This window comes from Arvicanthis niloticus, chromosome 1 (genome assembly GCF_011762505.2).
Source record: "Arvicanthis niloticus isolate mArvNil1 chromosome 1, mArvNil1.pat.X, whole genome shotgun sequence".
In the NCBI taxonomy this organism is placed as follows: Eukaryota; Metazoa; Chordata; class Mammalia; order Rodentia; family Muridae; genus Arvicanthis; species Arvicanthis niloticus.
The window spans coordinates 73,225,920-73,366,404 of NC_047658.1; the positions used below are offsets into that span (position 1 = coordinate 73,225,920).

At 39.2% G+C, this 140,485-nt stretch overlaps 15 protein-coding genes and 1 pseudogene across 16 annotated transcripts in view; 7 read left to right on the forward strand and 9 right to left on the reverse strand.

The window, feature by feature from the left end:
• Positions 1–2,382: 2,382 nt before the first annotated feature.
• Positions 2,383–6,072, forward strand: LOC117702783 (olfactory receptor 51L1-like). Its single transcript, XM_034493956.2, has 2 exons — positions 2,383–2,446; positions 4,810–6,072. The coding sequence occupies exon 2, from the start codon at positions 4,830–4,832 to the stop codon at positions 5,781–5,783; it is 954 nt and encodes a 317-aa protein (XP_034349847.1). The 5' UTR covers positions 2,383–2,446; positions 4,810–4,829; the 3' UTR covers positions 5,784–6,072.
• Positions 6,073–11,741: 5,669 nt separating this feature from the next.
• On the forward strand, positions 11,742–14,347 carry LOC117696103 (olfactory receptor 51I2-like). Its single transcript, XM_034486698.2, has one exon. It carries the CDS (start codon positions 13,409–13,411, stop codon positions 14,345–14,347), a length of 939 nt encoding a protein of 312 aa, XP_034342589.1. The 5' UTR covers positions 11,742–13,408.
• Positions 14,348–21,370: 7,023 nt separating this feature from the next.
• On the forward strand, positions 21,371–28,025 carry LOC117696823 (olfactory receptor 51J1). The gene is made up of 3 exons (XM_076939740.1): positions 21,371–21,462; positions 23,193–23,340; positions 24,335–28,025. The coding sequence occupies exon 3, from the start codon at positions 24,366–24,368 to the stop codon at positions 25,317–25,319; it is 954 nt and encodes a 317-aa protein (XP_076795855.1). The 5' UTR covers positions 21,371–21,462; positions 23,193–23,340; positions 24,335–24,365; the 3' UTR covers positions 25,320–28,025.
• A 2,963-nt stretch (positions 28,026–30,988) lies between these two features.
• LOC117723207 (olfactory receptor 51Q1-like) lies at positions 30,989–38,765 on the forward strand. Its single transcript, XM_034522684.2, has 2 exons — positions 30,989–31,078; positions 37,579–38,765. Exons 1-2 carry the CDS (start codon positions 31,029–31,031, stop codon positions 38,549–38,551), a joined length of 1,023 nt encoding a protein of 340 aa, XP_034378575.2. The 5' UTR covers positions 30,989–31,028; the 3' UTR covers positions 38,552–38,765.
• On the reverse strand, positions 31,457–36,928 carry LOC117713790 (G patch domain-containing protein 4 pseudogene; annotated as a pseudogene).
• A 1,984-nt stretch (positions 38,766–40,749) lies between the features above and the next one.
• LOC117693313 (olfactory receptor 51L1-like) lies at positions 40,750–47,637 on the reverse strand. Its single transcript, XM_076913938.1, has 2 exons — positions 47,533–47,637; positions 40,750–43,377 (listed from the first exon to the last, which is right to left on the reverse strand). The coding sequence occupies exon 2, from the start codon at positions 43,347–43,349 to the stop codon at positions 42,402–42,404; it is 948 nt and encodes a 315-aa protein (XP_076770053.1). The 5' UTR covers positions 43,350–43,377; positions 47,533–47,637; the 3' UTR covers positions 40,750–42,401.
• Positions 47,638–51,349: 3,712 nt separating this feature from the next.
• Positions 51,350–55,638, reverse strand: LOC117719848 (olfactory receptor 51I1). Of its 2 annotated transcripts, none has more exons than XM_076939753.1 (3): positions 55,524–55,638; positions 53,409–53,452; positions 51,350–52,310 (listed from the first exon to the last, which is right to left on the reverse strand). In XM_076939753.1, the coding sequence occupies exons 2-3, from the start codon at positions 53,437–53,439 to the stop codon at positions 51,493–51,495; spliced, it is 849 nt and encodes a 282-aa protein (XP_076795868.1). In that variant the 5' UTR covers positions 53,440–53,452; positions 55,524–55,638; the 3' UTR covers positions 51,350–51,492. The 2 variants fall into 2 exon arrangements, with proteins under 2 accessions (XP_076795868.1, XP_034374117.1); XM_034518226.2 differs by having other exon boundaries at positions 51,350–52,522; positions 55,524–55,636.
• A 2,745-nt stretch (positions 55,639–58,383) lies between these two features.
• Or51i2 (olfactory receptor family 51 subfamily I member 2) lies at positions 58,384–65,015 on the forward strand. Its single transcript, XM_034517452.2, has 2 exons — positions 58,384–58,459; positions 62,752–65,015. Exon 2 carries the CDS (start codon positions 62,818–62,820, stop codon positions 63,754–63,756), a length of 939 nt encoding a protein of 312 aa, XP_034373343.1. The 5' UTR covers positions 58,384–58,459; positions 62,752–62,817; the 3' UTR covers positions 63,757–65,015.
• A 3,598-nt stretch (positions 65,016–68,613) lies between these two features.
• On the reverse strand, positions 68,614–71,691 carry LOC117720606 (olfactory receptor 51I2-like). Its single transcript, XM_076914051.1, has one exon. It carries the CDS (start codon positions 71,678–71,680, stop codon positions 70,736–70,738), a length of 945 nt encoding a protein of 314 aa, XP_076770166.1. The 5' UTR covers positions 71,681–71,691; the 3' UTR covers positions 68,614–70,735.
• Positions 71,692–79,185: 7,494 nt separating this feature from the next.
• On the reverse strand, positions 79,186–82,734 carry LOC117720971 (olfactory receptor 51I2-like). The gene is made up of 2 exons (XM_034519669.2): positions 82,612–82,734; positions 79,186–80,899 (listed from the first exon to the last, which is right to left on the reverse strand). Exon 2 carries the CDS (start codon positions 80,865–80,867, stop codon positions 79,923–79,925), a length of 945 nt encoding a protein of 314 aa, XP_034375560.1. The 5' UTR covers positions 80,868–80,899; positions 82,612–82,734; the 3' UTR covers positions 79,186–79,922.
• A 4,186-nt stretch (positions 82,735–86,920) lies between these two features.
• On the reverse strand, positions 86,921–92,458 carry LOC117721936 (olfactory receptor 51I2-like). The gene is made up of 2 exons (XM_076939769.1): positions 91,704–92,458; positions 86,921–89,647 (listed from the first exon to the last, which is right to left on the reverse strand). The coding sequence occupies exon 2, from the start codon at positions 89,613–89,615 to the stop codon at positions 88,671–88,673; it is 945 nt and encodes a 314-aa protein (XP_076795884.1). The 5' UTR covers positions 89,616–89,647; positions 91,704–92,458; the 3' UTR covers positions 86,921–88,670.
• A 1,828-nt stretch (positions 92,459–94,286) lies between these two features.
• On the reverse strand, positions 94,287–98,373 carry LOC117720631 (olfactory receptor 51I2-like). The gene is made up of 3 exons (XM_076939758.1): positions 98,253–98,373; positions 97,069–97,150; positions 94,287–96,719 (listed from the first exon to the last, which is right to left on the reverse strand). The coding sequence occupies exon 3, from the start codon at positions 96,639–96,641 to the stop codon at positions 95,694–95,696; it is 948 nt and encodes a 315-aa protein (XP_076795873.1). The 5' UTR covers positions 96,642–96,719; positions 97,069–97,150; positions 98,253–98,373; the 3' UTR covers positions 94,287–95,693.
• A 6,915-nt stretch (positions 98,374–105,288) lies between these two features.
• LOC117718739 (olfactory receptor 52D1-like) lies at positions 105,289–108,861 on the forward strand. Its single transcript, XM_076914197.1, has 2 exons — positions 105,289–105,467; positions 107,103–108,861. Exon 2 carries the CDS (start codon positions 107,116–107,118, stop codon positions 108,130–108,132), a length of 1,017 nt encoding a protein of 338 aa, XP_076770312.1. The 5' UTR covers positions 105,289–105,467; positions 107,103–107,115; the 3' UTR covers positions 108,133–108,861.
• Positions 108,862–119,578: 10,717 nt separating this feature from the next.
• On the forward strand, positions 119,579–122,723 carry LOC117718912 (olfactory receptor 52D1). The gene has a single exon (XM_076914282.1). The coding sequence runs from the start codon at positions 119,696–119,698 to the stop codon at positions 120,722–120,724; it is 1,029 nt and encodes a 342-aa protein (XP_076770397.1). The 5' UTR covers positions 119,579–119,695; the 3' UTR covers positions 120,725–122,723.
• A 3,919-nt stretch (positions 122,724–126,642) lies between these two features.
• Positions 126,643–128,478, reverse strand: LOC117706210 (ubiquilin-1-like). The gene has a single exon (XM_076914354.1). The coding sequence runs from the start codon at positions 128,284–128,286 to the stop codon at positions 126,754–126,756; it is 1,533 nt and encodes a 510-aa protein (XP_076770469.1). The 5' UTR covers positions 128,287–128,478; the 3' UTR covers positions 126,643–126,753.
• Positions 128,479–139,687: 11,209 nt separating this feature from the next.
• The window catches only part of Ubqln3 (ubiquilin 3), a 2,697-nt gene continuing 1,899 nt past the window's right edge, over positions 139,688–140,485 (reverse strand). The window contains exon 2 of the mRNA XM_034522095.2: positions 139,688–140,485. This exon is cut by the window's right edge and continues 1,502 nt beyond it. Within this exon, the coding sequence (XP_034377986.1) occupies positions 139,971–140,485 (515 nt within the window). The 3' untranslated portion in view covers positions 139,688–139,970.

Here is a 140,485-nt window from a genome sequence, read left to right on the forward strand (position 1 = left end):
ATGTATGTGTTATGTATACATGTGTGTATATATATGCAGCTTCATATTTGTGTAGTAACTCTAATTGTTTACACTCCCTGCAGCTTTAATGGAAGATACTCTTTACATGCATGTTTTATTCTGAACTTTAGGTCTTTCATAAACAGCCTGAACACTTAGCAAGTTACCACAAAAAGTTATTTGTGCTGTTCATAATAAAAAGTACAGCACATAAAATATCCAAGCCAAACATACTTCAAAAGTTATGAGTCAATGTGTTTAATAAAAATGGTGATTATTAAAATAAAGTTTAATATCTAGGAAACTATTTTACACATGATAATGTAAAGCCAAACATGGGGTACATGTTGGAAACCCCAGAAATTATACTTGAATTCAAGACCCACCCACCTTGGCTACATAACCAAACTCTCACTGAAAAGAAAAAAGGAAAAAGTTTTATGAACAAACAAAAAGGAGAGAAAAGCTTTATGAACAGAAAAATCAGAAGGCATAGGTTTTTCAAAACATTTATACCTATTATAAAGAGCACAATTACACTTAGTCTTATTCATATGTTTCATTATATTTATCACAGGTCAACTTTTCCAAATATCATGACTCAGTTGCATTGCCTAAAATAGGTAATTTACAAAAACTCAACATCCTACATGACTGCTTTGGTGATGATGACAACAATAGTGTGTATTAGCACTTACTAAGCATGAAAAGTGACAGTGCATATTGCCATTTACTAAGCATGAATAATGACAATGTGTATTAATGCACTTATTTTCAATGTCACCTGAGAATTAGGTAGACATTTTTCCTCAAATGAGAAATTCATATTTCTAGAGAGAAAAAAATCTTTCCATTCATTTCTCTTTTCTGCATTTATTTATTTGCTTATTAGACTTCTCAGACAGGATTTCATGTGGCTTAGACTGGTCTCAAACTTGCAGTGAAGCCCAGAGTTACCTTGTACTCTCAATTCTCCTGTTTCTTTTTCTCCAGTGCTGACTTGAATTCCAGACAGATAACACCATGTCCAGCTGTCTCAGAAAAAGAAAATCTAAGATTCCAGAAATGAAATAAAATGTAACGTGACTGCTTTTCCTAGAGCATTTCAAATAAGATCTTTCATTTCAGGATCTACTGTCTTAGTGAAAGAAATTTCATCTTTTAACCCTTAATCTTAATGTATCTGTGTATTATGAATGTTTTGATTTTGTATCCAAAAGTGAAAGAAAAAAGAACAAACAACAAAAGAAAAATGACAGGTTTATAATAGATTCACTTTAGAGCAATATTAGATTCCCTAGAAAGTTGAATGGATAATACAAATATTTCTCCCATAGTACCTTTAATTTGGAAACAGAACTGTATCCCAGTCCTGCCTGGAACCCATAATCTTCCTCTTTCAGCTTCCTGAGAGCAGGAGTTACAGGTATGGAGCATTACTGAGGCTAGAAGCTATTTTAAACACATAATGTAACCTAGGAATCATTATAAAGCCTCAGTGTGCTACAGATCATTTAAACTAGACAGTAACCTTACTAGATAAGTGCTGTTAAATAGTCAGTAATCTACAGATTAATCAACTGGGGCCAAGAGGCAAAAAAAACTTCCCAAATAACAAAATATGACATTGTTCTATATGATGGCAGAAATGTGTGCTTTTATATCATAGTACTTTAAAAATACAAGCAAACAAAATTTATTATAAATATGTTTATCCCTGCAAATGATTCTTTGTTGTAAATAGTCTGTGCCATCCCTCATCTTGTTTAATACCATTTGAGTTCCTGAGGCTTTTGAGGGCAACACTGCATTGGTAAAATATAATTGTTCAAGCAATTGATAATCACATAACTTTATGTATCACTTAGTGATGACTCAGGACCTTTGCACATCTCGTTTAACTGTCACACAGGTTCTTTACATCCACTTCCTGTTTTCTCAAAGACATGGATTCTTTCTTACTGATTTTGGTGTCCAAATATCTGAGCAGACTTGTAATCGTTAGCTATTTCCTGAATTCAGGAGTGTGAGCAATTATATGGTCACCAGGGAGATCTCAAGGGATACGCTAGAGAAAAGAAAGGGGGGAAAACTGAAGGTAAAACACAGTGTCGTCTAAACAAGATGGTAGCTGTGTGAGAAGAGAGTTAAGGACCACTTGGTTCACTGAAGCATTGCCTGTGTTACTTCCAGGCCACTGCTACATTTCCACTGAAGATAACTGAGGCACCCAGGCTGTTTTGGAAAGACGCTCAATGTTGTCTTGTGTTTGCAAGATCTGCATTAATCTAAGCAGAATTCTCAGGGGTCCCCAAGGCCCAAAGGAGAAACACCAGGGCCTTATAGATCTCAGTGCAGTCCACAATACATTAGCCTGAATCAGCCAGAAGAGGCTGATACAGGAGAGGGAAAAGCTGACGGGCCTAGAACGAAGCTGTACAAAATCGTGAGTTGCTGGAGACCATTTGGATTATGGTAGAGGAAGCCTACACAGGACCTTCTGTGATATCTCATATCCAGCAGAACTACTTAGAAAGTTCTAAGATAGGAAAGCTCCCAGAACAATGGATAGCCAGTCTGTGACTGGGTCATTGTTCTGCCCTTGCTCCATGCTCTATTAGGAAGAGAAATCTGGGCTTGCTACTTTATATAAAGTACTGGGTTGTACTTTATAGTGGAATGGTTACGGTTTTTTTCAGACAAGAAATTGTAATCTCCATAAGTGTGCCCCTGACTAACATAGCTTCCAACCTTTTAGACCAAGTCTTTTCAAAGTTCAATAAGTCACATTATTTTCCTGTAAGACAGATAAGACATAGATGAAAATTATCCATCATTGAAAGAAACCATGTAGATGGCTTGTCCAAAATCATGCTTAAGAGTGTCGGGCTTTCAAATATGATATGTCCACTCACCACTGTCAGACTATGCACTGAATTTTCCTCCTGTAGACATGAAGAGCCATGCTCAGCTTGTAAGGGAAAAGTATCATGAAATAATTTTTAATAAGAATATAATATTGGAAATTGCACCCAATAATCCACATATATTGAGTATATGTCACCTTAAAACTGCATGTAAATGACTTAGTAATCTGGAAAACTGTGTAGTTGTTTCAACTTTCCAGATGAAGAAATTGAGACTGAGTGATGCTATGCCTAAGCGCAGGACTAAAAGATGAGGCAGCTATGGTTGGAATGGAGGTCTAATCCCAGAGCCAGTGCCCTCAGCCATCACATCATACCATCTGTGCTGGAGAACTGCACCACTTCTTGGCTGTTGTGTTTACTGGGATGAGGATGTTGATTCCTCCCTCTCTTGGGTACTGACCTCCAGGCTCCTCACAATGCCAACCCTCTGCTGCTTGTCTTCCTTTCCACCTCCCTTCTCTGCTGTTTTTCAACCTTTTCCCCTTCTCACATCCCTCTGTGTCTCTCCCTGTTTCTCCTCTGTCTTTTCCCACCTGTTCTTGGTCCCGGGACTTTCTTGATTCTTCTAAAGCCTTCCATCTATACAAGCTCTCTTTCTACATCTCTATGTCATTAATTCCTACCACAAATCTTGCACTATGTATTTCTCTGACATTCTGATTCCCACCTTTCAAGCCATTGTCCTTTCCCTCTCTTCCCTATGTCTCCAGCATTCTCTGCTCCTCAGTTTCTCCCTCAAAGTTTCACAACTTCCCTTTCCTCTGACAATCAGTCTCCTGTTCTCTTGTATCTTCCTCAGCATCATTTCAGTGCTGGTCCACTTGCATTATTTTGCCTACTTGGACACCTAACCTCCCCTGTTTCTTTGACCATTACATCATCATAGCATCTAACTTTGCATATTCTTATAAAGGCCACACCAGTGTGTCCCTCAACTTTCACAAGTCTTACTCTGACTGTACCTTAACCCTTTCTTCAATCTCATTTGTCAATTCATCTCTCAACCTAATTTTTCCTGACTTAAACTGTAAGCTTTCCTTTACTATCTTTTTTTTTTCATTTTCAATTGTACTGTAATTTTTAATGAGAAAAATCAAAAAGGTAGAAGATATCTAGTGTGCCTATGAGTCTGAAATTACATGTTAAGATAAAGTAGTGACTAATTTCTAGTTGGCAGTTAGAAAGTCTTTATCCTCAAAGATTACTTAGGCAGTCTGTTACTTATAAATAACTAGAAATCTCAGTAAACGGTGACTATGTGTCTTTAAAGACCCAGAGTGAGTAAATACAACATATACAGCTCTCTGAGGGAAAGAATGCCCAGAGACACTGGAATATTTGAACCTGGATTCTAGGCAGGGAGAGCCTGGAGTTTCTTGAAAAGACCTGGATTTGGAAAGAAGAGCACAGCTCATCTTTTGTCCACATAGACAATGTGTAAAGTGTCTAATAACCAGAAGATAAAAATCGGGAGATGAAAGTAGAAAACCTTCACAGTGGTCGACAATTTGTTCAAAAAAGTTAAAAATAACTTATTGTACAGAAAAAGAAAAAAAAGTAAGGCCAGACAAAGACCATTTGAGAAAGGAATTTAGACACACAGCTATCCCTGGTTTTGTTTTTTGTTTGTTTAAAGACATTTGAGGTGATCATGTATTCATTTTGTCAAGGGCAGGGAAAAATTCATTCATGTTTAATGTCACTAAGTGAAGCTGCATGTTACATGGTAACAAGAAAAAATGATGGGTAAATAGGAAAAGGGCATATCCTTTGAGTGTAATGGAGACCAGACAAAACACTCAGTGGGAGATTTTACCTGTGATGCTGGGAGGGCTTATCCTTATTGTCATACGTTTTGACTGCATGCCTTCTTCCCCAGACTGCATCAGGCTCTTGAAAATGAAGGTATCTATTCTACCAAGTGCCAACCTCAGCTACACTATATTTCTACTAACTGGCTTCCCAGGCCTGGAGTGGGCTCATCATTGGATTTCATTGCCCATATTTATGGGGTACTTTGTAGCCATCCTAGGTAATGCCACTATCTTGCATCTGGTTCGAACTAAGCCTTCCCTCCACCAGCCCATGTATTATTTCCTGGCCATCTTGGCTGTGACGGACTTGGGCCTGTGCATGTCAACTCTGCCTTCTGTGCTGGGGGTGTTATGGTTTGATGCCCGGATGGTGGGTCTGGTGCCCTGTGTGCTCCAGCAGCACTTCCTCCACTCTTTCTCCTTCATGGAATCAGCAGTGCTATTTGCTATGGCTCTGGACCGTCTGGTGGCAATCCGATTTCCACTGCGCTATGCGTCTGTGCTGACTGGGCCTCGTGTGGCATTGATAGGTGTGGTACTGGGTATGCGGAGCGCAGCTATTACAGCCGCACCCTCACTACACCTATTGACATTTGACTACTGTCACCCTGGTGCTCTCTCCCATGCCTATTGTCTCCATCAGGACATGATTCGCCTGGCCTGCTCTGACACACGCTTCAACAGACTCTATGGACTGTGTATCATCATGCTGGCCATGGGCTCAGATGTCCTTTTCATTCTACTCTCCTATGCTGTCATCCTCCGCACTGTGCTGAACATTGCCTCTGCAGGGGAAAGGCTCAAGGCCCTCAACACGTGTGTCTCCCACATCCTAGCTGTGCTCTGTTTTTATGTTCCTGTTCTGGGCCTGTCTATTGTGCACAGATTTGGACAGCACACCTCACCCCTGGTGCACATCCTCATGGGCACAGTGTCTGTGCTTTTTCCACCCGTGATGAACCCTGTTATCTACAGCATCAAGACTCAACAGATCCGCAGGGCCATTGTCAAGGTGATTTCACTGGGTAAGATTCAGTAACACTTTGGGGATGGACTGTGGTAACTGAGGTTGAGGAGTGAGTCAAAGATCCTTTCCAGAATCCTTTCAGCACAGAAGTGTCTGAACTTATGGTAGTATGGTTGTCATGAACTGATCACAATATTAAAGTTGATGAGAAGAATTGACATATGTACATACAAATATGTACACATCGCTTTCTGAAATATCTAAGTGACAGTTTTTACACAGTGTTTGCACTCTAATGTGACTTGGGCTATTCCTTCACAAATTTAATTCTACTTTCTGTTATTACCAATAAATTACTAGAATGATATGGAAGTTAAACTAGTGACTTACACATTTCATTTTGATCAACTAACATTTTTACTAGCTGTCAGTCCTCCCAATATTCTCTTTGGACACAGTGTTAAAATGAGTCCTAATAACTTACTGCTATATCTGTAGGTCGTTGCATCTCTTTGCCCTCATGAGAGAAGCTCCTTCCTGACATAGATAGTGGTAATACAGAGACCTCAACAGGTCAAAATACAGAGAATAAGAGACTGGAGTGTTTAGCCTTAAATGAGATTTACATATCACAGCTTTTCCCACAGGGCTAGGGAACCTTAGTAGGAGAGGGAACAGAAAGACTAAGAGCACAAGGTTGAGGATTAATCATGGAAATAGTGTCCTTCTAAGTAGATCACTGCTTCTTCGGCTCCTTGGAATTAACTATGTTTTTCATAAAGCTGCACAATTCCTTAATTTTTAATGGTTGACAATTCCATGTGTGGATACAAGCAATTTTAGTCTTTTCATCTCCTAGTCCCCATTTTCATCTTACCCCTCTCACACTGAAACCCTTTCTCCAACAAATCTCTGGCTTTCTGTCACGCGCTCATTTTGTGTGACCCCAGTTTAATTATAGCTTCTCACGTGATCATGGGTGAAATGTTCTTGATAAAGAAGGGAAATGTATAAGCAGCAACACTACAGAAGAAATATAAGCTGAGTAATTGTCACAAAGTAAGCATACACATCTATCATCTATTTTAATGATACCTATAAATGTGTGTGCTTGAGTGTACATATATGTACCACGTGTGTGAAGAAGCCCACAGAGGTCAGAAGATAAATCTAATTCCCTGGAGCTAGAATTGTAGGTGGTTGTGAGCCATCATGTGGGTGTTAAGAAATCAAGCCCAGGTCCACTGCAGAGTAGAACACACTCTTAACTAATGCACCTTTAGAGTTCAGTTCACTTCTTTTTTATTCATACTCTGACCTAGTGTCCAAAGTCATTTGATCATAAATTGAGGGCCTCAAGACCTGTGCCTCTCACATACAGGCTGTGCTTTGCTTCTGTATGCCTGCATTGCCCCTGTTCATGATACACAGCTTAGGGTACCTTACCTTGCCCCTGGTACACCATCAAGGGCACTGCATCCTAGTCATCTCTTCTTTGATGAACCTTGTTATCTATGGTATCAGGACCCCAAAGATTTTGTGACAACTCTGTCACCTCCTTTGTTATCTAGACCATTTGCTGACCATTTTTTAACATTACTTCTGTTTTAGGCAGAAGATTGTCTATTTATAATAGCAGGCAGATAACAGATTTCCTCTCTGACAAATAACCATGTGGCTTCCAACAGTGGACAGCATGGTCTCTCAGAGATCTCCATAATGAGACTGGATTGGGTTGTTGCCAGAAGTATGCCTATCAAATATCTACCTTCTTTTGGCCACCAGAAAGTCCATAAACTGGATAGCTCTACACTAAGTAAATTGGTAACACATCTCTGCTAACTCAGCTTAAAACTGTCTCAGGCGTCTTGATAATCATTGAGAATATAAATTTTCTAGTTTAGTCTCTCCTTGAAATGGCTGTGTAGATAAGATCAGAACAATGGCAACATCAATAGGACTGTTAACATGGAAAGAGGAAATTCCAAGACGACCCACTCCTACACAAAGAACAACTGACAACTGATACGGCTAGGAGGAAGAGAGTTAACTTTTTCCAAGATGAGCCCTTATTGGTTGTCTTGTGCAAACTGGTCAGATTAGAAACATAAACAACAAAAATAGACTTAGCAGATTGCATTTATATATATTTCTGCATATATATGTATATATATATACATATATATGTGTGTGCGTGTGCATGTACGTGTGTGTGTGTAAAGAAAATATAGAACACACTGTCTCCTCACTCTGGAAGCTAACAGCGTAACTCAGAGGACCAGTAAACAAGCCAGCTACTAGTCTCCAACTTTTACTGTAGCTGTAAACATCTGGCAAGCCAGCTCTGACAGGCAGACCTCTGCTGCCCCCTTCTGGTCACATCTGTCACTACAGTCTTCAGAGAATACACCTTGACCCCTCCTTGTCCACTCAGGGTGAATTACTTAGTCTCCTCTCATCGCTTTTGTCTCCCTGCTGTGGGAGAAACGGCGGCTAAGTCTGGCTAGTTTCAGCATTCAGTAAATCTTCAAATATTGTAGTTTACCCATGATTCCCATTTCCAACTCTTCCCTGCTTCAGATTTTGCGCAACAATGCCTCTCGTTTGTTTTGCTGGTTTTTTCTGCCCATTCTATACATTTGCCTACCATCTAAATTAGACCTAAACCCTTGGGTTCTCCTTATCTCTTTAATTTATAATCCAGATGTGAATCAAAAAGAGCAGCTGTTTATTTATCTACTCAACTATCTGTTCTCCTGATGTGTTCACATGTTTTAATTCACTACCTACTTGCTAATGGCCCAGAACTGCCTGTTGTTTGAGAGATTATTCAGTGAAGTTTCTAAGACTCGACAGTAACTCTGTCCTTCAAATCTACAAATATTATGTTATCTCAATTTTATGTAGTCATCTAATTTCTCAGAGATTTTTTAAATATTTTAATATTTATCAGTGCTTTAAGTAAGATGCAATCAGTGTTTGACTGACCCAGAAGAAGGCTTGATGATATAGTTCCTAATGAGGATTCCACACCCTTAGAAGCATTCACAACAGGGGGAAATGGCAAAAAAAAAAAAAAAAAAAAAAAAAAAAAAACCAAACAACAGTGAGAATTAATCATAAAATATGTTAGGCCTGTAGGTGCTTGTATGACCTTGGCATGTCCTAAGGACCTAATCTAGGTAAAAGGGCCTAGGTCTGCCTTTAAGCTACAAGTCCAAACAGCTTTATAGATCATACTTAACTGGTTTAGCACAAGGTAACATGTTTGTGCCCACAGGACATATAAATTACTATGTCTAGTGGGTTTAAGATTTTATAATAGAATGGAGAAGAAATCAGCATTAGAATATTTAGGAAAAACTATAATATTAATATTTAAATATTATTCATACTAAATATTTAAATAAATACTTTATATTCTATAAATATATACATATGTAAAGAAATGTAGTGCATGCATGCACATATAAAATCATGACCATATTCAATTGATACATTTAAATATATGATAAAATATGGTATACATGATCATAAATTTATGCAAACTTCCAATAAAATTTTACATAAGCATTAGTATTTTGTATACACAAACATTTGTGCACATGTATATGTATTTTAATTTGTGTTTACATAAATTTACACACTTGCATGTTCTTGTAAAACCACACACACACACACACACATCTTGTTCTTACTTTCTCATACTTTAAACCCTAGACAATACCCCTGAGACGCTCTTCTCTTGGCCTAATTATTACTGTAGGCACAGTGGTAGGACAATCTTCAAAGGCTGGTTAGACTATATCACTAGGGAGATTAACCAAGAAGATGGGGTGAAAGAAAGGTGTGATTCCTGGGTCATAATAAATAGAAGGGCCAGAGGGCCTCCTATTAGTGTGCTAAACACCGGGCTAGGCTAACCACACTGTAAGTGAGTATTCTCACACAAGAGGGGCTAGTATTACCCTGGAAATTCTATCTGTGGCATCAGTAGCATGGGGAATCTACAGGTAAGCCTGAACCTGTAATTTTTGTTCTGAGTTGCCCCTCATACCTAGTATACATTTTATTTCTCCATTCTCCATATCATGAAGGATACTTTATCCCTTTGTGACAGATGCTGGTGTGTAGTAGGTGGTCTCAAAATGACAGAGGGGACTCAAGGTGTCTCTAACCCAGATCTCTCTCAGTTCTTAAAGCTGATAAACCACAAATCTGGAGGCTACATATTGCACAAAGACATATGGAATAGCAGGTTATGCTTATCTCAAAAGTACTTAGCCCAACAAGTAAAATTAATCTACGACAGTGTAGAACAAAATGGAAAGGAAAGGAGACGTGTGTGGAAGGAGAAAGGGAGAAGGAGGGAGGAATGTTAAGTATCAATAAAACAGCAGCGATGTGTAAGAAAGGCAAGCTTAGGTAATCCTGTCACGATGTAGACAAGATTCACAGCAGTTGACCCTGCACAGTAGCTTTTTAAAGACATTATGAAGTGCATAGCCAGTGGGTGCCTCACACCTGTAGCACCAGTACTTGGTCTAGGAAATAAGACTTCCATGAGTTCATCTCAAGCCTAGGCTAAAGCATGAGGCAGCGCTTCAAAGAGGATGTTTTTTAACTCAGAGGATACACATGAGATTAAAAAAAAAAAAAAAAAAAAAAAAAAAAAAAAAAAAACATTTTTTTCTTCATCTTGAAATTTGGAACAAAATTATAACTCATATTTACTTAATAATTCAAATTGATGGGTTGTGCTCAGAGATCACTAATTTTCATTCCACCAAACCATTTAGATATGTAGAAGTGTTACTTTCCTTTGTACTGATGTTCCTAGAGGGAGCACCTCTGCAACAGTTCAATGAGCAACCCACGCTTCAGCTGGATTCTATAACGTGTTTCCCTCCCTCCACCTGCAGAATCAGTGAGTTTATTTTCTTCTGGTTTCTTTCCTTGGGGCAGGTGGAATCCAGAACTTTGTCTGTTCTGAGTTACTAATTTCACATTCAACAACTTTTTTTTTTTTTTGCTGCTGCTGCTGTTGAATGCATACAAATGAGGAGATCCTTAATGAAATGAAAACTAGCACAAAGTGTAAGGGGAAATCACTGCTCATAATCATACCAGACTTTTGAAAAAATATCAATAATGTTAAGTCTCAGTTAAAAATACAAAGTTAATATCTTCAGTATGGACAATTGAGGGCAACCATAAAATTGCTTAACTTGAAAAAATATAGATGGTACACAGAACAAGTGAGAAAGAGTCCTTAAAGAATAATACTTACTTGAAAATTAAATACCACATCTCATCTGTATCGATGATAGAAATGCTATTCTTGCTTCTCCAATGTACTCTAAAAGATCTTTATTCTTGCTCATCACCCCACTCACACAGTAAATTTGTTGAAAATTATTAATTCCATTTGTATTACCTTAGACAAGGTTCAAGAAAACCCACTGGCTAGAAATTATACTTACCTGTGCTTTATATCTGTGAGCCAGAGAAAACCAAGATGAGCTAAGCTTCCACACTCAAGTAACCTGCAGTCCCAGTCTTAGGTATAATGTTCTAAAATTTACAATGCAAGATATGAAGTCTCAAAGCCATAAATAGGCATACAAGAACTGACTCATGTACACCAAACAAGAAAAGGAAATTACGGAAAATGTATGATGTCCTTAAACATTATAAGCAGGTAGAAATTTAGGCTAACACTATGAAGAAGTGAGGCTGAAAAGTAGGAGTGGGAAGGAAATCTATATCCTGTAATACTAATTTAAAAGAGACAGAATGTTGAGTATCAGAATACTTCTATCAAGATGCTCCTGATCCATTTCTGACCTTTATTCATGAGGGGTAATTTAGGCATCTGCCTAGAGAACTATTATCTTCTACAGTGGCCAATATCACTTTCTGGGGTTGGTGACAACGCCAATTCAAAGTTTCATAAATATTACTAGACCTACTCCCCACAGTCTGCCTTATTAACATAATGATCTCCATTAACAGATTTTAAGGATCAAGCTCAAAACTTTCACCTTCTAGAAAGCAGACGCCTGGAATCAAGTCACCCACAAGTCAATGCCTCAGCCTCTTTCCAGGACATTTCCTGTAGTGAGCCGCTGTTTCAGTGGCTACACATTTGCATTTCCAAGATGGCGCTGGCCGCGTGTCTTCTCCAGATGTAAACAATTATCTGCGCAGTTGCTAGGCAGATAGGAGTGCCTTAGTCACTGCCAATCCCGAGGCATAATATTGGGTGGTGAGCGAACAGCCATTCAGAAGTGAATACGTCACTCTAGGGTGTATTTAAGGAGCCTCTTCCGGTTTCTTCCGTCTTTTCCGCTTTTGCTGTTACAAGAAGTAAAGCCTCATCTGTAGTGATACCCGATTACTGCCTCCGTGTCCTTATTTGCGGGCGAAGGGGACACAGAAGAGGTGCGCGTAACAATTTCCCAGCATGCCAAGCTTCATTATTTCCAGAAGGGCTTCAGATATATGCATACATGTTCATCTGATGACAGAGGGGACACCCTGTCCTCAGCAGCAAAAGTTCCTTCATATCTCAGCAAGTGAGATCTCACTTTCATGCTGAGTAGAGGATGTTTTCTCATATATTAGCAAACAGAGTCACTTTCTCTCTTCTTGAGAGGTGTTTGTCTCTTTGATGAGATAATTGGATCTACTGCCTCCTCAGGGAGGGCTTCGTGGGTGTCACAAACACACATTAATATTTTGTCTTCATTTCTGCTGAGTTGATTCAGATGCGTACTCTAAAAGATCTATAGTCCTGCCCACCACCCCACTCACACAGTTATCCTCACAGCCCAGTGTGTAGACTACCAATGGTGGAGGAATTTTCTGAAAGAACGCAATACTTGTCAGCACACATAAAAATTCCAGTGAGTAAACTGCTCCTTCCCATCAACCTCTGATGCATAGACTCATTCTGTATTTGCCTCCCTCTCTGTGTAAAGCACAAAGGGATGCTACAACAGGTACTGATGAAGAGCTGAGCCCATCCTAGAGATGGTTTTTGAAAGTAAAGGCAAATAATTCTGTATTCTCAAAGTTGCTTTGACTGTTCTTTAAGTGGTAGAAATGAGATTTAGGAGTATTTGTCGCTTGCACAGTTCTATGTATAATTAAAGTCATTGTTCTTCTAATTCTTATCTCTATCCACCACTAGAAATTAAATATAAGTATACTTTTGCGGAAATTTACAGAATGCCTACTCAATTAGTTTAATTAATTTTAGTCTTTCTGTATGATTGCCTTCTTTCTCTAGAGAAAGGGGAACAATACATTCTTGAAAGTTAAACACCATAAGATCAATAGGAGAAATTAATTTGACTTGTTATTAGTATAGTCTCTTGACATATTGTCTTCTATATACACACATGCTTGCAAATCATGACACATTTTATATTGCACTGATGGTCACATTGAGTTGGCCACAATGTAGGTGAGATATGAATTGGTAGGCCATAACAGACAAAAAAAAAAAGAAAGGAAGGAAGAAGAAAGGAAGAAAGGAAGAAGAAAAGATAGATAGATAGATAGATAGATAGATAGATAGATAGATAGATAGATAAATCTGGTCTCTTTTCATCTACAATAGGCTGTGTTTTATGTCAGGTTACATACGTGGCCCTGGCAAACCAAAGTCCCCAGATATCAAGCACTGAAAAATGTTCAACAGCAGTCAATTCACTCCAAAATATTTTCTGCTGACTGGTTTCCCTGGTCTGGAAGCATGGTACTCCTGGCTGGTCTTCCCATTCTGTTTCACATATATCATGGGCATTGTGGGCAACACCCTCATTCTGGCTGTGATCAGGAAAAACAGTTCTCTGCACCAGCCGATGTTCTTGTTCCTGGCTATGCTGGCCTTCTCCGAGCTTGGTGTCTCTGCTTCAACCCTGCCCACTGTGCTCAGCATCTTTCTTCTTGGTGCCAACAAAATCTGCTTTGAAGCTTGCCTTTTGCAGATGTTCTCCATACATTCATTTTCCATCATGGAGTCAGGAGTTCTTCTAGCCATGTCTGTGGATCGCTTTGTTGCCATCTACAACCCACTCCGCTATACCACCATCCTGACTCTGCCCCGTATTGCTGGTACCAGTGTTATACTTGGCCTGAAGAGTCTGTTGCTCATGTTTCCCCTGCCTTTTCTCCTAAAGCGTCTGCCTTTCTGCGGCCACAACGTGCTCTCCCATTCCTATTGTCTGCACTCAGACCTAATCCAGCTGCCCTGTGGGGACACTCGTCCCAACAGCATTTTGGGGCTCTGCATCGTGACTTCTACTTTTGGGCTGGACTCACTGCTCATTGTTGTCTCTTATGTGCTGATCTTGTACACGGTACTAAACATTACCTCTGGGGAGGGACAAAGGAAAGCTCTCAACACTTGTGTGTCACATATGTGTGCAGTTCTTGTGTACTATGTGCCTATGATCAGCGTGGCTCTGGTGCATCGCTTCATGAAGCATGCTGCACCTGCTGTCCGCCTGCTCCTGGCCAACATCTATCTTCTGGTACCACCGATGCTCAATCCCATCATCTACAGTGCAAAGAACAGACAGATTCGCCAGGGGTTAATACAACTCTTTCTTCAAAGAAAATATTAAAAGAGTAGGCCACCAACTACAGCCCCCCCCCCCCCAAACCAGTCATATCACCAAAAGCAGAAGAGAGGAGAGGAAAAGAGGGAAGGGGAGGGGAGGAGAGGGGAGCGGAGGGAAGGGGAGGGAAGGGGAGGGGAAAGGAGGGGAAGGGAGGGGAGAGGAGTGGAGAGAAAAGAGAGAGAGAGAGAGAGATTAGTTTACAAAGGTAGAAAACTTGAAAGTATCTTGTGTTGATGAATGCATAGAGAACGAGCATTGTCATGCAACACATGCATCAATCTAAACTGATAGTTTGTTCACATGTTCTAAATCCAACAATTACTATGCTCAAACCTGGCCTAGATTTATAGTCTATTTCCTTATCATGGCAGATACTTAAATGCAAAGTTCTCTCTAGCAATATTCAGAATAGTATATTTTGTTATGCTCAAACAAGAAGAGAGCTGTAAATGGCTCATCAGTTTAGAGCACATAGTACTTACTCTACCAAGGGACAAAAGTTTGGTTGCCAGAACCCACTCGACTACCTGCAACTCCAGCTCCAGGGAATTTTTACTGTCTTCTTTTCAATTTTGTAAGAATCTGAAGCATTCAGATGTACACATAAAATAAGTAAACATAATAAATAAATAAGTAAATAAATAAATAATTAAAATGATCTTGCTAAAATGAAAACCCAATGTTCTTCTTTTCTTTTTCTTTTGAATTCTGGTTTATTTGTTTGCCTGTTTATCTTCTAAAGAGAGAGAGAGAAAAGGGTGTATGAAAAAAATTTTAGCAACAAAAAGTATTTTCATACATTATATATGAATAAATAAATAAACTAGGGTTTAATGGTACCATGGAACATTCTATAGTAGTCAAAATGATGCCTTAAAACTTATATATACTCAAAAGTTAAGCAAGAAATCGCAAATTTTATCTTTAAAATAGTGATAAATTAATCAATTTGTCTATTTATTTTACTTTTTTTTTTTGGTTTTTTTTTTTTTTTTTTTTTTTTTTTTTTTTTTTTTTTTTTTTTTGGTTTTTCGAGACAGGGTCTCTCTGTGTAGCCCTGGCTGTCCTGGAACTCACTCTGTAGACCAGGCTGGCCTCGAACTCAGAAATCCGCCTGCCTCTTGTCTATTTATTTTAAAAACACATTCAATTTCTAAGAATAATGCCTCTCTGGGGGAATCTTATGATAGTAAAGAAATGAACAAACAGAAATACTGCTTTACATATACTCTGGGGTTTTTTTTCAAAAATAAGTTATTCAACTGTTTCTTTTGTTGCCATAATTTTATCTTTCCTTATAACTTGTGTAAGATACAGATATAAAACCTACTCAAACCTTGGAACAATTAGAAGCACAAATTCATGTAGCTGAGAGTATACATGGCTAATGACAGAGTGGAGCATTTTGGACATTTATAATCTTCCATATGCTAGAAAATGTGTTATTTAGCCTGCTAATGCTTATTGATATAGGGGTGACCAACCACTCCCTGGCTAGTTTTGAGGCCACTCCACAAGAGTAAATAAATTCAGGCTTAGTACTATAAACCTGGTCCAAACCCCACAATTTGAGAGGCCACAGGCCCTTGGAAGAGCACCGACTGTTGTTTTGCTATAATGGTCATGTTGTCAGGCTGCCTTCCAAGTATCTAACTTTACACTGCAGATTAGTGCTCATCTCAACTTTGATCAGAGCAGCTTGTTTTCCAGTGGTAAATGATTTATAACAAGACTCAACTGATCGGAGAGCTGAGGATAAATGACAAGGAACACTTAGCATCAGATAGGCCTCTGCTGGCTCAGGGAACATCACAAAAGAGGGACAGAAAGAGGATAGAGTCACAGACAAAGACGAGTGCTGTAAACTGCTATCTTCTGGACATGACAAGGATTTCACACTCATGAACTCTCAGTAGCTATGATAATCTGCACAAAATTAAGCCCATTAAAACTATAGAAGAATGAGGGAGAACTCCAAGGCCCCATCCCTTGCTGGAGAGCTATTGGCAATCAATGGCTTCTCAGGGAGGGAGAGTCACTTTTCCTTGAAAGTGGGGTCACTTTTAGGTTACCCGTGCAATAGTAAACATTTCTGTTTACATGAAAATATGGACCTCATAAATTTACTTTATGGTTTATTATTTTTAAAAGGACAAAAATTTAGAGGGATATGTGTTAGGAGAGAGTTGGAGGGAATTAGAAGAATTGTGGGTAGATACAATCAAGATATGTTGAGTAAATGAGTGAAATTTTTTAAAATTAAATTTCTATTTTAAATGGCATCAAAAAAAACTTTAATGTAGATACACATTGAGACAATGAATTGAAAAGCAAAAGACATGGGTATGCACACTAGACATCCTCAGAAGTTGAAATGTGAAGCTTCAAAAGAGCTCGCACTGAGCTGACATCATTGTGACATAATAGACCAGATGTTAATAATCTTTCTTTTAAATATTTTAAACCAGATTTTCAAATATTCGATTAACCTGTAGTCACTTCCAGTAGCCACGAGGACTGTTTCCCATTCCCTGCTGCTAACAGTATGTTTTCTTCTTTGTTCTCTCACTTAATTAGTCATCAACTATTTGTCTTAATGTCTGTCAGCCCAAGACTGGTTCAAGCCCAGCAAGGCATGGATGGGCTTCATCTCTTTTTTCTCTCTCACTACACATATGCACTGGTCTGGCTCTGTAGTGCCTAGAATATAGAAGACAATAAATACTTGGTGAGTGAACAAAAAAATTTCTGAATGAGTAGACATTAGACAGACAGACAGACAGACAGACAGACAGACAGAGACAGACAGACAAATAGATGATAGATACTTGACCTTTGTGTTTTTATCCTTCTACTGGCTGCATCATTCCAATTCATGATACTGCATGTCTCTTCCTCTTTGACTCTTTGACCCCCATTTTTCTTCATTAACTGTAATTTTTTACTTCTCTTATTTTTGCTACTCAACAACTTTATAAATATATACAATATGTTCTGATTACTCTCTGTCTTAAACCCTCTCTGAACTCCTTATCCCCATCCATATCCCTCACTGCTCAGCTTTTGTTACTGATGAATTTGATGGGAGGAGTGATCATTGTCTTCAGTGATGTATTCACTGATGACCTCACCAGACTACACTCCAATGTGCTCACATGTATAACCTAGTTAAACTAAGTGAGCCACAGGATATTTTTTCACTTTTCTCATTTACTTTCTAAGGAAATACAAAAAAAAAAAAAAAAAAAAAAAAAAAACCCTACAAACAACAAAAATGGGGTAAATACTGAATTTATCAATAAGCATGGTCTTGGTATGAACCTGATTTTCAATGAACATTCTCAGGAACAATTGGGAGACTTTTGAAAGGACACATGCATGGTTTAATCTTACTCATAGTTGGGTAATCTGTGGTTATATCTGAAAACTTAGAATGGTATATTTGGAGAGAGATTGTTGTTGTTGTTGTTGTTGTTGTTGTTGTTGTTGTTGTTGTTATATCCTAACCACAGTTTCTCCTTCCTCCTCTCTTCCCAATCTCTTTACCTAACCTCCCCTCTCCCCATACAATACACTCCTGTTCAGTTTCTATTCAGTAAACACCAGCCTTCATGAATATCAATTGGCCATAGCATATTAAGCTGGAGTGAGACTAAGCATCATCTCTGCTATTAAGGCTGGACAAGGCAGCCCAGTGAGAGGAAAGGGCCCCAAAGGCAGACAACAGAGTCAGAGACAACCCCTGCTCCCACCGTTAGGAGTCCCACGCGGCAATCAAGCTTGACAACTGTAACACATGTACAGAAGGCCTCAGTCAGGCCCATTATCGGCTCAGGAGAGTTAATTCCGTGGGTTTTCTTGGGGTTTCCTTTATCTTTCTGCCTCTTACAACTCTTCCTTGAAGAATGCTTTTAAGTGGGAAGAGAATGTATGGAACATGTGTTAAAATTAGAAAATCGTCAAAGCATCTTATTCAGTCTCATACTATATTAACTAATAATGTTCTTCCTCTTTCTTCACATCCTCACCAGCATCTGCTGTCACCTGAGTTTTTGATCTTAGCCATTCTGACTGGTATGAGGTGGAATCTCAGTGTTGTTTTGATTTACATTTCCCTGATGACTAAAGATGTTGAACATTTCTTTGGGTGCTTCTAGGCCATTCAGTATTCCTCAGTTGAGAATCCTTTGTTTTTCTCTGTACCCAATTTTTAATAAGGTTATTTGACTGTCTGGAGTCTAAGTTCTTGAGTTCTTTGTATATATTGGATATTAGCCCTCTATAGGATGTGGGATTGGTAAAGATCTTTTTCCAATCTGTTGGTTGCAGTTTTTGTCCCATTGACAGTGTCCTTTGCCTTACAGAAGCTTTTCAATTTGTCAGTTCTTAATCTTAGAGTATAAGCCATTGGATTAGCCCAAAAGCTGGCAATACCCAAGATACAACTCACAGATCACATGAAGCTCAAGAAGAAGAAAGACCCAAGTGTGGGTGCTTCAGTCCTTTTTAGAAGGAGTAACGAAATACTCATGGGAGCAAATATGGAGACAAAGTGTGGAGCAGAAACTGAAGGAGGGGTCATCTGGAGACTGACCCATCTGAGGATTCATCCCATGTGAAGTCACCAAACACAGACACTGTTGTGGATGCCAGGAAGTGCATGGTGACAGGAGCCTGATAGAGCTGTCTCCTGAGGGGCTCTGTTAGAGCTTGACATATACAGAAGCTGATGCTCTCAGCTAACCATTGAATTGAATACAGGGTCCCCAATGGAGGAGTTAGAGAGAAGACTGAAAGAGCTGAAGAGTCTTGAGGCCCCCTGAGGAGAGTGACAATACCAACCAACTAGAGCTACCACCAACCTAGGAACATACATGAAGGGACCCATGACTCCAGCTGTATATGTAGGGGAGGATGGCCTTGTTGGGCATAGGTGGGAGAGATCATTGGTCTCATGAAGGCCGGATGCCCCAGTGTGGGGAATTCGAGGGCGGAGAGGAGGGAATGGGTGGAAGAGTGGGGGCACACCCTCATAGAAGCAGAAGGCAGATGGGATAGGAGGTTTCTGGGGGGGTTGGTGAAATGGGGAAAGGGAATAACATCTGAAATGTAAATAAACAAATAAATATTCAATAAAAAATAGACGCTGTAATCATTTTTCTGAATGTTTTCTTCCTGTGACTTCTGACTAGCAGGTAGAAAATTAGAGCTGCACAGTTCCTGCTGAGATAGTACAAAGGCTGTTTACTTAATTCTCTGCTGTTTAAGAAAGAGGTGTGAAGTGCCAGAAACTGCAGTTTCTGATCTCAGAGGATCACAGAAGGCAGGTCAGCTACTTAGGCACAGTAACTTAGATAAGTAAACTTTTTATTACACAGCAACCCTAGTAAGATAGAGTCTTACCACCCAAATCTCATAAGACAAAGCCTTACCCTCCACTGACACTCTTCCCCCAATGCTGCCTCAAGAAGAAGCGGACGAGAAAGAAGTCCCCAGCCGGGGTTGGCCCCCAGCACTGAAATCCATGCTAACATTCCATCATTTACTTGCATTCTCTTCAGCTCAGATAAGGAGCTCCTAAGAAGAGTAAGAATAAAAGTACACTGTATTTTCCTGTCAGACCTGTAATTTACTCGAGAGATCTATGTGTCCTGCTGTTATTGCTCCTGTTGTTTCAAATAATCTGTCCTGAAAATAAATTAATCACAATAACTTTGTGAGATCTCCTCTCAGCCAGCCATGAACTTCTGCGTCCAAGAGTTGGAAGTGAGTACCATTTGCACTTCGATTTCCTTCTTTGGAGTGATTGTTCCCTCTAATCTACATGCCTAGTCTTGGGTACATGGCACTCAACAAATGCAAAGCTCTTTTCCCAAACTTCTTAGTATGTCAGACAAATTCCTATTTAGCATGAGATCTGCACTGATGTGCTATTCTTCAAGGTGTTATCTAGGTACCATGCCTGCATGATTATTCTTGTAAGCACTTAAGTGTGTCACCTGGATATTTTGCTACCTGTCTTCTTTGAAAATTTCCCAGAATTTCCTTGCATTTATAAAGAAACATTTCCTGGAAGACTCAATTGATGCTCATGGTTGTTTATCAATGTAATCAATACCTTAAATACTTTTTTTTTTTTTTTGCAGAATGATAGTTTGTGCCCTGACTGTGTAGTTTTGTCTAATTCTTCCACTTTTTTTCTAAGTCTCTCAGACCACTCTTTGTTTAGAGTATCTAGAACTTGTATATAATTGTGTATATCCTATCATTTAAAGTATATTTTGCTAACTATACAAATATACACAGACTTCTCTTCTCTTGTAAAACTGGTGGCATAAAGAGAACACTTCCCAAACAATCTTCGTAAATCTTAAAACTGGATAATGATGAATTTTTAAGTCAAAATATGTTTAAATAGTATTTTGCCTGTAACTGATGCAATAATTAAAAATACTTATATGATCTTTCAAAACAGTGACACACTAGATGACTGAATCAAGATAATGTAGCATATCCATTCTTTAGCATTTCTGTGTGGTGACTGTATTCACAAGCCTCTTTGCTGTCTATTTTAAAAGAGGCAATGCATTAAAACAGGTAACTATAGTTACCTTATCATTCAATAATAGAACACTAGGATTTATGCTTTCTTTTTAATGATAAAATTACATATTTGACCAAGCTCTTCTTATACCCCCACCATTCCCTTGCTTCCCTTAGTGTTTTGTAATTTTTATTCTAACTTTAATTTATATAAGACTATTTTTGGATAACATAATGTCCTCCAAGTGTTTGCTTTTGTTTTCCCTTGTAAGACTGTAAGATGTTCTAAGTAATTTTCTTTACTTAATTATCATACAAGATAACTATATCCATATTCATTTTCATACCCATGTTTAATTTCCTTAGGGGCATCTGATATTGAGAAAGCAGTATGATTACTTAGATAATTGCTCTTCAGGGAACCTGACTCTGTCTCTTTTACTCCTCTGATGGAGCTTCTGGTTGGCTTTAAAAAATGCAAGGCATCATTCTAGCCACAGATCTATAAAGCTATAAATGGCATGGGCCGAGAACTTGCAGAAGTGGGCTTCTCTGGTCACATCCAATATTAAGTGGTAAGTACTCAAGCTTATGGTCTCCCAGCCCTGCATCCTAAAGCAGCTTCAGAAAGATTTCAACCTCCATTCCTAGTCAAAGCTCTGTATCTTTCTTCCTACTGCTAGTTACACCACTAGCTTCCTGAACATATGAGGTGGAATGACAAGAAGTCTAAAGACAGCTAAGAGAAAGTTAACAAAACAAGATCATAGGTTACAGGTTCTAGAAATAGTTCCTCTAGTGTATGTGTCACTTCTAGTCTACACTTCTAGTGTATCACTTATGCAATGCATGCATCTTGTGAGGTGCTGATCTATTAATGGAAACTGCATGTTTGCCTGTTTCCCACATAAATGCAGTAATAGCATCAGTCAGACAGTAATACAAAAGAATAGTGTAATTAGATAACTGACTGGGGATAAACTGATCTCTCAGAGAATACTTTTAAAAAGAATATTGTAGGCAAGAGATACTAATATTCACTTGTTACTAAAAGCTTATGATAAATACTCAGACACATTGTCTGAGGTAGATAGTAACATTGCTGTCTTGAACAGTAAAAAAAACAAAAAACAAAAAAACAAATATACATATAAGTAGAAGATGTACTTTACATAGGAGCCACCTCCCATTCTGTCCAGTTCCAGGACTAAGATTCAGTGTGTCACGTTCTTGTCTTTCCGTTGATATTTTCTGAATTATTATTCTATTCTATGCTGTTTGTTTTTAATTTTCACAGCTAAATGATCCTTTTTATCACCTCCCATCCTTTGAAACACATCCTAATCAGAAGAACAACTGTATTAAGATCTCTTTCAAGTACTCGTGCCCCTGCCTGACTGTGGAGATAGGAAAACAGGGATAAAAAATGCAAATACAATAGAAAAAATCAGCAGAGAAAAAAGGGCAAGGAAAATAAGGAAAGAGGTCCCCTTGTTTCCAGAATCTACCAGATCGGTCTGTTCACTATCAGGTTTCTCGAGGTGTGGCAGGCAAGATACAGCTGCAGTAGGATCAAGGGCTCAGTAAAGTAAGTCAAGAGGAAGAGTTTTTCAGTTCAGAAAATTAATACTTGGTGCACTTAAGAAACTAAATGCTGAGGTTTGTGTTTTAACATGTTCTGATGTGCGTACATTCACTGGCTCTGGGGTAATCGATTTGCTCCTGACTCTCTCCACCTTAAGCTGCAGCATGGCCCACCATGCAGACATTCCCAAATCTGATTATGTGCTGAGTTAAACTTCATCAGAGAGTGATGAGTACCAGGGTCCTATGTGCAGGAGGAAAATGAGAGCTGTGCTTTTTCATTGCTATCTTTGATATTTTCATAAAAGGTTACAAAGACAATGATTTTTAATATTCCAGTGTATTCATAGTTTTCATTTTCTCAGAATGCTGTGTCACATGGACTGTGGCCGTGATTTTTTTTTTTCCTGTCAGGTATGTTTATCCCATTGACATTGCATACAGTGATGTTATCTACAAAGTTCACAGTTTAAAAAATGCAAATTAATTTACAAAAAATTTTACAGAAAACATTGTAATTTTTTAAGTTTGTTTATGATTTTATATTGGTTCACATGCATAGCTACCCTCAGCTGCATGCATCCCACAGGCAGCAAAGCAGAATACACCTAACTTCTCCACTTAACGTGGAAACTTTCTGGTGATCCTTGGGTCTGAGCTGAAATGGTTTTTTGTAAGTAAAGCTTTCTCTGACTTTTAAAACTGAATCAATTTCTTTTAGGACTTTCTCACAGAATCCTAAACTGTTCCATCCCATAATGTAATATAACTGAGAAGACGGCTTCGGAATACTTAATAACTGTGTCTGAACAGCAGAAGAAGTACATGTGCTCTCTGTTTTATGGCTAAACGTTGCAGAGATTTCCTGAGTAAGTTCAGAACTCTTACCTTCTTCATCATATGTGGTGACTGGTAAAGAAAATGCTGATTGAGTATAGGCCAGTACTGTAGAGAGAACTTAATAATGCTTCACTTAGAGGCATTCTCTCTACTGCCAGGGCTGAAAAAAAAAGATTCACACCAGAGAGTTTGTAATTTAGGCTTGTGCATGTATGAAGCCCTTCCTATTCTCCCTGTCTAGTGTGCTTTTGTAATGCTGTACTGGCCCAATCAACATGCTGCTAGGAAGATGATTTCTCATCTGATGACAACATTTTCTCCCCAGGAAAACATTTCCTGAAAATTTTCTGAGATTATTAATATTCTTGCTGTTGAGTTCAGTGGTGTGTCTAAGATTAAAAAGAAAATCATGACAAATAAGGTTAGCAGTATTTTAAGAGCATCAATTAAAAGATTCTGGATGTTATCATCAGAGTATGTTCATAAGCCGTAAAGTCTTTTACAAATAAGCCAACCTGGCTTCTGATACATTCTCAGTCACCTGGTCAATTGCACACAGTCTTTCTAGTTACTTGCTCCAGCCTGTATTCATTACCACGATTCATTTCCTTGCCTTGCTCCCCCATACTACCTATTCGTTGAGATTTTTAAAGTAGCTGTCTTGTACTTAAATATTTATCAATAATATTTGTTTACTTATTGCAAACATTAGTCAATGTCTTACACTGGGATTGCATATAAGTTGTCTCCCAAGTAACATCCTACATCCAGGAGTATCCACACCAGCAGAAGACAGCTATTTCCTTATTAGTAGTTGTGTGCATACCTTTTCCTCACCTATAACTTCTTTGTGACAGAGAAGGAAACTCTTTCATAATGAAAACATTTGGATGGGAATCAACTGTTAATTTAGAAAAATAAGATCTTCTGTCACATGAATCAAAGTCTGTTTCCTTCTCTTTTGTTGATTTTCATTTTTTCCCAACGTAATATAATCTCAGTACTATATTTCTGACTTTTGAGGTGGCACTTCCCCACTGGATGAGATTTCAGCATGAAGAATTCCAATAGCTCTGGGGGATTCTTACCTACAACATTCATTTTGGTTGGCATCCCAGGGCTGGAGACAGAGCATATCTGGATATCCATCCCCTTCTGTCTGATATACATCATCATCTTCCTTGGGAATGGCACTATCCTTCATGTCCTCAGAACAGATGCTTCCCTGCATCAGCCCATGTATTTCTTTCTTGCCATGCTGGCATTGGCTGAGGTTGGTGTCTCTGTCTCCACTCTACCAACTGTGCTAGGTATCTTTCTCTTTAATACTTCAGAGATTACCTTTGAAGCATGCCTTCTCCAAATGTTTTTCATCCATTCTTTCTCCATTATGGAGTCAGCTGTGTTGCTGGCCATGACTGTGGACCGCTTTGTGGCTATCTACAGCCCACTACGTTACACAGCTATCTTGACACTGCCTCGAATCTTTGGCACAGGAGCTGTCATTGGACTGAAAAGTATTATACTAATGGCCCCATTGCCTGTTTTGTTAAGGAGACTGCCCTTCTGTGGCCACAATGCCCTCTCCCATTCCTATTGTCTCCACCCTAACCTTATCCATCTACCTTGTGGGGATATTTCTATCAATAATATCTATGGACTTTTCATTGTCATCTCCACTTTTGGGCTAGATTCATTGCTAATTGTGGTGTCCTATGGGCTTATACTCCATACTGTACTTGGAATTGCCACTGGGTATGGGAGGAAGAAAGCACTCAACACATGTGGCTCACATGTCTGTGCTGTGCTTGCTTATTATGTACCAATGATTGGCTTGTCTATGGTACATCGCTTTGCTCATCATGTGTCCCCTCTGCTACAAAGCATGATGGCCAATGCTTATCTTTTCTTTCCTCCTGTCATCAACCCCATTGTCTACAGCATTAAGACCAAGGAGATTCGTCGTGGTATTGTCCGAATGCTGTCAGAGAAGAGGTTCAGAGTTTAGTGGAAAATGTTGAAACAGGGGAATGTTTATTTGGTTTCTGTCATCATGTGTCATCCAGTTTATGTCCTATACCTGATGTAAGCAATATCTAGGAGCTGTGGAGATGATCAGTAGTAAAAAGTGCATACTTCTCTCATACAAAATATATGTTCTGTTTCCAGCACACACATTGGGCACTTCACAGCTGCCTTCATTTCCAGGTCAAAGGGGGAACAGACTCCTCTGGCCTCTAGCAGCACATGTAATTCAACAAGACACATACAATTAATTAAAACAAATAAATATTTATTCAAAATTCCAGTGTCTAAAGAAGGGAATTAGAGTCTGGTTCGTAACTAGAATGGTATGAGAAGTAGATCTTGATTTTGTTTGTGATGTATCAGTTCACAAAATCAATGGTATCATATGCCATGTCATGTCACATACATGCCTAAATACATTGCCTTGGAAAGCTGGGGCAGAAATGCAAGAAAGATTGTTTCTTTAAAATACCTCATTCTTGAATGGAAAATGAAGATGATATTTGAAAGGTATCTGAGAAACCTACTGCATTCCCGACACAAGGAAGAAAGTAAATAACCAGTGTTGCATCTTCTTAAATCTCTGAATTCCACAGTAGGTAATTAGATCCTTGAGTTCCAGGTTGTCCAAAGAGGTTCCCCAAAAAGATGCTGATGTGTCATTTTCCCAGCTCCACCAAGGCCCCCACACTAGAGTTCCCTATAATTACAAATCCTGCATATTATACAGAATATTGGAGTTGTTCTACACAGATGTGAAGAAAGCTTTCTCTTTATATTCTTTTTCTATCGTTGGATGTGATTCTACAGATACTTTAAATAATTAAAGTTCTTTGAACTCAATATTATTGAGGGATACAGTATTGTTTTAGTGATGATTCCTCACAAAGCCTCAGATAGTGTCAACATAATATTTATTCTTCAGATAAATATCTAGTGGCTGTCCTCTGAGAGGTTCCACTCAGTAGCTGACTGAGACAGATGCAGTTACCCACAGCCAAACACTGGGTAGAAATTGGGGACTCTTATGGAAGAATAGGGGTAAGGATTACAGGAAGACCAACAGAATCAACTAACCTGGACCCTTGTGGTTCTCAGAGACAAAACCACCAATCAAAGAGCATACATGGGCTGGACTTAGGCCTCTCTGCACATATGTAGCAGATATGCAACTTGATCTTCATGTGGGTCCCTCAACAACTGGAGTGGGGGCTGTTCCAAAAACTATTGCCTATCTGTGGGATGTGTTCTTTTACCTGAGCTGCCTTGTCTGGCCTCAGCAGGAAAGGATGTGCTTAGCCTCACAGAGACTTGATGTGCCAGAGTGGGAGAATACCCAGAAAAGAAGAGGAAAAGAAGAGGAAAGGTGGGGGAGGATTGTGGGAGGAGTGACAGGAAAGAAGGCAGTGAATGGGATGTAAAGTGAATAAGTAAAAAAATGAATAATAATTTTTTTTAAAGTGAACTAACATTAAACACCTACTTCTTAGTATCTTATTCAAGCATATAGAGCAAGAGCTACTGTTGTACTCTAGCTGAGCCAGACTCAGCATGACAACTATTAACACAGAATGTGTCAATGGAGCAAGAACTCAAACACCTTGTTCTTATTATAATTCAGCCAAAGAGAATGTACTGAACACAATTCTAGAGCATCAAGACTGAGCGGTGACAAGAGACCAGGTTTCTTCACCCATGGAGCCAAGCAAGTATTTTCTCTAGATATTTTCTGTCTCTGCCACATTCTGTACTTCCTAGAGTAAAGTTTAGAATCAGTTTTAGTTAGAATTTTTACTATCCAATATATGCATAAACACAAATAAAATGAGCCTCTGAATATGAATTTTAAACATTTAAAATCTTGCTTCTATTTGGAATTTTAAGGACTCTAGTGACTCGGAAGGATTTCCTGGAGAAGTTATGCCTGTGGCCTAGCCTTCAAGTTTCCATTTGCCATGCTTAGATACACTCTGAACTAGAAATCGTTAGTTGCTGAAGAGTACAGGCTAGACTCATAACTACTGTTGGCATAGGAACTGAGTAGAGGACCAGGATTTAACATTGTAGGGGGAAATCCAAGCTGACAAGCCCACAGTAAAGGCCTTTCCATAGAGAATCAGAGCAAGAAAGATAGGTCATTCTCAAGAAAATAAGAGGGACTAACTTTAGGGGATCTGGAGAAAAGCATTCTACATTTAATGGGATACACAAAAGATGGTAGGGTCAGGTTGCCAACAATGTAGTAGAAAGTGAAAGTCTTAACAGTTCACACCCATTTCTGGAGATTGCATGATAAATATCCAGGCCCCTTACTGGGGATACCCTATGGAGTGCTGCTTTAAGGATATTGGCAGGAATTTGACATTGGGCTAGGAAACGGAAGTAAGCGCAAGAATCTTGATCATCTCGATAAGTCCCTGAATATAGTAATCACAAGACGTTGTTTATTGGCTTGTTTGTTCCTTGACTATTTTTTTATGCTTTATTTGTTCCTTAACCTAGAACTGACCTTATTCTTTACATGTACTTAGAATAGTATAAAAGCAGACTGGAAAAAAATAAAGGCACTTCAGCACTGCCTGGAGTCAAGTTACAATGTTGTCTAATTGTCTTTTTGTTTTTAATCCTCACTCCCTCCCTCAAGACCCTGTTGACTGACTGCGCTGGCTTGGCCACTACCCCAATCTCTGAGGCTAATGAGACTTTGAGTCTCCTAACATAGATGCATATCAAACATATTTATTTTTTGTCTACATTTTAGTAATTCTGTTTTTCTCTCCAAACATCAAAAAGCACTTCAAATTATATTTCCATACATGTGTGTATTTATATGTACATATTGTATATATACATATATAATCAATTATATGCATCTTGGGTCTATAATCTTAAAAACAAAAGAATCTTTTACAATGAACATCTAAATCACAGCTTACTGCCACTAACTGGGAAGAAATATAGATTAGATAAAGTCTCACAATATCTAGGGACGTTGCTCAATTGGTAGAATGCTTGCTTAGTGTTCATGAAATCCTGGGTTTTCAATCTCCTGCAGCTTATAAAATAGGGTGTGGTGGTGCAAACTTATAACACTAGGACTCAAGAAGAAAAGGCAAGTGAAGCAGAATTTTAGTGTCATCTTCAGCTACAAAGAAAACTTGATACCAGTCTGTACTACATAGAAACACCTAAAATACTTAACAAATAAAGTTACTAAAACTCCTAAGTCAGATGTTCCTAGGTGACGCTCATCACAGCCCCTTCACTCTGACGACAGAGCCATCTTTTCTGATGGAGATTAAGTACAACATATTAGACAACTATTTTATGCAGATCACTGTAAAGGGAGATTCATTGTCCTCTCCTGCTCTTTTCCATTGAGAATGTGTGCTGTCCTTGACTTGATGTTTAATGTATGTTTAGTGTATGTCATTGAGATCACACATAGTAGGTATGTAAAAAAAGCCTTGGCATATATTTTTATATCTATATGTTTCATTCATTGAATTTTGGTATATTTATTTATAGATTTTGAGGGTATCTGTTTCAATATGTCTTATAAATAGTATCATAATAAAAAGTTCTCAAACGTATGTGCCGATTTTTATGTGGTCAAAGTTTTCATACATGTGTGTCAATTTCCATATGAATAAATGCATTTGTAACAGTAACTTCTTGAAAAGGAATTGCTGAGCAAGGATTTCTGAAAATTTATCATTTTGATAGGCAAAGTATTGTCATTATCCTCCAAAGATGTCATGCCTATTTATTCACCAACAGAGTCTTACTAAACTTGGTTTTGCTCATACTACAAATACAAAGCTGTCTCTCGATTTTATTCCACTAGTTATTCTACTTAACATATAAGAACTATGTAAATATAAATTTTATTTTGTATAAACAGTCTCTTCATGCCTGAGAAGAGATCCTACCTTCTTGGAGAGGAAGCAATATATGCCCTATGCCACAGCTATTCTCTGCAGGACACTCTGAGAGGACAACCCATTTGCCTAAAGACTTGTGAATCTCCCAGAAGATCTGTATGCCTCTTAGTCTGGTTGTATTCATGACACCACAGTGTTAAAGGGTAACTTGTTTCCAACAGTGGACTGACTGTCCTTAAAACCAGAATGAAAGGGAGACTAGCAGTGACAGAAACAAACCTCCATTAGAATATGGGCGAGGCCTTTCTCAACCTCAAAGGATCATTGCATTCCCGCTGTTCCAGCTTCCTCATTTGATACACACAGAATGTCTAAGGAATGTTACTTAAGTCTGTGCTTGCTGCCACTATTCAGTTTTCCTTTGTCAAGCTAGAAGTCTGCATTCATTGAAGACAAACTATTTTATTTTTTATTTTTGTAATTATATTTACAGAAAACTTAAGTGTACATTTAACCCAGTTTAGTGGCGAGTTCTTTAGTTTTTGCCTTTTCCAGCTTGGCATTGTGAGCTACAAACTTAGTACCAGGACGTTGCCACCACAGTGGCGGTGGATCTTCCACCAGCTTAGCCAGAGCAACCTTGTCTTCTGAGTTAACCAGTGTGAAGACAACAGTGGTGTGTGTCTTCCTGTTGATGATGCAGTAGGGCATCCCAATCTTTCCACACAGGGCAGTCAGGAAAACGACCAGCTCAATGGGATCTACATCATGGTCAATCACCACCAAGCTTTCTTGTTCTCCACCAAGGTGGTAACTGTATTGACTCCTGCTCTGACGACATGTGGTCTCTTAGTTGGGACGTCCCCTTTGCCAACAGCTTTTTTCTCAGCACAGGCCAGTAGCCTTTGCTTCTTCTCTTGCTTTGTCTCTGACCTATACCTGTGGGCAAGCTTAAGCAGCTGAGTAGCTGTTTGCCTGCCCAGGACCGAGGTGAACTGGTAAATGGCAGGAGATACTTTGAACCGCTTATAGAGAGGATGGCTCTGTGTTGCTGCAGCCGGATGTAGTGAGGCCATTTGATGAAGTGTGTTAGATCTCTTTGGGGCTGGATGTCCTGCCAATACCAAAGTTATTGGGCCTTTTCTCAAACAAAAAAGTGACAACCTTTTTGGTCTCCTGTTTCTTGACTATGGCGGGGCCCAGGATGACCGTCTTCCCCTTGGGCTTCTTTCCTTTGGGCATGTTGCACGGCTGGAGGAGAAAGAAAATGACAAACTCTTTTAATTATTCCCTTTCATCTTTATAATAATCTCAAGTCATTTTTCTCTGCTCTAAACTTGCATTTACAAGCATACAGAATAGAAATTCACATAATTTTTGCCCTTTGAATTTAAACTTGAATGATAAGAGCTTCTATCGATAAATTGAACATAAATGTGAGGTTCAAAACAGTAGAATTTCTCCTAAGGAATGAATACAACCTCTCTCTGGCATGCATAAGACTTAAGATTTAACCTCTAACCTTGACTTCTATAGGAAGCTATTCTTACAGAACTTCACGATAATTTTCCAGAGAATATACTTTCCAATGATAGCCAAAACTTGTGCTCTCAGGTCTAGATGTTCAGGTTTCCAACTTCATAGTGCAGTGCAGAAACATCTCCTGAACAAGAGAGTCTTCCTGATTTGCTCCCTTGAGAATTGAGGTCTCTGAGCACAATCTGCATATCCCTGTAAGATCCTGGACACATCTTCCCACTGGTCTCCTACATTTCAGCCCAAGATCATCAGTAACATAAAACCAGATGCAGACATGGGCTGGGGAACAGATACTGAAGACCACTGAGAGAACACAGTGAGTACCCAGTGAGGCTGGACTCCTCCTGAAATGAATAGCAATGGGATGGACAGCAATAGGAGCAGGAAAAGCTGGACATTGAGAGATAGAGGATATTCCATAGAAACAAGGGAAGAATTAGGCAGACCCATTTCAAAGGTGTGTCATGGAGAGGTGGGGCTCAAGGGAAATGTGGCAGGTGGGAAACATGGAGCAGTTTCTGTAGAGATTTATCACACACTATATCATTGATGCTAAGAGTGGCCCAGGTGCCTCTAATTCCATGCTTTGTGGAGCCTGTGTGTGATGATCTGTGTCATTAGAATCTTGCCACCAAAAAAAGTGACTATCATTGGATGATATAGTGTTGCTCCCCTATGATGTGTCCTATTTAGGTCATCTTTTCTGCTCTACAAAAGGCTTATCAAATGTCTCTGAAAGAGATGGATTCTAGGGAAACAAAGACAATAATAGATGAAAGGAATGAACAGAAACTAGCAAGCACCCTCCAGGGCTTGGATGTTACAGTGCCCCCCTAAATGAGGGCTTGTCAGTTAAGGGCAAACTGATGGTAAAGAAATAATTCTGTGAGCATTTTCCAGTTACCCAATTCAGACCTGAGCACACAAGGACAGGGTAAAGAAGCAAGGCTAGAAAGGGCATGAAGAGCTAAACAAATCATCCCACAAGAATACAGTCTCTCCTCGCATGATTGACTAAGAAATTGACCCATTTGTGCAATTACTCAATAGACTATTTTGTGCAGCAGAGGAAGAGCATTGCCATAGTTTCCCAATACTACGTGTGGTTCTCCCCTCTGACCTCCTCCTCTTCTGTCCTTCTATGCTTCCATCTGTCTTTGTTTCTTCATAATGTATGTATATCCACTGACTTTAGGTCTATCCTGGAGTGTCTCACGTGCATGGATACTTTTGCTTAAACACATGTACTAAAACTTGCATACCTGTATTCACACACACTCACAAATTTGTAGACACACACAAATACCGTCTCACCTTCAGAAATGTTCACTAATTTAATTCTTTTTTCAGAGATCCCCCTGCCCACAGCACCTCTGTTGACACCTGTGCTAATGGTGTCTCCCCTTGACTTAAGACCTTGTGAAAGTTCCATTCTCCCTCCAGGGCATTGGTTTTCACCTCTTTTCTGTCTCAGTTCCCAGCATACCTACCACCAGACCCACCTCTGCAGGGCTACAGAGGATTCATATTCATAGCATATGCTGGTGTCCCATCTTAACCCTTTCTCTGCCCTTTTTAATTGTTACTCAAACTACAGAGAACCTGGTGGACTACTTTCCTCAAGATTTTCCTGCTTTCCACACCATGTGTTCTCCCATATTCAGAACTTTGATGTGTTTGTGTATGTGTGTGCATGTGTGTGTGCATGTGTGTGTTTGTGCAAGTATGACATAAAGGTTAAGAGGGATATGAAGTGAAGCAAGGGGTATAAAAGGAGGAACACAAGAAAGTAATGATGGTGAGAAAAAACAATCACATGCGACTTTCTCCCATGTAGAGAGAGAGAGAGTGTGTGTGTGTGTGTGTGTGTGTGTGTATACATGAGTGAGACTTATGTAGTAGAAAGAAACCAAGAAACGGGTGATAGAAAGAAGAGTGAACATGAACAATGTATGATATACACATGTATATGAACATATCATAGTAAACCTCTTATTTCATACTAACTTTAAAAAGAAGAAACAACTCAAATTCACAGCAGTGTATATGTGTGACACTTCGTCACTAGACTGAGCAGATCCTTTGCAAGAGCCCTCAGTAAACTTTATTTTAGCTGAATTAAACAAAACAACTCTCTGGCTTTTCAAAGAAAAATATTTTCATAGTAAACACTCTTTCTTATTGAGAATGATGAACAGAAATTATGCAGTAGTTAACAGAGTTAAAACTGTAACATTATAGGCCAGTGTGTGGCAGTCAATTCTCTGTGAATGTTGTGCTTTTCTCCTGTTGCCTGCCATCCCCAGTGATTATTGGCTTACCACACAGACTATCCGGGTTGTATTTGACCACAATACCATCAAATATTCTACTTATGAAGCTACATACTGTGGAATTAAGGGATACCATGTTGTCAGATACACTGTCTATATTCTCAGAGTTACCTCCCGATTGTTAATAAAGGGTTTGGAACTCAAACAATGAGCCTGATCTTGACATTCTATGGTCTTCTCCATGGAGCTTGTCACTCAGTGCTTTTCATCGAGCTCTATCATCTCATAAACTTAAATCTTTCAATAAAAATATATTCCTCTATATTTATTTGCACTGATCAATCAAAGCAAACAAAAATATAAAAACAGATGGAAAGACCATAAAATGTGTGTCTAGTGTCTAGAAAAAAGGAGTGACGTGTTGAGTCTATCCCAAACTCTATTCATGAGTGCCCAGGAGTCAGGCAGTAGTCGTGCATGCCTTAATTCCTAGTACTCTGGTGGCAGAGAACAGGAGGGTCTCTGTGAGTTCAAGCCCAGCTTGGTCTACAAACTCACTTCCAAAACAGCCAGATCTACACAAAGAATCTCTGTCTCAAATAGAAAAATATGCAGATAGATAGATAGATAGATAGATAGATAGATAGATAGATAGAGATAGATAGATAGATAGATAGATAGATAGATAGATAGATAGATAGATATGCCTGGGTCAGCACAAAATAGAGTAAGTGATGAATTGTTTTGCTGGAATTAGTCTAGACAGCCTCAAGAAGCCTCTGGGCTGTGCTCATTTCCTGGTTGGATGAGCAATCTTGTCCTTGCAAAAGTGCTAGGGGATGGAGAAACCAACATGATTCGCCTCAGATTTCTTTCCTTTACAATTTTACAAATGACCAATCACATCTGTAATCAGCATGCATTTCTTAGAATATTTTCTAAGTTGTTAAATATTAATAACAAATCTATTAATGTGGATTATTAATACTTAGTACTAGGAGAGCTACACAAACCTTAGCTATAATGGCTTGTCTATTTTTGGTGGGGGGGCATTTCATATAAGCCTAAATTTTCAGACTTTTAGAAGAGACACTCCTTTAAATATTCCTCCATCCTGCTTCCTCTTCCCACCACCCTTTAGCTGGTAAGCTGCTGGGCACTAGGTTTATACTTTTTGGACAGGAAGTTTCACAGGGGACCAGGTCTACCTCCTCAGCTAACATAGAATGCTTTGGCTCTCCTCAGCAGACTGGTGCTCCAGAGCTGCTTACAGAGGAGTGTGCAGAAACATTGTTCCAAACCAGGATACCCCTGAAAAAGAGTCAACTGAGTTCCGTGTTAGACTCTCAGTTCCTCTTCAGCTTCTTCCTTTTGACTCTCTCTCTTTCTCTTGGGTGTGGCTGACTTCTCTCACCTCATCCTCTGCTTCAGGAGTCCTGCAGCTCAGTTCTGCCAGCCCATTCTCTCCTGTAGCCTCTTCCTCCTCACTTCCTATAGCTGTTCCCTCTATCTCATCTTTCTGCCTCTTTTACTTTTTGCTTTTTCTGAAGCTCTTGTCAGTGTGTTCCAGGAGCTCCTCACCCAGACTCTTCAGTTGTTGCAGCCTCTTCCTCCTCTTTCTGCTTCCTCTTCTTTTTTCTTTTTTTTTTTTGGGAGGGGGGGGGTGCTGTCAGTTCAGTGGTTGAGAGGTATCCATGTCCTTTGAGACTTTGAGCAGAACCAGGGAGGCCTGCTCTTGGGCCTCCAGGTGAGCAAGCTTGGCCTTCATGGTGATTCCAATCCAGGCAGCCTTGTGTACTGTTCACCCCCTCACAAGCTTTGAATAGCATCATTAAGAATCTTTGAGGGCATGGGTTCATGGTTGTCTATATCACTGCAGCTCCCCAAATCTTTGTAAGGCTTCTCTGCACCTGATGATAGTGGGGCTGTCTTTACAAACTTCTTATACAGCAAGGTGGGCTTGGGATAATTGAGCTCTGTGGTCTCCTTGGAAAGGTGCCTTATCTGCACTCCATCCTTCCCCGAGTCCACTACCAAGCTGGTGGCAGTCTTGTTAAAGAGATCACTCCACCAGAGGTTTGAAAATTCCTTGGCAGGGTCATGTACCACCCCATGGGTATCTTGCTTCAGTGTCATCTTGAGGGCTTGGGTGATGACATTCTTTCTCCAGCCCAGGCCCTTGCCTTGAGTCCATCCTTGCTTCAGCAGCTGGTCTTCAGCAAACTTTATCCCCCGACTCTTGACATCTGGGGTGGCACTAATGGTAGGGGTGGCTCTGTCCTCAGGTTCTCACCGGGGGAAATGTGGCACCATCCGTCAGTGTGCAGTCCTCTCCATGGAAGCATGTGTCACACCCCAGTGACTTGTCTTTGGATTTATGGTTTATGGGCATTCTTACTCTTTACTGTTCTCTTGGTCATTCTCACTGGTGTCTACAACTTCTGTATAATTTTCTTTCTAATGAAAATGCATTTTTAATATTTGCCTATATTATCTTTTATGGACAAGAATGTCTGGGTTTTAAATTATATTGGCTTAAGAAGAAAAAACTTGTAAATATTTTAATCTTTTTTCATAATTGAAAAAATCCATTTCTGTTTTTATTTTCTGTTTCCGATTCTCCACAGTTTTATGTTGATGTTGCTGCTGCTGAGACTGATGCTATTCAAATTCTTAAGTGAGTTTTCCCAGAGTTGTAAACTTGGCATTTGTGGATCTCTTAGGAATCATGAGGTGGAGTTAGTCCATAATTGTAAGAAATAATTAAACATTAGAGGGGTTCCATAGCTTTTATTCATAGAACATTCCAAAAAAAATCTTAGACCCATTCATTGGTTAGATTTAAAGAATAAAACCATACATACACATGCACACACAGACACAGAACACTAATAATAACAAAGAAGTGTATGAAGACTGTAAGCATGGCCCAAGGGTTAAGAGGACCTGCTCTTGCAGAGGGCCAGAATTTGGTCCTAGCACTCGCATCAGGAGCTCACATCCCCCTTAAATGCTATCTCCTCATGCCACTGGGACAACTGATGAGAAAGTTACTGTTGTAGTGGGAATTCCTTCATTTTCATGTCAGTGGTGCAAGAATCTGGCCATTTATCTTTGTTTCATTTGTGAGGAGGACAAGTTAGACTGTTGCTACCTAGAACATTTTAGTTATTTTGTATTATAAACTTAAACTACACTTCTGTTTCACTTTCAATGCATTTTCAACCTTTCCTAGGATGAACCCTTGGAGTTATCTTTCACCATCCTTCTGGTGCAAGAAGGAATGAAAGAAAATGTGCCTTTGTTAGAAACTTTTGCCAGGTGTCTCTGGAAAAAAATCGTCCAGATGACTGCTATGTAATAGTATGAACATTTTTCTGTCAACTATTACTACAAGCTTTTATTATAAATCTGTACTTCATATGTTATAGATGATAGGTTGTATAACAAAACATGAAGGAAAACTTGTAGAACAATTAAATGAAATACTTCCCTTTTTAACAAGATCTGTATTCATCCTCTAGGGGGCAGTATAGAGCCCTGTGAGACTACTTAATCTATCAAAGCTCTCCAAGTTGCTCATTAATTCTTCCCTCAGAACACTTCATCTTGACTTCACTTCCTATTATTCTATTAACGCTAACATGTCTTTCTAAATGTTTCTTTTACTAAAACATTTGAAAAAGTCTTTTCATTTAATGCCCTTAGCGTCCTCTTCCATTTGCACCTCATGAATAAATATTAGATTTCAGTACAAATTGATTTTAACCTATCCAAGCATTTCTTTCCTTCTAACCCACACCTCTTTTTTCTTTTTTACCTGAAGTTCTGGTATACAATAACACATTGGCTCCTAGATTATCAGCTACTCGCAAATGATTAGAAGTTCCCATGATTTCTCCCTGTCTACTTGGACCTACTATTCATCTATGAACCACTCCTTATAGACTATCCCTGTGAATATTAAGCTCTTGGTGGATCAAACAAACCTATAGATTGCCCCCAGAGTTCTGTCCTACTCCTATGCTCCATAAGAGGATAATTGTCATTATAATCCACACAATTACTGAAGCAAGATACCTGGAAATAATCTTGGTACTTTTGAATTTAAACACTATTTCATCTGAGTGAATATCACGGGGTACTAAACAAATCATCTTTCTGTGAAATTGGCCAGGTAGAACAGAGACAAAAGTTTTGATCTCATTTGGTTATTTTTTATAATTTTTAGTAAGATTAATTTCAGTTAGTAAAGATGTACATGTAGGTACATATGCACAAGTTCAACAGTCATCAGAGGAACCCTATCAGAGGAAATATATGTTATACATTTTAATACAGAGCTGAAGAAATATAAGTTGAAAGAAATGAGTTTGTCTTGAATAGGAATCTATAGGAGAATAATCCTCAGTGTTCAGCTTCTGGCTATTGAATGACACAGTATTGCATTTCTCAGGGGCAATCTGTAACATACACTTCTTGATTGTACTGATTGAGTGAAAAATGATACTGTACTGGTGCTGTTTTTTAATGTGTATTGCAGATTCTGTATGTTGCGTCCATCAAGTATGTCACAAATAACTAACACCACTCGCAATCCTTTCTACTTCATCCTCACGGGCATCCCCGGATTTGAGGATATCCATCTCTGGATCTCCATCCCCTTCTTCTGCCTCTACACCATCTCCATCATGGGCAACACCACCATCCTCACCGTTATTCGCACAGAGCCATCTCTCCACCAGCCCATGTACCTCTTCCTCTCCATGCTGGCCCTCACTGACCTGGGTCTCGCTCTCACGACTCTCCCTACTGTCATGCAACTCCTCTGGTTCAACATCCGGGAAATCAGCTTTGAGGCCTGCTTTGCACAGTTTTTCTTCCTCCATGGGTTCTCCTTCATGGAATCATCTGTTTTATTGGCCATGTCCTTTGACCGTTATGTGGCCATCTGCCGCCCACTGCACTATGCCTCCATCCTCACCAGTGAAGTCATTGGTAGAATAGGGATGGCCATCATTTGCCGCTGTGTCTTGGCTGTTCTTCCCTCCCTTTTCCTGCTCAAGCGCCTGCCCTTCTGCCATTCCCACCTTCTCTCTCACTCCTACTGCCTCCACCAGGATATGATTCACCTGGTCTGCGCTGACATTAGGGTCAACAGCTGGTATGGATTTGCTCTGGTCCTGCTCATTATTGTGTTAGACCCTCTGCTCATTGTGCTCTCCTATGCACTTATCCTGAAAAGTATCTTGAACACAGCCACTTGGACTGAACGACTTCGGGCTCTCAACAACTGTCTGTCCCACATGCTGGCTGTTCTGGTTCTCTATGTCCCTATGGTTGGTGTGTCTATGACTCACCGCTTTGCCAAGCATGCCTCTCCACTGGTCCACGTTCTCATGGCCAATATCTACCTGCTGGCACCTCCTGTGATGAACCCCATCATTTACAGTGCAAAGACCAAGCAGATCCGCCAGGGAATCACTCGCCTCCTTTTGCAGAGAAAGGTTCACTGAAGACTGAAGTTTATATTTAAAAGACTAATTTTATATATGTAATATGGAGTCAAGCATAAACATTACTGTTATAAAATTGTGCACACCAAGGATGTGAAGTGGAACATTTGCTTTATAGATATTCCCAGCTAACAAAAGATACATTATTGTTTGACTAGAAATTAAAATATTTTTAAGGCTTGTGTATGCTTTTCTCTAACCACTTGACTTTGAGATGAAGAAAAATATTTTTAAAATATAAATTTATTTCTTTCTCCTTCATAGTGTTTTGAACATATGTTAAAGAACATGATTTCATTTTGCCAACTCAAAATTCTTATAATGTATAAACATGCTCAATGGAGCTATAACCTTCGCTTGTCTTTCTCTGTGTGTGTGTGTGTGTGTGTGTGTGTTATTTTATTATTTATTTTTTTATGTTAGTTTTTTAATTCCCCATTTTATTTGTTTATATTTCAAATTATATTTCCCAATCTAGTTACCCCTCAACAAACCCTCCACCTCATTTCCACTGACCGCCCCTCTTGTGCCTCTATGAGAGTGCTCCTCCAACCATTCGCCCTCTCCCTCCTCACCCTTCTAGCATCCCCCTACTCAAGGGCATCAAGCCTTCCTCCCATCCCACTTATTTCAGATAAGGCCATTTTCTGCTACATATGCATATGGAGTCCTGTTTCCCTCCAGTATAGCTATGGTTGGTGGTTTAGTCCCTGGGAGCTCTGGGTGGACCAATTAGTAAATATTGTTCTTGTGTGGTTGCAATCCCCTTCATCTCTTTCAGTCCTTCCCCTAGCTCTTCCATTGGGGTCCCCAGACTCAGACCAAGGGTTGGATGTATCTGCCTATGTATTGATCAAGTGCTGGTAGAAAGTCGCAGGAAACAGCCATGTCAGGCTCACTGATAAGTGGGTTTTAGAACAAAAGCTCAGAATACCCATGATACAACCCACAAACCATATACAGCTTAAAAAGAAGGAAGACCAAAGTATAGACACTTGAATCCTACATAGAACAGAGAACAAAATAGTCACAGGAACTAGAAGGAAAGAAAGATCAAGAAGGGAGAGAAGAGGGGGGAGCCAAAAAGGAGGTAGGAACAGGTATTGGAAGGAACAGGAAAAAAGTACAGAGGATCAGGAAATTGAGTAGAAACATGTAGCAGAGGGGTATGGGGAACCTGGGTAACCACTAGAAAGTCTCAGAATTCAGGGGAGTAAGAGGATCCCAGGAGCCAATAAAAATTTTACCAGAAATATCCAACAATGGGAAAATACCAACTGTAGAGACCACCTCCAGTAGCTAGGCATAGCCCCCCGTTAAGGGATGGGGCCACATAACACACCTCAAAATTTTTAACCCAGAAATGCTCCTGGCCAAAAGAAAGACAGGGACAAAAAAATAGAACAAAGAGTGAAGAATATGTCATCCAGAGACCACCCAACCTAGGGATCCATTCCATCTACAGACAGCAACCCCCAACACTACTGCTAATGACAAGAAGCTCTTGTGCATGTTTCTTTCAATGCTAAATACTAGAATTTAATTAAATGCAAGATTTTATATAATTTCTACCCATAATAATGTAAAAACTTCATGGACTAGGAAACCAGTTAAAGAAAGAATGAAACACAAATATTCATGCTACATGGAAAGATAAATGAACACTACATATTAAGAGCTGAAGTGGAATAAGTTTGAGAAACTGGGAGTTTGGGAAAATAGAAGTGTGAGGAACCATTTAATTCCATACTAAGTTCATGTAAACTCTTTGATTTGGTTCCAGATGCACCCACTCAGCAATGTCTTTGGGCAGTAACAGAACACTGATGTCACTTTCTTGTTTCTGTTATCAAGCTTTCTAGTATTAACATTTACAGGAAAAAGGGAAAGTAAAATGCAGGCCGACCTAAGTCTCATGTATTAACAAATAGTTATCTGGAATCAAAACCTATTCATCTCATTAAGAGATCAGTTCCTACCCAGATTTATTATGTAATTTATACATTGTAACACTTCTATTGTTTACATAAATTACATACTCAGTGCATTTTGAATTTTTAAAAGCCATTTCTTTTATTTTTGAGCTTATTATTATATCACCCCACCCTTCCCTTTCATTTCTCCCAACACTCCTATATACCTGACTTGTTCTCTTTCAAATTCATGGGTTCCTTAAATATAGCACAGGATAGCTATTTTGGAAACACATATTTAAATATGCTTGTATGTTTTGTCACATATATTTATAATAGAATTAACATTTAAATCATTTTAAAAACAAAAATATCTTTCATAGTCAAAACTTTGTTGGAAGCAAAAATTTTTTTAAAAAATGAGTTAGTAGCAACAACTGTGTTGATGTAAATATCTGTTAAAGAATATATTCTCGGGCTGATGCCCCAGTGTAGAGAAATGCTAAGGCCACAGTGAGGTGGGAGTGGGTGGGCAGGGGAGCACCCTCATAGAAGCAGGGTAAGGGGGGATAAGATAGGGAGCTTGCAGAGGGGAAGCTGGGAAGGGGGATAGCATTTGAAATGTAAATAAATAAAATATCCAATTAAAAATATGTTCTCAAATCACTGACATCAATTATTAAATCATTATAAATGTAGATGGATGAAGTGTATGGTGAATTGTTTTAAACCTGTTATATCATCTCTGAAAATGAGCTCTCACCAACTACATACATGTTTATAAAATATTAACTATCAACCTAAAAATACTGATGCTACACACACTTCTGTTGTCTTAGAGAATATATAAACAAAATTTTTATAATTGCTGTTCCAAACAAAATAAGCACTTTAAAGCATTACTATGTATAGGTGACTGGGAACTAAATGAACATGAAGAAATACTACAAAATATAAAATATTGTCATTGTAATTGGAGCCCTTGAGGTGAGAGAGGCTAAGGACCTTGTACTATATCTATGAACCAGCTCTACAAAGGGAGCTGCAGTTTAGAAGGTGAGACTGTGGTCATCCCCATTTTATGATGCTTGCTATTAAACCACAGGCAGAAGGAGGAGGAAAAAAATTGGACCTATGCTGATGAAGCTGAGAGACAGTGCCAGGGAAAAGAACAGAACATACCTCATAGCACACTGAAGCTGATGGAGGCTGAGGGAAGAGAAGGAAGGAAGACAGAATATCTACACATAATGCCTGGGCATATAAGATGGCTCATACTTTAACTATATTTCTCTGTTGAAATTATTCAGTCAATGTACATCCCAAAGTGTTTAAAAACACATAAAATCTAGATGTAGAAACTATTTCATGATGGGTTGGATGAAGAATCAATTCCTTATATAGCAATGTGTCTTCATGGATAAGTTATCATACAAGTATTTATTGTTTAAACACAGACAGTTTTCAGAGTAAAATGGGTTCTTTCATAAGGAAGAAAATGTTTAAACCATGAATATCTGGTGACAATCATAAAAGTATATTAATTCAAAGGGACATTTTCAGAATCACTATCTTTAAGGGGGACACTTAATCCTAAGAATTCATAAAAATGAAATTTTTGACCTACTTTAATTTAAGTATCATTACATCTTAAAACTAATGTTAACTGGCTACTTTGTAAGAGTTGTGATGGAATAAAGGATGGATTTACTATTCCTACATTCCTGCATATCTAATTAAAGAAGAAAAGTTGGACATGTATGTCAGTAAAATGTAAGAGGTGAGTATTACATTTATCATTCAGAATCAAGCTTGTAGTAATGCTTTGAATTTCTCTTTTCCTTATCAAAAATACCTAACAGAAAACATTCTTTATGGGAGAATTACAACCAGAGTTTATAGATTTAAGAATAATCCCTGCCCTCTGAGTGTGTGATTCAGATCAATCTCTTTGTGCAGAGCAAGTTGGCAATTCCCTGTTGAATTGGACGGGTCTTAACACTGTATATGATAGGATTGAGCACTGGTGGCACAAACAGATATATGCTTGACATGAGTGTATGGACCACTGGGGATGCATGCTTGGCAACACGATGCATCACAGACACACCAATCATAGGCACATAATATATAAGCACTGCACAGATGTGTGACACACATGTGTTGAGTGCCTTCTTCCGACCCTCACCAGATGCAATACCTATCACCGTGTAAAGAATGAGCCCATAAGACACCACAATGAGAAGTGAGTCCAGCCCAAAAGTGGCCAGGACAATGGCCAACCCCAGGATGCTGTTGAGCTTAGTATCTGTACAAGGCAGTTGGATCAAGTCTGAGTGGAGGCAATAGGAATGGGAGAGAATATTTATGTGGCAATATGGTAGTTGTTTTAAAAGAATTGGAAGTGGGGCCATGAGTGCAGCACTCTTTAGTGTAATACCCAGACCCATGGATATGATCCGAGGCATGGTTAGAATGGCTGTATAGCGCAGAGGATTATAGATGGCTACAAAGCGGTCATAACTCATGGCCAACAAGACTCCTGACTCCATGCCAGAGAAAGTGTGAATGAAGAACATTTGTGCCAAACAGCCATAAAAGTCAATTCTGTAGGCATCAAACCAAAGAATGCCCATAACAGTAGGCAATGTGGACACAGAGACTCCCACCTCAGTGATGGCCAGCATGGAGAGGAATAGGTACATTGGCTCATGGAGAGCTGAGTCTTCCTGCACTGCTGCCATGATTAGGCTGTTGCCCACAATGGCAATCATGTACATGATGAAAAAGGGAATAGAGAGCCAGCCATGTTGGGCCTCCAGTCCTGGAATGCCAGTCAGGAAGACTGATTGGAGGTCAAGACTTTCATTGTTCTCTGTTCCCATGATGCCAATCGTAGAGATAAGTTTTCACCTGCATTTGAAACAAACTGAAGTTAGCTTAAACCTGTTAAGTCACTCTTATCAGCCTCCACTGTAAAAATTGAAGAAAGGAGGTGAGAAAACTGGTGGGTGAAGTAACATAGCAGATATTCTCATCTTTCCCTGGTCCCCTGAGTCTCAAGTACTCACCTGTGGCATATCAAAGAGGCATTTCAGACTGTTCAATCTTATGAGAGATTGCTGTTTGGCTTGTTCTCTTATAAAATGAAGGCATACTATTCTCATACTTAAATGTCTAGAAAGTAGAGAAAATTGATATTCAGGGCTCGTATTTCTGGTTTTCTAAGGTGGTAAAAGGGAATCCCCCCTTGATCTAGGTTAGTCATCACAGAATTGAATTGTCACTCTGTAACTGTAAATCTATAACTGTGACTGTAAATCTGAGGAGACCAGAACACCTGGATAAGCAATCACACCCATGGGTTCCCACTCTTTTCCAGACAAGAAGAAATACGTTGATTAAATTGAGGTTCTGACTTTAAAATAGAAGGCTGGAAATTAACATTCTGGGTGAAACTACAAATGTACAAGCTACCTCTGAATGGAAAACATAGTTCAGCAAACCTATCAACGATGCACTGTTGTGAAATGAGGTTTGACCCAGAATCTATGGACTGAATGATAATGCAGATAAATGGCTCAATTAGCCATCAAGGGACTACTCAGAGCTTTTACTAAAGTTTAGAAATATTTGGTGTGGCTTGATATAATGTAACCTAACAAATAGAAGATAGCATAGTAAATCAAATTTGTAATAAAAGAAAGGTGAATAGTAGATTAAATGACACAGATGTAATTGATATGCAAGCTGAGTAAATTCCAGTCATGAATTTAGTCATCCACAACAGAATAGATGTATACGTCACAGCTTCTGTGTGAATTTTTCATGATTATCTATAGTTGAAGTTAAATGGTCTATATATCTGAAGAACTTGTAGAACTGCTCTTCTGCACAGATGCACAGTTAGAGTCACGTATAGCCAGCCAATGGAATGTAAAGAGCAATAACCATGCAGAAAAGAGCTAGGCAACAGGGAGACTGGCCAGAGAGCCTGCTTTCCCATTGTTGAAGTCTTCCTGCAGAGCTCTGGTGAAGTCCCATGCAACTCATATTGTGTTTTCTTAAAAACAAACAACCCTCCTGACAGGTGAAATATGCTTCCTTATGTCTCTTATTCATAAGTCCTCTTGCTTCTACTTTACACATTACTGTCTCAACCTTTATTATATATTAATACTTAAGAATCACAGTGATTTGAGTAATAACCCATGCCAGCTAATGTAGGTACAGAATACAATGACCTTTATTTCTTGGAGTGAATGTAGCATACAAAAGTGTCTCATTCTTACAATGTGCAATGGCAGCCTTTTACACTACAATGACACTTGCAGGCAATCCTCAAATCACTGTCCATTGTCTTATATTTTAGTAATCTTTCATTCTGGATTGCAGCTCCATATTTCCTTGTTATTCATCATCTGCTGGACTCACCCTTTAGCGTCTGCCTGGCCCTTTAAGGAAACCCAAATATGCTCATGATGCTCATGATTTCACCCACAGCTATCACCTAGATAAAGCATTAGTTTTATAACTTCTTGGAGTCCAGTTAGACCAGTTTGTCTAATGGAAGCCTATAGTCAATAAAGAAAAAAATATTTTTTCAGTACAAGAAAATGAAATACATGGTCTTCCTTTCTGCTTTTCTCGTCTTTATTATGTATTGCTTTGTATCTGCTTAACTTGCAATATGCTAGTTTGGCTTATATGTTTTATTCATAATCTTCCTATGACATCTTGCTACCAAAATGTCATCCATGATCCTGTTAATTATGCCCAATAATTGAATGTTTAGTGCACCCTAAAATCACTGACTTCATCCTATCTTATTGTCTTACAGAGAAATTTCTTCTTCTGGAACTGAATATCCATGAAAATATTAATCTTAATCTGTGAGCATATATCTTCTTGTGTATTTCTTAGTTTAGTATCTATATCTCCTACTAGTTTGAAACTCCATCAGAAAAAAAAGGGAGAACGCTGATTTTCTCCGATAAATTTTAATAATTGCTTAAGTTTAAATACAAAGTAAACTTGTGTAAAAATACCAGATGACTAAATAATTGAATATATAAGCAACAACTAAAAGTTTCAATATGGTGCTTTATAATTCCTTCTAGATATTGCAATTGTTGATACTAAATTACTTTGTCTGCTTCTAAAAGTATCTGGCTTTTAACATTCAGGTTTTCTTGTCAAGATTCCCACAGGTTAATAAGTTTTACACAAAACAACAATGTGATACAGAGTTTGCATGGTGATAGTTTTTCATAATACTATGTAAGCATAAACAAAAAGTTATCTCAATTCTAACCTTTATAATATCTTTTGGACTTTTGACATTTTAACAGTGATATTATTCCTTCAGCAGAATGCTAATGTATCTGTAACATCCTGTGACAATTACTGTTTATTTTTATAGTGTTTCTACTCAGCAATATGCTTGCAATTCTTGAAAACAAATATTCTCTTATATTTAAAGCCTAAATTCTCAGACTCACATACTGTCCATGCAATGAATCTCTTTAAATGTTACCTTCTTAATACTTTACAAATTTCTACATAATTCTTAGGACAGTCTACAGTTTAGAACTGTGTCAGTCTACTATTGATTCTTTATGTCATTCTAAAAATATTCTAATACTGTTGATTTTTTACAAAGGGAAATGTTCCCAAAACATCATTCAGGTTTCTTGTTCTGAGGATCTTATTCTTTCCCATTATTGACATCCAGTTTTCTTTAGGCAAACTTACCGTGGTGTCATTTGGAGCTGAGAGGCAATTCTTTGCTGGCTACAGGGTTTATACTTGGGAGGTGCATAATTCCCAGCAAATGGCATTCGTTTGCTTTTGCTTTTTTTTATCATTTGTATTATATAGTGCTGTGGTATCTGAGTGAATGATAAAACCTGTGTATATGTCTTCAATGAGAGTGTTTTGAAAACTAGTGAAATTTAATTTTTAAAAATGACTTCATAGCCCGTCATGGTGGTTCATGCCTTTAATCCCAGAACTTGGAAGGCAAAGGCAAGCAGATCTCTAAGTTTTGGGCTAGTCTGGCCTTCATATAAAGTTCCAGGGACAGATACATAGAGACACATCTCAAACAAAACAAAACAAACAGATCCCATAAGCCACACCTACTAAAATGATTGACACATGCTGCATTTGTACTTCTGTCCTCCCTGTTGAACTCTGAACTCTTTTGCTTCTGTCTGTCCAAGTACCTCCACAGCACTTCCTGTGACTGTGACTCCAAAGTGTGCTTTTGGAAACTAAAAGCATAACTAGATGGACCAAAGCTCTGATGTGATGCTCAGTCAAAACTGGAAGTCCTGGGTTCCACATTCTAGACCGTGGTGACAGAGTTTTAAGTCAAACAAACAAATGCCAGAAAGGGAGCTTTAGAGAACAGAAAGGACCTCAGTGCGGATGAGTAGGACCAAGGATGAGAGGAGGAGAGTGAAAGGTCGGTAGCAGGAAGGTAGTTTGAAGTTCATGGGAGGAATGTTTTCCCAGAGTTAAAGCTACTTAAGGACATTAGAGATATTCAAAGGCAGAACAAGCACATATGGGAGTGAGGAGAAGTGCTGGCAGCACCTGCTGAACTGGGATTAAAGTTCCTTCCACTCTCTGCAAGACCTCAGGCCTGAGATTAGGGCAAAATAATTCTCACCCACTTTTTGGCAGAATTTTCTGGCTGTGGATTAGTGTGAGATATGACAGATCCATGTCGTTGTCATCATCATCCTCATTATACCATCCGTATTACTAAGACTACCTCTGGTAATCCCAACTGAAAGCATCTGGGAAACTGTGGGGCACTTAAATCTTTATTACTCTTTCTAAAGAAAGCCTATATAATAATGAGATTTGTTGACTTGTTTGTTGTCTTAAAACTCTCTATCATGGACTAAATAACTTGTGGCATCTATTCATACACACACAGGCATTAACATAAATTTAACAATACAGGACCACAAATCATAGAACCTGAAAAGTCAATAAAGTGATGGATAAGAACACACTGCTTGTACACATATCAAGGAAGCATGGGCTCAACATCACCTGAGAGGGCTATATGAAGGAATCCTTAGATTTACAGATGGTCAAAGTTCACAATGATTCCACATTGGCCTCAGGCAGCCACTAGCCGAAACGCAAAGATGAACTTTATATATCTAAACAAGAGCTTCCCCGAAACCTGGGCCTTTGGGGTTCTGTTTTGTCCCACTGTGATACTAAAGACTGCTGGGAAGTGGAGAGGATGAGATCTCACCTTGGGAATAGAAATCAAGAACCTTTTAAAAACCATTTCCCTTGGGTAGGTTTTATCCTATCTCTCCAGAGATCTAGAGAATTTCAGCTCCTTCCATATGATGAAGATGGAGAAAATAAAGCTTCTGACCTCACTACCTGTAACTCCACTCCCTGTGCAAAAGCCAGCTCAGAAAGAAACCTGGGCCTGGAAGCCAGAGGCATGATCTTTGTTTGAGTAGTGAGCTTTCAACGGTTTCAGTTTCCAGGCAAAACATAAAGGACAGAACTTGGAGTTCAAGGCCAACATCAGGATTTAAGCAATAGAGAATATGATCTTGGCTACATTCATCCATGTATCCTTTCTTTTCCTAATTCGATACTTTCATCTCCCACTGGCCCCTCCAACAACTTCCCCAAGTTCTGGGTCATTTCAGGGCAATGAAGGAACATAAGATTCAAACTTACAGGCGTATTGGTTGAGTCTTACCCATGTATTCTTATTATATCATGATAGTAATAAATTAATTTTCTTTCTCCTTGGAACCTTTTTCATAGAATGAGTAAGTATCTGTAAGAGACAGATACTCGAGTGAGAAGTAAAAGGCTTGTTTGAGTTGAGTTGAATGTAGTGTATATAACACCCTTACCAAAAACCCTGAGGCAGGTCCCCATTTCCCAACCACCAGTATGTTCTTCCCCACAGTTTCTCTTCTCATTAACTATTTCATGTTACCTTTTCTTCATTTTGGTTTCTGATGGAATGAAGCCTTGTTAAGGAAAGAATGAAAGGAAGGCTACCTTTTCTATCTGTCAAGTACTGTATGAGAGTGGAGAGGAATATGGAGCTTAGCAAAGAGATTTCTCCTCCTTTGAAGCTCTAAAATATTGGAAGAACAGGTGAAAACAATGCCTGCTTCCAGTGTTGTTACACTATTCGTTGAGCTGGAATAATCATTGTGAATCCTGTATGTGTAATTCAAGAGAACTTAGACCAAAAATATATTGTAAGGTTATGGAATCATGAGGAAGGGGGTTTCATATCACACATGAGACTGGCAGGGAGAAGCATGGATTTCAAAATTTACGGGATGGTGTGACTCTACCATGTCCCTAATGACCATTGGCTTTTGTCCTTTTATAAGATTCTATAGTTATCTCCATCGAGTGAGTAGATAAATAAAAGAATCTCAAATATTTATTCACTTAAATAGTGATAACACTATAATCATTGCAATACATAGCATAGCACAATACATTGGAAGTCTTGACACAAAATATTTCTGGTAAATGACAATCCATGGGAGACACTCGCGCATCCATGCATACTGCAGCACTAGTCACAAGAGCCAAAATGTAGAACATGCCTACATACCCATCAACAGATAAATGGATGAAGAGAGTATGTTGTATTCATGTGGTCGGGTTTTAATCAGAGAGGAAGAGTAAAATTGTGTCATTTCAGGAAAATAGAATGAACTTGAGTTCATCTTATACAGTAAAATAATCCAGATTTTAAAAGACAAATATGTTTTCTCATATGAAGAGTCTAGACTTGAGGGTGAATTGAAATGAAATGTACAGCTTATATGAAAAAGAAAAAAGGCAACTATGAGAAGAGAAAGAATTCTAAAGAGAAGTAGAAAGCGGACGAGAAAAAATAAAGACAAATATTATGTGGTCTGTTGTGTATCTGTACATATGTGTAAGTGTGCATATGTGCATTGTGTAAGCATATGTGGGTGCATGCATTTGTGTGCATGTGTGTCCACATGTATGTGTATGTATGCATGTGCACACATTGGTGTGTAATATGAAAGCAAAGGGGGTTATTTGGAGAAAGAAAGAAACAAATAGAAGGGAGGAGGAGAGACAAGGGAAGGTTGTGTAAGAATGAAACCAGATAAAATAATACATCTGTATAAAAATGTCATAACCTATTTTATGTGCTCATTGAAAGGTAATAAAGATTCAGAAAGAAAACTTTATTATTTTCCCCTACATGTAACTCAAGCATACACATGTACATGACATTAATGTAGAAGAAAGACTATTAAGGAAGTGTGGGGAACTATTGGGAGAAATGGAGAATAGGAGAGGGTAATGGGGTGTAGATGGTCAAAGAACATGATATACTTGAAGGAAAATAATATTACAAACACATCAGTAAAAGAAATATACACTCAGAACATTTAACTGAATATTGTATTAAAATTTTAGTATTTGTAAAGAAATCATGAGGTTCATCCATGATGTGAAAGTTTAAATGGAGAGATTAAATACACCCTTTTAAGTGTAAGTAGAATGCCTTACAGTAAGTGAGCGATTTCTCAGGGCACTTGTACACATGGAATTCTCTGATCCCTCATCTAATTGCAAAAGCTAACTTGCTTTTCTCTTTAATTCTGCCTGTTTATTTGAAAGCCCCATCTAAGTTTTTCCATGTCAGGTAGGTTTAGATAACAATGATCCAGACTGTGAGGGAAGGAAGGCATGTATCATGGCGCAGCCAGTTTGAGGTGGCAGAAGGATGCTCATCAAACGCTCATCTGAAGCTAAGATGACTTCTAAGCTCCATCACCTCATGAGGATTGGATGGCAATCCATCTTTACTTTTCTTCACCACAGATACCACACTCCTGAGATAAACTCAGTCTCCCCCAACTTTAAAAACCATCCTGTAGGCTTGAATAATTTCCTAGGAACATGTTCCTCAAGCTTCTCAAGAGGAAGCTTCCTCATTGAACAAAAGAAATTATGCCTTTGCCCACATACTCTAAGGTACTCTTCTAAGTTAACAGTATCAGAGTAAGTGAGGGAACTTATTCAAACACAAACTGCTATGTCCACTCTCCAGAATCTCTGTTTCATGGACTCAGAGAAGTGTCCCTGGAGTTGGCATGGCCCACAAACTTCCAGGTGTGGTTCATAATGCTAGTGTGAGAATCACACACTGAGAACCATGTTTCCAAAGTGCTAGTGCCCTACCACTCTTACCTTACACACATCATTTAGTGCCTGGCAAGTTTTAAGATACTTGCTAAGCTTCCTAAGCTATAGTCATCAGTTCTTACTTAATTCAGTTCTCATTTGGTAAGGTGAATGTGTAGCCATGTGCTCTCTGAAAAGCTATGAGGTATGACTGTGTTGTTTATTGAATCACAACTGAAGAGTGGAGGCTCCAAACTTTAATGGATAAATATTTTGTCTCAGACAATTTTTTTCTGGCAAGACCTAAGTGGTCCTTTCATCCTTCCATCCCGAAGGGAATGCTCTAACTAACCTCTGTCAGCTTTCAGCAGCTATTCCCTAACCACCTCATATAGCTTGCCTTTATTTCTACAAATATATCAACACCAAACCTCTACAGCATTATTTGGTATTTAAATTTTTCACCTCATTCTTTGAGATTTTAGAATCACCTCTGTTCAAGCCAGTTTTCCCTGCAGGACTTTGATATTTCTGAAAAAATAATCAACACTTTTCAGGGCATCAGGTGCTGCTTCTACATCTTTCGACATGTAGATCTGCTCATTTAACCATGTGTTATGCTCACTATTATAACATTCTCAGCAACTAGTAGAGGGACTCTCACAGTCACTGGACAATAACTAAGTTCATCATCGTATAAATTAGATTATTTTTATTGATTCCACACTCACAACTATTGAAAGCTTGAGGCCTCTACTTTGTTTTAGCAAAATTCTTAAACTTAGCAGGCAAGTATGAATCTCTCCTCTAACAGAGCTCTCTCTGGGTCTGCCACGTTCCTCAGGTCTGGGATTTATGGAAGACTTTGAGCATCCCTCTGCGGATCTCCTTGGTCTTCACGCTATAGATGATGGGGTTGAGCATGGGAGGTACAAACAGGTAGACATTGGACATCATAACATGAACAACAGCTGGAGCACTTTTCCAGAAGCGGTGGATCATGGAGACAGCAATTATGGGCACATAAAAGGCCAGTACTGCACAGATGTGTGATATGCAGGTGTTGAGTGCCTTGAGTCGCTGTTCGTGTGATGCGATAACCAACACAGCTCTCAATATCAATGCATAAGACAGAAGGATAAAAACTGAGTCCACACCATATGTGAAAATTACCACAAAGAGCCCGTAGATATTGTTAACATGGATGTCTCCACATGCCACTTTCATCAGGTCTGGGTGGAGGCAATATGAGTGATGTAGCACATTGCCCTTGCAAAAGGGCAATCTTTTTACAAGAAAAGGGAAAGGAAAGAGGGTAGTGAAACTTTTGGCAAGGATACCCAGACCCATAGCCAAGATGCGGCTATTGGTAAGCACAGTGGAATAGCGTAGTGGGTCACAGATAGCCACAAAACGATCAAAGCTCATGGCAAGTAGTATGCCTGATTCCATGAAAGAAAATGTGTGAATGAAGAACATCTGGACCAGACAGGCATCAAAACCAACATGGCGGTAATTGAAGCAGAAGGTAGCAAGCACAGTGGGAAGTGTAGACAGGGACACTCCCAAATCATTGAGAGAGAGCATAGAGAGGAAATAGTACATGGGTTGATGTAGAGGAGGTTCCCGAATGACCAGAGCAAGGATACTGAGGTTGCCTGCAATGGAGATGAAGTAGAGGAAACAGAAAATCAGGGCAATCCAAGCTTGGCCTGTGTGCATCCCAGGAATGCCTGTCAGCTGTAGTGTGGCTGGCTGGAAGGGAGTCCCATTCAAGCCTAGCATGGTAGGCAGGTGGGAGAAGACAGATGAGGATTAAGCCCAAGAGAGGAGGTGAGGGAAGTTCTTCACTTTCCTTCTTTCAGAAGTCCTGTCTCCAACACAAAATGTCAGGGATTTAATATGTGTGCCTTCTCTCTGCCCTGCCTACTAGACTATTAATTCTTTGAGAATGGAACATATATTTATTTATTTCTACTGCCAGGCCCAGTATATGCCCTAGGACAAAGGGAAGCTTTATGAAGAGCTGATGATCAAATGCAGACCACATGCACAAAGCCCTCTGGTCATTACCATTAGGTATAATATCAGACCACTTCCCCATACACTCCAGAAATCATACACTTGAAATTGAAGAGAAAAATAGAAATTAAGATATACCAAATAGGAAAATGTCCATGCCTTTGGAAACTTTCCCAGTTGATAGCACAGATAAACTACATACAGCCACAAACTTCAGATCATGTAACCTTTAACCAGACTTTGCCTCAACCTCCCAATGCTATGGTCACCCTGAAACTGTTATCACAAAAAAATTAAAATTCTAGCTCTCAAATCTTAAATTCCATGTTTTTCTACCTTCCAATTAGCCCTCTAATGCTTGTGCACTATTTAGGAAACACTATAATTGCTTCGCTTTCTCCTGGTTAATTTTATATCCTTCCTGAAACACTCTACTGAGACAGTTCCCCTGATCTCTGCATTTCTTTTCTTTGAAATCCACATAGTAAATCATGAACATTATTTTTTAAAAAATGTATAACTGGGCCCAACTAACCAACGAAATAAAATGTCTTATTGAAATTACATATATTATTATGGCTATTTAAATTTTTAAATGTATTCACACCTTTATGTATTCTTACTTCAGTTTTCTGAGCAGAAGCACCTCCTGTTCGAAAGACAGGCACACTACTTCAGATATTATTACTAACACTCTTTCTAGATGCTGATTCTATCAGCCTGGGGAACAGTACCTTTAATCTCATTCCTCTTCTGGTTCTTCATCTTCAGGCAATAGCTGTGGACAGAAGCACTGCATCAGAAAAAATTGGTAACCTTCCTCTCTAGCTTCCAGTCTACAGATGTTTCCCACACATAGTCAAATTTCTTTCTTTTTAATCTCTACCCACACCAGGTTAGGTTATCTGCTTGAGTGTCATCTTCCCCAATACAATTCTGAGACTCTCAGTGCCAGCAACCTTGCCTTGTTGAACTTAACCTGCTAGTGCTGCTTATCTCCTTGTACTGCAGACACCACACCCTTCCCATCCACACATGTCTCTCTAGGATGACCTCTTTGTTTCTAAATGTAAGGAACACATCGATTTCCCTTTCAGACATAATACTGTTGGTAACTCGCCTTGTTAAAGCCGCTTTCTTCCCTTGTGGAAACGCCTTTTTTGTCCCATTCAACATAGATTCTTCTCTCATTCCACCCAGCTCTCCTTAGCTCCCCCTCCCCCAAATACACTGCCCTCCATTTCTCTTCATAAGCGCGTCTTCATTTCCTTTCTATAATAGCTTCTCCAGGAGTTCTCTTTATGGGAATTCTTTCTTTGTCTTTGTCTTTAAGCAGGCACAATAATGCCAGCAAAAAGAAATAATAGAAACATGAACACAACACTAGAAGCCATATCATAAAAGACTAATGTATAGTATTTATCCCAAGATGTTTCCATGATGCTGGACAGCCCAAAATTAAAGCTCTACTTTGAAACATAAGTAAAATGGCTCCTTATATCATTTATGATTGTTCCTAGTACCTTCAGGAAGCACATTGAAATTTGATGGTGAGAAGAGTCTGGAGAAGGTAAACCTACTAGTTACAACCCTAAAAGTGTGTGGGATGTGAGTGGAAACCTATGTCTTGATTTCTGTCTCCTCCCACTAAGAAACAAGATCTGTCCTTCACCAGTGGGATCTCTTTGTCATCTATTCTCTACAAACTTCTTTTTCATTTTAAAACATAATTAATAACGATACCTCTAATAAGTCATTTTTGATCCATTCTATACACATCTGATTTTTTATTATTTTTATTTTCGGCTATCTCTAAAAGGTCAAAAGAAATGGAAAAATTTGGCAACTCCAAGGAATAATAAGAACTCTTGCAAAATATAGATTAAATCCAGTTCCCTTTACTTTTCTCTGGTAATCCAACTGAATGAATCCTCCTAGACCTTCCCATCTGGGAAGAAGCTCTGAGAACTTCCCACAAAATGCAATTCCCATTCTAACAGATGTTCTTCCTTTGGTTTGTCTGTTTGTGTGTTAGTCAAAGTTCCCCAAATGCAACCACTCTAGAAGTAAAGGTCAGGTGATGGAGCACAGCATATGGAGCATGTTCATGTCCAGAGCCTCTCTAAAACTTCAGAAAATACATCTATACTTCCATTCATACATGTCCAAGAATTTATAGTTGCCATATCAGATTCATAAATGTGACATGGATACATAGAACTTACAACATCCTTCTTGTCGCACCAGACATTACTACAGAATTTAGGGAAAGCTATGGCAGCTTATTGTCACTACATAATATATTTCAAATATTTGGTCATTTTATATTCTCCTTTACTTGTAAATATACTCTCTCCACATATACAAACAAAGGAATAACAAATGCATCACCAATAACAAACCTATGATAACACTTTCAGTAATTATATTCTTATGAAACAAGAAATCAACCACAATTAAAAGGCATGCTTTTGAATGTCAAATGTGTTTGTGTGTGTGTGTGTGTGTGTGTGTGTGTGTGTGTGTGTGTGTGATTTTTTTGTAGCTGCATACACAATAATTGGATACAGGGGATCATAGTTCTAAATAAAAGCATTTCAAATAAGAAGTTTAGAAAATCCTCAAGACAAAATATAAATTGGATATATCAACCTCTTAACCTAATGACAGTTAGTCTGGTATTAAAGCTTTGATTCAGATAAGAGCCTGGCATCATATTCTTGTGATCCTTGGCATTAAAAGATGTACTGGGGACATTTGTGGAGGGAGATATGCAGATTAGAAGAATGACATCCCTGACACTATCTGGATAAGAAGCACTGTGGTCAGTCTGAGGGAGGAGCACTCACTGGATGGAAGGTGTGTCTTTTCTTCGTAGCTGAATGTGCTGTGCTGTGAGTCCAGCCGGTAGAGCGGCCTCAGCTCGTCTCTCTAGCACTTAAATTTATGAATCCCTTCAAATCCCCAAACTCCTGCATGAAGGAGAGGAACAGGAAGGTGACATAACTAGCAGGGTTGCATCAACAAATAAGGGAGCTGTTACAAATAAAAATTGCTCCCAAGAGTATCCCATTCTTGGCCTCAGTGTTTTTGATGTCATCATCTACAGACACAGTTGAGTGTGTCAACTCTTCCTTGACTGAAAATGTCAATACCCTCACATGATTCCAGGAAACATACACAGGTATAGTCACCCTGAGACATCACAAGTACATCCTTAAACACTCATATATTTACTAATATTTACATTCTATATATTTGCAGAAAGGCAAAGAACCACATAAACATTGAATTGTAATAGGTGACATAAATGTTCACACATTTAGGAAGAGTTGTAATTATGTCACAACTTTCCAAAAGATCAGATGAGTTCATAGGTGCTTAATAGGATAGGCACATGGGTAGATAGAAACCACACACAACCATCTTTTTGTAGACAGTAGACAGTGTTATGAACAAACAGCCATCAGTACTCCTCAGACAGGTCAGGTTCTGAAGACAAAAGGAGGGTTCACTAATATATAAATGCCAAAGTAGTTCCTAGAGAAGTCTGGCTGACTTTGAAAAAAAAGATCAGTTGTTCAACAAAATCTCTATTCCTCAGAAGCTAATGAGTTATTTGGTTGTGTGTCGTGCTCTTACAGTGAGTTAGTTAGCACTTTGCACAGTGCTTACTGTTAATATGAAAACCCACGGGAGATCATTCCTACAGGACTAAAATTACAACTGGAGTAAGATGAACTAACCATATTACGGTTCTAACAAGGCAAGTCTTGTATGCCTTGGATTAACCTACTCCTTGCTCTTGTATCTCAGTTTTCCTTTAGGAAGTGCCCAATTGTTATATTTGGAATATTCCAGAGTCATGAATAAGTCATTTTTTGTAGATAAATTCAGAAAGAGGGAAGCATTCAGAGATGTCATCTCTTTCCCAGGCTTACCTTGGAGTGTCTCTAATAACTCCACTTCACATCATTACACAGTAGTGGTATGTAAGTATTGCAAACCTCCAGCATGTATCATCATCTGGTCTTCACTTCCTCTGTTGCTTTGAGACCTGCAATTTCTCTACAAAATTTATCTTGAATCATTATACTCATTATTCAATCCTATTTTGTATGTGTGTGATTTTAGATCTAAGCACTTCTGACTGTGTTCCTTTTTTGCCAGTCAGTACCTGAGGCTAGAGGACACTAAGAACATGATCAGGAAGGATTTTGTATGGCCATATTTGTTTTACTCTGGGGTCTTATTCCAACGGTATTTCTCCACTTAGACACAGGTGACTAATACCGGAAACATTAATTGGTTCCATGGTTCCTTTTTGCTGCTTTCCAACATTTCTTGAAACAAGTTGTTACTATATGTTCTTAAATTTCTCAAAAGAAAAACACATAAATTTCCTCTAAACTCCTTTCTCTGAGGAGTAAATCTCAATTAACCTCTCCTCTACACTCAGGAGAGCCCAAGTTCCCCTAATACCCTCCCCAAAAACTTTTGACTTTCAGCTTGTGGCATTCTTTCAAGACTGTATTATTTAATAATTCTAAATCACTCCTTTCCTCACCAGGCCTGGCGTAGCAGCCATTTCCTGAATTTGCCGATTTCAATGATACTTTTGAATTTTGTTTTGTCTGTCATGTCCTCTAACATATGTTTAATAATTCTGCAAATGGATTGTTTGGGTTCTTATATTTTGTCTGGACCATAAGTGACCTCTGATTTTGTTGCTTTCTGGAATGTTGCTCATATACATTTGATTCCATCCATTGATAGAACATGGTGTGCACTTAGTGCATGTTAACTGAGAATATAATTTGAAGTTGCCACTTCTCAGGATTGAGTGAGAAGTTATTAAAGCATTGAGATTGGGTATTCATGGAACAGAAGAAGCCTCACATTTCATGGTTGAAGCACATCCTACAGAAGGCTGCATGATTCTGGCTTGTGTCCTCTTTAAATGAATACATGACCCTGGGTGGACCTATAAAAATAAATACCAATGGCACAATCACTTAAATCAAATACATGAATGAGAAAACAATAAAGAGAAGCTTCTTTGAATATGAGGTTACCAAATAAAACTTAGCTATGTATATTGACTAGGTGAGGTACACACTTAACCATAGAACTTGCCTCTTTACTAGAAAAAAAAAGCTAGAGATCAGTGTTAGCGAGAGAAAAATACAAGAAAATCAAAGTGTGTAACTCTGAAAGTAGAGCAGTTGTGTGGTTACATCAGACCATAAATTGTAACTGTTCATCAGAGGATACTTTATTATCTGGATATGATTCCTGAAATTGAGAAAACTGAGTTTCAACTGAAGATTTAGGAAGAACTAATTTCACTCAACATATTTAAAGGGATAAGAATTTAAAAGAGAGAGAGAGAGAGAGAGAGAGAGAGAGAGAGAGAGAGAGAGAGAGAGAGAGAGAGAGAGATTCTTTTCATGATTTCCTGGGTATTCATATTACCTAGTGCATAACTTTGAGGTTTCTCAGATATTGAGCCTCACAGAGTCTGCCCACCAATATTCAGGTAATGTGCCACGTTGGGGTGAGACTATTAGCTGAGCTCATTTTCAGTTAAAAGAGCACATGCTTTAATTGTACATTTACAGACCTCAGGAGACCTGAAGTCCCTGAAGAATTTCCAGGCTAAAAGATAGTATAAGCGTTCTCTCTCTGTTGGGATTAGCGTAAGATATAAAAGTAACAGGCATAAATTTACTTCAGCCAACACAAGAACATGTTCTGAGAGTGTTTCTCATCTGCTTGTCTTCTGGTGAGTTCTAAAACTTTGTGGGGTTGAAACAGTTGATCTCTGAAATCCTGCTCTGATACACAGTTTGAATAAGAGTAGATGAGAGTGAAGAAGACTAGGTAGATGGTGTCCTGACAGCAGCATCCTAAAAGAATGAACAGAGATGGCAGAAATTGAGGGGTTGGAAAATAGGTTCTTATGCTCGAGCTGTCATTCACTTATTTTGTAGTCTCCTATATATTGCCAAGTAGCTCACTTCTTCATGTGGTCAACTTCTAAGCTTCCAAAGTCAAGCTTTTTTAAGGTTTAGCAACAATGCCACAAGTTCGAGGAGCCAAGTAGGACTCAGAACTCAGGACTATCCACTATTTTTAGTCCTAAAAGCTTAAGCACAAGTAATCAAACTTTGCTTTTCCATTTTCCATTCTAAGTGATAGATATAGTCTTCCCCAAAGAAGACACGCCAGCCAGTCATCCAATAGCAAATGATCTATTCTGAAACATGCAAGGAAGTAACATTATACTGACTAAACAAGTGATATTTAGGAATATATATATTTATATATGAATATATATGTGTGTCCATATGTATAGGTACATATGTGTATATACATGCATATAAAACAATTAATGAAAATGTGCTATGAATCTGAACAAGATTCATATGAAAGAGAACAAGAGGGGATATATGGGGGTTGGAAGCAGGAAACCATAGGAGAAATTATGTGATTATAATCTCAAAAGAAAAAACTAATATATACCTCAAATAGTATAAAAGTCATTTTTGCTGAACTTTTCAATATGACCTTTGAAAAAGATTGCTTAAAATGTTCCTGGGACATTTAAAGGATAAGAGAAGTCATCTGGGCATAACTACAGATGAGCCAGAAGTAGTGAGACATTTCTAATCTTTTCTTATTTTTGCTATAGAATGAAATCTATAGTTTGTTAAAAAACCTTTTAAAAACCAACTCTGTGTATTTCTCACTCCTCTCTAGATCCATGAAAATCTTCATAGATATTCGTTACCTAATTAAATAATATGTTTAAAGCTGAAAAGAATTTATAATGTCCCTTAACAAGACAGCGATACAGTGATTTTTTTCCAAAGTAAATTTGGACCAGAGCTGGAGTTAAACCACTGACCCTCTGCCAAAAGCACCCTACCCCTATCATATTAGCTTTTATATGGCTGCAGTAACATAGTCTAATTTCCAGAAGCAAAGGAAACTACATTTGACTCTGGGACCAAGCTTCTTCACACATGTCTGCTTGAGTCATTTATCTTCCTGTTCAAAGGCTCCTGGGAAATCTCTGCTCAGAGATAAAAACTGTATTTTCCATTTTTTCTTCTCTTATGTCTTAATGGTTCCTCAAGATCCTGAGTAGACAGACAGTCCTGTAGATATCTTTGAAAACTATGTGTGTATCACTTATTCACCATGATCTATGAGACCAGCATACATCATTAAGACTATTTCTGCATCCATCAAGGATAAATGTGCAATGAATTGAATACTTCCTTGCAGAGTACCTTGCACATAGCATAGACAACACAAAAATGTACCTTTTAAAAACTTTATTTATGTTTCTTTATTCACTGATATCCCGGATGCTCCCAATCTCAGCACCACTAATTAAGGAAAGAATGTAATCATGAATCTGTCAGGCATTTCTTCCCAAAATTCTAAAACTTGAGGTCCAAGACTTAGAAAGATGTTGGCCCTGCCCTTTATTCAAAGTCACACTTCAAGCCTTTCTTCTCCTCCATGTTCCCTTTGTAATAGCTCAATTCTCTTCGTTTTCCAATTTTGTTCTATGTAGCTCTACAAAGAATTGGACATGACATAGTGGCACTCGCCTTTAGTTCAAGTACTCAAGAGGATTAGAGGATGAGACAGGGGCATTACAAGTACAAGGACAGCGTGGGCTACAAAGCCTCAATGTAGAAGTAGTAAGATGAAAAGCACAAAAGTCGATTCTGGGTGACCAGTCCTGAATCTCAAAGACCCAGTCCTTGAGGGACAAGTGCATGCAGATGCTGAGTACTAAGAGCAGAAGGTCACTGTTAGCACAGTAGGGTGGCCACTGACTTTCTGGGAACCATAGTGCACCAAAAATCTTAGTATTTCCCAAAGTCAAGAAAGGCTTCTTGAAAAGGCATATCCTTATACTATTATCTCACTGACTTAAGTATTAATACCTGGGCTCCATGGTTCTCCTCTTCCTCCTCTTCCTCCTCTTCCTCCTCTTCCTCCTCTTCCTCCTCTTCCTCCTCTTCCTCTTCCTCTTCCTCCTCTTCCTCTTCCTCCTCCTCCTCCTCCTCCTCCTCCTCTTCCTCCTCCTCCTCTTCCTCCTCCTCCTCTTCCTCCTCTTCCTTCTTTTCCTCTTCCTCCATTATATAGAACTCAAAAAGCATGGCCTGGCCTTATTTATTTGGAAACTAGGGAAGGAAGGAAACAAGAGAATGGTATTTGTTTCTGTCAGAGCACTAGGCACACATACTAGCACTACTGACCTCGTGCCTAAGGCCCTTCTCCTTAAATCACTTTGAATCTATGTGTTTTGTGTGACATAAGCATTCTGGGATTTTGGACAAAGGAACATACGTCTAGGTTTTGCATGAATTTCTGGAATTTTCCAAAAGGAAAGCTCCCTTAAAGCCAAAATCAAGTCAGCCATATGAGAAGTCTTCTAGCATTCTCTATCCTTTTCCATCATTGAGATAATGAGCATGTTAAAATCACTGATATAAGAGAATACACAATATAATCCTTACAGAGGGATGGCTATAGTATAACATGTAAGTAGTGGTAATAAAACATCTGGGTGAAAATAACCTATATGCATGTAGCTATAAATGTGAATAAACATATCAATAGTTATACATGTGTTTGCAGATGTAAATGCTGCCTATACATCAGGTAAACTTAGAACATGAACATGACATGATGTATGTACGTCTATGTTATAGTGGAGGAGGAATTCCGGGTTATGTTGTGTGACAGGATTAAGACTGTAAGCAAGAAAGTGGAAGTGGTTGTTTCATTAGAGATGTGTGGGAATCAAATTCAGCCTAATGTATAAAGACATGAATGTGTCTCCTGAACAGCAGATATTTGGGGAATTTCTGAGAATATGTGAAGATGTAGAAGTTATTTTTGGCACAATGGCATCTTATACTCTAAAAATTAGTATACCTACTGAATATTTACAATTTATAATTTTTCCAAAAATAGAATCTACTTTAAATCTTGTTGTACAAAATATATGAACATTTTTTTACTTTTTTATTATTGTTCTGTTTTCTACATTATATCAAATTATATTAATTTACTTACATTTCTGCATATTTGATATATCTTATATAAATTAAAAGTTAATATTTGCCTTCCAAGGTGTGGTGGTTTGAATATGCTTAGCCCAGGGTGTGGCACTATTTGGAAGTGTGGCCTTGTTGGATTAGGTTTGGCCTTGTTGAAGGAAGTTGTCGCTATGGTTGGTAGACTTTGAAGCTCCATCCAATGCAGAAGAGTCAGTCTTCTCCTGACATAAGTTGTGTCCTATTTTGTTTTTTAAAAACCCATTTTGTTGTTTTTTGTTTAATTCTGTGCCAATGAAAATTGATGCCCAACTACCTCAATCTCTTACTGTCCCTTCCCCTTACCTCCCAAGTACCCACCCTGATAAATGCTAACTCTGGTGTGTAGAACATTGGTTTTGCCTTTAAAAGCACTTGCTGCTTTTGCAAGGACCTTGCTTTTGTTCCCAGCACCTATGTGGCGGCTCACAACCCTCTGTAACTCCTTCCATGGAATGCAAGCAAATGCAAAAACACACATACATAAACAAAATACAGAAACCTCTAAAATTCTTTTTTAAAAAACCCTCTGGGGAGAATGTCTCCAGAATTAACAAAATATCTGAATTAAACTGTTTTTAAGGAAATATTTAAGCACTTCCAAGAGTTATTGGTGATTCCAACAACTGCTTCCCTTCTGCAACAATGTCCCTTTTGAATTACTGTTTACATATTTCTCCTGAGTTATACTTATAAAATTCATGAAAAAATGTGACTAACATGGTAGAAACTTGTTTCTCGTGGTTAGCTGCTATTTCTGAAGTATTATAGAATGTCATTCTAAATCGTGAAACTGGGAAATGCTATCCTAGACTGTAGCTGATGATCATAAAATATGAAGAAAACAGTGTGCCCTCATTATTCCCAAACCAATGGTTTCATGAGTGCACAAGCTTTTAATTGTAGACACTGCCTCTCTGTATCTGTTAATTCTGAGTTTCTTATCCTCCAGTAAGCACAGATCTTGAAATTCTCCAAGCAAGATCTGACCCTAGACACATCCTGGGTTCCCCCTGTGATGGCGCTGTTCAATGTCACTCGCCCTGCCTACTTTCTCCTGACTGGTATCCCTGGTCTGGAGAGCCTCCACCCCTGGCTGGCAGGACCCCTTTGTGTGATGTATGCTGTGGCCCTTGGGGCAAATACTGTGATCCTGCAGGCTGTGCGAGTGGAGCCCAGCCTCCACGCTCCCATGTACTACTTCCTGTCCATGTTGTCTTTCAGTGATGTGGCCATGTCCATGGCCACACTGCCCACTGTGCTCAGAACCTTCTGCTTTGATGCCCGCAGCATCGCTTTTGAGTCCTGTCTAGTCCAGATGTTCCTTATTCATTCTTTCTCGATGATGGAGTCAGGGATTCTGCTGGCTATGAGTTTTGACCGCTATGTGGCCATATGCGATCCTTTACATTATGCCACTGTTCTCACCAATGAATTCATTGCTGGGATGGGGTTAGCGGTTACTGCTCGAAGCTTTCTCACCCTTTTCCCTCTGCCCTTCCTCATCAAGAGGCTACCTATCTGCAGATCCAATGTTCTTTCCCACTCCTACTGCCTGCACCCAGACATGATGAAGCTTGCCTGTGCTGACATTACCATCAACAGTATCTATGGGCTCTTTGTTCTTGTGTCTACCTTTGGCATGGACCTGCTTTGTATTTTCCTCTCCTATGTGCTCATTCTGCGTTCTGTTATGGCCATTGCTTCTCATGAGGAACGTCTTAAAGCTCTCAACACATGTGTGTCACATATCTTAGCTGTACTTGCATTTTATGTGCCAATGATAGGGGTCTCTACAATCCACCGCTTTGGGAAGCATGCCCCACGATACATACATGTCCTCATGTCCAATGTCTACCTCTTTGTGCCTCCTGTGCTCAACCCTCTCATTTACAGTGCCAAGACAAAGGAGATCCGCCGTGCCATATTCCGCATGTTCCACCGTATCAAACTGTGACTTCCACATCGTTTTTTTAGAATCTAATGACTACACTGCCTATAGGTTCTCACTGATGACATCATCATGATTCGTTTTCAGCATTAGCATTATCAATATCATAAGTATGCAATGGGTATGTAATTAGAGGGCAAGCTATGAGACCAGGAAAATGGAAGCATAAGATGTAAAACATAAAATAAGAAGATATGGATCAGTAAGACATTCAGATAACATCTGTGTCATCATGCACATAAAGGTAAATGTTGGAGACAATTGAGAAGTTATGTAATGTTTTACAGTTAACTTCAGCTAGGAGTTGTTTTTATAAAGTAACACATTTTCCTAATGTGACAATTAATTTTACTGAGTCATCAAATGTGCCATGTTGTATTCTTAAATCTTTATATGCATTGACTGAATTAGTGTTTATATTAATGACATGAGGCACAGAGAATGAATTGCACAACATTATATGGATATTTGAGATTTATGTCCTAATGTAGTGCCTGTATGAATAGCATTTCATTGTCTGTATGAAGACCACTTAATTGTCTAATCTGCATTGACTAAAATCACCACTGTTCTCTAGTTTTTTCCTACACTACTGCTCTAAATGATCACAGGTTGCTTTAACTTCAAGGATGATACACTCTGATACACTTTCAGAACTCACTTGAATGAATAAAGATGACTTCAGAAAACTGGCAGCTGCTGACACTGAGAACTTCCTACAACTTTTCTTTCTGCAGCATTTATCTTTTTCCAAAAAGGACAAGGCTCAGATGTCTAACTGTCACAGATATTTAAATCATAGACCTTTCTATAGGGTGGGTGATGGGCCAGAGGCCTTGTTTCTCTTTCCTTTTTCCTTTGAGCTGGGCAGTGGTGGCACATGCCTTTAATCCCAGGACTTGGGAGGCAGAGGCGGGCAGATTTCTGAGTTCGAAACCAGCCTGGTCTACAGGGTGAGTTCCAGGACAGCCAGGGCTATACAGAGAAACCCAGTCTTGAAAAACAAAAACAAAAGAAAAAGAAAAGAATTTTCTTTGATATAATTCTATGTTAAAGGATGTCAGAAATTATGTTCTAGGATTGTTAATTAGCTAAAATATAAAAATCCTGAATATGCCACATAAAACATTCATGATTTACAATTAAACAATTAAAAATAATTCTTTCTGACCTTCTTTTGCAATGATTTTTTCTTGTGTGTCATTTCTTTGACGGCAGAGCACTGACATACACAGGAGGAGAGGGGGGTTGCAATCAGGATGTAAAGTGAATAAATTAATTAAATACACACTACATATGTGTGTATATATATGTGTGTGTGTAGATATATATATATATAAACATACTTATGTGAATGTGTTATCTTTGTATAGCTATAAGTAAAATACATAAGAAAAAAGGAGAGAGAACACAGAAGCAGGAGAGTAGGAGGCTTCTCAAATGGCTTCTGGCTCTGTCCACTTTTTCCCTTTCTTTCTCATCCATAAAATACAAGTTGTAATGCTTTTCAAAAACACAGGGAAAAGGCTGGAGTTTTGCTTTTCTTGTTTTGGCTGTTGTGGCTGCTCATAGAGTAATTGTTATAGCCTATAATTGTTATAGGTAGGCTACCCCTGCAACTGTAACCCTAAGCAGATCTAAACCAACCATCACTGGGTTTTATTGTTGTTTTGTTACAATGTTTCCTTTGAACTCAACAGGTTTTCATATTGAAATAACAAAATGCCTTATTATAACAAAATAGGTTATTTCCAGAAAAAAAATACTTAAAAGACAATTCCTTTCCTTTTTTAAAGTTCCCTAGACCTAGGTATAATTTTAGAAAATGTAGTATTGAACAGCATCCAAACTAAGATAAACTGTAAAGCATTCATAGTTTACAGAAAGTATGTGTTCGTGTGGAAGGTCATACGTCTTTTCTGTCTTGTCCTGGAGCTCATCCTCCACGGCAAGGGTTGAGCTGAGAAGAACAGAAGCTAGGAGGAGCAATTCCAGTAGCACAGAAGTCTTTATCTCTTGCCTCGTGGTTAAGAACTCCATTACCTTTAAGGGGTAGTCACTGAGTTTGACCATGCCTCAATGAGTATGTGGGCAACATGAACTAGAACTGAATTTTCTGTTATCTTTTGTTTTCTGGGATGTCACAAGGGTTAGGGGGTGGACCTGGGAGGATGGAGAAGTGAACATTATTGGGGTGAATTCTCTGAAATTTCCAAATGTTTAATTAAAAACATTATGTTAAAAAGACTCATAAGATACCTATGAAAAATTAAATCTAATATAGAACATAAGAAACCTGCCAGTTACAGTGTAGGGAGTTCCACAGGAATTCAAGGAAGGAGAGATTCTTTTGAAATAGTCCTCAGAAGAAGATAGCACCCATGCCCCCAGCAGTGCATGGCCAGAAGCTTAATATTTTTAGATACCATGAAGCAGAATCAATGAAGTGATTTGAAATCTGACCAGCTCTTCTCAGACCACAACTTCTTGGCCACAGAGGCAGTTCTGCTGGCCTGGAAATGGTCTTCACCTACCATGGCTTTGTAAAATACACAAAGCAGGGCACAATGAGTTCATCTTCCCAGTTAGGTTACCTATCCCCAAGGGCATTTCCTCATCAAGAGAGAATTTCCTTGGATAAAGAAAATGTGGCAGATTTACACAAAGGAGTATTACTCAGATGTTAAAACAATTCCATCATGAAGTTTGCAGGCAAATGGATACACAGGGGGTGCATGGGGTTGGGAACAGGAGAGAGCAAGTGGAGTGGAGGAAGAAATGACTAGAATGGGAAGGAGGGTATTTTGGAGCAAGGTAGAAACTAGTGCAGTGGAAAGTTTATGAAATCTATCAAAGAGTAAACCTAGCTAGCGAAGACTCCTAGTAATGGAAGACACAAGTCCTGAACTGACCATCTTCTGTAACTAGGCAAGGCCTCAAATGGAGGGATTGGGTCACCAAGCCAGCCACAAAACCAACTACACTTTGCCCTGTCAGCAGAGTATTCTGGGACTGGAGCCTAACAGAATTATCATCAAAAAGACCAGAAAGATTTCATCCAGCAACTGATGGGAGCAGATTGGAAGTATCACAGCCAAACATAAGGTAGAGCTCAGGAAAGAGGGGAAAGGATCAGAGGAACCAGAGCGATCAGGGACACACCATGAAAGTATGACCCACAGAGTCAACTGACTATGACTCAAAGGGACTCACAGATCAGGGAGCCTGTAGTGCTCTGACCTAAGTCCTCTGAGAATGTGTTATGGCTGAGTAGCTTGTTGTGCTTGTGGGAATCCTAACAGTGGGAACAAGTTCTGTCCATGACACATCTGCCTACTTGTGAGACACGGTTTCTCTTACTGGGTTGTCTTCTCCAGGCTTGATATGATAGTATGTGCCTGGTCTTGTAAATTATTATGCAATGTTTAGTTGATGTCCATGAGAGACCTGCTCTTTTCTGATGGGAGGTGGATCTGGGAAAATGAGGGGGAGAGACTGTTGGGTTGGGATGTAATATATGAGGGAAGAACGAGAGAAGAAGGGAATTCACTGCTCCATTACCAACTGGATATATTTCTAAATTATGGTGATGAGCCATGAACTTAGAGACCTCTGTGACTCTCAGCTAGGAAGGAATTTATCTGTTGCTACTTATGCATCTTCTTCATATTTAGTAAATAACAGATACATTCCTTCCATTATAAACAGAAAATTAGTTTATTAAATACATAAAAAATATAGGAAATAATTATTCACTAAATGAATATTTTATTTATTGACTTCATCTGTGCATTTATAATTACATGCACTTAAGATGTGCTACTGCACTGAAATTCATTTAACTCTTCATTGTGAAGTACAATCTCAAGACTTCTATATATGCCTTTTATTGACCCTTTCCTTTACAACTTATAGTAATTAGAGGTCTATATCAAGGTCACATTCTTCAGTTCCATGTAAGGGTAGAACATGTGGTGTTTGTCTTTCATTGTGATGAGGTGTTGTGCAATGGAATCATGTCACTGGTGAAGTAAATGTCCATATAAATTATTTGAAGGCAAACAAAAATACTACAAGACCATATAGTAAAGGAAATACAAGCTGGGGAAACAAGATTCCTGGGTGCTGGCAATTGAACCCAGGACCAGATGCATGCTGGGCTAGTATACTGAACTACATCTCCATTTCTTTATGGACTTGACATCCATTTCCTATTGTTAACTGAGATGAGTTGTGCCATAAATATTGATGAAGCGGTGGCTTAACAGATGATCAGATACCTTTTGCTATACTGCACACAACACAAAGCCAGGTTTTGAAAATGAAAAAAGTAAGTAAAATAATTCTAAAACTCAAACAAATTCCTGTTAAGCTCACATATAAAAAGCCTTTATATAAGAGGGTGACAGGTAGTAGATTGGAAATATTTCATACAATTATTCAGCAAGAAGAGAGATTTGTGATTATGCTTAAGAAATACAACTTGGGCTAGAGAGATGGCTCAGTGGTTAAGAGCACTGACTGCTCTTCCAGAGGTCCTGAGTTTAATTTCCAGCAACCACATGGTGGCTCTAACACAGCAACAGTACACTCATATGCATGAAATAAATTTTTAAAAATGTTTAAAAAGAAGGAGGAGGAAGAAGAAGAAGAAGAAGAAAGAAGAAGAAGAAGAAGAAGAAGAAGAAGAAGAAGAAGAAGAAGAAGAAGAAGAAGAAGAAATGCAACCTAGCATTTAAAATCCAAATGTCTATAAGAATATTTTTACAAACCACATAAATAACTGTTCCCTACTATAAAGAAAAGTTGTTGGAAACAAAACAGATACAAATTAGATAATGTTATTTTATTTATTATCAGACACAGATTTTTTCACAATAATTAACCTTCTCAGTCAATAAAAATATTTATCAATGGGTTCTTAATTTATTTAGAAGTTAATACCCTATGTAAAATACTTTGCTAGAAGGAAAAAAACACATTATCTCGGAAAGAAAAATTACACATCCATTACTTATGGATTTGGTTCATATTTACTAAGCAGTAGCAAAGCAAAATATACATTTATTAGTTTAAATAACAAAAAATTCCCATCCTCAATATGGATACAGCACTTACCCCATATCAATATGATTCAAAGACTAAATCATCATTCTTCTGCTCTATTATGTAACTAAATTATACAAATACAACTGAGCTTCAATGTTTTCAATGTATTTATTGCTTTTGTGTATATGTGTATGTGAGTGAGGCATGTCTGTGCCATGGCAAGCAAGGGAAGATCAGAGGACAGTTCTTAGAAGCTGGTTCTGTCCTACATAACTCTGTTGGATCTGGGGAATCTTACTCAGGTCATCTGGAGTGTGTGAAAGCTCCTCTACCTGAACCATCTCACTAGCCCAAGATTTCAACTTTTATCTTTCTTTTTTCATTAATTAATTTATTCATTCACTTTCCATTCTGATCACAGTCCTCCTCCCTCCTTTCCTTCCAGTCCCACACTCACACACCCTACCCCCATTCCCTCCTCCCCTTCTTCTTAGAGAAGGGGAGATCCCTCTATGGGTACCAGCTGCCCCACAACAGGACTTCAACTTTTTAAAAGCCAAAAAAATACTGAACTCAGAAAGATGTTTTCTAATTTGAGAGAGGGGTGAGGAGGGAGAGAGAGAAAAAAAAACAAACTCCTGTAGTATGAGTTGAAAGCCGAGGGTTCCTTGTTATCCTTGGCATTTTGCATTTTGCACATAACTGAGTGTAGAGTTGTCTTATTACCCTCTTTCTTTTCTAATACTAATACAGATGGTACCCATGATGACTCAGAAGATTCTTGGGAGAGAAGTATTTCTACGATATCACCTACCTTGTGTCATCTGTGAGTTTTTGTTTTATTTTTCTGTTGTTTTGTTTGCAGTCAAGGGTGAGCATTTAGGGGCAATTCAAGTGTATGCTGTCTTGTGTTTATGTCACTGTCTTGTTACTTGGCCCACACAGCTGTAGTTTCAAAAAGTTATTTTACCACCTTATTTTTAAAAAAAATAAAGAGATAACACTTCTAAAAGACTTCTGCTGAAAGTATGCATTTTCTTTATTACCCTCCTTAAAATTTGACTTAGATCATGTCATGTTCACTGCCCAATGAAAGTCGCTAGCCCATTATGCTTAATTCTACCAGTGTCTGCCTCCCTGTGCCATGTGGGTTGTGTTCACATTTATGGATCTAAGAAGGTTCCTGTATCTTCATGACTATGATTCTATGACTTCCCTGTCATGTCTCATCTCTTGCTCTCTGTCCCTGTTGTAGCTTGCAGGGTACTCTTTGGGCAGTGCTATTCATTGTAGGAATATGAACCCATATTCCTGTACACTGTAAGCCACACTGCAGCAATGGGTAAAGGGAACTACCCCCTCCATTAGTCATGAATATCAATTCATCTCCCACTCAAAATACTTATTATCTTCCTAGGAGACATTTACTCTTTCCCTTAGAAAGCCATGCCCAAGTGATGACAGTACATGTCAACATGCTCAAATAACTATTGTATAACTTGAAAGTTTGAAGCTTAAAGATATCCAAAATCATTTTTTGTTTATTAAATAACACATACACACACACATATACATGAACTGATGTTTATATTACTTGAAAACGTAGGTGTTACCTGGCATATTGAAAACAAACAAGATCTAGTTTAAAGGGCCTTTTTTTGGGTTAGAGAGAATTAATTTGCAGCAAACTATAACCTAATTAATTACATGATGTTTTGAGTTGCAGATTGTGTCTAGGCTGTATCTTACATGCAACACATACTCCCAAATGTATGACCATATTATATATATAATATATAAACATATATTATATAATATATTGTATATAATATATATATTATATATGTGTGTGTATTTAAAGGCTTCACAAACTATCTCAATACACTAAAACATCATCAATAACAAAAATTTCTAAGCTATGAAAACATATCATTGATCAGAACTTGGTACCCAATAACATCTTGTGTAGCCTCCTACGAATCTCCTTTGTCTTGATGGAATAAATAATAGGATTGAGCATTGGAGGCACAAAGAGATAGACCAGGGATGTGAACTTGTGCACATATTCTGGGGCATGCTTTACAAATCTGTGGACCATTGACACACTAATCATGGGCACATAGAAGATGAGCACAGCAGAGATATGTGACACACATGTGTTGAGTGTCTTAAGCCTTTCTTCCCTGGAGGCAATGGCCAGCACAGATCGCAGAATGAGCACATAGGAGAGGAGGATGAGCACTGAATCTACACCAAAAGCAGAGATGACAATGAACAGCCCATACATGCTGTTGATGGTGGTATCTCCACAGGGTAAACGTATCAGGTCTGGGTGTAAGCAGTAGGAATGAGTCAGCACATTGGCCTTACAGAAGGGTAGCCTCTTCAGTAGGAAAGGAAGTGGGAAGACCATGCAGAAACTGCGGATAATGATGGACATACCCATATGAGCCACACGGGCATCAGTAAGCACTGAGGAGTAATGCAAAGGGTTACAGATGGCTATGTACCGGTCAAAACTCATGGCCAGAAGAATACCAGACTCTGTCCAGGAAAAAAAGTGTATGAAGAACATCTGGGCCAGGCAGGCATCGAAGGCAGTCTCAGGGATATGAAAACACATAGAAGCAAGTACTGTAGGCAATGTAGAAAAGGACACTCCCAAGTCATTGACAGATAGAAGGGACAGGAAGTAGTACATTGGCTGGTGCAAACTCTGTTCCTCCTTTATGATGAAGAGAATCAGGGCATTGCCTACAATGGAGATAACATACAGGAGCAGCAGAAGGGCAGCCAGCCAGTGCTCCAGACTGTCCATCTCTGGGAAGCCAGTCAGTTTGAAGCCTGAAGTGCTTGAGGTGTTGGTGTGGAAGTTCCTCATCAGGGTTGCTGAGTAGCTGTGAGGGAGATACACCAGAGTGAAATGAGAAAGGGCCATGGAGAAAGGGAAGAGTGGGGCCAGGAAGAGTCTCAAGATAGGAGGGAAATGATGCTTAGATTCTTATACCAAATGACATGGAATAATCTAGAAAGAATCAACTGGATAAACCCTTTCCCTTTCCTGTTCCCCACAGACATCCCTTGACCCCTTTTTGAACATTGCCCTTCATTTTTGTGCCACCTTATTTACAGGAACTTACATCTGTATAATCTGGCCTTCCTTCCCCTCTGATTTTAGACATAATCATAAAATAAGTGCTCAATGAAGTCAGTTCTTAATACATTAAGGCTGATTTATTCTCTTCTATGCAGGTTATGGCACCGTTTGACTAGATTCCAAGCTGTTTCTCTTCTTTTTCCTGTACTCAAATATTATCCCAGTATCTCACCTCCTCTTTGTTGTTTGAACCCCTTGCTTATTCACCAGAGTTCAAGAGAGAACCTCAGCCCCTGCCATTCCTATTTGCTCTTGATTTTGCTTCCTGTATGTTCATATGTTTCCTTGGGTCAAATATTCTCAAAATGAACTGTATGCTACATTAATTTGAGGGGTTAAAAATGTTGTCAGGCCACATGCATAGCCATTGCATCTGAAAGTCTTTAAGGAGGACATAGGAATCCACTAATAAGAAGTAATGTTTGTCTTTCTCAGTCTGGCTATTTTATTTAATATGATTATCTTTTGTACATATATTTTCTTGCAGATTGTATAATTCATTGTTCCTTATAGAAAAATAAAATTCATGTTTATATACACGGATATGTGTGTATACAAACATACATATACACATACATATATACATACATACACACATGCATACATGCATTTGGTGAGTTTCCTTTATCTATTCATCTACTGGCATACCCCTAACATAATTCCAGAGTTTAGCTCTTGCCTTACTGTTTTCATCACAGGTAAACACAGTGACAGACATGTGGTTCTTTGGTTAGTATCTTTCTCCCTGGGTAAACTATGAGCTCCAATCATTGTCAGCAATTCCTTTCATTTTTAAATTATATAATATTTGCACTTCTCCTCTCTTTAGTGGAAGAATATGTACTGTGGCACATGTGAAAATTATAAGACAGTTTGTAGAAGTTGTTTCTCTCCATCCATCATGTGGATCCCAGGAACCAAAGTTAGGCTATCAAGTTTGGCAGCAGCTGACTTTGCCAGCTAAGCCGTCCCCATCTCCATTTTTATTTTCTCCTTAATGCCTAGGCAGGCAATTGATATACAAATCCTTGAACTAGGATTCCGATATTACTAGTTCTAGTTTTAAACTTTTACAAGATGTTATTAAATTGGTAAACTACTTTAATAGCAATATACTAACACCTAAATTTTAACTGTAAAATCCTTGAGATGAGTAAATTAATCTGAACTCATATACTTTCACAAGCACCAGCTGTAAATTTAACTTTCTAATAAACTATTTTCACATTTAAAGAATACGAAAATACAGAATGAAGTTTTTAATGTAAATATTAGGTCTCCAATACAAGTCACATGCTGAAGGAATGACAAATACAAAAGTAGCAACGAAAGCAGCTTCTTACAGCATAAGAATACATGGCTTGATCTCCAAACTGCTTTTCTACTTCCAACCAGTTTCCCTACCCAAAGCTCTCTTATATCGTTTTTGTCTACTACCTGATAAGAATATTGGAGTTAGTAACAATGAAGCATTGATCCTAATTAAAACTATCCATGACAGTCAAACATACAAACAAACAAACAAACAAACAAAACAGATGCCTCTCTGAGGCTTTATACCAGGGTCTGTAAATGGAGAACCAGGCCAGCACAGTGGGATTGCAACTCCTTAGGATGAGATGCTGAATTAACAGGATTTCCTGAAATCTTTGTGCCCTAGTCATCTCAGAATACCAGAATTAGGAAAAAGGTTCCTAAGGATCCCTTTGAGAAAAGGGCTGAGTTCTCCATTTACCTCCTCGTGGTGGATTTAATAGCTGTGAGAAAAGAGTAGCCAAGATACTTGCCCAGGTGAGAAACAGCAAGCACTCTACATCCTCAGAATGCAGGTCTGCTCTTCATACTGTGCTAGTCTGTATCCATTCCTGCTCTGGGATCTATGACGCTACCCCTTAAGAGTCCCCTGAGCCTAGTCCTAACAGTCGAGGAAATGGCTCAGGCAACAGGAAGTGTGAAAACTCTTGAGTAAATGTGCTCTCCTGTGTTCTGTCATTTCACCCACTTAAAAATATCAGTGAAGTTGAGAGTCAAAGCTGGCGTTGCTCTGGAGTGATCCATAAGTTCAGCTCTTCATTTTCTAAAACTGAGCCTGAGAAACAGCTTATTCTGTAAACTGGCATCAGAGCTGGACAGATTCTCAGACCTGTGGATTCCCACTAATTCCTAGAAGAGCTTGTTCCACTAACCCTCCAGTGACTCAAAAAGATTTCAAGAAAGGATTAACACAACCAGTACAATCTTAGTTATATGATGTCAGCAAACAGGGCAACCATCTCGGCTTTGTAGAAAGTCACCTTATTAACTGTTAAAAGGTTTGCAAGACAAAATTGTGCTTGACAGTTTGTGGCCATGTGGTCAGACCTATATTCAAAGCCAGCTTCATTAGGCTGGAGAGATGACTCAGTGGTTACAAGTGCTGACTGCTCTTGCAGATGACACAGGTTCAGTCTTAGCACCCACACAGCAGCTCACACACATCTGTAACTCAAATTATGTGAGATCTTGTCTCCATGAGTACCAGTTACACAAGTGTATGTGCATACGTATGTGCAGGGCCAACACTCATGCACATAAAAAGAAAAAATAAATACATTTAAAATTACACTTTTTAAAGATTTATTTTATGCATTTGAGTCCACAGTTACTGTCTTCAGACACACCAGAAGATGGAGTCAGATTCCATTACAGATGTTTCTGAGTCACCATGTGGTTGCTGGGAATTAAACTCAGGACCTCTGAAAGAGCAGTCAGAAACTGCTGAACCATGCCTCCAGCGCCTTAAAATTACATTTTTAAAATCCGGCTATCAAATGTATTTAATTCTTTTGGCTTTTAGATTCTATATATGTAAAATGAAGGACAAAATCCTGTAGATATGAGCACATGTGATCCAACAACACATAGCAAGAGCTTGTGAAACTCTTGAAAAAACTTGTTGATAAATAAAATTATCATGTTTTCTCCTATAGCGAATGTTTTATATAGATATATAAAATGATATGTGTATGTAGGACATGAAACTGAAAGTAAGTCTTAAAGGACGAAGGAGATTATCACAATGTAGTGGGAAGAAAAGGAAGAAAGGAGTATCTTCAAAATACATTTATGACATACTTCTATACAAATATCTTTATGACCTTCACCTATATATACAATGAATATGTGCCAATAAAAAGCATAAATGAGCAGGTGTGTTGTTTTATTTACTGACATGAACTGGTGCACTAGAAATTACATCTTGTTTATCCTATAACATTAACTAATATTGCAAAGTACATTGTGTCAAAGGAATAGAACCACCAGCACTCAAAATCATTATTGTTAACTAGAAAGTAAAACAGTCTGAACAATGTCTCTCTAATATTATCACTGGAAGAACACTAGTTTGTTTTTTTTTTTTTTCATTTCCACTACCAAATGGAAATAGGGAAACTGAAAGAAAATGATCTGTGTACCCCTTTTATTTCCTGTTTAAAATCAAAGAGAAAACAAGTGTCAGTTCAACATCAATTAGATGAATGACTAAAAACAAAGCTGGGTTCACAGGGATCCAAACGCAAACTGATGACTCACATCTCACAAGGCTGTCTGATGGGCCTCAGGAGACACTGCATAATCCATAGTACCTGTCCATCTGTGCTCAGCATCTATGCTGCTTTACCCACAATACAATGAAAATGGAACTAGCCTACGTAACTGTCAACTGATGGATGCATAATGAAAATGTGGTATATATATATATATATATATATATGTGTGTGTGTGTGTGTGTGTGTGTGTGTGTCTGTGTGTGTCTGTGTGTGTCTGTGTGTCTGTGTGTCTGTGTGTATATGTATGTATGTATATGTGTATATACACATATACATACATATACAAAAGGACCATTGGAGGAGGGAGAAGACCTCTAGGAAAGTGAGGACAAGAGTGTTAAGAAGGGGATGCTTGGAAATGGGAGGACATATAACAAAGTAACACCAAACTTAACTGAGGACATATAAGAAAGCAACAGACAAGATGAGAAGGAGAGAAATAATAAATAACACTAAAGATGTTCAAAATCCATAGAGAAACATTATTTTATATGCTTACTTTAAAATATATGTATAACATACATAAATACATACATACATACATAAATACATATATATATATACTGTTAATACAGATATCCCCTCACAGTGTATTATCCTCACAGTGAATAATACACACCCCCAGAGGCTATAGACTATCTAACAAAAAGCCAGTGTCAGTCAATGAAAGCTGTCCTCCAAGTTGTTGGTCAGGGTGGAATCCAAGACACCACCACCATCAGCCCCAACCCCCATACACACACACACACAGACACACACACACACACACACACACACACACACACACTGTTGCTGTTGTTCTTGTTTGCCTGCCAGAACACCAAAGTAAAATCCCATTGCTAAAGCCACTACAAACTTCAGTCACAGGAGTTGGAGAAATCCAGCTGGTAGTGATCTGGAAGTGTCCTGACTGAAGCCTAACTCTCATACTATACTCAGAAGGCACTATGCAGGCTGTCAATGGAGAAAAGTTATCAACAGTGTTAACCCCACCCCCCAAAGCTTGAGAACCTCAACCATAACAAGAATGGCAAAATATCTCTAACAGTACAATAGTGACGCTTGAATCTTTGGTGCAACCAACTGTCTTTGCCTGGTCAGCTGGAGGGAATCCTTGTCTGGCACTGCCAACCAAGTCATGAACCTATGGCTGGAAAGATCATGACGCTAAGAGAAAAAAACCTTAGTACTCCTACATAACCCACATGATAAAGTTTCCAATTGCCCTCCCTTTTTTTTCTGATAAATTTAATTATCAAATTTATTTGTTCTCATTGCTCCTCAAGTTTAAAGAGGCAGTTTATGGAGCCACTCTAGATGTCTAACAACAGGTTTATAGATAAAAAAATCTTGTTACATATATACAATACTTTTAAAGGAAGAAATGTGGTTTTTTTTTTATTGGATATTTTATTTACATTTCAGAGGTTATCCCCTTACCCCACTTCCCCCCTCCCAGTAACCTCCTAAACTCCTGCTTCTATGAGGATGTGCCCCCACCCACCAACCCACTCCTACCTCCCCACCCTCGAATTCCCCCACACTGAGCATCCAGCCTTCATAGGACCAAGGATCTTCACTCCCACCTATACCCGACAAAGCCATCCTCCCCTACATATACAGCTGGAGCCATGGGTCCTTCCGTATGTGCTCCCAGTCTGGTGGTTCAGACCCTAGAAGCTCTGGTTGGTTGGTATTATTGCTTTCCCCATAGGACCACAAACCCTCTCAGGAGCCTGATATAGCTGTCCCCTTAGAGGTCTGCCAGAGTCTGATATATTCAGAGGCGGATGCTCACAGCTAACCATTGAACTGATCATGGGGTTCCCAATGGAGAAGTTAGAAAGAAGACTGAAGGAGCTGAAAGGGTTTGCAGCTCCAATTGCCCTCTAAACACTCATTCTTATACCCATTGATAAGTGCAGCTCTCACTTCTCTTCAAAACAACTTTGCTTTTGAGGTAGATGGAGATGAGCAGAGAGACACACACAACTGGCCAAAATGCAGAGAATAAGCAACCAAGGGGTTCCCAGGCCCGAATAAGACATTTATGACACAACTGTTATACCTAAGGCTCAGGGAAACATCATGGAGGAAATGGGGAGAAAAGATTATGAGGGCCTGGACAAAGACAGTGGCTGCAGAATACTGTCTCCAGCTGGACAGCCAAGTTGTTCCCATGGATTCTCAACAAACTACCTGCCTGAAAAGACAATACCTATAAACATCTCAACATGGGTAGAGGAAAATGTCACAAAAAACTACCCCTAGATGAAGTGGCTGCTGAGGGAGGGAGAGCCAGTATTTGTTTGCTTATTTAATTTCTATGAGACCCTAATCCTAAGCAGACAGTGTGTGTGTGTGTGTGTGTGTGTGTGTGTGTGTGTGTGTGTTCTCAATATAGAAGTCATGAACTCAAGAGAGACTAGTTGGAAGGAGGAATGGTGGATATAGTGTTATAAAATGCTCAAACTAAAAATGAAAACCTGTTTTAAAAAATACATGAAGTTGAGAATGTAATTGGGGAGTGCTGAATGGATCTGGGAGAAGAAATTGGGGAAATTAGTGGATGAATATGACCAAAATAAATTATATGCATAGCTGAAAGGGTTTGTGGTCCCATGAGGAGAGCAACAGTACCAACCAACCAGACCTCCCCAGGGTCTAAACCACCAGCCTGGGAGCACATAGGGAGAGACCCATGACTTCATCTGTATATGTAGGGGAGGATGGCCTTGTCGGGCATAAGTGGGAGAGGAGATCCTTGGTACCATGAAGGCCGGACACCGAGTGGGGGAGAATTCGAGGGTGGGGAGGTAGGAGTGGGGTGTTAGGTGGGGGCACATCCTCATAGAAGCAGGAGGAGGAGGGATGGAATAGGAGGTTCCTGGGTGGTAGGGGGAATGGGGTAAGGGGATAACATATGAAATGTAAATATAATATCTAATAAAAATAAATAAATAAATTGTATGCATATATTAAATTCTCAAAGAATTAATGAAATATTTTTTAAAATTATACACCTTATGATAATTATGCTTTTAGTATAACTGGATGTTTCTGATAAAAGTAAATTTACTGTGTGTCTGCTGAGGAGCAAAGAGCTTCTTCCTTTGAAAACTACAGTAGAAAATTGAGAGACTCAAAGACTGAGAGGAAGTCAGCCAATCATCATTGGCAGGGAAATTAAAAGAGACCAACAAGAAAGTAGATGAAGTCATTAATTAGGGAAAAGTGAATTTGATTCTGAGAAAGGTATTCCTTTAAAGCTACTGCTAACTACACTTGTATTTTGTTATGTTACCCATTACTATGAGAGATTTCTAAAAATGGGGTGCATTTTAGTGGTATAATGTATGTAGGCCAAGCTGGTAAGGGAGCTGATGCAGGAGAATCAACCTGAGAAATGTAACAACAGCCACTTCCTACTCTGTGTACATGTAGGCGGACATGTATCTCAACATAAAACACACACACACACACACACACACACACACACTATACTGTATCTCCACCATGGGAAATTTCAGTGTTTGAGTTTCAATTTAAATTGGGTTGCATTTTCTTGAGATGGGTCTACTCTGCAAGTTTAGTAAAAGATCAAAATTGAATGAATTTCCTCTTTTCCATACCCACTGGTTAAGTTCTTTAAAGCATTCAATCATTTTAATAGTACATTATTTTATCATATCGTAAGTTGGATCACCATGTATATTACATGTATTTTGTTACACAACCTTCGCTATAATTTTAACTCTTTCATTAACAGATGGTGAACATATGATTATATATAATTTAGATATGCAATATTAGTTAAATATTAAAATTTAACTAAATGTCAATATTACTAAAAATGACTTCCTTTAATATAATTTACATAAAATAATATTTACCTCTTTTTACAGGACAGATGAATATCATACTATATAAAATCTATGTGCATAATTTGAGCAGATATGTGTATGTGAGAGAGACAAAGATTTTAGATAATATCTCTTAATCAAACTCAAAAAAACAATATAATTCCCATTAATACAATGCTTACATGCTAATAAGAAATCCAAGGCGATGGGGTATTTTAATAAAGAAAATGGAGTAATACCACATAGTTTTTATTTTTAAAAGAAGGGAATGAAACATGATTTTTTAAATAAACTATGACATGACCAGTTTTACCTTGCCAGAGCCTGTTGCTCTGAATCCTAACCATGCTGCTGCTGATGTATGGCATCTGATAACAAGAATCTTAATAGAGATGTCATTTGGGGAAAAATAAAAGTCATTAAAAATTCCAGGTCAAAGAAGGGCTTTAGAAGACAACTTTGTGCAATCAGAGCAAACATCCTCTGAACCTAGACTTTACAATATTATCCAGCTCAAATCTTGGTCCCCAGCAGGATTTTGTGAAGCCTCCGACGAATCTCCTTGGTTTTGATGGAATAAATAACAGGATTGAGCATTGGAGGAACAAACAGATAAACAAGCGAGAGAAATGTGTGCACATACCGTGGAGCATGCCTCCCATAACGAGCAGCCATGGACACCCCTACCATGGGCACATAGAAAATGAGCACAGCACACAGGTGTGACACACACGTGTTCAGGGTCTTCAGCCTTTCTTCCTGAGAGGCAATAGCCAGTACAGAGCGAAGTATGAGAACATAAGAGAGGAGAATGAGTGCAGAATCAAGTCCAAAGGTAGAGATGACTATGAACAAGCCAAATATATTATTAATGGTAATATCACCACAGGGCAGGCGAATCATGTCTGGATGCAGACAGTAGGCATGGGAGAGCACATTAGCCTTGCAGAAGGGCAACCTCTTCAGAAGGAAGGGTAATGGGAAAACCATGCAGAAACTTCGAAGGAAAACACATACACCCATCCACACCACCCGGGCATCAGTGAGCACTGTGGAATAGCGCAGTGGGTTACAGATGGCTACATAGCGATCAAAGCTCATGGCCAGCAGAATCCCAGACTCCATGAAAGAGAAAAGGTGGATAAAGAACATTTGGGACATGCAAGAGTTAAAACTGATCTCTCTCAAGTGGAAGCAAAACACAACCAGGACTGTGGGCAATGTGGAGAAAGACACACCCAGGTCATTGACTGATAGCAGAGACAGAAAGTAGTACATGGGTTGGTGTAGACTCTCTTCCTCCTTAATGATGAACAGGATCAGGGCATTGCCCACTATGGAGACAGTGTAGAGGACACCAAGGAGCAGGAACAACCAGTGCTGGGAGCTCTCCATCCCTGGCAGTCCTGTCAAGATAAAGGGAGGCAACCCAGAGCTATTGTGGGCTTCACCTCCCATTTTGGGACTCCTTAGATGTTCAGACCTCTGTCCTATAAAGAAAACAAAGTCACATTTTCATGAATGGCCTGAGTCCAATATTATTTTCTTTCTTATATTTATGTATCCCTTTGTTTTAGAGAATCTCTGGTTCTGATAGTACCCAACATTGCCTCTCATTGTCCAAAGATTTCTGAAAACTCTGAGCTGTAGCATTGAACTTACCTGGAAATAGACATTTCCCACCTTCTTACTTGTTTCTATTGCTTTTTCTTACCTTTAAGGCTGTGGACTCTGTCAATACATTGGAATTAATCTTTTCTAGTACCAACATAAAACTCTACTAGTCCCAAGACCTTCAATTATTACAGCCTCTTTTGATGCAAATCCCTTACTAATCAGACCACCATCTTTTCTTCTGTCTACAATGTGATGGAACTGAGCCTCTACACTCTAAGCTCCCTAGACCTATAGACCAGCTGCCCATAGCTTCCATCCATTCATCCAAATGGGAGATAAATGGCCAGAAAGAGATATCCAAGCTAGATGTTGTAGCTCATACCTATTGTGGTCATTCAGATGCTGAGACTGGGACACTGAAAGTATTGAGAATTATTAAGCTTTCTGGAAATACTTTGTCTTTAAAACTATCCATCAATAGTGATAACCATTCAGGCAGTCACTGACTATACTTGTATTTTCTCCATCCCTTGCTACCTCTTTCTCTTTCTTTTATCCATTCAGCTAATGACCACTCTTCTCCATGAACATTAGGATTTACTGAAAGTAAATTCTTAGCAACTTTGTTTATAATCAACTTTTAATTAGCTCCTGACTGCTATGGAATTAACAGTCACTTCTCTAAGCAACAACATTGTTTTCATACATAAAGTTCTCTCTTTTAATGACCTCATTATTACACCAAAGGTTGAAACTCAATCACAATGTCTGAACAACACCTTTTCCATTGTTCACTACATTACCAGGTAACACTAGATAAAATTACTGACCCAAAGTGCCTTTTTCAGTACTTCTTTTTATATCAGTCCAACTGTGGCCATGCCTCAGAACCAAGATCTCATGTCACTCATTCATGATAACAGCCTCTTCAAATCTCATTGAAGAAAAACTCATTTATACATTTCTTTCTGATCAGAAGATGCCATCTTCTGTGATACATGGCAAATTATTATAAGAAGTGCTATCTCCCATCCCCTCAGACCCTCCTTTATGAACACTTCTCTGCTAAGTTCCTTTTTTCTAAATTCTAGATTTTTCTTAGAAAAATATAGGAGTGGATATTGTAGTCACAAAGTATACAGTCATAATACAGTCTCCTTGTGTATGCTGTCAAAAAAATAATGTCTAATGCAGAAAGCAAGTGATATTTCTTGGACCAAGAACAACAGAGAGAAAGCAGAGAAGAAAGATGATAAAGAAGAAAGCATGCAAAAATGAAAAAGAAAAATGGGAAGGTGAGGTGGCAGAGGAAAAACAAAAAAGAGGAAAAGAGAGGATTGGAGAGGAAAGAAGAGAATTGGAGAAGAAAGGAGAGGAGAGGAAAGGAGAGGAGAGGAGAGGAGAGGAGAGGAGAGGAGAGGAGAGGAGAGGAGAGGAGAGGAGAGGAGAGGAGAGGAGAGGAGAGGAGAGGAGAGGGAAGCATAGGCTCTCCTTCCAATTGAAATGTTGTACTGCTGGGGTTTTTAAGCTAATGGCAGAATCTTAGCACTTGAGTTTGGAGCACTGAATGTTTCAGGTCACCTACCTGAGACTCACAAGAATAACCAGTGTAGAGAGAGAAAGAGCATCATTCAGGAAAATGTCCTGCACATATCTTCCTGATGCTTCTTTCAACTCTGTCCTGAGAACAATGATTGTATCTGGAAAGTCCCTTAGGTTATTACCAGCTCAGGTGCTCATGGGCTTCTGGGAATACAGAGCATCAGCAGCACGCACACCTCCTGGACTTAGCATTTCCTCTCTCATGGGGTTATGACAGAGTGAAAATGATTAGAACTGGAAGAGACCTGTTGTTAAGAAGATTGTGCCTCGCCCCTAATTCACAGAGGTGAAAGAAAATGATGATCTTAAAATTTATACAGCTTGATAGTGAGCTATTGTTTAGCTAACTCTTCTCTGTATTTGCTAGCCATTCCAATATACATGTGTATCTGCATATGGCCACAAAAGTACTATATCTCATAACAGAACATGCAAATCCCATATAAGTCTCAAGAGTTAATTTGATCATGACATTTGATGATCATGTGCAAGTCACATCTGATCATCAGTGAACCTGTCTGAATCATGGAAAGAAGCACTAGTTCACACTGCTGGTCACACACAGTGTGTGAATTCAGATCATGTCATATCATCTGTTCTGGTAAGAAAGTATTGAGGACATGGCTCTGTGTTCTTCCCAGATGGCTATGGAATTCCTTTTAGGGAGATAGCAAGTATATGACAGATTCATAGATAAAAACATTACAAAACCTTATGGAGAAATTGAGGAAACATGGGTCAAAGGGCACAGTTTCATTTGTGCATCAACAATACGTTCTAGTGATCTACAGTATGACATGAAGCCAATTTTATCTACTACTAGGAGATTTCAACTATTTGTATGAGGCATACCTTTACATCTTGAGGGCTGAGACACTAATACAGAGTCTAAACCCCTGTTAGGTAACTATTTTAATACATCACTTAGGTTCAAATATCATGTTTTGTTATCAAAGGAAACAAAAATAAAAAGAATATCTGGGAACTTTTAAAAATGATGGATGTTCTTATTGTATATGTTGTTTAAATAGTTTCATGGTTATATATTTAGCTTCTAATTCAATATGAATAGCTTTTCACACTATCAAATAAAGTGGTTTTATTTTTTTAAAAATATATGTTAGTATTACTTTGGACCTTACAAAAAGAGCATCCACAAAAGAAATCTGATGTGGTTAGCAGCACTGCTTTAGTAATGTTATATGGAAATTGTTCTATTATTCTATATCAAACTAATTACCTGTTATACTTCTTTGACTACAGAGAAAACATTCTACCAGCAATGTCTTCGGAGATTTATATTTTTTTAAAGAATACAAAGTATGGTGTATTCCCAACATTCCCTGAACTCATTGATCACAGAGTAGGGGGCCTTGGGGACTCCCTGGTAGTGGTGGGCACAATAGAGTGGTACACATAAGTGAAAGTGAGTGGCCCTGCTAAGAAAGGTAAATCATTGTCTCTGCAGAAGACAGTACAGAACAGGTGTTCTTGGAAGAGCACCACAATTGGAATCCAGCAGGGCTGTAGAACTCAGGAAATTTCTTTCAGGGTCCCCAGACCTTCGCAACCACTGCAGGCAGCCTGCATTTCTCCATCTAGCTCTCTTTCTTCTTCAGCTCACCTTTTATTTCACATACGAGATATATACAGTTTTCAAAAATAGAGAATATAGACTCTTCATGAATAGAAATAACAGCTTCCTAAATACCATTTTTAAATTAATAATAATATTTGAATTAATCTTTCTAAATATTTATTTTAGAAAACCATAAACATATTTAACAATAACATTTATAGTAAATTTTTGACTCACAAAGAAATCAGAATCTATAAACACTGACAATAATTTTAGTGGTAATGCACAGGTAAGATAAAAGTTCAATGAAAGATGTTACCAATATCATTAATTACAGATAAAGAGATGGAGATGTGCAAAGTTTCTGAGCTCACAAGTTTCATGCAAGCCAAAAATACCACCAAAAACTGGTAAATGCTCATTTAAATATTTTTAAATCTCTTATTTTAAATAAAGTATATAATGAATTAGGAAGTTTGCCAAAAGAAGCCCGTTTGTTATGAAATATGAATTTTAGATATGTTGTTTACATTTGTATTTTGTGGTTTTACTTATCAATAATATAAAATGTATTGAGAGATTTCTTAAACCCAGCATTAATGGAGCTAAAGTGTGGCTCTCTGTCCTGTTTCTGTCTCTGTCTCTTTGTCTCTGTGTCTCTCTGTCTTTTCACCCTACTCTCTTCTTTCACCTGATGAATGTGTGTGTGTGTGTGTGTGTGTGTGTAGATGTGTGTATGTACAAATACACATGATGAATACAATATTTTATGTTTTCAATTGTAATCATGGCATTTCCACAAGAATTTTTGCTCACAGAATAATTTATGTATAGTTCAACAAAATTCTATTTTGCATAGCTTTCTTACCTTCTAAACCATTTTTTAATGTGTGTGTGTGTGTGTGTGTGTGTGTGTGTGTGTGTGTGTGTGTACCATGACAGGAACCATCTACTTTTCAATATTTATAAAAAAGTACTTAAAAATCTGTAGGAAGTAATCTGAAATGTAAATATAATATCAAATAAAAAAGAAATCTGTAATAAAGTATCTTAGATGTAAATTGTGTTGAATGGGTAACTTTTGACATCTTCCTCAATTGCCAATTAATTATTAGTAAGTCCATATTTTATTATTATTTTCCCACCACTATCAATTTAACCAGGAGTTGAATCAATTCATAATTCATAGAGCACCATGCTATAATATTGGCTGCAAAATGGGATGTGTCCCCACCGATACAAATAACTGCATGGTTATAGTAATGATGGTTATGGAGTAACTAAGTGCTGAGACCTGCTCCAAAAGAGGGGATTCCATGATTTTTACTATAGTCCTGGTCCAAGACTTAAGGTGGGGAGGTCACAGTCCCTGAAATAAAACCTCTTGTTATTATTTTTGCTCTATTCTCATAAAGTTGAATTGTCTTCTAAATTTTATCTCTATGCACATAGACTTAGGCTGCTGTCAAATTAGTCAGAAAACCTATTTACATAGGTCAGCATTCAACAGAGAGATGGGTCAGAGGTCAAAGTGCTGAGAGTAAAAGATCAAGTACTCAGCCCTAAAAGGAATTTTTTTAAGCCTGCAAACCAAAAGATTCAGAAAGCATCATGGAAAATGAGGTGGAATGTAAGAGCCAAAGGATGAGGAGTGTTGTGAAATGCTGCCTTCTGGTCATGACATGGAAATTATATTCTTGTATTCATAGCAACTGTGTTATGTGCAAAAGACAGCAAGATCAAGCCATCCTGCACCAAAGGGGAAAGTGTTCTTCGGGCCCCACCAACCAGAGGAAGCTACTGGCATGTGATAGCTGTTGAGGATGGTAAAATTCTTTTTGAGGAAGTGGCCACTCATAGAATTTCCATGCTCCAATGGATAGACCATATCCGTGCACATATAAGCAGCACTGATTGGATTTACTGGGTAATCCAAAAGGAAAGTATAACATGAATTTGGGGGGAAAAAGTGTTGACAGGGACTCAGGCAGAGGTAGTGGAAGGAAATGGAGGGTTCTTGTGATCATATTTCATTGTACACATGCATGAAATACCCCAAAAAATAAAGACAAAAATATCATGTAAAATAAATCATGGCACTGGAGAGATTGTGTGATTAAAATCACTTGCTGCTCAAGCATGAAGACTTGGGTTTCATCGGCAACATCAATGGAAAAGATAGGTAGACTTGCCCCTTCCTGAGGAAGCTTCTTTTCACCTCAGATGGAGACTACCATAGAAAGCCACAATTTGTTGAAATGCAGAGAACAACTGACCATGGGGTGCCCAGACTGATATAACACAATGCCCACACCTAAGGCTCAGGGAATGTAGTAAAAGATGTGGTGAGAATACTGTAAGAGTCAGATCAGATATCTACTGCAAGACTATGTCTTCTGTAGATGACAAGAACTTAAAAGCATAAAATACCAACAACATGACTACCTAAACAAAACCAATGTGGGTGAGGGAAATCTCACAGGGCCTCTACACTATATGAAGACCTTTTTAAAAGTTAATGACTTATGAAAGAAGAAGAATCTGTCTTCTCCATAGATGAACCCCCACTTTGTCACTCAGTACCAAGTGGTCAGTTCTATACACAGGTACCCATGAGCAGTACTTATGTAGCCAACAGGTTGTGTGTAGATATTTATTAGTACATATATAAAATAACAATATTTTTAGAAGATCATGAATATGCAGAGTGGAAAGGCATGAAATGGATTATAGGGAAGAATAAATAATATAAAGTTAGTACACATATCTAAAATCTTAAATTTTAAAAATAATAGAGACATATTTCCAAATGAACTTTAAACAAATAAATATATCATTTTAATTTCTAAAAACCTAAGCACAGCTTTATGAGCACCTAGGTTATGTAACCCTAGCAATACAGTGGGACGGTTGTAGGAACAAGGGAATTTCAGGGGCTTTCTGGCTACCAGCCTAACTCCAGATGCAGTGTTCATATTTCTCAAACTCTTGAAGCAGAGAATGGCAGAGCAAGACACACATTATCCTCTTCTGATCACTCCACATTCGCACCAACGAATACACCCACACAAAAACAACATTACACAGAGGGAGAGACAGAGACACAGAGACAGACATAGACACGGATTCTAATGTAACATTAAAATCATCTCCACCATGGAAATGTATAGAAAATCCAAGAATTTTTGCCATTTAATTAGATTTTCTAGAGAATGGTCTAATAAACAAACAAACTTATCAGAGAGATAATGTTACATTACTTGACATCTTTTTCATATACTATAATTAGTTATTTCAACAAATTTATAAAACACTTTATTCAATCATAGTTCTTAAATTTAATCCATTAATTCAGGAATTTCTCCTTCTCTGTCATCAAACTTACCCCTAAAACCTTTCAATCACATGAATGTAGAAACAACCAATAATTTTACATATTCCATGTGTTTGGTATACATTATTATTGTTGATATTATATATTTATATACAACTTAAATTATAACATCAAAATTAGCTGAATTTCAAGATTATTAAAATATCTCTGAAAAGATTTATATACAAGTTTCTTTATCTCATTTCCCAGCCCAAATGGACACTATGTGCTGTATAAAAAATATTTATATGCATAGATACTGTGCAGGTGGATGAGTGCATGTGTGAGATAAATTTTTATGTTTTTATTGTTTTCCAACATAATTTTTTAACAAGTATGTGGTAGTTTCACATAATGTATCCCAATCACATTCATTTCCCAATCTTCCCAGGAAGTCTCCCCACATCACCACCCTCGGAAAAAACATCAAGTCCAGTTTGTGTTATCCATATACTCACTGGAGCATGGTCAAACTCCCAGTGGCCAGCCCCTCAAAGAAAACTGAGTCCTTTACCACTCTCCAACCCTAACCCGGCCAGAAGCCATTAACTGTGAAGAGTTAATCTTCAGCATCTAGATCACAATTTTTAAGAGTGTTCTTCAATGACTTTCTGTCTAGTTTCTTGCTTCTTTGCAGGGGACAGGGCTTGCAGGGACATTTTCACAGAAACCTTGTATGTCTCCAGAAAAAGATTTTTAAATAATGTCACTTGGATATGAGCTTGGATATGGAGAAAAATCTAATTGTCATTATAACAATGTTTCCATTTTAGTAACAAATTCAGGAGACTGTGTAACATTTAACAAAGAAAATGGGGACATATTGTAACGTAATGAAACTGAGTGTTTTTTAATTTAAGAAGCAAATGGAACACCTACATTTTTGCTAAATAATAAATGACCTATCTTACCATAAAAAAGACTGTTGATTTGAATCCTAAGTACTATCATCTAATATCTGATAACAGGAATCACAGTGCTAAGGTGAGAGATCAAATAATATCTGTCTAATCAGGTCTTCAAAGCACAGGTTGGTGGAGTCAGAATAAACATCCTCTGAACATTGATTGACATTACAACATACTTCTACTCAAAATTTGCTCCCAAGCAGGATTTTGCAAAGTCTCCGACGAATCTCCTTGGTTTTGATGGGATAGATGACAGGATTGAGCATTGGAGGAACAAAGAGATAGATGAGTGACAGGAGTGTGTGTACGTAGTGAGGGGCATGCCTCCCATAGCGAGCAAACATGGACACACCTACCTTAGGCACATAGAAGATGAGCACAGCACACAGGTGTGACACACACGTGTTCAGGGTCTTCAGCCTCTCTTCCCGGGAGGCAATAGCAAGCACAGAACGAAGTATGAGAACATACGAGAGGAAAATGAGTGCAGAATCAAGTCCAAAGGTAGAGATGACAATGGACAGACCAAATATATTGTTGATGGAAGTGTCACCACAAGGCAGTCGAATCAGATCTGGATGCAGACAGTAGGCATGGGAGAGCACATTAGCCTTGCAGAAGGGCAACCTCTTCAGAAGGAAGGGTAATGGGAAAACCATGCAGAAACTTCGAAGGAAAACACATACACCCATCCACACCACCCGGGCATCAGTGAGCACTGTGGAATAGCGCAGTGGGTTACAGATAGCTACATAGCGATCAAAGCTCATGGCCAGCAGAATCCCAGACTCCATGAAAGAGAAAAGGTGGATAAAGAACATTTGGGACATGCAAGAGTTAAAACTGATCTCTCTCAAGTGGAAGCAAAACACAGCCAGGACTGTGGGCAATGTGGAGAAAGACACACCCAGGTCATTGACTGATAGCAGAGACAGGAAGTAGTACATGGGTTGGTGTAGACTCTCTTCCTCCTTAATGATGAACAGGATCAGGGCATTGCCCACTATGGAGACAGTGTAGAGGACACCAAGGAGCAGGAACAACCAGTGCTGGGAGCTCTCCATCCCTGGCAGTCCTGTCAAGATGAAGGGAGGCAACCCAGAGCTGTTGTGGGCTTCACCTCCCATTTTGGGACTCCTTAGATGTTTGGTCCTCTGTCCTATAAAGACAAATACATAATATTGTATGTGACCTCTGGATACATGTATCTCTTATGCCATTTAATTCCTTATCTGAGAGCCCCATTCATTCTTTTCTCCTCACTGAGAAAAAATTTTTGTATTCGTTGAGCTACCCTAATGAACTCGTCTGAAACGACAGGTATTCTGACCTCCTCTTTGGCTAGACAATATCACTTTCTCCTTTACTGGATCAACTCTTTCCAATATATGACTTTTTTTCAAAAATTGAGGTAAAACTCTCCTGGTCTCTACTTTTCCAGTTATGATCTCTTCTAAGGCAAGGCATACTCATTAAACCACAGTCATTTTCACTGCCGTGCTGCTGAGTCTCTAATATCCACTTATGAGTCCCAGGCCACCACTACAGTCTCCTAGGACTCACAAGGAGCACTATGCAGACTGACCAAGTTGCATCTAGGTATTTTGGAATATTTATATGTACATACATCCACATATATGCATAGAACAAGTATTGAAATGACAGGCCATAAGTTTGAAAGAGTAGCGAGGAGTATATGAGAGAGTTTGGAGGCAAAACTGTAACTGATGATATGATGTAATTATATGATAATCTCTAAAACTAAAACTAAAAAAATGGTTTAATTTAAAAACAATCAGGTGAACTGTAAATAATCAGAAAGATACCCATCCAAGCCTGAATTGGATGTTTGTAGCTGAGAGCCTGAAGCAGGGGGATTGCAGTCAGCTTTGCATAGAAAACCTGTCTCAGTTGAAAACCAAAAGCCTATAGAGATGCCGTTTTATGCTTGTCCTGCCCCCTTCTTACTCTCCTGTCTGTCCATCACAGCATACTACTTTTCCTGAATAATTTGATTTATGTGAGTTTACAACAACTTCAGAATTAAGTTGTACTTGTTTTCTGAAATCAGTGAAATTGATTATGCCTAAGGTTAAAACACAATTTCAAGCTCCACCTGGACATCTTCTTTTCTCTTGCCTACTATGAAATCAGTTAACACTGGAGAAACTACTAACTCGAAGTGCTTCTGCCAGCACCTCTCTTCACCTCATTCAACCTATAGCTCTGCCTCAGACCCGGGATATCACATCATTGATCCATGATCAACAGCCCTGTAAAAATCACCTACCTCTCTAATTCATCAATAATCTAAAAGACATTTTAAAAGACATGTATGAAAAGGAGGCACTTTTCTCACTAGTAAACTCAAATAATCCCTTATTAAATGACCAAATTCAGCTTCTTTGCCTAGAACTCAAGGCATCTTTATCAGTCCTTAGTGTTTTCAGCAACAGTTCTCACGAATGTTTTTCCTAAGCCTCCTGCCTACTCTCCTTGCTTGCATCCCAGTATCTGCTTGCAGCTTCCCATTTTCCAGTGGCTTTCATGACTATATGACCACAGTCATTCAAGCCATATTTCAGAGTAAATCGAACATGAAAAGAGAACCATGTTATATGTGTTGTCCGTACAAAAGAATGTGGGTTTTTCAAAACCAAGAACTAGCTGAAGGTAGAAGAAACTACTATGAAAGAAAAAAGGCAAGAAAATGATGAGGAGAGAGAAATTTTCAGAGAAGCAGTAGAAAACAAAACATCATAAGTGTATGTCCGAAAGTAAAACAAATAAACCCACCAATCCATAAATCAACATTAATTAAGGAAAGTGAAAATTAGAAAAAACGTCACTTTTCAGGGCTGTAGCCCCATGGTGCCATCCTCTATGAACACTTGGCGTATATTAATATAAGCAGTATATATTAATATACTTATTAATATAAGTATATTAATATAAGATTCCTTCTCTTCTCTTTATCATGTTGAACCCGAACCTCCTTCTTTGAGCATCTCTCTGCATGCACTTCTTACAGCACTGTCTTGTCTTGTATGACGATCTCTGGCCAGCTCCAAGAGCACAACCTTGACTCTTTCACAGTTAAGTTGCTGCTATGCTATTTTTAGCACAAAGACTCAACCGGGAGTAGTACTCATTAAGTCACACATGCTTCAGGGTTTGATTCATACACTGTAATACATAAATGCTAATAAACTTACCTGATAGGGTAGTGGAAAGCCACAACTGGACAGGTGTATAAACTCTTTGCACCAAATATCTTTTGAGTCTCAGTTGTCAAGCTTACTCTACATCCTGTCCCCTTCCTCTCATCTACCCTGACTCCTCTGTCTACACACAACACTACTCTCTTTTCTTCACAGGATGCTTTTAATTATGTATCCTTTAGCAGTTCCCACTTGGTTTTTCCTATATGCAATTTTTTCATGCTCATTTTATTTCCCACTTCATTCTATAAACAGTGGCTCATAAATGGTAATCTTTTAATATTGAGGAAAATGAAGATGAGTGATTCTAAAAAAGCCAAGGTCTTTGATGTATAGGCCAAATACTAGATTTTTCTGAAGAAAGTGTTGAATATGGGTAGTAGTGATGCCTTTATATCTAAGTACAGCCTGATGGAGTATTCTCTCTGAGAACGTAATATTTAATGCAGAAAGCAGGTGGGATGTCTCTTACCAAATACAACAGATAGAAAATGTAGATACAAGGAGGCAGGAGAAAGACAGCCTACAGGAAAGATGGAAGGAAGAACTTGATATAGAAAGATTTCCTTCTTTAGACTGTAGTGCTGGGATCTCTAAGCTGACAGAGGAGTCTTAAAATTTGATTTTAGAGCAATCAGACACCTCAGTTCTCCTACTTGAGAGTCAGATGCATAGGCTGTATAAAGAAAGAAAGAGCAATTCTGGGGACCATTAGTTCTCTGTCCAAGGTCCCCTGCTGCTTCTTTCAACTCTCTGTCCTGAGAATGATATGATTGTATCTGGAAAGTCCCTTAACACCAGCACAGGTGCTCATGGACTTCTAGGAATACAGAGCATCAGAAGCATGCACACCTCCTGGACTTAACATTTCATTTCTCATGGGATTATGATAGAATGGAAATTATCAGAACTGAAAGAGACCTATTACTAAGAATATTATACCTTACCCCTTAGTCACAGAGGTGAGAAAAACGACTCCCTAGATTTTTGTAGTTTTGTATCAAAGTATTATTTTATTCTAAATCTTCTCATTCAGTTTATGGCCTTTCCAGTGTGTGTGTGTGTGTGTGTGTGTGTGTGTGTGTGTGTGCATCTGTGTGTGTATATGTCTGCATCTGTGTGTGTGTGTGTGTGTGTGTCTGTATGTGCCTATAATCCGTATCTTCCAGAAATTCTGAATCCTGTAAACAGAACTCAATTTAAACTTCAACATTTAAATTGATCAGGACACATAAAAATCACTCATGATCCTCAATGAAGTTGCTCTGAACCCTTGTAAGAAATACTAGTGCACACAGCTGATCAAGCCAAACCTGTGAATTCATGAACCATGGAGCTAATCGCTGCCTGATTAGTGAAGGCTAAATCTTGAGAATCAAAGCTGATACTGCAGACTAGATTTTGTGGTGACTCTGGTACCCACAGCTCTTTGTTTTCACTGTACATCTTGTTCCTATCAGTGCCCTGTGGAAACAGTCAGTGATATATCTATGGATATGCCAATGACAGGCCCAGAGAGAACCATGAACCATCTCTTTGTTGACACTGCTCATAGCAAATATCTATGAGGAGTCTCTCCCAGATGCAGAAGACCTTTCAGACTAAGAGGTGGATTCTTAGTGTCCCTATCAAATGTGCTGTGGAAAATAATAACCTTTTCTTAGTGTTTCCATAAGCTTTTCACAATTGCATTGAAGACCTAAAGCTTTGCATCAGAGTCTTCTAGAATTATGGCATTAAGTCAAAGCATTGCCATGGAATTTATAAGGGATCTAATTAATAATTTCATATTTATGATACAAAGTCACTAAACAGCCAAGTCCATTAAAAATATTTATTTGAGCATATTTGACTTGATTTGCTTCGTAATTGAAATTATTATACACCATAGTCCATAGGGTACATACTACATAAATATATAAAGAACATTTATGGAATATTTGAAAATAAAGTTTTTCATCCAATTGTAATAAATATAGTATTTACAGTATGATCAATAATAAAAGCTCCTTATAAAATTAATCTTTAGTAAAAGCATGATCAATTTTAGAATAAAAGATGTTTGGATGCAACAATTCAACCTAAAGAGGTTACTGACACAACAAATAAATAAATACAAGTATTTATTAACTCACTTCTCATTTTATATCGGTCTGATGCATTGTACGCCTCATGATTGAGGCTAATGGGAAAAACAATGAACAAAATATAGGTGGAAAAGACAAGTTAACTAAATTGAGTTGATTAAAATATATTGCCCAGGTGGGGAGATGGATGTGGGTGGGTGGGGGCGCATTCTTATAGAAGCAGGAGGAGGGGGGATGGGATAGGGGTTTCTGGGTGAGGGAGAAATGGGAAAAGGGGATAACATCTGAAATGTAAATAAAATATCTAATAAAAATTTAATTTCAAAAAAGTATATTTAAAATTATATAATTTTACAATATATATGGATATATATGTGTGTGTGCATATATATATGTGCATATATATATGCACACACACACACACACACACACACACACACACACATATATATATATATATATATATATATATATATATATATATATGGCCTAAGGCTAGAGTGATTACAAAGAAAGTAGTGAATAATTATATCCACTTGGGTTAAGACTCAGGAAAGATCAGACAAAACATTTCAGTGGACATTGATTCACACATGTCATATTTTAAGAATTTTTTAACACTTTAAGTTTCCATTTTACTAGAGACAGGTGCATACATGTTACAGTGTATATATAGAGGTCAGAGGGTAACAACTTACAAGAGTCTGTTCGATATCTTCAAACTTGGGAAGTCAAACTTAGTGACAAATTCCTTTACCCATTGGACCAACTTATTGGCCTGAGTGTCATATTTAAAACCCAACACAGAATCTTGTATTTATTCCAATTAAATAAAAATTAATATACACAAATAAAGTATTCTGTTATTATATAAATATTAAAGCAATTTATTTTATTTATACTTCAAACCAAGCCTATGAAGTAAATAGGTGGAAGACTGATTTCTGATTTCACATCAGAAAAATGTCAAGACTCTAAAATCTCAAATTTCATTTATGTTTTCTCCAATTAGAAGCAACATGAGACACAGAGAGATGGGAAACATTTTTCTATATGAAATTCTGGTTTGAGAAAGGTTAGCAATGTTTAATAAGTTTGGAGATCTGTTATTTCCTTATCTTAGCTACTTTTTGTTATTCCTTATTTAACCACTGTTTTACTTAATCCTTCAATATTGATCTCATACTGTCAGATCCAATTTCAACGGAAGGATCATAGCAGGTCTCATGGATGGATAGAACAGCACGATATTACTACCACAGAGAGATCTTATTCTTTGTGAATAAATATATTCATGGAGAATGACAAAACAGTCCCCCAGAGTCATAAGCAAAGAGAGATTAATTTCAATTAGGTGAAACTAAATGCTGGTGTGCCTCTGGTCTTCTGCATGTCGAAAAAAATATCCAAGGAATTCTAAAATCAAGTTACTAGCAAATAAGCAGCAGAAAGAACTCTTCAACTTTTCAAGCCTCAGGTACTAAGTCATTTTTGCTTAAACTTCCATAGCATGGTTGTCCTGGACCCATCTCACATTAATCCTATCTGTATCTTTAACTTTATTTTTATACATGTCCCTCATATGCATGTCTAGCAACAGTGTCACTAGATATTTTGACATTAGTCCTTGGCTTCTCTAGAAAATAACAATTCTCTTGCTTATCCTGAAAACAAGATTGCTTTCTGTCTAAAGAAAAGTTAACAAAGTTAAGTTCTGGTTATGACCCCAAATAGTGTTGGCAGATATGAGCCTAATAATGTAAATTAAACTTCTTATCAGTGATCCTGGAACTTTAAGCACAGACCTCATATCCCTTAGTTAATCTCTCCCTATTCTGATGCCTGGCTGTCCATATCCCCAACACTAGATCATAAACCATATCTGTCTTTGCTTGAGTCACAACTTGGCCCTGAAGAGCATCTTGAGTAGTCTCCGGCGTATCTCCTTTGTCTTAATGGAATAGATAATAGGATTTAGCATAGGAGGCACAAAGAGATAGAGAATAGACATGAGGATATGGACTGCATGAGGCAGGCCAGCCCCAAAGCGATGCACAATTGACACACTGACCATGGGCACATAGAAGATGAGCACGGCCAAGATGTGGGACACACATGTATTGAGTGTCTTCAGGCGCTCCTCCCGAGATGCAATGGCCAGCACTGATCGCAGGATAAGCACGTAAGAGATAAGGATGAGTGCAGAGTCCAGGCCAAAGGTGAGTAACACGATGGACAACCCATAGTGGCTATTGAGAGAAACATCAGTACATGCCAGTTTAATCATGTCCACATGTAAGCAGTAAGCATGGGAAAGGATGTTCTGAGGGTGGCAGAAGGGTAGCCTGTGCAAAAGCACTGGGAAGACAACAATGAGAACAAAGCTACGGAGGACTGTTCCCAGGCCCATTGCCACAATGCGAGCATTGGTGAGCACAGTGGCATAGCGCAGTGGATTGCATATAGCTACATAGCGATCAAAGCTCATGGCTAGAAGGATGCCAGACTCTGTCCAAGAAAAGAGATGTATAAAAAACATCTGAGCCAAGCAGGCATTAAAGGTGATCACTCGGGCATGGAAGCAAAGGGCAGACAAAACAGTTGGCAGTGTGGAGAAAGACACACCCAGGTCATTCACAGACAGTAGGGACAGGAAGTAGTACATGGGCTGGTGCAGACTCTGCTCCTCCTTGATGATGAGGAGGATCAAGGAGTTGCCTATGATGGAGATGGCATAGAATAAAAGGAAAGGCAGAGACAGCCAGGGCTCCATGGTTTCCATTCCTGGAAAGCCTGTCAGAATAAAGCTGGGAGCCTGAGAAGCATTGATCCTGAAGTTCTCCATAAGATGATAGGGTCATTTGTCACCAGTCAGATGGATATTTGGGAAAATTACCACATGTGTCCAATACTACTAGTATCCCTGTGGAAGGAGAGGCAGCACATAGCTTAATAATGATTGAACGTTTATTTGATCTCTGAAATCCACTGATGAGCTGATCAGGAGGTTATGAACCTCTAGCTATGGGAAGAGGCTTTTGTCTCAGGCCTCTTTTGGAAGATTTGGAAATCTTTTTGTGGGAGTTGACCATATCATTCAGACTCTTAGTAGCTTCCTAGATATGGTCTTTGTGATCATTCAGTCAACTATCCAAGTAAAAGAAGAAAATTACTCTGGGTTTTCTGTTAAGGAAGCTACAAGACTAGAACCAGGTTTGTTTCTTTAAAAAAAAAAAATGATAACAGTGCATGCTTTTATGTTCATGACATACCATTGTTGTTCCTTGGCTGGAATGTCAAGTTTTCCCAGGTGCAGGAGATAAAAAATGGTACTGTCCATCAGCCCAGGTGAAGCTGTGAGAAGACATGAAAGAGCAACATACCTTTCGTTTTACATCCTTCTTCTTTGCTCTCTTGTATATGTTTTAGATACACCCATTTGAGCAAGAAACTGCATTTAACAATGTCTTATAACATTTCTGTGGCAAGTCTATAAACATTTAATGCCTTGTAAAAGGTGGCTTCAGAATTTGTTTGCCAGGTCAATTTCTGTGTCTCACAGATAATCATTAATACACATAGCATACTGTTCTCAAATTTATTATTTTATATAACCCTCAGAAAACATAGTTTCCTGTGGCAGAAGTTAAGAATTATATTGGGGAATACTAATATTAGATATTAGATATCAGGAGGAAATTACTTGTTGGGGTACAAAGGTTTGAGAAAGAGTTCCAAGGGTCCATGAATGAAGGACAAGTTTGCTGGAAAAAAGCATTAGTTTTGAAGAGGTAGAAAGATCAGGTAAGAAATACTTGGAGAAATCTTTAGAGTGCAATGAGACCCTGACAACACCATACAAAGAAAGAACATTGCTTGTTTTAGAAGAGGTTATCCCAAGGTTGCCAGACTTCTTGAACACCCTAGTCTCATTGTACCATGCAATACATTCACTTTAAGGAAATCTGAAAGTATCTTAACTAAAAGCCTGCTTCTGGGGGAAAAAAGAATAGCATTCATATCTGTTTCTGTTATAACCAGAGAAGATGAAGTGGCCCTAGAGGCCCCTGCTGACACTAATATCACTTCTGTTTCTTGTTAATTTTCTGGGAACTTACACCAAGGAACAAAATGAGAACAGAAGAGGAAAGAAGTGGTGAAGACTTAGAAAGACAAGAACAGAAATAGAGGAAGAAAGGTGAAAAGAAAAAAAGTGTAAAGAGAAAACACTATGAAAAGGAGAAAGGCCAAGCGGGGAAGTGTAAGATGCAGGATGTAAGATCAGAGAGGGAAGATTGGAGAGACAACAGCAACACTGAGAATAAAGATTAAGAGAAAGTCAGACACCACTGCCAACAACTACAAGGAGATACATCACCCTGCCTCATGCTGCTGGCATCAAGTGCTATGCTCACCACAGGCCTCATGAAGGCTATGAAAGAAACCATATTCATACCATATTTCTCAGGAGCTCCTCTCAACCTCTGAGCAATGCAGGGTCTACAGCAAGACCTAATATCCTTCAGCCAAACACTATTGGGAATAGGTTTGTCACCACAGGATCCCCATGTTTACCCCCTGCCTTCTATTCCTTTGGGTGCTTCAGAGCTTTGTGCAAAGAACAAGATAAATGTCCCTCACCTCCTAGTCAAACAGAGCTAGCATACACCTGTGGCATATCCTCATGGCTATTAGGGTCTTATAAGCAATGTTTCAAATCAGAGTCTGGGTGACAAGGAACCCAACACTAGAATATGATAATATATGATTAATTTGTTCTTTCTCTCCTCCAGCTGGAAGGAGCCCTTTCCCCAAGCCTAGTTCCTGCTCAAAGACTCCTTCCCAGGAGAGATACACAAGCTTTACCGGGAAGGCTAGCTAATCTCATGAACAGTAGATTCAAATGCTTATCAGTGATACCCTGTGGTTTCAGTGTCCTGGAACCCCATCAAAGTTTAAAGACATTGTCTTACTCAACCCTCACAACCAACTTCAAAAAAAAAAAAAATCCCACCCCCCATTTTGTGCCTGAGAAAACTAGAGGCTCAGAAAGTCGAAATAAACTCAAAATTATTAGTACCAAGTGGCAAGGCTACTTTCAAATACAAACCATTCTTTTATTCACAATTATCACAACACATGACAGACAGACATAATGCAAAGCTGTAATCAAAACACAGGGAGACTAAGTCAACAGGATTGTAAATTGGAGACCACTCTGATGGGGTCTATGCAGTATGAGAAAAACACGGATGCACTTTGCCTCCATAAATAATTTACCACTGCTATTTCATTTGTTGTCTTCTAGTTGCACTCAGTTTGTTGTGAATGAAAAGAATTCATCCTCCTCCATGGTTGAATAAACATTCTACTGTGAATATATGGTACACATTTTATTTTTTATTCAACTGCCTTTGCCTGTAGGAACCTGGGCTCATTTAATTCCTTAATTGTTGTAAATAGTGATGAAGTATGAGTGTATGAGCCTGCATGTGCCTGTTTCATATGTTGATGTCATCTCTTTTGGAAATATACCTAGATAGCTGAATCATAGGGTGTATCAATTTTTAGAATTTTATGACTCCATATTGGTATCTGTAATACTAATTCATATTCCTGTCATAAGTTCTGAGTCCCTTTCTCTCCCTATACTCATCAGTATCTGTTACTGTGAGATTTTCATTAGTTCTTTGATAGTTTCATATAGTGTGTTTTAATTATATTCAAGTCATTCCCCCAAATCTTTTCAGACTCACACTCACTTCCCTACTGACCTAATGCTGCATCCTTGTTATTCTTGAATGTGCAGTCTTCCAGCAGAGAGTGGTCAGCTTAGCAGAGGCTATTCTAGAGAAAAACTGTCTCTCTCCTCATACTCTCTCTCTCTAAGCAGGTAACAATTACCAATAGCTCCATAGCTAAGTAAGATTTTGTGCTCAAATTCTCTCTATATACTGAGATTTTTGTCTAATATGGGCTGTACAGATTGTTTATCTGCTGTTTCAACTTCTCTGAGTTCATATGGACAGCTGCCCTACTGTGCCTAGAAAGTCATATTTACTCATTCACCAGCTTTGAATCTTACACTCTTTTTACCCCCTTTTCCACAGTGAATTTCTGAGCCTTGGGAGGGATGTAAAATAGATGTTCCCTTCAGGTAGAGCATTCAGCTAGTTCTTATTCTCTGCATTCTGGACTGTTGTGGTTCTCTGTATTAATCACTGTCTACTGCAAACAGAAGATGCTCTGATATAGGCTGAACAGTGCATTGATCTATGAATATAATGATAAGTCATTAAGGATCTATTTAATACTCTGTTTATTTAAGAACATAATAGTAATGAGTTCTCCCCTAAGACCTAAGACCTGTCAGGTTGTTGCCGCCTGCAGCAACAGCTGAATGGGTTCACCTGAAAGAGAAGCTGAGAACAGGGAAACAACGGCGGGAAGAGATGAGGCCAAGACAAAGTTCTCTGATAAAGGCCTATAGTTTAATAATTTGCTTTCACATATAAAGGGGAAGCCCCACCCCCCAAAGTCTCTTCTCGGTTCAGCCCAGAGGCTGGGCAAGGAGATAGCAGTCTGGGAGGTGTCAAGGATAGCTCAGCAGCGTGGGTGAGGGGTGTGCATCCTTAATCACGGGCTGGAGGTGTAGCCAGCAAGCTCAGCAGGCAATCCATTCAGCTCAACTCCTGTGGCAGACTGCAGGTCTCCAGCTTCTCAGGTCCTTTGTTATCTCTAGTGGTAAACAGCTGAACCTGGAGAGGTTGGCAGCGTGGGGGAAGGGCACATCAGGTTATAGGTTATTAGTCTTATAATGGCCCCAGATATGCATTTCATCTTGTGGAATGAGATTTAAATCCAATAAGAAAGTGTTTGATTACTCCTATGATGTTTGTGCCACTATAGGACCACGGGCATATCTTATTAGGCCAGGGGCTTTGTTTTGTTAAAAAAAAAAAAAATCAGATCACCCTAATTTGGGTAAGATGCTATGTCTTTTCACTTTCTAATACTGCTTTCTTAAAAGAGATGAAGTTATTGAATGCTGCTAAAAAGAAAAACTATCAAGTGTTATTATTAATTTTAATAAGAATCTCTTATTGTAAGTGTTCCTCTAATATTTATTTTCTTTGACTAAGCAAAAATATTATGAGAAATATGGGAAAATTTGACTCCTTAAGTGATAGCTGTTGTTGGACTCATCCTTGATGCCCTATTTCCACAGACAACTGTCAATAAAATAGGCTGACAGATCGCCCATATACAGTGTGTGTGTATCTGTGTGTGTGTCTGTGTGTGTGGCTATGTGTATGTCTGTTTGTGTGTGTGTGTGTGTGTGTGTGTGTGTGTGTGTGTATCTATGTGTGGACCTGTGTGTGTGGCTATGTGTATGTCTGTTTGTGTGTGTGTGTGTGTGTGTGTGTGTATCTGTGTGTGAGCCTGTGTCTGTGTGTGTCTGTGTGTGCAAAAGAGGGAGAGAGAGAAAGAGAGCAAGACACAGAGAGACACAGAAATGGAGACAGAGACAGAGATGAGACAGAGTTAAAAAGAAACCGAAACATGTTTTCTGAAGTTTATTGTTCTTATAAAACAACAAAATATAAAGCAATGATTAAAAACTGTTTATGGTTTTTATTACATTATACTATTTCTGTGCTGTTCAAATACAAGTCACTGATTATGAAACACGTCACGTACACATTTAGAACACAGGCTTATTTCCTTCTTGATCATATATATTAAAATAATTTGGATGGTTGGATGCTTTTGTGTGAGTATATGCATACCTGAGTGAGATTTTGTACACCATGAGGTTCCTGCAGAGGACAGAAGAAGGTGTATGATTTCCTGAAATGGAGATTATAAGCAGATGGGAACTACTGTATGTGGGTGCTGGGAACTGAACTCGGGTCTTCAGCAAGAGTAGAACATGCTCTTAACCACCATGGAGCTGTTTCTCCAATCTTATCAAGTATTTATTTTGGAGCAACTGTATACACTTTTAAGTGACGATCATTTTGTGGGAGCTACCTCAGTCTGTCCAGCAAAGTTCACACATTTGTGCTATGTAACATTTTCTCTTCTTTAAACACACTGAGCTGAAATTCAGAATGTATATTTGTTGGGATCTCGATCAAGAATTGCGGGATCCCAATCACCTAAAAAAACATTAGAGGCATCAACAGGCCATATTAAATGGTAGGTGAGCACTTGTGTAAATGTCTAAGAAAACTATTGTATTTCTAAAGAGAATTTTTATTTGGAGGCTATCTAGGGTTTAAATTACACAGTGATGATCGTGATTTCTTTTTTTTCTAAGAGTGGCGATTTTATTTGGTCACACTTAGTGCCATTACACATGCAGAACTTAGGACTGTTTGTACCACAAAATAATGTTTAGTACTGCACATTTTGATATTGGTTGGCCACAAACTATTTTCATTAAAAAAACAAAATAAGATAATATTTTATATTTATTTTATATTTCACATTACAGTATCCAACATAGAGTATAATTAGTTCAGAGTTAGTTGTAAAATGAGCAGTTCAATTAACGCCTTACCTTCCACAAAGCAAATTCTCCTGCAGATGGATAGATTTGTTTTTCACAAAACAAATGAACCCTGAGTATTTTCTTCTTGTATGTTTCTGTGATAGGGATTCCAAATTTATGTGTTCCTGCAAATTTTTAGCTCTGGTTTTTGTTTGTTTTATTTTCTTTTTCCTGCTGTAATAAAAGGATGAAGCTATTTCTCTGCTCATTGAACTCTTGGGTTAAAATTGTTTTTGGTTTAGAAGAGTGCCCATGGGCTTCTTTAATGACATGTAAACTGGGAGTGAAGATTATTTGCAAGGAGCTCTGGGATCTTTCTTCAATACAATTAATTAGTTTAGTTCACAGGTTTTGACATAGAGATTAGCTGATCATTTAGGCATCTTTCAGATTTGCAGCAGGTTATTGGACTGTGTCCCAACAGAGAGTTTTCAGGTTTTTGAAGTTCCAGTGATTACACATTATTGTATAATTGTTTTGTAAAAGATTAGGACTTTTTAAATACTTTTTATTATATTGAATGTAGGCGATGAGGGGGTCACTGAGGTTCCACCTCACACCAGTCAGAATGGCTAAGATTAAAAACTCAGGTGACAACACATGTTGGCAAGGATGTGGAAAAGGAGGAACACTCCTCCATTGCTGTAGGATTGCAGACTGGTACAACCACTCTGTAAATCAATATGGAGGTTCCTCAGAAAATTGAAAATAGATCTACCTAAAGATATAGTTATACCATTCATGGGCATATATGCCAAAGATACCCCACCATACCACATGAGCACATGCTCCACTATGTTCGTAGTCGCCTTGTGTATGATAGCCAGAAGACAGAAACAACCCATATGTCCCATAATGGAAGAATGGATACAGAAAATGTGGTTTCTTTACACAATAGAATACTATTCAACTATTAAGAACAAAAACATCATGAATTTTGCAGGCAAATGAATGGAAGTAGAAAATATCATCCCGAGTGAGGTAACTCAAACCCAAAAGGAAATGCATGGTATGTACTCACTAATAAGTGGGTATTAGCCAAAAAAAGTACAGAATACCTAGGATACAATTAACAAAGGTCAAGAAGGTTAACAAGCAGAAGGGCCCAAGTGAGAATGCTTCAATCCCACTTAGGAGGGAGAAGAAAGCAATCACAAGAGGCAGAGGTAGAGAGGGACCTGGGTGAAAGAGGTGGGGGAGAAGAACATGATCAGGTAGGGGGGCAGGAAATAGGAGACAAGCCCTGAGGGCCAGCTCAATGAATGGAAACATGCAACATTTGTGGGTAGGAGGTGGGGGACCTTCTAGAAAGTACCAGAGACCCGGGAGATGAGAGACTCTCAGGACTCAAGGACTCAGGACTCTCAGGACTTAGATGAAATGTCCAACAGTGGGGAGAGGAAACTTGCAGAGTCCACCTCCAGGAGAAAAACAGGCCATCAAGTGGAGGGATGGTGTTGCCATCCCACAGTCAAATTCTCTGACTCAGAAATGTCCCTGTCTAAGAGAACTGCAAAGACAAAAATGGAGAAGAGACTGAGGGAAAGGAGGTCCAATGACAGGCCCAGCTTGGGATCCATCTCAATAGGAGATTCCAAGGCCTGACACTATTACTGATACTATGGTGTACTTACAGACAGGAGCTGAGCATGGATGCCCTCTAAGAGGCCCAACAAGCAGCTGACTGAGACAGAAGCAGATACTTAGACACCCAACCATTGAACTGAAGTCAGGGACTCCTGTGGTTGAATTAGGGAAAAGCTGGAAGAAGCTGAGGAGAAGGATGACCCCATAGGAAGACCAGCAATCTCAACTAACCCAGACCCCTGAGATCTCTCAGACACTGAGCCACCAAGGAGGCAGCATACAGGAGCTGGTCTGAGGCCCCTGACATACATACATCAGAGGCCCCAGGGAGTGAGAAGGCCTGGGGGGGGTGGGGAAGGGGAGGGGTTGAGGTACATCCTCTTAGAGTAAAGAGAGAGGAAGAATGGGATGAGAATCTGTGGGAGGGCAGACCAGGAAGGGGGCAATGACTGGACTGTAAAATCATCATCATCATCATCATCATCATCATCATCATCATCATCATCTGACTTCTAAATTTGAGTATTCCAACCCATACATAACCACACCCTTTAAATAAAAAGATGGAATTCAGAGCTATCCCAAACAAAACTGAAGACAGGCAGACAGTTATATCCAGATTGCACACTCATCTTTTATGTCCCCAAACCATCATCAGAGGCAGCTACACATTGCCTATACACATGGCCATTCTACCACTCAGACCTCACAAGCCTCCAGTTCACACGTGGCAACAGATCACAGCTAAAGCCCAAGCATGCCAGCCTACGATCAGTGTATGCCCTTAAGATTAGAGTCTCCAAAAGCAACTGTTTAAAGAAAGAAATCACGATTCAATTGCTAAGATCTCAAAAGAACGGGGGAGTGGGGGTGGGTGGGGGTGGGGGGTGGTGTTGACGGGGACCAAACTCATAAAAACGACTCCTAGCAAGGCTGCGTGGAACAACCTCAGGAGCATGCGCCATTCAGAGCGTAATGCTAAGGCAACTCATCTGTTTCCAACTTTGCCCTGCACTGCAGATTTATCTGTACTTCACCTTTCCAGAGTCTATGTCCGTTTATGGAAGAGCATCCTCCTTACAGTTACCATTATTCTCTTGGGGATGAGAATAAGCTAGAAAGAAAGCATTGCACAAAGTCCGGCCCTCTCTCTGATTTCCACCTTCCAAGTTTTCCCCTAGGAACTGATTATCAGAGAAAATCTTCAGACAAACATCTCTCTCTCTCTCTCTCTCTCTCTCTCTCTCTCTCTCTCTCTCTCTCTCTCTCTCATTCTCCCTCCCTCTCTCTCTCTCCTTTAAAACAGTGAGTGATTTCCAAAATAGGTACAAATGTATACAAAGTTCCATGTGAGAAAAACAATTGGAATTTGAGCCGTGACCATCTAACTTGACAGTTACATGAGTGAAACACTGCAGTTTAACACTCCCACACCTGGGAGCTGGTTGCACTTCTGACAGTGAGGACTGCTGTGCTCTGGTCTCATCAGTTCATTTCTGTGAGCTCTGACCTGTTGATGAGATCAAGGTATGAATAATGATTAACATCTCCACCACTCTGACTGCCAGTATGGGATAGAGAAGGTGCTGCTTCTACAATTAATTTTTGATTCTTTGTATTTTTTTTTTAAGTTTGAGGAGAATTTTATTTGAGCTTAAGAGAAAAACAACAGGTTAAGCAAGCTGCCAATATAAGTATCTGCATGAAGGGAGATAAGGGAGATGGAGGGATGTGTGTGTGTGTGTATGTGTGTGTGTGTGTGTGTGTGTGTGTGTGTGTGAGAGAGAGAGAGAGAGAGAGAGAGAGAGAGAGAGAGAGAGATTCCTTTTGTAGTGTCAATGAGCAGTGATGGAGCAAAGAAGGGGGTGAGTTCAGAGAAATAATGAAAAATAATCTAGAATAAAAATAATATAGAATTACATGAATCTATTAGTACCTGGCATGCTACCTGATCATTGTATCTAGGCACTGCCCTGGTAGGTTTGCAGGTCCATGCACTAGCTTTGGAGTAATTGGGAGCCACACCATGTGTGATGTATTTCATGCTTAAAGTACTATAAATTTTCCTGAAAGAGGTGGATATATTCAGGTTGACTATCACTTAAGATACAAAAACCAGCTATTTGGCATATAATTAGGTGGATACTTTACAGACAGAGAAAGGACTAAAGCATGGAGTACTGAAACAAATGGGTAATGCTGTCACTGGGAATTGTTAATTGGCTCTTTTAGGGAAGCAGTTCAGAGGCTAGATGTCAATGGTGCCAATGAAAAGGTCGAGATTAGAAACCACAAAGACAATCTCAACCCAGTAAGATTTCTTTAAAGGTGGTGGATAAAATGAAATTAAAAGGTAACTAAGAACCAGACTAAAAGCAAACTTCAAAAACCTGAGAATACAAAGAAAAACAGTTGCCTGGGCTTATGGTAGATGGTGGGGAAAAAAAAAAAAAAAAAAAAAAAAAAAAAAAAAAAAACCTGTCCCTAGCTTTTTCTGCAGAAAAACAGCAAATCGTGTGTGGGGTGTGATAGGAGGCAGATTGATGTGCATCAGGCCGAGCAGGGGAATAAAGTGTTGGGGTGATGTTTTTGTGCACTGTGTACCAATAGAGATTTGATTACAGGCCAGACATTTGTGTTTTTACTCTTATGGTTGAATTATATTTTATAAACATTACCTCCAACACCTTCTGATTGGTTTAATAAAAAGCTGAGTGGCCAATAGCAAAACAGGAAAGGATGGGCAGGACTTCTGAGCAGAGACAGAAACTCTGAAAAAGAATCAGGCAAGAATTTGCCAGCCAGACTCAGAGGAAGAAGCAGGTCCTGGTACTCAATAAGGAGCCACATGGCAGAGTGGAGATTAGTATAAATGGGGAAATTTAAGTGTAAGAGCTAATTAGGAACAAGCCTAAGCTATGACCAAGCTTTCATAATTAACAAAAGGTCTCTATGTCTCTGGCCAGCTAGAGACAATTCAGCAATTATAAACAGTTAGCTTGATAGTCAGGGTTTTATTATAAATGCATACCACCAATGATGAGCACCAAAAAAAAAGGCTGTTATATATGACAGCATCTTCTCAGGTGCTCAGCCCAAATAGTGGAAGTGAATATTTTCACAGCTTAAAAACTGTTTTTCATAGAAAGGCCATTATTTTAGGTGAATTGACTACATGCCTGATGCTACAGGACTGATGTATCGTTTAACCTGGGGCAGAAACCTTCTTCTATCAAGGATACCGTCTTCCAATGTGAATGACAGTCTCCCAGCCACTCTCATTCTGACAGGGATCCCAGGGCTGGAGGCTTTCCACATCTGGATTGCCATCCCTTTCTGTGTCATGTATCTGGTAGCTCTGCTGGGCAATGCTGCCCTCATCCTTATCATTGGGACAGAGAGAGCTCTTCATGCACCCATGTACCTCTTCCTCTGCCTTCTCTCACTCACTGACCTGACTCTAAGCTCCACCACTGTTCCCAAGACACTTTCCATTCTGTGGCTACAAGCTGGAGAGATTTCCTTTGATGGATGCCTCGCTCAGATGTTTTGTGTCCACTCCATCTATGCCTTGGAGTCCTCTGTTCTTCTAGCCATGGCCTTTGATCGTTATGTAGCTATCTGCAACCCACTGAGATACACAGTCATTCTCAACCATACAGTCATAGGACGAATTGGCTTTGCTGGCATAGTCCGTAGTGTGGTTGTTGTCTCCCCTTTCATCTTTTTACTGAGGCGACTGCCCTACTGTGGTCACCATGTCATGGCTCACACATACTGTGAGCATATGGGCATTGCTAGGCTTGCCTGTGCCAACATCACTGTCAACATTGTCTATGGGCTGACTGTGGCTCTGCTGGCTGTGGGCCTGGATTCCATTCTCATTGCCATCTCCTATGGCTTCATCCTCAGGGCTGTCTTTCGGCTTCCATCTAAAGATGCTAGGCGCAAGGCTCTGAGTACCTGTGGATCTCACCTTGGTGTCATCTTGGTTTTTTATATACCCGCTTTCTTCTCCTTCCTCACCCACCGTTTTGGTCACAACAGAGTTCCCAAGCATGTGCACATCTTCCTGGCTAACCTCTATGTGCTGGTGCCTCCCGTGCTCAATCCCATCATCTATGGAGCAAGAACCAAGGAGATTCGAAGTCGGCTTCTAAAACTGCTTCGCTTAGAGAAACACTCAGTATGAATTCTGCGCAGAGGTTAGAGATGACAAAAAAAATACATGGGCAGGTGATTCATTTAGCTAAAATCATGTGGATGAGATCTGTGGTGTGTTAATAACAGCATGGCATGGGAAGAATTGCTGGAAGGAAGAGCAATCGTCTGGTGGATGTGGACTGTTAATCATCACATTAAGGTGCTCCCCCCACCATTCTTAGACAGACGACATCATTTTTCTGTTATCTTAGGAGATAGAACTTCCTAGATGGAGATGAAAGAGAAGGGAAAAAAAGGAGGATAAGGGAGAGAAAGAAGGAGGAGGAGAAGGAGATGTGTTCTGAAGACAATACTCCATTTCATGGCTGGCACAATTTTGGGGGGGGCGGGGGGAGATCAAAATGGCATTCAGAGTGACTGTAAACCTAAACTGTAAAGTGCTATGTCGTGGGTGCAGCCACTAGTCTGAAGGAGTACATGGGCTTGAATGTGTTTTCCCTCACCTGCTTTTCAACTTTGGGACAGTTGTGAGATCTTCTATCAAGTAAGGTCATCTTTGAAAACAGGACAATGGGAATACTTTTGGGATTGTGATAAGGACTAAAAAAATTACTGAGTGTTTGCCCCAAACCTGGAATGGTGCCTAAACCATAAAAGGTTTAATAAAAAATTTGAATTATACAATTTATTTAACCTCAAAACATTATTAGATTTGTATATATATAAACATTATTAGATTTTTATATAAGACTTTTTACATAAGATTTATTTAATTTCCCATCAGAGAATTATTATACTTCTTTTATAATATCTATATAAAACAGACAATAATTGATATGCTGTGTGCTTAATAAATTATATCTTCTTCCAGTACAGTTCTTGCCTTTCATTTCTGAGTTTTATTTTCTTTTAGTAGCAAATGCATGCTCATTAAGCACTTAGAAAACTTATTCGTATTCGAGTTGCCTTTGTGCAGACTCTTGGCTTCAGTCACTAAGCATTTACTGAAGTTTCTTTCACTGAGAACTTGCTGTGTTTTTTGGAATGAACACTAATGTTTTTCACTGAATTTAGAAAATATTTAGCTTGTGATTCTTAAAATGATTTTCCCTTACTTTCTCTCTCCTCATACAATATCTGTGCACATGCATGGCTGCACTTGGTGTGTCTCAGGACTTCTGGGGCTCTCTGCTCATTCCCTTTCATATTTTTTTCTCTCATCAGTTACTAGGACAGGAAATACCCATTAACACATCTTCATGTTTGTGACTTCTGTTTTCTGTTCTTGGGAATATTTCATATGGGTTTTTTAATGTGCTTTTTTTTCTAATATATCTTTGCTAATAAAGTCATATTGCACCTTTTTTTATATCTTTAGACTTACTTCCCTTTAGTTCTTATAACATATTTAAATACCTAGTTAAAATCCTGGTTAAGTAAGCCCAAATTTGATTTTCCCAAAGAACAATTTTGTCTTGCTATTTTATTTTGCTTTGGGACCATGTTTCCTTCTTTCTTTGTATAATATGAAAATTTAGTGTTAAACACAACTGAAAGACACACAGTAAATAGCTCATGAGACATCAGAGAAACATATAACAAACCACAAGGAGATAGACAAACCATTGTATTGGTGAAGAAGGGTTGGCAGAACTGGATTTTCTTCATACATTGGTCATCGGTATGCAAATTTTTACCTACTTAGAAAAAGAGTTTGTAGCCCTGCTTTACTTACTTAAACATAAGTCACTGATACTTAAGTCACTCTAACCCTAGGTATCTATAAGAACTAGAGCATCTACCAAAAGAAAGAAAAAAATCTTTCTGTTGAAATTAATATACTTACCATGCAGCCATATCTTGGGTATTTCAGGGATATGTAACAGACAACTAAAATAAAGAAAATATCTCAGTAAAGTGAATCACACAAGGTTTCTTATTTCCTGGTGCATATGAAAGTTGCTTATGCTATAACATTGTCTGTGTTGTGGGTAATATCAATATGCAGAACAAAACAATGTATATACTTCAATTGTAAAATAATTCTTTATTAGCAGAACATAAAACTGAACAGTTGTAATCCAACATGATAGAGGCTGGAAGCAGGAGGATTGCTACCTCAAAACCAGTCTGCTGTTCAATGTGAGTTCCAGGTCAGCCTGTGATGCATAGTCCAAAAAGAAAGTTATTGTTAAAAACTACTAATAGGTCATTGGAGCTATTGTAAATATGTAACCTGTAGACAGATGATGCAGGGTTACCACAAATCTTTAATTTTATAAAAAAAAAAAAAAAGAAAGAAACAGTATGTTGTAGTGGATGAAGTTAACAGAGATTCACACCTAGTCAGTAGAAGGAATTGGGGATCATAGAGTGCTCAACCACATGTGTAACACCTCCCCTCAGTAGGCTCAGGGAACAATGCAGAAGAAAACCAGAAAGATTGTAAGAGACATATTGCAAAAAGATCTATTGTGAATGAATGCTTTCTGGACACAACAGGACCTTTGCACTCAGAAACCCACAGCAGCTGTGGTTACTAGATCTAGCCACTCAACTTTCTAGCATAGTGGCGGGGGTGGGGGTGGGGGACTCATTAGGCCCCATTTATTGACAGTTGGTGGCTGGGAGAATAAGATGCCCATTTTCTTCAGTGATGTGGCCATTCATAGGCTGCCCATGTGCTCCTGGACCCCTTCACCATACACATATGGGCAGCCTTAACTGGACTCATTAGGGGTGTATGTATGCATGTATGTATGTGTGTGTGAGAGACAGACAGACAGACAAACAGACACAGAGACAGAGACAGAGGGACAGAGGCAGAGGAAGTTAGAAGGAAAGGAGAAAGATACAGGGGATGTCTGGAAGAAGTTGAATTGAAGGAGGACAGTTGTGTTGGATATGATCAAAACATGCTGTATCAATGTGTAAAATTCTCAAAGAATGTATAAATAAAAGAAAATTTTGAAGTATTGCATTCATTTATGGTATACAACATAAAGTTCTGAAGTGTAATGTACATTGGTAATGTACATGTACACTGTGGCATGACTAAAGTAAGCTATTTTTATATAAAACACCTCATATACCTGTCATTCTTTTTTGTGAGAAAAAAGAGTTTATTTCATCTTATATCTTACAGTACATTATGAATGGTAGTCAGGACAGGAAATCAAACATGAACTTGGAGGCAGGAACTGAAGCAATAGAATTATTATCTTGTGCAGACTGATTTTTTTATTCCAGCTGTTCAGGGATGGCACTTGCAATAGTAAATCATCAGTCAAGGAAATACTCAATAATCTTTTGTCTACTAGACAATCTGTTGGAGACATTTTCTCAACTGAAGTTTCCTTTTTGAGTTTGACTCCTGTTAAACTATATTTGATAAAAAAATAAAGAACAAAAGAAAAAGAAAGAAGGAAAGAAAGAAAGAAAGAAAGATAAATAAATAAAAAAGAAAGAAAGAAAGATTGATTTCCTCAAAGAGCCAGCTCCTAGTTTTGTTGATTCTTTGTTTAGTTCTTTTTTTTTCTACTTGATTGATTTCAGCCCTGAGTTTGATTATTTTCCTCTTTGGTATATTTGTTTCTTTTTGTTCTAGAGCTTTCAGGTGTGCTGTCAAGCTGCTAGTGTATGCTCTCTCCAGTTTCTTTTTGTAGGCACTCAGAGCTATGAGCTTTCCTCTTAGCACTGCTTTCATTGTGTCCCATAAGTTTGGATATATTGTACCTTCATTTTCATTAAATTCTAAAAAGTCTTTCATTTCTTTCTTTATTTCTTCCTTGACCAAGTTATCACTGAGTAGAGTGTTATTCAGTTTCCATGTGTATGTGGGCTTTCTGTTGTTTTTGTTGTTATACCATTCATTTATGAGAGCATTCTTATCGACTTCTTAAACAGTAAATATGTTCCTGTTAACTGTGCTTGGCATATTATATTGTAGATATCTTGGATTTATTCTCCTTTCATAAATAAAATTTCATTTTTTAATGAAAAACAGAAAGGGTATGGAGCTGAATGGAAAAGAAGTGGTGAGGAATTGGGAGGAGTAGGGTAGGGACTGTAACCAGAATATATTATATGGAAAAATCTATTCTCAGTAAAAGAAAAATTAAAATTAAAAAAAAAAAAAAAACGCCACTGCAATTGGCTGGCAAGGGGCAGTAGCAGCTGGAACTCATGTGCATTATTGGTGAGAATTATTTTGCAGACTTAAAAAAAAAAGAAAGGAAAATAATTGAGCCAGAAATTTATGAGCCAGAAGCATATCTGTGTTGGATGAGGGAAAACTTTTGAACTAGAACGTCAGCTCTCAGGAGTTTGATTTGAAACTTTAGTATCATATCCTTCAGAGATTCAATGTAAACAATGATGTCTTCTGGTGATATGTCAACCTCCAGACAAGAACCCAGCCTGCCATACATCTGTGGATACACAATTAGAATTTTCCAAAGCTTGTAAAGTACTTCAGTGTTCCCTTTGGTAGCACATATAGAAACTGGAATGATTCAGAGCATTGGTACAACTCCCAGATAAAGAGAACACACGTGTTCTTGAAGCAGCCCACATGGAAAGGGAGAACAGAGAGAGGGTAAGACAGGAGGGGACATAAGGAACAGTAGACATGGTTAGTGCATGATACATTGTATGGAAATATCACATGAAACACACTAAACTGTATGATTCATTCATGTTAACAAAAATATCCCTCAACTTCTCAGTCTTATCTTTGGGAGAGCTCTTTGTTTACCCTAACAGTTCTGAAGTCACAGGGAGCTACACGGTTAACACTGTATAATTACCTTTTAAAGTCACCCATGGGAAAATGTCATCCACATGGGATGAGCTCTGGATCCTGCCAAATTTAGACAGAATTACAGACAGGGTTTTCAAGGGAATCTTCAGAGAAGCAAGCATCAAATCTCTGTAAAGGGCACCATAAGAACTGCACCCATGTCTGCTCTCTCTGAGCAGCACCAGGTTACTCGTTTTGACTGTGACCCCAAGATCTAGTTTACATGTACCTGCAGAGCTCAAAAACAGAGGATGGGATGGGATGAGGAAAAATTGCAATGCACAAAATCTCTGATATTAGCAAAATCCAAATATTTTGTATATAGAAGTTTTATAGATTAACACAAAACATTACTTAATAGCTATAGTTCTGAAAAAGTTGACCCTGACAGTATTTTTACCATTTTCTCTTTTCTTTGAAAGAATAAAATTTTTCAGAGATCTTTAACTTCTAGTACTGTTGAGATGATCACTAAACATACACACACACAGAAAGAGAGAGAACACACATTCACACACACATATGTGTGTGTGCTCACACGTGTGTGTGTGTATACAAGCACAACACTTAGACAAATGCATATATTTGGTGGGCAAGAACATTACTAGGATAAAAAGAATGAGTTGTACTATGTTTGAGGAAACAGCTTTGGGGTCAGACTTGATGTGATTACCAGGTGAGTCACTTGCCAGTTTCATGACCTTAAGCCACAATCTATGGTGTACTCGGATCCCTGAAATGAAAACTAAAATATTCTGCATAATTCACAATTGTATCATAAGTACAAGTTCTTTGCTTAGCCTAGCACATGGCAGCCATGACTTAAATGTTATCCCTCCCTTCATATCATCCATCCATCATTTGGCACAAACACAGTGGGAATCATAGTGACTGCCTTCACTTAGACCCTAAGGTTCTACAAGCTATGAAGAGGACTTTGTCTTCACTGAGAATGTTTAGGCAAATACCCACATGCTCACATCCTCAAAACTCAGTAGATGATACTTAAAGACAAAATAACAATATTATATACACATATGTGTTGGCCTTCTTGAGAAGATATATAGAGAGAAGATATTCATTATTCAGTTACAAACTATTTTGCCAAATATATAATGAAATATTTTAATATTAAACTCAATCTTAATAGAATTTAGTTCCATGAAATATATGTTATCAGTATAGTTTTCTTACATTGAGTGATATAGAGAAAAACCACAGTGAAGTATAACAAAATTTCTAGTTTTAACACACTTCATATTTATTTAATCATAAATTGTCACTCAAGTTATTCTACATATGCTTACACAGTGTATTAGTTACTATTCTGTTGCTGTAATAAAATACCATGACCAATGGCAACTTAAGAAGTTTATTTTGGCATACTGTCTAGAGGGATAAGAGTCCATGTTGGCAGAGTGGAGGCACACACCAAACAGCAGACACTGCAGCAGAAACAGGAAGCTGACAGTTCATATCTTGAACCATAAACATGAAGCAGAAAGAGCAAATTGGAAGTAGGTAAGGTTTTTTAATCTCAAAGTAATGTACTTCATCCAGCAAGGATGTATCACCTAAGCCCTCCCAAACAGCACCAGCAACAGGGTATCAAGTGTTCAAATGTCTGAAACTATGCCCGAGACATTTCTCATCCAAACCACCACACACAGGTACCAAAGATCACTGTGGTGATTGTTAAACTATTTTGCCAGCTCTGAAACCAGCCTCTACACTCTGGGTAAGATGACTTGGCTGGGACTATATTTTCCTTTACCAGCCAGCTACCTGTCATAACTCAGCAATTCGGAAATAGGAGGCCTTAAAGGCAGCCTGGAAAGACAAAAGACTGAGAAGGGATAGACTGTTACTATCTAATTTTTACACTGTCATTCAAGCACCTGACTTTTTATTAGCAACAGTAGTTGATTTTTCAATTTCTCTCTTTTAACCAACCTAATCACACCAGCATACCATACGTCCCCACGAGTCAGGGGTGTGTAGACAACCAGAATTCTATTTTTATTATTTTCATTATTAGTATTAGTATTATTACTATCAATGTTGCCCCCCTTCCAGTCCTTCCCTCACAGAATTCTTAAAACTGTTGCTCACCTCTAGCTATGGTACACTTCCTACATGGCAAAAACAAAAGTCATTCATAGTGAAGTTGTTTATGTAAATCATGTTCCACTTTATTTAAATAAAAGGAAAAGTAACTGAATGTGAGCTCTGTTCCATTCCATCAATGTTGGATGCAGGAAGTTGTATTCATCTAATTAGGGAAAATGCTTCCTGGAATATTTGTTCCTCTGTCTAATAATGGATGAAATGAGAAACTTTTCTAATAGTTAATGCATTGTAATAGTTGTGCTAACAGTTTAACATGAAAAGCCTATTGTTAAAGAGAATTTTAAAAGAATTTAAATTTGTGTGTGTGTGTGTGTGTGTGTGTGTGTGTGTGTGTTGAAAAGGTGATCATAATTAAATATTTAGGGAAAATAAAGTGAAATAATGAGTTCCAAGTCAAAACAATAAATTTTTCATAGTTAAACAAAGTTTGTCTGTCTATAAATTGATAATGGTGACTTAGACATTTCTAGTCTATAAATATTCCAGCAACTGGAGAAATGATTCAGTTGGTAAAGCGCCTGTGTGGTTAGCATGAGGACACAAATGTAAGTCTCATCATCAATGTAAAAAGTCAGGTATAATGATAGCATCTATAATCCGAGAGCAGGGGTGTCAATACAAGACAGTCTCTGGAGCTGGCTAGTCAAGCCAGCCTAGCCAATTAGTGAAAGACCCTGTCTCAGAAAATGAGGCGAAAGCCAGGCATGATGTCATACACCTTTATATCCCAGCACTAGAGAGGCAAAGGCAAGTGGATCTCTGTGAATTCAAGGCCATCCTTGTCAACAGTGGCATTTTTAGGCCAACCAGAGCAACATAGTGATACCCTGTTTCTAATAATGAGGTGGTTTATAAGGAAGACACAGAATTTGACCTCTGGCCTCCATACACATGTCACACATGTACATACATATACATGAGCATATACACACACCAACAAAAAGATGCTATTGAATGTTTTTAAATAGTGATGTGACCATTTAATTTTTCTGTATCAATATCAACAAATTACTGAAAGTTTCATCCTTTTTCTACTATTCAAAATTAGAACCCTACTTTTGAAATGCCAGCTCAAAGTTATTAAAGGGCATATAATATTTGCTACGTGTAGTAGAACCCAATTAATCCTACTCAAATCAACCCTGGCAGTGGTAGTGGCACTCTTCACTACCCACCCCAGTGTTCTGGGTTCTCAAATGAAGCAGACACACACACACACAGAGAGAGAGAGAGAGAGAGAGAGAGAGAGAGAGAGAGAGAGAGAGAGAGAGAGAGAGAGAGAGAATTATATTTTAATATGCCTTAAACAGCTCAATGGTTGGACCACTTCCTAACCTCCATGTGGCTAACTCTCCCTCCGATATTTCTGAATTATTACTTACTAAAATCTGTATTTCATCTTTGATTACCCAGACCTAGATCTGTAGCCCCTCAGCTACATTCCCCAGTACCTACATGACTATCTCTCTGTCTTCTGCACCTTTCAGGACTGCTGTCTTTCTTTTTTTGCCAGCATGCAGCTAATCTCTCCTTCCTCCTCAGTCCCTTGCCTGGCAGTCCTCAAAGTTCTGCCTCTGTCTCCCTGCCCAGCCATTGATGACCAACAACTTTATTTACTAATCAAGACCAACTGGGGGCAGGGTTCCCTCGGGTTCTTACATGTGGATGTGAGGATTCTCCTGCAATTTGGGGGGCTAGACTAACATAATACAAGCGGCACTAGACCCAATACACAACAGCTACATCCTTTAGGAAATAAACACCTTAATTTTTGTAAGGCCACTGCTTTGGAGTAATTTGAGAAGAGAATATATGTTGAAAAGGAAATTAAAAAGGGAAATTGAGGGATCCTGGACAGGGCTTTGATGGACATATATCAGAGAACATGATGGTGGCAAAGGCCATAAAATTCAGGGGATCTGGCCAGAATCAAATGCTACCCAAGCAGAACTGGCTCATGACACACCCTGGTGGCGGCAGTGGACATGCTCAGAAAGGTCCTGTGCGCTCCATAATCCTCTGGTGTCATTGTCGTGAAATCCATGCTTTCATCACTGACTATGCATTTGTTTGGTTTTACTGAAAATAGAATTCCCATACAATATATTCTGATTATGGTTCCCCTCCCTCAACTTCTTCCAGATTTGTCTCACCTCTCCTCCCATCCAAGTCCACCTCCTTTCTTTCTCTCTCTCATTTAAAAACAAACAGATTTTAAAAAGATAATGACATAAAATAAAAAACAAAGAAGTCAGAATAAGACAAAACAAACAAGGGAAGAAAACAGCCAAAGAAAAGGCACGAGAAACACATATAGATGCAGAAATATACACATTTGCACATTTGCACACAAAATCAGAAACTGAAACATAAGCCAAAGATGTGTATGGGGGGTGGGGGAGACACCTTTGAAAATACCACTGAATTTATTTTCTGTTGGCCATCTACTGCTGGGCACAGAGCCTGCCCTTAAGTGTGGTTGGAGGATGGAGAAACAAAGTTTCCTGTGAGTGGCTATCAACTAGAGATAGCTTGTGAATTAGGGGTGGGGACTTAGGTCTATCCCCTCTCAGCAGTGGACCCTATATGGTTTAGACCTGGTGTAGGCCCTGTGCACGCTAACTATGCATATGTTTATCTTATGTTTATAGATGTTTTGTCCACATGTTTGTGTACCACATGTATGTAATTCCCTCAGAAGCAAGAAGCAGGTATCAGATTCCCTAGAACTGAACTTACAGTTGTGAGCTGCCATGTGGGAGTCAAGAATCAAACCCAGGTATTCTTGAAGAACAGCCAATACTCAACTGCTGGGCTATCTCTCCAGACTCTTTAACTGTGTGTTGTTAAATGGCATCTGTTAGCACAATGACATTCACTGCCACTTACTACTCTCTTCACAAATTTTTCATCCTGAGCACAGAATACTAATGGACCACGATAACTAGGCATTCAAGAAAACTCAGAATGAAAAAAAGAAAAGGGAGTCAAGCAGAGAAAACAGACCAAGACAGAGAACAGAGATCACAGACAATAATCTCCACTTCCCTTCAAAAGTTTCTGCTATTTTTCTCACTCAATTTTTTCCCTCATTTATCAACATGTCACTCTCTTTCTCCCTCAAGAGGACACAGCAGGGACCTCCTCAGAGGAGGGCACCTGAGTCTTTACTTTTGAGCATTGCAGAACAAAACAATAAACAGTCTCACTTAATAAGCCAGGTGACTGAAGAGTCTGGAATACAGAGCTGATTTGAAAACATCCAGGGAGTTCAGAAAACCTTAAAAAGAGCCAATTCAGCAGGAACAACACCGAGTATTCCCACTCTTTCATGCCACACCCATCTGAATTTGCAAGGACACACACCTTCCACTCCTCCAAACAAAGCTTCATCACAGGTTATGCCTGGTCAAACTTTTTTACCTCTTCTTTCCCTCCCAAACAACTCAGTACTCAAGTAACACATCTCAGAGTAGCTGGGCTCCCACACAGTGCTCCTTTGCAGAGACTGACATTCAGCACAGTCTGCCAAAAATGGATGCCTCTTGCACAGGTAAGAGTTTTGTTTTGTTTTGTTTTGTTTTGTTTTGTTTTGTTTTGTTTTATCAGAATCCAAAACAAAACTGTGTTTGATTAGGAGAAACAAACAAAAATGAAGACAAACCAGCAAACAAAAAACTCACACTTCCTACACTGGTGTCTAAGTTTGACTAAACTGTTTGCTTAAGGAAGACCACAAAAAAACATCATAACTCAAAAAAGGCTGAGACAAATTTGGAAAGGGAACCCCGTCATGAATCCAAGAGGGATGCTAGCCTAGTGTGCTTTCACAGTCCCTTAATGGAAGGGAAACTAACTGTGCTTGCATACTGCCCTTTTCAGTTCTCTCAGCCACAGATGCTGACAGAGTGTCAGATATCTCACAGCAATAATTGGAAATCCTGCCAGGTATAATACTGAGTCAAAAGGATGGGGAATAAGTTTGTAGTGATTAGAGCTTGCCGGATTCTCTCACCACAGGCCAATAGCAGGGCTTAACCCAAACTATCCTGTGTTATCACTGGAAATCTTAAGGCAAGCAGGAAGACAGTCTGAAGTTCAGACACCAAAAAAAAAAAAAAAAAAATTACTGTAGCATCAGAAAGTGACAATGAATAAAGTAGATCTGGAAGTGATAGAAAATTAAATATTGACATTGGGTGGAGTGAAAAGACCCAACTCAGAGCTGAATATATAAGACCAAACTTAAGTCCTATAAGCAACATAAAAGCCCCATCAAAAAAGGCAAGAGTTTAAAGATGACTAAGAAGCAGAATCAAGACAGAAGGCTCCCTTGAAACTTCCTGAAATAAGAAAAAATATATAGAAGGGGAAATTTTTAAAATCTGAAAATGATGGGGGTGTAGAAGAGTATGAGAGATGGAAAGTAAGAAGTATCCCTACGAGGGAGCCGGCTAAAGGCCTCTAGATGATATGCAGGATACTTTACATGACAAGTCAGGAAGTAGTCGCTAAGGAATGTAAACACTTACCTTGTGTTGAATACACTTGTGTTGAATATAGTTGTGTTGAACAAGTATTGATGGATAATACAGGAAATAGTAAAAAGCCTTAAAAGTTTCTTGAGGAACATACAATTTTTTAGTCTATAAATATATGAATGAACCAGATACCTAATGTTTCAGGGCAGGCATGTCATCATTCCATGCATAGAGCCCTTCATGTGCCAAGATGGGCAACAGCCTCCAACATGAGTGACAGTCTCCCAGTTACTCTCTTCCTTACTGGAATCCCAGGACTGGAGTTTGCCCACTTCTGGATTGCCATCCCTTTCTGTGTCATGTATCTGGTAGCTCTGCTGGGCAATGCTGCCCTCATCCTTATTATTGGAACAGAGAGTGCTCTTCATGCACCCATGTACCTCTTCCTCTGCCTTCTCTCACTCACTGACCTGGCTCTCAGCTCCACCACTGTACCTAAAATGTTGGCCATTCTATGGCTTCATGCTAACGAAATTTCCTTTGGTGGATGCCTCGCTCAAATGTTTTGTGTCCACTCCATCTATGCTCTGGAGTCCTCGGTTCTCCTTGCCATGGCCTTTGATCGTTATGTAGCTATCTGCAACCCACTGAGATATACAACCATCCTTAACCATACTGTCATAGCCCAAATTATCTTTGCTGGCATAGTCCGTAGTGTGGCTATTGTCTCCCCTTTCATCTTTTTGCTGAGGCGACTGCCCTACTGTGGTCACCATGTCATGGCTCACACATACTGTGAGCACATGGGCATTGCTAGGCTTGCCTGTGCCAACATCACCATCAACATTGTCTATGGGCTGACTGTGGCTCTGCTGGCCATGGGCCTGGATTCCATCCTCATTGCCATCTCCTATGGATTCATCCTCAGGGCTGTCTTCCGTCTCCCATCCCGTGATGCTCAACACAAGGCTCTGAGTACCTGTGGATCTCACCTTGGTGTCATCTTGGTTTTCTATATACCTGCTTTCTTCTCCTTCCTCACCCATCGTTTTGGCCACAACAGAGTTCCCAAGCATGTGCACATCTTCCTGGCTAACCTCTATGTGCTGGTGCCTCCCGTGCTCAATCCCATCATCTATGGAGCAAGAACCAAGGAGATTCGAAGTCGGCTTATAAAACTGCTTCACTTGGGGAAGGACTTGGTATGAAGTCTAGGCAGAGATTGGAGATAAGAAAAATAAAATATTCTAGACATTATATCATCAGCTCTCTGGAAGGAAGAGGATTGGACAGATGAAGGAGTGATTTAATGATCAAATTAAACAGATCATTTTATGGGACTTTTAAAGGAATTCTGAATGGTCCAGATGGATGGTATTTTACTCTTTTCTCAGAAGTGGTGTCCTGACTACTTTTATGTCAACTTAACACAGCTAGAGTCATCTAAGAGAAGGGAAATTTGATTGAGGAAATGTCTCCATAACACCCAGCAAACGAGCATTTTTAATTAGTGATTGATGAGGGATGACCCAGGCCATGCTGGATGGTACCACCCCTGGGCTGATGGTCTTGGGTTCTAGAAGAAAGCAGGCAGAGAAAATCTATGACAGCAAGCCAGTAAGCAGCATTCCTCCATGGTGTCTGTATCAGCTCCTGATCTGCTTGAGTTCCTGTCCTCACTGTTTTTGATAACGAACTGTCATAGAGAAATGTGAGTGAAATAGACCGTTTCCTCCCCAAGTTGCTTTGGCCTTGGTATTTCATCCCAACAGTAGTAACCTTAAGCAACATAAGTAGGTACAACTTCCTAAAGAAGTCAGTTTCCAGCCTTATGAAAAGATTGGGTTTTGTGAAAGGAACACTATCCTCTGAGACCAGCAAAAAAAAATTTAAAATGAACTTAGTGTGATTTGAATCTAAATTCTGACATTTCATCCCTTCAGGTAACAATTAGGGCTCAAAGTCCAGTCAGAGTGCCTGAACCTAAGCTTTTCTAATTACTAATTGTGTAGCTTTGAGTGCCATGATCAGTGTCCCTGGGCCTTAATTTGGCCAGTTATTAAATGGTGTTATAAACATCTAATACATACAGAGGTGTGAAATTTATATGTTAATAAGTAAAGGAAAATTTTAGGGCATTGCTTGTAAAGGTTCAATAAGCAAATAAAATGAAAAAGCTACACAACCTTTCTAAACACTGGTAAGCAACTTCTTTACCTCTTTTTAAAAATTATTGTGTTTCACAGAGTTATTGTGGTAACTACATTACAGAACAAATCTGTAATATGTAAATGGTGTTTGAGGTAGAATTAATGCCTAGTGAAACGAGTTTCCTCCCATCCTTCCTCCAGTCTTCTGGGTTGAGATGTATTTCATTTCAGACCTGAAGTTGTCCCTTACTGACATTCAGAGAAGCTGAGTCAGAGTCTATCAGTAATCTCAGTTCTAAAATTTACAAGTTCACCTATAATGCTCAAATAGATGTTTGCTGTTATTTGAATTTAACAAAGAAAAAAAAAAGAGTCTGTAATTCAGGAAGAGATCTAAGGTTACACGTTTTTATAAACAGCATATTATCTAGCCTTTTGTGGCGGGAATAATATAAGCTCTGGATCCTGGCATCTGGGAGCTTAAATCTCAGCTTCTTAGTCTTCTTGCTACGTGAATCAGGACATCCCACCTACCCAGCCCCATCTTAGAAAAGTGCTTGTTGTGATATCTGAAATAACGCAAATACTCAATTCAGAGGTAGTAGTTGATGGTGTCTAGTTAATACTGTTTGAATTAATGAAGATCTACACATTTCTGATCTCTCATCCCTAAACAAGAAGCCATCTCAAATTGACATCTGCTTTCAAAGGAAAAATTAGTTTTCTTCAATGGAGGCTCACTGGCTATATAAACCACATTTAAGGGTAGGTCCTATGCTCAGCAGTTCATGGCCAACACAGAATAAACTCAATGGTGTTTTTGTCTCATAATGCTTTGCTTGTGCATTTTTTGTCTGACTGGACATTTGCTTATGCGTTGTGGTTACTGGTGTTTTTTTTTTTTTTATGGGTTTTGTTTTTGTATGTCTGTGTTTCTTACGTTTTTCCATTTTTTCATAATGTGGTTGGTTGGTTTGTATATTTGTTTTATAAAGAGAGAGAAAGAAGGTGTGGGGTTAGATGAGAGAGAAAAATGGGAAGATTTGGGAGGGCAAAGCACAATCAGAATATATTATATAAATTTTCAATAAAAATGTTTCAAAGATCTTTTTTCAAAAAACCTGTGTGTTTCATTATATAATGTGACAAGATAACATAGTGATTATTTCTTTGTTGGGTCACTAATATTCAAAGCTGAATTGGAGCAGGTATTTAATCTGTGTTGGAATCATAATTAATAAACAGCTAATACACCTTCTGCTCTGCTTCCTGACCCCAGTCTGATGCTCACCCACAGTCTGTCTGCCTCTCAGGAGGTCCACAGTAACCAGAGACACAGAACTGCTTCTGTCTAAAAGAACTGCAGGGACAATAATGGAGAAGAGATTTAAGACAGGATCCTAGTATGTTTAGAGAAGGGAGTATAAAGAGTGATGACAGCAGTGCTATTTAAATGCTTGTGTAATAGTGTGAATATTGGCACCATGCAAATAAAGCAATATGTCAAACCTAAACAAAGTAGAGTAGGGTAGATGAAGCAGACAGACTTCTTTCTGTACACAGGTCTATGATAAAGAAATAAGACACTTTATGAAAGGCTCTTAGGCACGTATGCTCATCACCAAAACTTTTACCAATACCTTTCCAAAGTTCACCTTATTATGTGAGTTGAAAAGACAGCTATCCTGGTCTAGAACACGCACATAATAGTCTCCACTGATGTGGTCCAAGGTCAATTTTTGAGATAGAGTTCCTGTAACCACGTTTTGGTTTGGTTTTGGTTTTTGGCTCGAAAAAAAAACTGTAAATTTTTCCTTGTTTTATTTTTGAAGACACATGCTCTCGTTTGGGTCAATACCCTAAGAATTTACAAAGGCAATGACACCCCCATTATGATGTTCAGCCATTAGCTACTAAACGTATTCTCTTTGCAGAATAATGTTACTTAATCTCACTGTAGTAAATTTGAACAGCATCGCAGCAATGAGGATGATGTTTTTAAAAACTAATCATTCTTGAAGCACTCTCAGAATCTTTAGTCAAGGAAGGAATGGAGGAAGAAATGTTGGGGTGAGACATTCAGGCACCTACAAGCCTGCAAAGTATTTGTTCAGAAAAAAATAAATTTGCTATTTTCTTTTTATTGTTGTTTTGTTTCTTAATTTTTATTTCCTCCTCCTCCTCTTCTTCTTCTTTTTCCTTCCTTTTCTTCTCTCTCTCCCTTCCTTCTTTTCTGAAAAATGAGGAAATAATGGGAAAGGGACAGGTTTTCAGAAAATTACAGATGTGAGCCTTGTCTTGAGACAGAGGAATGGACAGCATCTTTTTCTATCTTCAGAAGTTTAGAATCTCATTTAGAGAAGCACAGATCAGAAAACAACCCAAATCACAATGACAGCATGATTATATATTTCTAACATGAGCAAATAGGATTTGGGAGTTAAAATGTAAAGAAATGTGTCTAAGACTGAAATCTGCAAAAGAAAAAAAGAAGCCCCACAGCAAGAGAAGCAAGAACGAAGAGGGTTTTATGAACTTCACTGTGTCAATGGACGTCAAGCACTGCACACCTCTGACTCGTACCCACCCTACCTTGTGAGTATCTTGACATGTTCCTCACATCATACCACAGGCCTCTGGGGCCGGGTTTGAAATGTGTACATGTAGTGCGCAATGATCATGCCTATGACTTCTCCATACTCCACTGTAGGTTCTAATGCTTCCAAGTAAGGGACTCCCTTGGTCCTCAGATCTCCAGGCTTCATACTGAGTGAGTTAGCAACAAGAAAATGTCTGAGAGATTACAAGAGAGTGGCAGCCACAGTAAATGAGGGGAATTCTATTTTCTAGGGCGTCCTCTCTTCTCTAAGCTTGACTGTTAATTTTTCTTCAAATAGGCACTATAAAACTAGATGCTAGAAGAATATGGTTTGAGAAGACAAAGCAATCTGTAAGGATCTTAGACACAACTCACTCTTATCTTCCAGTTGAATTTTGGGTGGAGACTGGAGAGCATTTGGAGAGGCACAGAGAGACAAGCTCTGTGTATTACATGTGAGGTGGACGCAGGTAAACTTTGAGAAATATTTGCTAGATCCAATAGATGCTATTGCCATCATCTTATAGATGACAAAACAGAAAGTGTGATCACTGCAGTCATGGATACTTGTTAGCCCCATGTTCTAAATACTCCACACAATGGACAGTCAGTAGAAGGATGTTATTGAATAAGAATATGTTAATCTGTGCCTCTATTACATGATGATAGAAATGTTTACGCATGTGTATCATGGTTTACCATCTAGGACATAATTGCCTGTCTGCCAGCTTAATACCCTCCACATTATCTAGTGTTACTTCAGTATATGATTATTATTTCAGTAAATATTTTTAAAGTGGGTAACCATATGGGCTGATATATTTAAACATATTCAGTGTGGGATTCCATCTATCCATTCTGCCAAGTATCTTTCCCTCAATCCTAAGACTGTAATCCCATTCCAGCACTGGAATTGCATAATTACTTTAGTACAGGCACCAGCTCCCTTTCCCAGTTCTGAGCTTTTCATTGGCTCTTCACTTCCCCTTATCTTGCTTTTCTGTTGCCTTTGTTCCTGCTACGTGATTGCTCTAAAACTGCAAATCCTCTGGAGCATGTGGCATCTTCCAACAAGAGAACCAGAACCGTGGTTATGAAAAGGGCCAAACCTCTGAGAGATAAATTCTAAAAGAGCTGGTATAACATACTCCACTATTCAAGTTAAAGAGTTGAGTTCTTAAAGATAATTAAAGGAAGTACATTCGTCACAGAAACAAGACTCTATAGTAAAACTATAAATAAAACTTGAAAAAGCTTCTGCATCTTATTGGGGTAACTCCCTAACTATAAATATTCATAAAATTTTTCCCCTGAAAGGGAGATATGTAAAAATTGAGAGGCAAGAACTGCAGATATAGACCAGTCTGACAGGGCAGTAGAGACAAACATTTTGCAGGAGAAAAGGAAGAAGCCTGTGGAGGAGGGAAGATGGTCCTTTTGACAGAGGTTAACCTCACACAACAGGATCCTAAGGTTTGGTGAGTACCAAAGGAAGTTAAAAGCCAGATGTACTCCAGACAGAGAAACCTCTGGGCAAAGGCATGGTTTCAAGATGTCTTAAGTTGTGACTTCTTGGGAGACTAACTGGATTTTGTAGCTATGGAAGTAAATGCTGATAGGAGATATGAATGTTGACTGAGTGTGAGTGAAAACATCAAAATTCTTGGGATTAGCCGGGCGGTGGTGGTGCATGCCTTTAATCCCAGCACTTGGGAGGCAGAGGCAGGTGGATTTCTGAGTTTGAGGCCAGCCTGGTCTACAGAGTGAATTCCAGGACAGCCAAGGCTATAGAAACCCTGTCTCGAACCGCCCCCCCCCAAAATAAATTCTCAGGATTTGTCCACCTTATATTTTGTATATCTATCTCTCTGTGTGTGTGTGTGTGTGTGTGTGTGTGTGTGTGTGTGTGTGTAGATCAGAAGTTGACATCAGGCATCTTCCTCTTCTGCTTTCCACACTACACTTTGAGATTGAACATGGAGATCATTGATTGGCTAGGCTTAGCTGGTCACTGAGCTTCTGACATCCTCCTCTTTCCCTATCCCATTGTCTAGTGCTAGGGTTAGAGATGTGCCACTCTTCCCGGCTTTTACATGGGTGCTAGGGATTTGAACTCAGTCCTCATGCTTGCACATGAAACACATTACCCCTTACCCACTAAGCCATCTCCCCAGCCCTGTGTTATGTTTGAAATATGAAAGAATCCCTGGGTTAGAGACATGAAAATAAGTAAAGCATGCTGTCAGAGCAATATACAAGTCCCTTCCCAGGTAAGACTATGCTGCACACCCAATTCCAAATCTACAACACACAGGAGCTCCAAGCAATCTTCTTTAATGTAGAACAGGTTTGGGCAGTGAGAGAAGGGCTGTCCAAATGTGCTCATAATACGAGGAAGCGGAATTTCTAAAATAAGTGCCTTCCATCCCCTTCTCCCTTTTCCTCCCTCTCCACAGAATGGTGCAATCGTGAGCATCAGATGGAGAGACTAGTCCTGCGGAGCCCCTAGAAGCATCTCAATCGCGGCGTGGATATCTCCATCTGTGGCTACAAGGGCCTGCAGATTTGCATCACGGTTAGCAAAACCCAAGGCCTTCAGTTCCTCCAGTTCTTGCTGGTACCGACCTTCAGTAAAGAGGGATGCGAGCAGTGCGGTTTGGGTAAACTGGGAACAGGCACTGGCCAAGGAATGGAAGAGCTGAAGAAAGGCCAAGGAGTGTTGTGTGGTATCTTCTCTATGGGCTTGTCTTCTACCCCTAGTTTCTTGGGCTCCTCTAGCCCCACGTGGTTTAGCTGAGTCCCGAAAGAATGGTCCCAGCTCAGGCACCTCCCTGGACAGTATCTGTAGGCCTTCCTCTATCTGTAGCAATGCCTGCAGCGCTCGAGGGTTGGTGAGGATGGGCAGAAGCGGTATATGATGTAGTAGGGGGCTGCCAGTTGCCAACTGGTGTGCCAGAGATGGATTCTGCTGCAGGACAGTCAAGGCTCGGCGCAGAGCACAGGGCGAGAGTCTCGGCTGACTAATTAGAGGGACTTTCTCCACTGGCTGCTGGCTCTCTTGGGAGGAGATATCTGAGCCTGGATGTAAGTCTAGCGTACCAGGTCGGCACGCTGAACCAGCCTGACTTGAAACTATGCCCTTGACCTGGGTAACTCCTCCTGTACTGACCTCTTGTGCCAAGGTCCTGACCGGAGCAGAAGTGGCTGGAATGGTGGTAGGATCAGAACTGCTGTGAGCGTTGTTGGCTTCTCCTCTACACAGCTCTGAGCCTGAAATGTAGCCTTTAGAAGCCACCAATAAGGCCAGAGTGGAGAGCATGACCTGCTGGATATCAGAGCAACTGGGATGCATAGCGTTGTCACCCCCTGGCACGGCTTTCAGGGCCTCCAGCCTCTGCTTGTGTTCCTGCAGGACTTCCTGCTGCCGCGCAGGCTTCTGAAAGGTTTCTGGAAATTTGAGAGCTGGGTCCCGTTTCTGTACCGTCTTTGAGGATTCGGGAATGTGCACGCCATTGGCTTGTTTCTCATTTGCCAGTCCTTGAATCAGAGGGTCTTCCAAGAATTGCACCACGGACTCTGATGCCGTAGGCAGCAGTTGGACAAGCTGGCTGAAGAAATCAGCTAGGTCAGGTGAGCTCCGGGCCAGCCGGCCAAGCTTGGCTGATGGTTCTGAACGATGGGTACAGTGGCCTGTGGTGCCTGCCAGAGTTCCTGTACAGGCTGACCCTTTCAAACGAGACCTCACTACCACGTGGACTGTAGAGCCATCAAGAATGCCACGCTGGCTCAGTATGTCTTGATCCCGGAGGATCTTCCCAGTGAAGATGAGCACCAATCGGTCAGTGTCACAATGAAGGTATTTGGAGATTTGCTTCTTAAAGCGGTGGACGTTGCTATTTTCTGCCAGGAAAAACTCCTGGCAGTCCTGTGGGGTCTTGACAGACACTCTGATGATACGTGAAGATGGCTCCCTACCAGACACCAGCTGACTGTCCCCTGCTTCTTCCCTAGCCCGTGCCATATTTCCTGAAGAAGAAGATGCAGGGTTAAGTGAGGGCACAGTGGAGTACACACCTGTGGAAGCTTTGATGTGGCACTGAACACACCTGGGTTAAGGGACCAGTAGGTGTTCGGTGATGTCCTTTCACCTACGTCCTGCAGGTCCCCCCTGCCAGTGTAGCCCTACAGCCACCTGGCTCCCATAGCGGGGGGCAGCTGCTCCTCTCTTTGGCAATCTTTAGGGGATATGGTGTCAGTGATGAGGTCACAGTTGAAAGGTACATCTGAATGGGGGCAGGGCAGAAGTCTGCCACCTGCCTGAGGTTGGCTTTTCCTCATGATTTAATTGAAGCACCAAATTGGGGACGGGAGTCTGACATGTCAGTGTCTAGAAACACATTTTCACATAAACTTCTTGGAATCCTAACACTAAGCTCAACAAGTGATAGTGGTTAAGTAGGAAAACAAGGTCTGAGAATTAGCTAACAAGGCACTCATTCTGGTCTCTAATCCTCCACTAAATTACTGTATGTGTTCTCCATGGTCCAGCTGAGGCCCCCAAGTCCCGTGTTTTATCTGAACAGAATGAGGGTGGGTGATTAAAATGTGTAATCAGTTCACAGTTTCAGTGGGATCCTTGTTTCCCAAGGCCCCAGATCCCAGGTAATCTGTCTACATGATTCTAAAGGTAGTGTATTCCAGACCTGATGGCAGAACTGCTTCAGAAAATAAACTGGGGGTTGGGGGAGGAGGGAGATGGGTGGTACTGAGGGGATTTCTATGTGGTTTAGGGGGATTGTTGCCTTTCCAGAGAGGACCCGGGTTTAGTTCCCAGTACCAATTTCAGGCCACTCATAACTGGCAATAACTCCAGCTCCAAGGGATCCATGACAACTTCTGGTTTCTGAAGGCATCTATACATGTAGCAGACACATGCAAATAAGTACATAGAAGTGAAAAAAAAAAATTTAAAAGAACACTACAGTCTCAAGTCAGAGGCTGAGGGCTGGGTTAAAAGAAATAGTGGCTCTTTTAATCTAGATCTAAATATGATTTAACTGTCATAAGACTGTGAAAGAGGACATGTTTCAGCTAGGGATGTGTTAGGTTTGTATCATTAGCAATACCTCTCTCTGTCTCTCATACACAGACACACACAGACACACACAGACACACACAGACACACACACACACACACCTTTTTTTCCTAGCTCTAGAATTTCCAGTGACCACAAAAGTCAAACAAGAAATAGGCACCTACACTATTTATCAGATGTTCTTAAACTTTGGTATCTGTGAACCAGGATCTCCAGTATCAGCCAATAACAAGACATGATAAGATGTAATTTCAGAGTCTGAAAGAACTTCTCACTCCCAGAAACTTAGAGCTTCTCACTCCCAGAAACTTGCACAATGTCCTACACCTTGCTGACAGCTAGCCTCCCCAGAAAGTGCCCAGCACTCAGAAGAACTTCTGCCATACAACTGTCACTGCAAAAGCAATTTTTGCAATTTGCTTTGTATTGCCTCTAACATGGGAGTTGTTGGAGGGAAGAAAGGGAATGAGGAAAACAATGTAGTCAGGTTTGAATGTAAAAAATTAATAACAATTTCTATTTCAATGACATTGTTATTTTGCATTCTTTCACAGACTTAGTTTTTGCAGATATAGGATGTGTTAGAGTGTGGGAAAGTACCTAAAATTGTGATTTCTTTGATTACTAAAAAACTTTTCACCAGGGGTGATGGCAGCACATACTTTTGATCACAACACTTAGGAGGCAGAGGCAGGTGTTTCTCTGTGAGTTCAAAGCCAGCCTGGTCTACAGAGAAAGTTCCTAGATAGTCAAGGCTACAAAAAGAAACTATGCCAGAAGGAGGAGGAGGAGGAGGAAGAGGAGGAGGAGGAGGAGGAGGAGGAGGAGGAGGAGGAGGAGGAGGAGGAGGAGGAGGAGAAGAAAGAGGAGGAGAATGAGAGAGAAATGAGGGAAGGAAGGAAGGAAGGAAGGAAGGAAGGAAGGAAGGAAGGAAGGAAGGAAGGAAGGAAAGAAGTTTACCATCCATTTGTGTAGATCTGAGCTGAGCTGAGAATACCAGTACTCAAGTAAAAAAGCCAAATACAATGCTGCACTACTGTAACTCAACATTGGAAAGGATAATTATATCAGTGGATACCATGGCTCCTGGCTAGTCACTCCAGCTAGAACACACCCTCAAGTTTCAGTAGGAGATATTGTCTCAAAAAATAAAATGGAACATACCTTGTCAATAAAAATCTCTATGCTTCATATGCACATGCATGAGCAAGTGAATGTGCACACACATATGCATACACCTACAGGGGTGGGGGAGAGAAGCACCAGAAATACAAAAATGATAAAGCCAGGGTTGGTTTTTGATGTTTATTTATACATATCTCTGCGTATATATGCCATGTATATGCAGATAGATAACTGCAGCCCCAGAAGACTGAGATTTCCTTGGAGCAGGAGGCTCAAGCTATCCAATGTAGGTTCTGGGAACAGGCCTTGGGACCTCTGCAAGAACAATGTGGTGGTTTGAGTAAAAATGACCTCCATAGGTCCATAGTGACAGACATTATTAGGATTTATGGCCTTGTTGGAATAGGAGTGGCTTTGTTTGAGGAAGTGTTTCACCAGGGGCTGAGTTTGGGGATCTCAGAAGCACAAAACCAGGCCTAGTGACACACAGTCATTTCCTGTAGATCTGGATGTAGAACTCTCAGCTCCTTCTCCAGCACCATGACTGTCAGCATCAGTGTCTGCATGCCACCATGCTTCCCACTGTGATGATAATGGCCTAAACCTCTAAAACTGTAAGCCATTCCCAATTAAATGTTTTTATTTATAAGAATTGCTGTGGTTGTTGTGTTTCTTTACAGCAATAGAAACCCCGGGTAAAACAAAAGTTGGCACCAGGACTAGGGTATTCCTGTGACATGACCATGTTTTGTTTGGAGGATCATGTATTTTAAACTTTGAATTAGAAAAAATAGCTGAACACTTTAAATGAGGCTTAATGGACCATCATAGTAGGATCAAGAAAGACAGCAGTTCTGGGAGTGATTTGAACCATGGAGGCCTAGTTTCAAGAGGTTTCAGAGGAGAAGAATGTGGCCAAAAAACTATTTTTATGATATTTTGGTGAAGAATGAGGCTGCTTTCTGCCCTTGTCCAAAAGATCTGCCAGAGAATAAATTTAAGACTTTTGGAATAATTACATTTGCGGAATAAATCTCAAAACAACCTAGTATTGACTCTGTCATGTGGTTATTAGTGTTTAAGATTATGCAAATTTATAATAAAAAGGAGAAAGCTAAACAAAGAAAATATAAAATATAGGATTTGAGGAGTAAAGGGATACCGGGAAGTAGAGAGGAACTAAGTCCTGTGTTCAAGGAGATATACAGATTAAAGAAAAGCCTGGTGCTAAGTGAAAAAAAGAGCAAGACCCCACCCAGCTAAGCTTCTGACCAGTTTTTTTAAAAAAAAGTACTTAAATAGAAGTGAAACTGAATTAAGGAAAAGCTTTAGTCCAGGCATAACTTTAATCCCGTTACACTGAAGAAAGAGGCTGGTAGAGATCTGAGTTCAAGGCCAGCCTGATCTACATGGAAAGTTCCAGGACAGCCAAGCTTAGGTAATGAAGGAACCCATAGAAAACAAAGAGCTTGTAAAATGTATTTGAACAAGGGGTTCATGTTCCCCACCCCGGAAGCAGTAGAACTTGGCAGCTTCAGCCATGTGGTTCTGGCTTTAAAGTCAACAATAGAAGATAAGAGTTATGGAATCTCCCTCTGAGACTAATAAAAGCCACTGAGGCCAGGCATGTGTCAGGACTGTTCCTACATGGAGGCCTAGAGAGGCCATTGTGGGAGGCTATGAAGGTGAAGCCTATATTGCCTTGTATACCCCAAGATATTGGAGATGCTAGAGTTGTGGGATACCTTCCAAGGAAGTCTCTGTAAGAAGTGGAACCAACCCAGGAGAAAAAAGTGTGTTGCAGTTAACAAAGATGAAAGGAGTCAGAGATCTGATGAGTGTTTTGACATCAGACATGAAGATGCAGTTTGGAATTTGCCGAGTTGGTTTTGTCTTGCTTTGGTGCAGTATTTCTTCACTATGTTGCCTTTGGGAATTGCAATATACATCCTGTGCACTTTACATTTTAAATATGTGATCTGATTCTCCTTTTGATTTTACAGGAAATTACAGTTAAGAGATTGCATAAGTTTCAGAAAAGACTTTGAACTTTTAAACAGTGCAGATACTGTCGTAAGCTATGAGAACTTTTGAAGTTGGGCTGAATGCATTTTGCATCATGATATGGCTACAAGCCTATGAGAGCCAGGGTGTGGAATGTGGTTATTTAAAATAAAAATAGCCCCCATAGGTCCATAGTAAGTGGCACTACTAGGATTTGTGGCCTTGTTGGAATAGGAATGGCTTTGTTCTAGGAAGTGTGTCAATAGGGTCTGGGCTTTGAGAACTCAGCTCAAAACCAGGCCTAGTGGCACAGTCCCTTCCGTCACCTGGTAATTCGGATGTAGAACTCTCAGCTCCTTTTCCAGCACAATGTCTTCCTGCATGCTGCCATGCTTCCCACCATGATGATAATGGACTAAACCTCTGAAACTCTAAGCCAGCATCAATTAAATGTTTTCCTTTATAAGAATTGCTGTGGTCATGGTGTCTCTTCACAGTAACAGAACCCTAAGACAGATCTTCTTAACGTCTAAGCCATCCTTCCAGGGCCCAACAACCACAATTTTATTAAAACCAGATTTTACTAAACCCAATGCTGGTAGAAAGACCAGCATTGTGGTACTAGTTGTAGTATCTTGAAAGTAGATTCATTTTTGTTCTTTATATTCTATTTTTCCTATCAACATATCTTCAGTTTACACACATCAATCCTTACTAGAATAGTGGTAGCTTTCTTACTCACATTGCTCTTGCATAACCATCAGCACACCATCTGTCTGAAAGGAGCATAATCTATGTAACCACTGACAATGCAGTTTTCCCGCACAGTGTCCTCTCAGAATATGCAGTAGGAAAAGGACCTACTCAAAGTCACAGGCATTAAAATTTAATGTCTGAACTACCTCAGAGTTGAAGCACTTAAGGGAAGGAACTAAGATGTTAAGTGAACAGAAAAAAAACTTGAATGGAAGAGTACTTTACTTGAAAAACAAAGACATCATTTGTAAATTTCTCAGCTCTCTACCAATTTGTAACTGTCGTGAAAAGCCAATTAATTGAAACTTCAGTTGCCTTTTCTGAAATTTGAATTCTGCTGCTCCAATGTGTTTAGGAAAATGAACAAACAAAAATCAAGAGTATTTTATCAGGATCAGTGGTCTGAGCATTTACTTTTTTGTCAAGTTTTCTGAAGCTTTAACAATTAACTATGAGTAGATAAAATTTTAAAAATGGGGATATAAATATGAGCATACATATGTTTCAATGCTTTGACTCTGTGAACATATTTACAGGAGCCAGAGATTCAAAACTCCCAATGTAAAACTCCCAATGTAATACTTCAAATAACACCCTGTTCACATGTTAGGAAGTGAGAATTAAAGCAGAAATGAATTACTTCTTTGGGTTCAGTGATTGGCAACGTGGAGTCTAGAAGTAGACTGTCCAATTTCAAATCTTGACTCTAATAGGACACTTCCTAACTTTACCAATGTGCTTCCCCCTCCTTGTACGATTCAGCTTTCCTAAATTACAACATGGCATGGAGAAAAAGAAAATCAGTCTTCTCCAGGGACAAGCCTCCTGGCATATTGTCCAATCTCAACTGGTCAGCTGAGATTTAAGCCCCATTTACTCCCGTGTCTCCTTCACTCCCTCTCAACTTCGTGACTCCTTACCAGTTACATTATATGCATATATATGTATTCATGTTACATGCATATATATGTATTCATGTGCATATATATATATATATATATATATATATATATATATCACTTGCTGAGTCCATTCAGAGCCGCTCATGTGTACATATGTTGAGGGCTGGTGCTTAAGGTTAGATAACCTGTTGAGGAGCTCATTCTTCGAGAAGACTGATCCTCCCTCTTTCAGCATTCATTAATTGCCTACAGTCCTTCATCTAGGGCTGGGGTCTTGTGAGATTTTCTACATTCGGGTTACAAAGTCAAGTGGTATCATCACTGTACAGGTCTTGTTTAGAGACTGTTGCTAAGATTTCATAGGTGCAGCTCCATGTTACATGGAAGACACCATCTCATAGCAGATGTACTGGTCCTCTGGCTTCTATAATTTTTTTTTTTTTTTTTTTTTTTTTTTTTTTTTTTTTTACTAAAGTGATGCCCAACTTCCTATCTGGGATCAAGTAGCTAAGGATTTAATCACTTTTTTGTTTGATTTGGTTTCTAGTAAATTTCTTGGTAAAGGAAAAGGTATCATTTGGAGGGAGCCAGATACTAGGCCCAGTATAATGACATCTAAGTCTGCCTTTTCTTTCCCATGCATATAACCTCTCATTCCATCTCATCAAGGCCCAGTTATTTCATCTTGGACCACTGTTGATAGCAAGACTCGGGAAAGTGACAGTGTGTGGGAAGAGATGGGAAGTCCTAGCAGACATGCACTTTCAGTAACATCAACCTGTAAGGGCCTTCTCTCCCTGAACACCAGCTCTGTTCTGGTCTTTACTCTGTGAGCCACCAGCTCTGTTCCATAATAGCTTCTATTGATGTTCTACCCAGCATTTTCTCATTCACTCTCCCTTCTATTTACTCTTATTTCAAGGCTCCATTATTTAGCCATTTACTTGTGTTCCACTTGTTAGACCTCACCTTAGTGGCTGGGTAGAAGGCAGCAACTTTCTCTGCCCCCAGGATGATCTGTTTCCTCCAGGTATACCACCATGGTGCTGGGTAAATCAATCTCCAATGAAGCTACAGCAAAGATTCCAAGCACTCAGTCAACTCTGGAGAGCTCCTGAGAGTTAGTGGGATAGTAAATTAGTGCAACAGTTATAGTTAACAGTGTGGCAGATCCTTAAAAACTTTTTGGATTTATCATATGATTTAGCAATGCTGCTTCTCTCTATACATCCAAAGGAAATGAACTCGGTATAAAAAAAAGGGAGACCTGGATACCTGTGTTTATCATAGCAGTATGTCCAACTGTTAATATATGTAACAGTCTAGATGGATGAATTTAAAAAAAAAAAAAAAAAAAAAAAAAAAAAAAAGGCCTGGTATATATACACCATAGAGTATTGTTTGACCACAAAAAGAATAAAGCCTTTTCATTTGCAGCAAAATGCATGGTGGTAAAAAGAAAATATTATTTGAAATAAGGTAAACACAGAAACATAAGGGTTCTGTACACCAATGGCTTATGCTCTAAGATCAAGAATTGACAAATGGGACTTCATAAAATTGCAAAGTTTCTGTAAGGCAAAGGACACTGTCAATAGGACAAAATTGCAACCAACAGATTGGGAAAAGATCTTTACCAATCCCACATCCAATAGAGGGCTAATATCCAATATATACAAAGAACTTAAGAAATTAGACTCCAGACAACCAAATAACCCTATTAAAAATGGGGTACAGAGCTAAACAAAGAATTCTCAACTGAGGAAACTCGAATGGCTGAGAAGCACCTAAAGAAATGTTCAGCATCCTTAGTCATCAGAGAAATGCAACCCTGAGATTCCACCTCACACCAGTCAGAATGGCTAAGATCAAAAACTCAAGTGATAGTAGATGCTGGCGAGGATGTGGAGAAAGAGGAACATTCCTCCATTGTTGGTGGGATTGCAAGAAGGTGCAACCACTTTGGAAATCAATTTAGTGGTTCCTCAGAAAATTTGACATAGCATTACCTGAGGACCCAGCTATACCACTTCTGGGCATATACCCAGAAGATGCTCTAACATATAACAAGGACATATGCTCCACTATGTTCATAGCAGCCTTATTTATAATAGCCAGAAGCTGGAAAGAACCCAGATGTCCTTCAACAGAGGAATGGATAAAAAAAAAAAAAATGTGGTACATTTACACAATGGGGTATTACTCAGCTATTAAAAACAATGAACTGGAGAAATTCTTAGGTAAATGGATGAAACTAGAAAATAACATCCTGAGTGAGGTAACCCAATCACAAAAGAACACACATGGTATTCACTCACTGATAAGCAGATATTAGCCCAGAAGCTTGAAATACCCAAGATTCAACTCACAGACCACATGAAGCTCATGAACAAGGAAGACCAAGTGTGGGTGCTTTGGTCCTTCTTAGGAGGAGTAACAAAATACTCAAGGGAGCAAATATAGAGACAAAAGATGGGACATAAACTGAAGAAGGGGCCATCTGGAGAACATTCCACCTGGGTATCCATCCCATGTGCAGTCACCAAAGGTTGACACTGATGTGGATGTCAGGAAGTACATGCTGATAGGAGCCTGATATAGCTGTGTCCTTAGAGATCTGCCAGAGCTTGGCATATTCAGAGGCAGATGCTCACAACTAACCATTAAACTGATCAAGGGGTTCCCAATGAAGGAGTTAGAGTGAAGACTGAAGGAGCTGAAAGGGTTTGTAGCCCCATGAAGAGAGCAACAATATCAACCAACCAGAGCTCCCAGGATCTAAACCGCCAGCCTGGGAGCACTTAGGGAGAGACTTATGGCTCCAGCTGTATATGTAAGGGAAGGTGGCCCTGTTAGACATAGGTGGGAGGGAAGATTCTTGGTTCCATGAAGGCTGGAAGCTGTGGGGGGGGCGGGGGAATTCGAGGGTGGACAGGTGAGAGTGGGGGGTAGGTGGAGGCACATCCTCATTGAAGCAGGGGGAGGAGGGATGGGATGTGGGTTCCTGGGTGGGGGTGGGGGGAAATGGGAAAAGGGGATAACATCTGAATTGTAAATAAAATATCCAATAAAAAAGGGGGGAAGGGTTCTGTGTTCTCTCTTAGAAAGCTTAAGTCAGTATCAGCATTTTACAACATGGCCCAGTTATAAACAGTGTTTTATGGCACATGTGAGCCTTGGGTTCCATCCACAGTCAATTTGAAAGTAAAGTAGAAATCAAAACAAGAGGCTGGATTTGATGTGTGTGTGTAGTATTCAAGATGAGTCTATTGCACTGGACTCTGTTGATATACACTAGTAATGCATGTTAACAGAAATGTTGTATGAAGCAGCTATGACAGGAACATAATTCAGTAAACACTCTCCTAGCCAAGACTTTAAAACTCATCCTAGGGCTGGAGAGATGGTTCAGCGGTTAAGAGCACTGACTGCTCTTCCAGAGGTCCTGAATTCAAATTTTAGCAAGTACATGGTGGCTCACAACCATCTGTAATGGGATCTGATACCCTCTTCTGGTAGGTCTGAGGACATCTATAGTGTACTCACATACATAAAATAAATAAATCAGAAAGAAAGAAAAGAAAAGAAAGAAAGAAAGAAAGAAAGAAAGAAAGAAAGAAAGAAAGAAAGAAAGACTCACCCTAAATGTTCTCTATCTTCCTGAGGGGCTCTTAGGATTTCTCTCACCCAGATGAACAAGCATGTGATTAAGATTGAGTTTTTTGTATGTATTTGGGTCTGTGTACATGCAAAGATGAGTGCCCTTGGAGTTCAGAAGAAGGTATCAGACACCCTAAAGCTAGAATTACAGGTGGTTGTGAGCCACCTACCCCAGAATGGATTCTGGAACCAAGCGTGTGTCCTCTGCAAAAGCGGTATGCACTCTTAACCATTGATCCATCTCTCTGACCCAAGAAATTTCTTTGATTATTTTCCTTTTGGCCTTCTAAAGGTGGAGAACATGTGTTGCCTTATACAATCTTCTACAGGTAAACGTACCCTGCAAGCATGCCTCTTCTGGGTTTCAGGAAATGGTGATGTTAAGCTTTCCTCTTAATTTTGCTTAGTGCTGTAGTAAAGAATGTTCTTTTTATTTGGCCAAGATTTTCTTCAAGCATAGAAAACAGGAAGGAGAAACTGGAGGGGCTAGAGCTAACACCTGTATGCCCCACCTAGAGACTGAAACACAAGTGTCCAGGAACCGCTGTTTCTAAAGTTTGGTCTCATCTTTACACACATGCTAGTAGATGCTCTAACTACTACTCTAAGATTTGATTATGGGAGACAAAGGGAAGAAGAGATTAGATTTGAAAGTGAGCTGCATAGAGACTCTGACATTTAAATACACACCATAGGCAGTTTCCCCACAAAGACATAATCCACTGAAGACCTCTTTCCTTCTGTGGCTGCACTATAGCATGAAGGTTTTTGTCTGTATTCCTAGTCTGTTTGACTTGATGAACTATTTTTAGTATATACACATGTGTATATTTAGTATATACACATAGAGTATGCACATGTAAAAAACACACTGGAATACATTGTTTGTGCCTTTCTTCCAATAAATATTTGTGCACACATTCCCATGTATAGGTACTGAAAGTCCCAGCTCACTTGATTCACTTATGTATTATAACATTTTTACTTTGGAAACACACAGATAATAGGAACAATACTCTTGTCTGAGGTCTATGTCAAAAGTCCCTTTTACTACATAACATCCCTTCTGCAAGGACAGCCTTCTTTCTCCTTCAAAAATTTATCTGCTTCGTTCTGAACACGTTGCAAGTTTTATCCCTGGATGGCTTCCATATCTCCCCAGATTGGACTATCAATAGGTCTGCTCACTCTAATTTATATATCTTCACTTGTTTTCTTTTGTGTGAGCAGCATATATGATGTGTGGGTAAGGATGTGTGTGTGTGTGTGTGTGTGTGTGTGTGTGTGTGTGTGTGTGTGTGTGATGTGTGTGTGTGATGTGTATGTTTGTATCAGGATGTCTGTACTGAAAGAATTTTTTACATATTCATTGTACACATATGTTCACACAAAACACACATATTAATTCTTCCAAAAGAAGACAAGGAGAAAGAGAAGAGAAAGAAAAAAGTCTTCTCTCTGAATCTGTCTATAAAAAATAATGTAAACTGAGTAAGACTTCAGAATCCATAATTATAATTGAAACTGGACTCTTGCTGCTGTAGCTCTTACCAACCCAGAGATTAATGTCAAGTTTGTGAAGTAGCTTCCAGAGATAAGAAATATAAGAAATAGTGTCCTTTCTCTAGCCAGGCATGTAAAAAGGCATACCAAAGCAGACTGTGTAGTAGCTGCTCCTATAGTACACCAAAATCTGAAAAACTTCCAGGACCCCCAAAAAATCCATGATCCTTTCTCCCATCCCCAAGTCTTTGACTCCTTTAGCTTCCAACCATTTAGCTTCCTATACCCTTCCAGATAAACAGCCTTTACCACTTGTTTTTCCACATGTCCTCCCCCTTTTCTCAGAGCCCACAAGAATGAGACTCAGGCAACTGGCGGCACTAGAGACTGGATGTAATTGCATCTCAAGATAGGCACACACAGAACTCATTCAAGGGCCCCAGGTAGAAGAGTGTCAGGCACAGTTGGATCACACCGCATCCCCACCTTATTTCTGGCTTGTCATCTTCCTTATCGACTCCAGAACATTGTCTCCACAGTAAAGAACATCATAGTAATTTGGTTTATAGTGCAGCTGTATTCAAGAATAGGAGAACTAGGGTAATAAGACATGGGGGAAAGGCACAAAGGAAAAGATATGGTCCAAATAACTAGAGCTCCTAAGACTTCCTCAGTTTCTCCACAGCAGCATCTACATCACCCCCTGTAGCAATGAGGGCCTGGAGATTGGCTTCAAGATTCAGAAAGCCCATAGCCCGTAGTTGCTCCAATTGTACCCGGAAGTGAGCCTCCAGTTGTAGCTGCTGGGGATTGGTACTAGCTAAGGCTTGCAACACCTGGAGGAAGGGGGAGGAATGGAAACTTAGCTCTGCAGAACCCTGTGCTAGGGAAATCTGAGGAGTTGGGGGGGTTGGTCGGGGATCCTCAGACATAACAGCACCTTCTCTAGATTCTGTACCTCCTGTTACTCCACTCAACCCTGTTAGGCAGGGCATGAACCAGAGCAGGAGGCGGGGTGCTTCAGTAGCCAGAATCTGCAGACCCTGTTCAATCTGCAGCAGGGCTTGCATGACACGGGGATTTGCCATGGCTGTCTGAAGGTGCAACAGTAATGGGAGCTGTTGGTGTATCTCATTCTGCATTCGAGGGACTTGATTTGTGCCAGCTGATCTCA

Bases quoted from the DNA above. Each gene is read 5' to 3' on its own strand.
- LOC117718912 (XM_076914282.1), top strand. From the start codon at position 119,696: ATGAACCAGATACCTAATGTTTCAGGGCAGGCATGTCATCATTCCATG.
- LOC117718739 (XM_076914197.1), top strand. From the start codon at position 107,116: ATGCCTGATGCTACAGGACTGATGTATCGTTTAACCTGGGGCAGAAAC.
- LOC117721936 (XM_076939769.1), bottom strand. From the start codon at position 89,615: ATGGGAGGTGAAGCCCACAACAGCTCTGGGTTGCCTCCCTTCATCTTG.
- Or51i2 (XM_034517452.2), top strand. From the start codon at position 62,818: ATGGCGCTGTTCAATGTCACTCGCCCTGCCTACTTTCTCCTGACTGGT.
- LOC117720631 (XM_076939758.1), bottom strand. From the start codon at position 96,641: ATGGAGAACTTCAGGATCAATGCTTCTCAGGCTCCCAGCTTTATTCTG.
- LOC117720971 (XM_034519669.2), bottom strand. From the start codon at position 80,867: ATGGGAGGTGAAGCCCACAATAGCTCTGGGTTGCCTCCCTTTATCTTG.
- LOC117696823 (XM_076939740.1), top strand. From the start codon at position 24,366: ATGAAGAATTCCAATAGCTCTGGGGGATTCTTACCTACAACATTCATT.
- LOC117706210 (XM_076914354.1), bottom strand. From the start codon at position 128,286: ATGGCACGGGCTAGGGAAGAAGCAGGGGACAGTCAGCTGGTGTCTGGT.
- LOC117720606 (XM_076914051.1), bottom strand. From the start codon at position 71,680: ATGAGGAACTTCCACACCAACACCTCAAGCACTTCAGGCTTCAAACTG.
- LOC117693313 (XM_076913938.1), bottom strand. From the start codon at position 43,349: ATGGGAACAGAGAACAATGAAAGTCTTGACCTCCAATCAGTCTTCCTG.
- LOC117723207 (XM_034522684.2), top strand. From the start codon at position 31,029: ATGCAGACATGGGCTGGGGAACAGATACTGAAGACCACTGAGAGAACA. The intron at 31,079-37,578 runs GTGAGTACCCAG...TGTGTATTGCAG, and splicing joins AAGACCACTGAGAGAACACA to ATTCTGTATGTTGCGTCCAT.
- LOC117719848 (XM_034518226.2), bottom strand. From the start codon at position 52,437: ATGCTAGGCTTGAATGGGACTCCCTTCCAGCCAGCCACACTACAGCTG.
- LOC117702783 (XM_034493956.2), top strand. From the start codon at position 4,830: ATGAAGGTATCTATTCTACCAAGTGCCAACCTCAGCTACACTATATTT.
- LOC117696103 (XM_034486698.2), top strand. From the start codon at position 13,409: ATGTTCAACAGCAGTCAATTCACTCCAAAATATTTTCTGCTGACTGGT.